We start from the raw sequence: 121,896 nt of genomic DNA, 5'->3' as shown, positions 1-121,896 counted from the left end.
ATGAACTGGCACAGCATTGATCTTATTACCATATATACATTTATATGTTCTCTCTTTACCATAACTTTTAATAGTAAAATTCTAAATAAAGATATTTACAATATTTTAGGATCTACAGTTAGTTATTAAGTTAGATTAAATAAATACCTGAGATTTTAGGTGTCTGTGATGTTGAGTACCTGTAGTGCTTTAGGGGCAGGTGCAGTTCCTCTGCTGGACGGTAGGGGCGCTCCGGTAACACCACAGCACGCTCTCAGTCTGTTCTAAAAAGGACTGTGGGTCGTCCACACATTAAGAAATCCAATTTTAGAAACTCACTAAAAGATCTGTGAGATTTTATGTTTAAATTTCTATTCTATTTTCCATTAATAATAATAATAATAATAATAATAATAATACAAAAATAAATTTAAAAAATAAATCGTACATCCCTAAACGCTTATTTTTGTGCGTCATTGCGTCACCATCACGTGACCATTTTGAATTTAGCCCTCGAAGTTTGTGCGTGTGATCGTATTATAACTATCACAGGTCCGCTGGTGAAACCGGCCTTAAATCAGACATGGAGAAGGATCCGGCGGGTGTTCAGACTCAGAGGAGGTGAGTTACACACGGCGGGGTCCTGTCCTGCAGATGCAGTTAGTAAATATCCGTCAGTAATAGAGAGAGAGGAGCGGAGAGAGTGTCTGAGGTGGAGAAGGAAACGGTCGCTAGTGACAGACTGGAGTAAGACTGAGCCTCCTCCACACATTTAACACTGTAACCAGTTATTAAACATAGCCTACCTAACGTTAACTAACGCTGAAAACGGAATTCTCATTCTTCTCATTCTTCATTTATTCGCGGTACACTGGCTAACTTATTCCAGGCTCATATCAGCAGTTTACACACTGAATTCAAAACAATAACAGCTCTAGCTGTAGCTGCGCTAGTTAACCTAAGCTAACGCTGGATAAACTGTTTAATCCGAATTCAGAGTTTAGCCGCGTAGTCATTTAACATTATATTCATACATATTAGATAGCTTTCTGTGTTTTATAGTGAACAAGAAAAAACACCAAGAAACAGCTTTTCAAATCCTTCAAAAAATATGGAAAAAGAAAATATATATATATATATTTAGGCGTGTTCCCTTTATTACGGATAACAGTTATGTCATAAAGCTTCTACGGTGTCATACTGTACCCAGCTGGCATTTCAACGTTGAATCAAAGTTGATGTTATGGTAAAATCAGCGTTGGATTTGGTGTTGGATTTTGAAAAGTAAATCAACGTTGATATGGCTAAAACTAGAAAATCCCGTGGTTAACAGATTGTTAACAATAATCTTACACCACTGTAGTAAAGCTGAGTATAAAGAATGTTACCCACCACTACCAGTCTGATTCAACATCTCATCTCAAAAACACTAGAACAGTAAAACACAAAGAACATGAACACACCCGCAGATATGGTAAAGAATTGGTGCCTAATTAAAAATCTGTTTCTGCAACTGGAAGTAAAACCACTTTTTCATTCCTCCATCCAACCGTTTTTTTAAATTGTATGGTGACGAAATGTAAAATGCTAATTCAAAAGACAGAAGGTTGAAAACAGTATATTGATTCAATGTTGAAATTTTAATGTTTGCCCAACCATTTAACATTAAATGTTGTTTCATTCAAACATGTCAAGTAACCCAAAAGAACATACTAAAAGATATATAAGATATAAAATATATATAAAGTTCCTTACAGCCCTCTGTCCTGTATTTTAAATCATGAAGTTCCTAAGTGAGCATTCTAAGAACCTCACTACAGGAAAGTGAGTGAATATGTGTTTGTTCATCTCACCTTATTTACAAAGTGGAGTAGTGCTGGAGATAACTATCTCTTTTTAACAGTGTGTGATTTTCGTCTGCAGCTTAGTTTTATGTTTAAAATACCTAGTTCTGACCTTATTTGTAGAACAAAATGTTAATAAAAGTTGAAGTTGTCATTTATATTACTTTATTATTTTAACCTAAAATATTAACAGTCATGTTCTTACAATAATAATCGAGCATGAATAAGCTGCATACTGATTATATTAATTGTTATCAATATTTTAAAATGGGTCTGGGCTCTTATATATAGGATGGATGGAGGGATGGATGTTTCTTTCATACGCACTGAACAGGATGTTTTGACTTATATTTTAGCTGCCGTTTCAACCCTGTGGAGAGAGTGATCCCGTCATCAGGGAATGGACCTCAGGAAGAGCATGATGCCCGACATCAAGAGCAGCCTGGAAATGTTCAGGCCATGTACTGTTTGGAACTTGTCTCAGGAGGAGACACAGAGTTCTCCTTTGAGGAGCTGCGTGCCCAGCGCTATTTTAAACAGCTAAATGGTATGGCACAAAGAACGGTGTTTCCATGTTCTGAGTTTTCTTTTGTTTTTAGGACATACAGTGCCAGTCAAAAGTTTGGACACACCTTCTCGCTCAGTGTTTATTTATTTCATTTATTTTCTAAATTGTAGATTAATATTAAAGACAAAAACTTTAAGAAAACATATGTAATTATGTAGTAAACAAAAAAGTGTTTGTCCTCTACAATCCCCTGATCTAAACCCAACTGAGATGTGTGATTTGGGATGAGCTGGTGCTTCACAGCGTGAAGGAAAACCAGCAACTATTGTTCAGCACCTCCAGAAACTCCTTCAAGATGCTGAGAAAACTATTCCAGGTGACACTAAGAAAATACCAAGAATATGCAAATCTGCCATCAAAGCTAAATGTGGTACTTAGAACAATCTTAAGTATAAAACATATTCTGGTTTGTTTTTACATTTTTTGGTTTACAAAATAATTTCACAAGTTCCCGTAGAGCTTTAATGACTTCAGTATTACATTTACTGTGTAAAAAATCAGGAAAAGAAAGAATTAAAAGAGGCATGTCCCAATTTTCGACTGGTACTGTATATATGCTATATGTGCAAAATTATTCAGACACGCCTTAATTAGTAAATGGATCACACAGGGTTTGAACAATATCCATAAAAATACTCTGATAATATTATTTGCTTGTATTATTTTTCTAAACAGAATATAATACATCCAGTGTAAAAGGGGATGTACTCATGACCATTTCGTCTACTGTTAACACATTACTGTAATGGCAAACCCATATAATTGTAATTAACTCATTTTTATTGCTTTCACGCAATATAAAAACGTGTCTCATTGTGTGTGAACATTTCAGGATCAAAGGATCAGTTGGAATACATCTGTTTACTTGAATGAAATTATTTGAAAGGTTTAATATAAGATTTTGTTACATTAACAATATTTAACTCCTCAGAAAAAGTCCTAAAACTGACCCAAGTTAAACAGGATCTGAAAGCTCAGATTGAGCACAAACAGAAACTTATCCAAGAGAGAAATGGCACAAACCAACATCAGGTACGTGGTTGATGTTGATCTCTAATATTAAGTATGTCTTTTAAACTGTATGGTATTTTTGCTTTGGTGATGCAAGCCTTTATATTGTTTTCTGGGTCTTACTGCTCTCCTCCTCACAGATGCCTGAAGTTAGAAGTGTTTCTGTTGGTTCGATTGAGTCGGCGGCGCCAAAGATTTATAGTGAGCCTGAAGTGTCAAGCAACGGTGCGATGAAGTAAGTACTCATAGTAAATCAGTGTAGAAATAAATATTAATTAAACATCATATTTTAAGAATATTTTATTCTTGTTTTTTCTCTAGAAACAATATTATAAGGAAAGACGAAGACATAGGAAAAAGTAAGTTGTTATTGCCCAACTTGATCATCGTTTTTATGCACAAGAAGTGTGCAAAGCCTTAAATCACACATTTTACCAGACAAAGGATTCAGAATCAAATCTATGTAGTATCACTACCTTTACTAAAAACCCTTAAAGAACCTTTTTTTGACAAACTAGTGCTTTTCTATAATTTAATAAATGCCTGAAATGGAAATTCATTCATTTAGTATTATATGAAAGAAATATATAAAGTGGTTGTAATGTTAGTAGCTACAATGATCAGTGATGAGTACAACTTTTATGTACAGTGATGAGTACGCCCTGTTTTCCAAATAGAAATGTATTATAAAATGTATTATTTTATCCTTTTTCTTGTTTCTCCTTTAGGTAGAAATTCCTTCAAACAAAATAGTTCCCAAGTATCAAAACCTTTTACTGTGTACGAGAGACCAAAAACAAGGTATGTTTTGCAAGTGCTTCTACCATTTTGTAAGTGCTTTTTTTCTCCTCCCTTAAAAATACTTAAAAAAATATTTTTCTTTTTTTTTCTTTAAATTCAAGGTCCTTTTCAGCTAGTCATAAGGCTTTGACGCTGCCCACGCCCATTCTGAAATCTAGACAGCGTGTATCAGAAGGTCCCAGTGACAAAGTGAGATTTAATCATTTCAAATATGTGTTAATTAGATTTTGTTTTTTTTTTGTATTTTCAACCAATGGTTGGATCTGTTGCACTTACATTTATGTTATTTACAGGATGCCTCTATCTCTTGCTCTGAGGAGGCTATCATTAATGGCCACTGGAATAAGACCCTTTGTAAAAGTCCAGATGACACTTATGATTTTGCTCACGCTGCTCAACTGGCCTCTACTCCGTTTGGGGGAACTGTAAGACAAAACACCTCTGAAGGAGGCTTAACAGAGGACTCTAAAGCCCTCAACAAAACTGCCTCTGTGATCTTCAAAGAGCCAAAATCTGATGTCATAGCTGAACCAAAGAAGCTAAGGTAATTTTGCAATTGAATTGTGATCAGCTTTGTAATAAGGCTACAGGCATTAAGATTATTAAATGTAGTAAATTTAACTCAAAAGTACAAACGCTAGTTACGTATGTAACTGTGGTTATGTGAATAGTGGATGACCGCCAGGGCGGTGCTTAATGTGAATGTATTCCCTGCCGTGCCCACGGCGAACCGAGAGTTGTATACCAACGAAGTCACTACACGTGACACAGCGTGTGACGCAAGCGGGGTATAAATGCCCCCTGGCACTCGCTGCTCCTCCTCAAAACTTGGTTCTTCTCGCAATCCGAGTGACCAAGAACCCTGGCGGTCATCCACTATTCACATAACCACAGTTACATACGTAACTAGCGTTATGTTTCATAGTTACTGACCGCCAGGGCGGTGCTTAATGTGGATGATGCATACCAGCGATGTCACGAGGAGATTCCAGACAGAACCGCCGTAGATAAGCCCTCGGCGGCTGCCACGTTCACACTGTAGTAACGAGAGAAGGTGCATGGTGACGACCATGTGGCCGCTGCACAAATCTCTAGTAGAGACACTCCTTGAAGCGCAGCCCAAGATGTGGCGATGCCTCTGACAGAATGTCCTGTAGTCGGGGCAGGCAAAGGGCGACCTGCAGCCCTGTAGGCCCCCTGAATAACCTCCACAAGCCAGTGGGATAGCCGTTGCTTCGAAAGTGGTTTCCCCAACTTCGCAGCAGAAAAACATACAAACAGCTGGTCCGTTTGACGAACAGCCGTCGTAGCAGAAACATATGCCCGTAGAGCTCTTACAGGGCATAACTCTAGCCTCCTGGTATCAGAATCGTCCCCATAGGCTGGAAGATCAATGGTTTGGTTCACAAAAGCAGGATTCAACACCTTAGGCAGAAACGCAGCGTTCGGCCTCAGTTTCACACTGCAATCATCCAAGCCCCACTGTAAACACAGGGGGCTGATAGACAGCGCATGCAGCTCACAGCTCCGCTTTGCTGTGCAAACAGCCAACAGGAAAGCAGCCTTTAGAGAGATCCATTTCAGCTCTGCCTGCTCTAGCGGTTCAAAAGGAGCCTTGCAGAGAGCGTTCAAGACTAGCGGAAGATCCCAGGGGGGATACCGCGGCTTACAAGGGGGGGGCCAGTCTCCTAGCTCCCTTCAAAAAAGCAGTCACAAGCTTATGAGAGCCCAAGGAAGTACCGTCCGCCGGCATCACGTGACAGGCTAAGGCCGCCACGTATACCCTGAGCGTCGAAGCGGCCCTGCCTTCCTCCAGTAGCGTCTGGAGAAAGGACAAGACAGTCTGTAGTGTGCAGAGGTGTGGTACCACACCTTGGTTAATACACCAAGCTTCAAAAGCCTTCCACCTGCCCTCGTATAGAGCCCGCGTAGAAGGAGCTCTAGCATTATCGATCGTGCGTCTGACCTGGGCCGTGCACGAGTCTAATGTGCTGGTGGGCCTAAGGGCCACAGCCATAGCCGGAGTTGCTCCGGACGTGGGTGCCACACCTGTCCGTTCAGCTGTGAAAGCAGGTCTGCTCGACACGGAAGTTCCCATGGAACCCCATGGAGTAATGACAGCAGCGTTGGAAACCATGTTTGATTCGGCCACTTCGGGGCCACCAAGAGGACCCGATGCTGTTCCAGGCGTACTCTGTCCAATACAGCCGGAATCAGAGGCAAAGGGGGAAAGGCATAGAGCAGAGTTCTCGGCCAGCTGTGAGCCAGGGCATCCTGGCCCAATGGGCTGTATAGTGCCATCTCCGAAAACCAGAGAGGGCAGTGTGTCGTGTCTGGAGAGGCAAAGAGGTCTACTCGAGCCTCCCCGAACCGTTCCCACACCAGCTGTACCACACGCGGGTGTAGCTTCCATCGTCCTGGGTGAAGAGAACGGCGAGATAGCGCATCCGCCGTGACATTGGTGGCGCCTGTCACATGAGATGCTCTCAGAGATAACACTCTGGGGTGAGCCCACGTCCAGAGTTCTTGTGCCAGCATTAATAGCCTGCGGGACCGTGTTCCGCCGAAGTGGTTTACATGATAGACTGCTGACACATTGTCCGATCTCACCAAGACATGTCTGCCGCGGAGCACCGGGAGAAAATGTCTCAGGGCGAGCACTATGGCACGTAACTCCAGGATGTTGATGTGGTCTCACGCCTGCCGCATGGACCAAACACCCTGCACTGCGCTGTGGTTCCAGACAGCCCCCCAGCCTGTGGCTGACGCGTCTGTAGTGATCACTTCTCTGCGAGAAGGAATCTGGCCCATCGTTACCCCTGACAGCAGGAAGGGTGCAGAGTTCCAGACATCGAGGGCAGCCAAGCACTCGCTGGTAATGCGAACGCGTGTGTGCCTGTGCCGTGCCGCATCCAGTTTCAGACTGATGAGCCACATCTGAAATGGTCGGATGTGGAGCTTCCCCAGTGCCACCACCTGCGCAGCGGCGGTGAGAAGACCTTGTAGTCGCAAAAGCCTCACATACTGCACCTTGGCGCCCCACCTGAGGCTGTGAATGGCCGATAGTATAGCCGCAGCGCGAGCTGAAGGCAGGGTGGCCAACATGCGACGTGAATCCAAGACCATGCCTAAAAAGGTTATGGACTGAGCAGGAATTAAAACACTCTTGTTCCAGTTCACCGCGAGCCCCAGCGCTTGCGTGTGCTGCAGTAATCTGAGTGTGTCTGTGTGAGCTCTCTGCTCCGAGGGGGCACACAGCAGCCAGTCGTCTAGATAGGGCAAGATTTTCAGCCCCTGAGCCATAAGGGGGGACAGGGCCGCCCGCATACATCTCGTGAACACCCTTGGTGCCAGTGAAAGGCCGAACGGTAGCACTCTGAACTGGTATACCCTGTCTCGGAAGGCGAACCTGAGAAACCGTCTGTGTTCTGGAACGATTGGAACGTGAAAGTAGGCGTCTTTGAGATCCACTAGGGTGAACCACTCCGCCTCGGAAACCGCGTGGAGAACAGCCGCGGTGTGTAACATCCGGAACGGAAGAACTTTCAAAAATTTGTTCAGGCGACGGAGATCTAAGATCGGTCTCAAACCGCCGTCTTTCTTCGGAACAACAAAATAAATTGAGTAGAACCCCTCGGGGTGAACTTGAGGGTCTACTAACTCTATGGCTCCTCTGGCCAGCAGGGAGCCTATCTCCTGGGAGAGACTTGCAGCCCGAACGGGATCCCGAACTTTGGTCACCGTAGGGCGAGAACATACTGGTGGCCGGCGGCGAAACTGCAGTCTGTAACCCACTGTCATGGTGCTCAGAGCCCACGGGTCTGAGATCATCTTTGTCCAGTAGGCCAAATGTGATGGTGAGAGCAACAGCGTCACCGGCCGTAGCATGTCAGCGGCGGTCAGCAGCGGCAGCTGCACGCGGCTTGGAAGGGTGGGGGGGTCGCCTAGGCGCTCTCGGCGGGACCGTGGGGCCTGCGGGGCGCGGCGGCGGAGCTGCGGCTCCAAAGCGCCTCTCTCTATCGTGTCCTCGAGTCCGCTGTAGTGGACGACGAAAACTCTGTGGCTGCCCGGTATTATGCAGCTTTCGAGCCTCCGTCAGGGAGGATCGTCGTTCCAGGGCTTCCTTGGCTGCTGGTCCGAAGAGAGACCCGGGTTTGAGAGGCACGGACCGCAGCGTAGCTCGGCAAGGTTGTCGCGGGGAGGGATGCTTCGCTTCGTGCTTCCAGGCCCGCTAGCCGCTCGTGGCGGATAGCCATGGGAATCATCGCGCAGTCGATGCATGGGTCTGTGAGCGCTTCGCGCAGATGGTCCAAGCCCAGGCACGACGGGCACAGTCGGTGTCCGTCGTCGGGCTCCAGGACGGCCTGGCAGTGCATGCAGCTAATCGAGGCTAGCATAGCAGCGCTAGGTAGGCCGCGGCTCCGGGAGGGGGTCTGACAGCCGCTCGCGGTGGCCGCTGGCTCGCTTCGGGCGTCGAGCGCCTCGCTGCCCGCTAAGTCACTCGGTGTACCGAGCACCAGCTAGCTGAAGCAGATAGCTCACGAGGAGTTTGCGCTAGTTAGAGCTACGGTTGAGAGTACTCACCGTGTCAGGCTCCGGCGAAAAGGCACAGCAGTGCTGACAGCCGCTCGGCTGATAGCTACTCGTGGGGCCGCTAGCCTCTGGTTAACCCCGGCGTCGAGCGATTCGTAGCCGGCTAAATGAACTCGGTGTACCGAGCACTAGCTAGCTAGGTCAGATAGCTCGCGAGGCGTAACGCTAGTAGAGCTAAGGAGAGAGTACTCACCGTGTCGGCTCCGGCGAAGACACCACAGTGTAGATAGCCGCTCGTGGGGGCGTTAGCTGAGGCTAATCCCGGCGCCGAGCGCTTCGCTGCGGTCAAAGTGAACTCGGTGTACCGAGCGCACGATAAACTGAGGCAGCGGACGAGTACTGAAGCTAGGTTAGAACTACGGTGGGAGTCCTCACTGGTTTCGAGCTTCGACGGGAAATGCACAGTAACCCGAAGCTTGGAGCCCCAAGCTTCGTGCGGGTACTGGCGACGAGTAATCCAAATAGGAGAAGAAAAAAAAGAAAAAGATGATGAAAAAACAGCTCTAGAGGTCGGAATCCGAGCTCTGAAGCGAGCTGCACTCAATCGGTTCTGGGCGAGAAGAAAAAGAGGAGGAGCAGCGAGTGCCAGGGGGCATTTATACCCCGCTTGCGTCACACGCTGTGTCACGTGTAGTGACTTCGTTGGTATACAACTCTCGGTTCGCCGTGGGCACGGCAGGGAATACATTCACATTAAGCACCGCCCTGGCGGTGTCGTGGAAATCGACAAAGACAGTCAACGAGCCGGGATGCCAAAAAGAGAAGGTTTTTATTTTGAAGTTGCAAAAAGGAAAAATAAAGCAAAAGCAATGGATGAAGAATGAGAGTAGTCAAAGATCGGAAAAAGCCCCTTTCTGTGTCGACTGGGCATTTTTATACAGTCCCCCCCTGCATACATGAGGCAATCCCCTCGTGATCTGTTTTGGAACAGGTCACTACCAAATATAAAAAGAGGAACAGAAACTGCACGTACCAGAAGATAAGCTTTTTAGGAGAGAATAATTCATGAATCAGAAAGCTCTATTTTACTATGACAAAACAGTTTCCAGGCAAACTTAATTTCCATTCCTTAGGAGAGAATAATTCATAAATCAGAAAACACCATTTGCTATGACCCGCTAGTCTCCAGGCAGACCCCTGCTTTTATAATCTTTGCCCTTAAGTCTGAATGAATGGCCTTATCAGAGAATATAAGTTCACATAACACTCAATGATAAAATACTGATTGAATGATTAACAGGATGAATATTGAATGATTAACAGGAATAATCAGTATAATTGATTATGAATACATGAAGTAAATCAGGAATACATGGAATAAATGTTGATTTTCCCCCACATTTCCCCCCTTTTAATCAAAAATTTTCATTTTGATTAAACAATAAGAAAAAAAAAATAATAATAATAATAATTTTCAACACATAAATGCTGATTACAATGATATCTGTGATGGTCAAATGCACAATGTCCTGCTGTTGTCCTGCTCCCAGAGCAACAAGGAAAAAAATACATGAAAATCATCGTCTATAGTGGTTTGGCTTCCTTTTTCTCGTAGACTACCTCAGCCCCACGTACGAAGAGCTTTATTCTGGCTTTTGATGTCTGCAATATCAGTGAATGAAAAGTATGAGTTGGTGTGTGATAAGACTATGTGTGTTTTTAATGAGATGTGTTAAGAGTCTTTGTATGTAGTGTACTTTGACGCAAACGAAACGTTGCTGAATGAGTTACTTCCTCAATTCCGCTCCTCGGTCACAGCCAGGCACTGACGGCCCCTGCTGTCTGCTGCTGCGGGGTGAGTGTGCTACCCCTCCTTCCTGCTGCGGCCTTCGTCTGAGTCAGACGATTCAGCTTCTGCTCTCTCGTCTCCTCCTGATTTCAGTTAGCGACCTCTGCGCTGCGTTGCTGCACACTGGCTCCAGTTGCACCATTTTCAACCCTCGCCTTTCAGTTGATCTGCGTGCGTTGTTCTCTCAGTCACCTGGAAAGGCTCAATCCAGCCATGCTCTTTCCCCTTTCGTGCGCAATGGCGGAGTAGCCCTCACTCTGTGTCTGGACTGGTCCACCTTTGCACCACGTTCTCCTTCTCCCCCTGTGTAAACAGATCTGAAACAAGACTTTCGATTCGTTATAATCATGTTTAAGGTTCTCTATTCATTTTGGAAGTCTGTTAAGGGGTCCTCCGTGTCTCCTTCCTGCAAGTTAAAATACATGGTTAAAATACATTTATCACACTTAACTTGAGCTCTAATTTCCCTTGGAAGTTAATTATTTCATATTTAAATTTTGTCTGTGCACAGATTTCAGCCCAATTTTGTTTTCTTACCTTCTTCAGTTGCCCTGATTTTCAGTTATACTCAATCATGATCTTTACTGTCAAAAGTGCTTTAAATCCCTAACATTTAGTCATTTTTCAATTTTAAATTGCAACATTTAATTATCAACACCATTAATTACTGGCTTTTACCTTACTTTTGTTCACATCCCTTTCCCTTTCAGTGTAACTGCTTCCCCATGGCTATAACTAATCTCTTATAGCCAAATTAGCTTTTACAAACACCTAGTTTACCACTAGACACACACTATGTCTCATGCACACACACAAACGCACACAACTTCACCCATACAAGTACACATAAACAAACTCAAACACTTCTACTTCCACTCTCACAAACACTAACCAAGCTAAAGATCACACACCTCAATTCTGCACCATCATTGTACAGACCATATTTTACTGCTTCACAGCCCAAAGCTGCTGCTTTAAACGCACCTGCTGTTAAACCTACCACTGAATGCTTCCTGCATATCCTCTTATATTGTATTGATAGTACTACATAGATAATAAATAAGGAACAAACATATGGAAATATATCTGAATCATGTCTATTATCATTGCTCCATGCAAAGTTTTAATGATCAGCTGCTCTATTCTCCCATTCATCTCCACACTGATTGATAGAATATCAGGGCCCAAAGTTTTAAACTCTGCACAAACTACACATAATGTGGCTTTTGTCTCAGGAATGGTTCCATGTTGATGTACTGGGCTTTCTTGGGTTACTTTTGCTTTAACTTTTGCATCACCGCTTGTGGCTATATTATTTTACCTGCCACTTTAATTTTCTGCGGTGTGCTATTTATTAAGAAATTATGATTCTGACTTTATTCAGTTCCCAAGATTTTTATAAAGCCTTGATTTCTAGTTTTAGTTGATTTTATTTAGTACTTTAAGAATTGGGATAAGTGGAAAGTGATTATTTTTCTCTGTATCAATCGTTCCATTACAAACAATAATATTATCAATATTAATAAACACAGATGTTATGCTTTGCTTTGTCCACGTTATTATAGCAAGTAAATCCGAACAATGCTTTACATTTACTTTTCAATATTTTCAATATGTATTTATGCATATACAATGCCAAGCAGATTGCTTTTCACAATTATCAACAATACATATATTTCCTTAAACAATTTATCAAATCTCACTTACTGTTTCCCTTGCTCCAAAAGTGGCTCACATGTTGAATAGTGAAAGTTCAATTTTGTGATTTCTAAGTTTCTTATTTCTTCCTTTTAAATTAGGACTGAGTGCGTCTTAAAGTTAAGACTGTTACAATATTGCTGAGAGTAATTGCTCATCTGCATAGAGGTTGTTTTAAAACCAAACTTTAAAAGATAAAACAAGCTAAAAGTTTAAAAAAAAAATGCTCTATATCTATAAAATAATTATTGGTCAAAAAATTTTAGTAATAGTGGTGAGGGATGAAAAAGGTAATAGGTTTAAAAAAAATAATAATAATAATAAGTATAAAATAATTATTATAAAAAGTATAAAATAATTATCGGGCAAATAATGGTGGTAATAATGATCATCTATTTAAATCTCCCCCTTTTTTCTGAAACAGAATTTCTGTTTCAGAAAACTTAACGCAAAATTGCTTCACCCTCTTTACTGTCCATTGGGCCGGTCTACCCTGCCCAGGCCTCCACTGACACACACCCCATCACTTCATTCATCCACTCACTCTCCCCCTGGGCTGCGCTTCCCCTGCACGATGTTTTCTCCGTTTTCTGTTAAAATGCATGTGGTGGTCAGATCGAGACTGTGCCTGTCTTAGGTTGTCCCTGTGTAATATGTTGGGATCTTACCCGTCTTTGGCTAACCAGCCTAGCCCACTGAACCACACACAGCGTAGCAGCACTGTTTCATCAACATTCAGTGCTGTAGTGTTTCTGCAGGGAGCACAAACCCAGGTATGTCACACTGTCACAAACTCACACTCTGGTGTTCGCCGTGAAAAGCCTGTGCAAGGCACCGAGTACCCATAGTTTATTATTTGTTATTATTGTATACAGATTTTCCTTATTACCATCAGTATCACCCTTTCTCTCCCACTGAATTTAGCTTAAATTATTTGCTTTGATAACACTGCTCTGGAATAGACCCAAAAGAGTGCATGTCAATGAATAATTATTCAGATTTGGCATCTGTATCTCACAGATGTACCACAAGGTTAAAGTTTGGTCCAGTTTTATTTAATATATATATATAAATTATATTACTGGCTCTGCTTCTTCAGATTGCAAACTTTACCATTATGCAGATGAAACAATTTTATATTGCTTAGCTGATTTTGTTCATGCTACAGCCAGAAAATTATGCATTTGTTTTATAGGTGGCATTGTATAAGCATGAAAACTAAATCTATGCCGTTTTCCAGATCTCTTTCTAGTCTAATTTAATACTGTAAAGCAAAACAGAGAGCTGCATTTTCAAACACATTTTATTTCCCCTTATTTAAAATGAGAAAGACCCAATTCACTAAAGCTTGTAGTTTCATTTTCAAATAAATAAGGTTTTTTCTCATTGGTTTCTGAAATCAACTATCCCTCTTATGAGGATCAAAATGTAACATAGAGAAATTAGATATTACATCCGTCTTATATAAGTCTCATTCAGCTAGGACTGAACTGAGATCAGTCTGAATGAGAAACGAATAGTAAGATAATTGACTAAATCACCTGATAAAAAGCTGTGTTTGGAATGGCTCACTCATTAATTCATTCACTATTCACTATGTAGCATTTTCTATTTATTAAACTTATTTATTTAACAATCAAACAAGAAACCATGTTTATTTGTCCTGCTCTGAGGACATCTGACACAGCAGTACTGCATGGCATAGTATATTTTGGAATTTCCAGTTACTTTTATTTTTTAATTTGTTTTGCTAACCAACCCCATAATCCCTTTATTAAATTCTATAAATTTTATCCAGTCACATACCTCTCCGACATTATTCAACAACTTAATTATTTATATTAACATTTTCCCCCAACCTTGCTTACATTAAAGTACACTGTACTCATGATTGGGTATTCACATTTTCACATTTTTATTTTAGAACTGTCTTATAGCGTATGCATATGTATATTATATTATATTTCTATTTCACATTAGTCACTGTCATATTAGATGTCATTGCACTTTACTCTGTTAATTATTTAATTATTTATGACCGTTAGTAACATCTACTGCACTGCTCCGTTTACAGATAGATCTTTACCTTGTATAGTTAGGTTTTTTATATCCTTATATTTTCTTATATATATATATATATATATATATACATACATATATATATATATATATATATACACATATACACATATCTACCCATACAAAAGCCTTTTCTTTTACTGTTCGCCTCTGTCCCTCATTTTCACTGTGTATTACTCTATTTCCCTACTGAACTGATGTTCTATTTTCTATGATATCTCACAAGCGTTAATTCACAATTAAAAATCAACCTCTCAGTCTAAAACCCAATGGGCTGGACCAACTCCACCTATTCCACCTTGGACTCCTCCCCTGCAGTGGGACTCATCCATTTCCTATTTCGTTGTCACTCACGACTTCGTACACTCAATCACTCCAACACATACGCACACACTTCTGTTTCACTCACCCTGCCTTACACACACTCTTTAATTCGCTGCCATACACTTTCTCACTCACTGCCACACACACATTCTTTCTCTCCGCCAACACAAGATACACATTTTCTGTTTCTCTCTCAGGAAAACTGGACCCGCACACTTTCACACTCACAGGTACACTTTTAATCCCTTTAACAGACACTCGTACACCCTTTTCTTTTCCTCTCTGTCAGTCGCACTGTCGCACACACTTCTGTTTCACTCACTCTAAACAGGAAAAGACGAGAGGATAAAACCCAGACAGAAAAATTTAGAAGTGAGAAAAGAACGGAAGCGGTGCGGAGCAAAGCCAAAAAAAAATTTAGATAGCAAAAAAATTTATAAGACACTTGTCTTTCGGCATCCCCGTTCATTTCCCCTTAGAAAAATGTACTTTAACAAAGTTTCCCCTCTGGCCCGAAACCCCCCGCTCTCAACACACAGATGAGGGATCGATCCATTTTTCTTTACCAGCAGGTTCGCGACTCTATCGCTGTGCCTATGTGCTCACAGCCCCGTCAGACTGTGCCCTCCGTTTTCTCACAAAAAACCAGGGGAAAAAATCTTTAACCTTTAAATATCGTCATACAAAGGCGGGTTATCCGGCCCCAGGAACCAGTTTCTCTGGGTTATGCCCCAAATCTCGGATTGAGGCAAACACACAGCACCAAAGAATTACAGGTTCCTCCTTTTGCCTCTAACCTCTTCACATCAACTCAGACTGTGTGCCAGGGGGCTCAAACCAGACGAAGAAAGATATAAAAATATACTCACACGTGGTGCGGCTGCAGCGGCCCCGGACACCCCTCGACCCCCAGAGAAAACGCCTTTTCCTCTAAAAAACAGTTGAGGTTCTAAGGTTGGGTTTCTTTTTTTTAACCCAAGAGCGTCCTCCGCTTTTCTTGCAGGGTCTAGAGGTCCCGGTGCACGAGCAGCCCACCCAGGGACGCCAATTTGTCGTGGAAATCGACAAAGACAGTCAACGAGCCGGGATGCCAAAAAGAGAAGGTTTTTATTTTGAAGTTGCAAAAAGGAAAAATAAAGCAAAAGCAATGGATGAAGAATGAGAGTAGTCAAAGATCGGAAAAAGCCCCTTTCTGTGTCGACTGGGCATTTTTATACAGTCCCCCCCTGCATACATGAGGCAATCCCCTCGTGATCTGTTTTGGAACAGGTCACTACCAAATATAAAAAGAGGAACAGAAACTGCACGTACCAGAAGATAAGCTTTTTAGGAGAGAATAATTCATGAATCAGAAAGCTCTATTTTACTATGACAAAACAGTTTCCAGGCAAACTTAATTTCCATTCCTTAGGAGAGAATAATTCATAAATCAGAAAACACCATTTGCTATGACCCGCTAGTCTCCAGGCAGACCCCTGCTTTTATAATCTTTGCCCTTAAGTCTGAATGAATGGCCTTATCAGAGAATATAAGTTCACATAACACTCAATGATAAAATACTGATTGAATGATTAACAGGATGAATATTGAATGATTAACAGGAATAATCAGTATAATTGATTATGAATACATGAAGTAAATCAGGAATACATGGAATAAATGTTGATTTTCCCCCACAGCGGTCAGTAACTATGAAACATAACAAGTATTTTGTAACTTCTTGCATTGATGTTTTTTCATGATCTCTGTAAAATAAATTATTGGACAAAAGCCCCACAGAAATAAAAATGTTCTGTGCAAAGGGTAGGGATTTTTTTTACATGAACATATTCTACCGATTGTTGTTTTGTTTTTTTTTTTGTTTTTTTTTTAATGCTATGTGAGTTTTTTTTAAAGACTTTATTTCCCTATCATTTTCAGCCCGATTGAAGAAATCAGCCATGATTGGAGTAATAACACCTATTCTGCAGAGCCTGAAGCACAGGGAAGAGCCACAGCCTCAGAGAATACAAAGGTTGATCAATCTACTTCAAGAAGGACAGAAACAACTCCTGTTCTTGGTGAGTCAGTCTACGTAGTGTAAAGTGATGTATATAAGCATCAAAGTTCGTTTTTGTACCTGGGTTTTATTTTTATTTTCTTGGTATTTTGTTTTTAGTATGTTGTATTCAATGCCATAAGGATTTTTTTTTTGTTATTACAGCATTAGTCCACAAGATGTCACTAAAAATGTTAGTACGCAATACATTTGACGTAATTCTTATATGAAACAATAATAATAAAATGAGTAATTAAAACCGAAATAATGTCAGTCCCACAGTCTATGTATGTGTCTCAGTTGTCAGAAAAGTGATAAGCATGGGATGTTTACGATGTACAAAACAACACTTTTTTTGTTTTATTTTGTTTTTCAGAGGTCAATCCCTGTAGCCTGACTGTGAGACAAGCACTGCTTGCAAACTTGGACCTGGGTGAGTTTGTCTGCTTCAACAGAAAGGCTGGACCTCTGCCAGAGCCTAAAGATGACCTACATCTTGGTATGTTTTGAATGCATGTGACCATAACTTTTATTTATTTATTTATTCGTTCATTTTTTACATAATATGGGTGCAAAGCTAAACGTAATTTTTCGTTATTTATCTAGATGGTGAAACATTGTTCTTTCGCGAAAAAAAGGGAGACCTGGACAAATATGTATATTGTTCGAGTGGTGGTAATGTGCTTGTTAAGGTATGTGTTTGGCTACATTCACACACCAGAGTCAGGTGTATGTCCAAATCTTTATTTGTTTTAGGTTTTGTATAAGCAGATGGATCTGGTGCAACTTCACTGCACAACAAGGTGCCTGGCAAATAAAATCACTGATCAAAAAATGGTAAAAAAAACCAGCAGCACTTGTTGACTGGAGAATTTCTGATTTATTAACAATACAAGAATAAACAACGCGTTTCGGCACTCAGGCCTTCGTCTTTTAACCCTGATGAAGGCCTGAGCGCTGAAACGCGTTGGTTATTTATGTATTGTTAATAAATCAGAAATTCTCCAGTCAACAAGTGCTGCTGGTTTTTACCATTTTTAGGTTTTGTATGCGATCTTTTTAATGTGACCTATTTCTGCCATCTTTCTGAATGGTTCATGCTTTATGTAGTGGATTAACCAGAGGATTTCTTCATTGCTTGGACACAAACACACACTACCCCCACTTTACGGCCTATAAGGAAACTTCGAACCCAGAACACTCTAAAAAAACCTTGGAGTAATCTTTTTTTCAAACAACCTTAAATTTCAAAATGACATTTACTGACTATTTCTTCACTCAGCCTCGCTCAAGAGCCCTAAATGCGAGTTTAGGGTAAAATTCTGTTTACATTCCTCCAAGTCATAAACCTCGGAGTTAAGGCTCAAATTCTGTGGGGTGCAGAAAGAACTCCTTCCCCCACCGTCGTAAATTCAGACAGGCAAGGACCAAGCCTTATCTGAACACTCAGCAGAGGGGAGAAATTTCTCACTAGGAAGATTTTGCTTAAAATACATATATATTGACTATATAAAAAAGGTGTTTTATAGAATGTTCACTAAATAATGGTATATGTGTCTGGTATATGGTATATGTGTTTGGATGTGTCCTGATTAAATTCTCCTACACATTCAAGTCTGAATCAACAAGGTTTAACTAGCATTTGATAATTTAGCTTTATTTGGTTATCAGTGGTTTAACCATGTATTATCTTTTAAGTGATTTAATTGGGTTTAAATAATAACATGACTCTTGATCTCTTTCTGATAGAGTACCATCCATCATTGTATTCCTAAGATTATCTTGAGTATTACAAAACTGTTTGTGGGCAAAATATATATATATTACATTTATTGTGATTCAATTGTAAGATTGTTGTTTCCTAATTTTTCCTCACAAACTGGTATGCTGAAGAATGTATTTTGATCCACAGTTTAGTTGAGTTTTCTTTTGGTTTGGTATATTAGAAAAATAGACCACTAGCTGAAGCATGTTGACCATGTGAGGGGGGGGTTTTATGGCCCTTTGTGCATAAGATCTTCCCTGCCAAAGTTTGAAATTGCTCCTAGACCAATCAAAACACAGACATTTGGGCCACAGGGCCAATCATAGCTCAGGGGCCAAACAGGCCACAGAGTCTAATAGTTAAACTGGGCAGACACAGTTCAGTTTCCAGTTAGAGTTGCCAGTTGAGAGAAGGAGTTGGAGAAGATGAGTTGAGGAAAACAGTTAGAGGAGAGAGGTTAGGGAGCCAGAGATGGAGAAAGGATAGACCGTTAGTTTAGTCATCTTAAGTTAGTTTTCTTAGACTAGTGCATTTAATCTTCAAGTATATTAATATTAGCTATCCTAGTTAAAATATCTAAGGTTATTTTACAATCTACGAAGCCAAGCATTATTCCATCTAAGTTTAGCTAAAGTACAGCTGAAAAGGAGATCCGCCAGATCCAACCCAGAAACCTGCGGTCCGGAGGCCACCAGCAAGCCACCTGAGAGCGAAGGGATTTCCCTGTGGGTTCTATTGGGGCTCCGTGCTGACACAGGAAGTCCACCCACCCTGCAGACAGGCTCACGTGATCCTTTTTCGGGGTGAAGCAGCAGACGACCAACCCAGGCGGACGTCACCAAGGCTCACTTCAACAACTCAGAGTAAGGCAGAGCTGGGTTTAATCTTTCGGCAGATGGTGTCTGTTGGTCATGGTTTGGTCGGGTCTTTAATAGAGCGTCTTTAGTATAGATGACTCATTTTGAGTGGCTTGGTTGGAAATAAGAATTGGTTTCGTAGACTTAAAATGCCTTAGACCCTTATTTAGAAATACTCACTTAATAGTTATATTAATCTTTATTCCTTTCATATCAGCATTATAACGTGTTTGTCTTTTATTTCTCATTTATCATTCTACACTATGATTTGATAGCTAATGGCTACATTTATGACTTTTTAATGAATTATTTACTCATATCTGTGTGATTTAATAAATACTTTTATTTTACAAAACCTGTCATTTCAGTGTGTTTTTCTGGATAACTTGGTTATGAAAATTTCTGTTACCTGTAGAAACCACACCCTGAGATGTCTTGTGTTATTAATTAATTTGATTAATTAATTAATTAATTAATTGATTAATCTAATTAAATTAATTTAATAACTGGCGCCCAATTAAAAAAATATTTCAACATCTCAATTAGCACCAGGTATTAAACCACTGAGCCCGCTACATAATTGGCGCCCAACGTGGGGCAGGATTATATTCTTATTGGTTCTCCGCCGCGAGACCAGAATATATACACATTTCATAACCAGTTCCAGAAAATAGCGCTGTAAGTTGCAGAATAAAGTGTATTTTGTTGTTATTATTAAATGCGTTAGCTGCTGGCTAGCTGGCCTAGTTGGAGTTAACTGCATAAACCCAGCGTGTTAGAAACACACGCACATGTTCTACACGTGTTTTTGTTTACAATTCAGGACTGGCCAGTCCCCCGCTGTGTGTGCGCGTCGCGCGCACGGTCCCCTGTTTGTCTGTATAACGTGTACAGTTATGTGTGTGGTATGCGAGCGCTCTTGAAAACATTACTCTTATTTGTAAAATAAGCTTGGTTGACACACCGCCGTGTGTGGGCAACCTTAAACCCGGGTGTATATACGTGTATATACGTGTGTACTTACATAAAGTTCGAACTGTTTCCGGTAAAATAGACATATTTTGCCAGTGTTGATCTAAGGCCTTCGCGCAGCCCTGAGTCGCGGATCTCCGGCTCATCGACTCCGCGCTCCAGTTAAAACTGCCGGTTTTTGCGCGAAATCCGTAAAATCCTGCAGTACTGGACACTTCCACGTGCGTAAAAGAGTAGCTAACTTTTACGTAACACCACCCTGAGTGGCAGGAAGTTTATTGTGTGCGTGATTAAACTAACCACGCCAGGATGTAAATCCTCTTTGCTCATCTTGTGAAGTGTGTTGCTGCTGTGTTAAACTTTCGGACAGCCGTGCCCTTCTCCTCTGCTATTCACAGTCGACTGAGTCAGTCAAATCTGCTGACCAGGTCCCAGACCCAAGGGGCGGTCCTTAACGTGGCATCATCAGTGGGCGTGACCACTCCCACCAGTCGGCCTCTGCCACCATCTGGTGGACAGCCTGACTATTTACACTCAAACTCAAAGGGTGTTTTACTACCCCTCACCACTAGGGGGGGTACACTGCCACATCGCCATCTGGTGTTTGATTTGGTTAACTGCATACAGTGCAGAAAGGTGCATTTCATTTGTTTGACCACCAGAGGGAGCCACTTAGCCATATAGCTGTGTCGCCACCTGGTGTTGTATTTGTGTAATTGCTATCATCCTGTAGAGTGCATTTAGAGTTTCTGTCGCCAGAGGGTGCCAATTTCAAACAAACTTTTTGTTAAGTTAATAAAGGGAATTTGCATTGTGGTTGGGTTAAATGGTTTGTAAATAAGTAAACAAATAACTGCATTCATTTAATCGGTTAATATTAAATAGTTAAATTTAAGTTTCAGGTCTGCTCTCTCAAACATCACTCTTTATGTTACATTGAACCAAGCTAAATAGCTATCTCCATTGAGTAACTAATCACAACATAAAATAATTAACTGGTCATTTTAATCAATTTGATTAAGTAAAGTTAATTAAAATTTTGTTAATTAATTATTTTCAATTTAATTCAACCATCTTCAAATAAATTAAGCTTAATTATTGATCGATTAAGATCAATTATTAATAACTGATTGAAATTAATTAATTAATTAACCATTAAAAAAAAAAAAAAAAAAAAAAAAAAAAAAAAAAAACCTATCCAGTTATCAGTTACTCAACCATATACCCAGCACACCTGTGCTTAATACATAGTTAAATTCTCCCATCCTGTACATAGTTAATAACTATACTCATATTTAGACATACTGTGTATAGTGGCCTACAGTTACTAAACTGTTCACTAGCACCACTGACAACAAATCTAACTATTCTTTCAAAATTAATCTACTAATTGTAACCTTAGGTCGCCCCCTTTTAACAGATGTTCTTCTTATAAAAGGCACAATGCTAATTAACTCGTACATAAAATAAACTTGTTTGTCACCAAAATTGTTTGATTCCACGTGCTTTACGTAAATCAAAATGTGTGTCACTGAAAAAGCTCTTTTAGAGCTTACAGCTGGTTTACCCCCAGGACTTACCGTCCCAGTCCAACAAACGGACAGTGGGAGTCTCCATGCACTAATTGCCAAAAGCCTCAATGAGTGTGTATCTAAAATCCTTGAGGGCAAGCAACAAGTGGATCCGATTTCCCTAATACTGTGGAAACAACTGCTGTTGTCACAGGATCAACTTGCTGCTTCCTCCAAAACCATTCAAAATCTCCAAGCAGAGATTGTGACTTTAAATGATAGAGTTGCAGACCTAGAGAACAAAACTGTACAGTCTGAAATGAACCAAAGAGACCTCAAAACCGAAGTGCAGCTGCTTCAAAAGGAAGCCAACATAGCTACCCAACTTGCAGCTCAGTCACAGGAAAAACTAAAACATGCTATTGCAAGACAGGTTGAGCTACAAACTGAATTAGCACATGCTAACAATGCAGTCAAATTAACTCGAGACCAAACAGAGTTAACATTTGAGCTGATGATGGAGGGAGACTCCCCCATCAATCCAGCTGGTAAATCAGGAACCCCTGGGGTTCCGGATCCTAAGCAACAACCATCCACAAATACAATCCCTCTAGTCTCCCTTAAAGGTGCTGAAGCGCCAGTAGAACCAAGGTTCACTCAGCGTTCCCAGCCACATGGGACCTCTGTGCAACCTCAAGCACCCTCTGATAGAGATCTGGACAAAATTGCGCGTAACATCCCACGCTTTGAACCAGAACCGGACGGTTCTAATGATGTCCACCAGTATCTTCGCGACATTGACTTCTTCTTACGCCGTTTCCCCAAGGCCACGGTAGATGATAAAATCTACCTCATTAAGGTGTCTTCTAGCCGGGAAGTTGGACGTTTCATTGAGCGCCAACCACCCCAGGTTAAGAGAGATTATCCTGCTCTTTGCAAGGCTTTAGAGAATGAGTTCTCCAACCTCCTTGCTCAAACCGGCCTTGCTGCAGCTCTTGCAATTAAGCAGAGCCGCCAGGAAACACCCCTACAGTACTATCACCGCCTCAGGCTAGCTTATTTCGGCTATAGAAATGAGCCTGGAATGGAGGAAGAGGAAGTTTTCAAAACATTGTTCGTGAGAAACCTCCATCCCTCCACCAGTCACTCTTTTGGAGTCGCAGCCTGCCCTCGTACGCTAACAAGCCGGCAGCTGCGTGATTTGGCTCTCAGAGGATTTGCTAAGTTCCAACAAAACATTAATAAAAAATCAGAGTCAAATGACGTCCTGATAATTAATGAGCAGTCCTCCCACGTCAAGCAAAAAGGGGCACACAAGGCTCCAATGCCCCCTAAGACCCAGTTAAACCACAAAAACCAGAGAGTGTTCCACTCTTGGCGTCGCTCGTCCCTACATTGGGCCCAGCAAAGTGACCAAAAGTCCTCCTATCGAAAGAAAGGTAGGATAAAACGCAGTTGGAATGGCAAACACTCACAGCACCATGCTCGAGCACAGAGCTCCAGCAAACTTCAATCTCCGCTCAGGAGAAAGAGCCCAAAGCACCACAAACGTTGGTGTCCACCTAAAGGGCACAAGCATGAGACATATCCAACTAACCTGAGCACTAAAGACGGCAGTCTGCTCAGACAATTTCGTAACGAAATACGCAAGCAGGACAATGCTGAATCTGAATTCTTGCCAATTGTCCATGCTCCAGATCAACCTGCTTGGGGGGGTGCGAAATCCATCCACTCCAATGCAGCCCTGGTTGTACAGCCAGACGCTGAAAACAACCACACTGAGGAAGCTTCTTCCCTCAGCCTGGAGGACCCACCACCTAAACAATTCTTGGGTTTCTTAACCGAGAAAGGTTCAACACCAAAATTCTACCTAGCCACCTGGCTGGAAGATGTGTTCGGGTATGAAGCACTTTTGGACACGGGGTCAGACATTTCTTTGATGTCAAATTCACTTTTTGACCAGGTGAGGGCGACAGCCCACCGAAACAACAAAGAGATACCTCTGAAAAAGTGTGCTCTTCACCTTCAACCATATTCGCACACTGGTATCACTCTGCATTCTGCAGCCCTGGTGCACGTTGCCATCGGTCCAATGAGCCTCACCCATCCAATTCACATTTCTCCATTGGAGAACGTCCCATTGCTCTTTGGCAAAGACCTCCTTGACCGGTTCAAACCATTGATTGACTTTCAGCATCGTAGAATCTGGGCACAGGTTTGCGAACCCCTGCCCTGTCCTAAGGCACAGGATAGAGTTCAATGTTATCATGTTGCTAGCAACATTGAGCCACACAAGCTCATTGAACCTTCAAATTCCACGGGAATCAATGAGAAGCTCATGGTCAGGGTTCTGAAACCACCATCCTCAGAATCCCCTAGCATGATTCTAAAACAAAACACCTGTTCATGGGCATTGACTCCCTCTACGGCTGTAGATGAGTACAACCCAAAAGCTGGAAAGTCATTCACTCTTAACACAACGGTCAACGGTGAAATCTTTGTTCCATGGGCTGACAAGTCAGCTGTTCACAGAACACCTGCAGGTTCCTTGCCACGGACTAACTGTGATCCTCTGTTCGTGCACCAAAAGGATTGTTCTCTTCTTGTTCCTGCACCAGTGGTTCCAGACAAACACAGTCCCTTGGATTCTTATGAAGGTAAAAACATTCCCGCCATCTACACAGATGGATGTGCTTTTCGGAATGCTCAAATCAAATGGAAAGTTAACATGACAATTGGTGCATGTGGCAACACTTCTTTCAGAACACTGGCATTTCAACTTGATCCACTTGCCACTTACTGTGCGTCTTTCAGGATGCTCAAGGGCCTGTTTGTTTATGCCCCAGATACACACGCTTCATCTTCATTCGTGGTGCCTCAGCGCCATGGGGGGGGAGAGCCTAGCCCAGGCCCTCGATCACCCATGGGTGGACCACAAAATGATGGGGGAAACACACCGAGCATTCCCACAATTGACATATCTGCCACTTGTTGGAAAAAGGCTAGTGTGTTTTCAGCCCCAATCTTCAGAAGATCTGTGTGGTATATGGCCAATTCCACAAATGGATTGGGTCGAAAGACTCATGAAATTTGTCCGAAGGAACAAACATCTCATCACTGTGGCAGGTGCATTTGCCAGATGGGGGGGACGTCCCCCAGACCCTATTGAAATGGCTCAGGCCACAACTTTTTTGCTGAACCACACTTTCTCAGGTGTTGGTATATCTCACCGTTCTAGCGGTGAACTGCGGAAACACCCAAAACTGGGAAAAAGCACGCTTGGATACCAACCATTGTGCTACACTGCTGACAAGCTACTGGTGAGGTCCCAGCACAGCACTGGCAAAACAATTCGCGAGCTCAGGTCTCATTGGTTTGGTCCTCATGCAGAGGCAGACAAACTGCCTCGCATCTGGAACCAGATCCCGCATCGTCAGTGTTTTATTAAACCGATTCTCAAACAAGTTCACTGTAACCCAATCAAACTATGCAAAAGCCCCATGGGACAAGTCGGGACCAATAATGCCCTAGGTTAAATCATAATACGGGGCCACACACTGAGTGTTCATTGTCCACCATTTTCTGGCCTGACGCAATTGTTAAATTGAGAACGTACCACACATTCATTGTCTGGAACTCACCTATCCGAGTAGCATAACCCACAACAAATTGGATATTTTGTTAAACCTAGAGTTTGAATCACCATTTCAAACCATTAGCATAGCAGTATAATAAATACGTGGAGAAGGGGGGGTGCCAATTTTTTTTTTCCTCCTCTCTTCAGGTGCCCAAAACATATTTTGTTTCCCTTCTGACTACGTTTGCTCCGCTATATTGTTCTCAATTGTTGACTAAGTAGTGGCTAATTATTGAAGCATACCTTATGGGTAGGTTGTCTTGATAAAGTTATAAAGGAACAAATAGCTAGCAAACTATTTGTGACCCTTTCATATGCTTGTTGCCACACTATCACATTAAATTAACTATTTTATTCAGAACCAAAAGCCAATAGCTACAACAAAAAAAACTGATCATCAGAGAAATTGTATATCCATTAGACCAAAAACTCTGTCAGCGACCTTGTAGTAGATTGTCTTAAGAAAGCATGACCAACAAGACACCAATTGCATGAAAGATGTACCCTAACGTGCTCTGTCTACAGAAATCCACGTTGACATCGACCGATGACCCAACGTCCAGTGGCCCATCGATCGATGGGGGGGGAATGTAGTGGATTAACCAGAGGATTTCTTCATTGCTTGGACACAAACACACACTACCCCCACTTTACGGCCTATAAGGAAACTTCGAACCCAGAACACTCTAAAAAAACCTTGGAGTAATCTTTTTTTCAAACAACCTTAAATTTCAAAATGACATTTACTGACTATTTCTTCACTCAGCCTCGCTCAAGAGCCCTAAATGCGAGTTTAGGGTAAAATTCTGTTTACATTCCTCCAAGTCATAAACCTCGGAGTTAAGGCTCAAATTCTGTGGGGTGCAGAAAGAACTCCTTCCCCCACCGTCGTAAATTCAGACAGGCAAGGACCAAGCCTTATCTGAACACTCAGCAGAGGGGAGAAATTTCTCACTAGGAAGATTTTGCTTAAAATACATATATATTGACTATATAAAAAAGGTGTTTTATAGAATGTTCACTAAATAATGGTATATGTGTCTGGTATATGGTATATGTGTTTGGATGTGTCCTGATTAAATTCTCCTACACATTCAAGTCTGAATCAACAAGGTTTAACTAGCATTTGATAATTTAGCTTTATTTGGTTATCAGTGGTTTAACCATGTATTATCTTTTAAGTGATTTAATTGGGTTTAAATAATAACATGACTCTTGATCTCTTTCTGATAGAGTACCATCCATCATTGTATTCCTAAGATTATCTTGAGTATTACAAAACTGTTTGTGGGCAAAATATATATATATTACATTTATTGTGATTCAATTGTAAGATTGTTGTTTCCTAATTTTTCCTCACAAACTGGTATGCTGAAGAATGTATTTTGATCCACAGTTTAGTTGAGTTTTCTTTTGGTTTGGTATATTAGAAAAATAGACCACTAGCTGAAGCATGTTGACCATGTGAGGGGGGGGTTTTATGGCCCTTTGTGAATAAGATCTTCCCTGCCAAAGTTTGAAATTGCTCCTAGACCAATCAAAACACAGACATTTGGGCCACAGGGCCAATCATAGCTCAGGGGCCAAACAGGCCACAGAGTCTAATAGTTAAACTGGGCAGACACAGTTCAGTTTCCAGTTAGAGTTGCCAGTTGAGAGAAGGAGTTGGAGAAGATGAGTTGAGGAAAACAGTTAGAGGAGAGAGGTTAGGGAGCCAGAGATGGAGAAAGGATAGACCGTTAGTTTAGTCATCTTAAGTTAGTTTTCTTAGACTAGTGCATTTAATCTTCAAGTATATTAATATTAGCTATCCTAGTTAAAATATCTAAGGTTATTTTACAATCTACGAAGCCAAGCATTATTCCATCTAAGTTTAGCTAAAGTACAGCTGAAAAGGAGATCCGCCAGATCCAACCCAGAAACCTGCGGTCCGGAGGCCACCAGCAAGCCACCTGAGAGCGAAGGGATTTCCCTGTGGGTTCTATTGGGGCTCCGTGCTGACACAGGAAGTCCACCCACCCTGCAGACAGGCTCACGTGATCCTTTTTCGGGGTGAAGCAGCAGACGACCAACCCAGGCGGACGTCACCAAGGCTCACTTCAACAACTCAGAGTAAGGCAGAGCTGGGTTTAATCTTTCGGCAGATGGTGTCTGTTGGTCATGGTTTGGTCGGGTCTTTAATAGAGCGTCTTTAGTATAGATGACTCATTTTGAGTGGCTTGGTTGGAAATAAGAATTGGTTTCGTAGACTTAAAATGCCTTAGACCCTTATTTAGAAATACTCACTTAATAGTTATATTAATCTTTATTCCTTTCATATCAGCATTATAACGTGTTTGTCTTTTATTTCTCATTTATCATTCTACACTATGATTTGATAGCTAATGGCTACATTATGACTTTTTAATGAATTATTTACTCATATCTGTGTGATTTAATAAATACTTTTATTTTACAAAACCTGTCATTTCAGTGTGTTTTTCTGGATAACTTGGTTATGAAAATTTCTGTTACCTGTAGAAACCACACCCTGAGATGTCTTGTGTTATTAATTAATTTGATTAATTAATTAATTAATTAATTGATTAATCTAATTAAATTAATTTAATAACTGGCGCCCAATTAAAAAAATATTTCAACATCTCAATTAGCACCAGGTATTAAACCACTGAGCCCGCTACATTTATAAGTGACTCGCATGCTCAAAAGAACATCGCTTCATGTCAGGATTGAAAGTCTCACAAGCTTTAAATGGCTTAATGCTTATCACAGGAAATTAGTTCCAGCTTGCTGGAAAAAAAAACACGTTATATGATGTAAAAGATGGGATTTGGGCCACATTTACCTGTTGTATGAACATAGCTTTTGAGCACTGGGAATTTCATTTGTGAATACTGGAGATTGAACAAGTTTAGATGTGCGTCATTGCTACCTTCTGGTACAGGTGGATGAATCTGCAGTACCCTGGGATTTCTACATTAGCTCCCAACTGAGAGCCAGGCTGCCTTCCAAGCTTCAGCATTGTCATGCTCAAAGCACCTGCTACCTCTATGAGAACGGCTCTTTCACAGTCTGGAAGGTTCCTCAGGGGAAGACTATTCAGGTATGTAATTCTCTTTATTGTAAATCAAGTTACAGGTTTATTTTACAGCTTGTGTCAAGTACAGCTTATGACCTCATTGTCAAAAAATATTTGTACCCAGAAGGAGTCAGCTAAACCTTGCTGTAGAAGCGAGGCCAGCATCACCTGGTCCTTTTCCAGCATATGCTGATAAATTCAAAAAAGGAAAAAAACAATAATCGTCCGATAATAGAACAATATAATTCTGATGTCATTGTGCATCCCTAAAATAAACGTTGATATTCTTATGTCATTTGTGTCTGTTTCCCTATAGGACCTATTAGAGGAGGGTCTAGATAGACGGGAAGTTCCACTTTTGGCTGTCCAATTGCTGGAAATGGTGAAACAGATGCATTCATGTCGACTCGTTCATGGAGCTTTGAGGACAGATGAGCTAATGCTGTGCAATAGGTAATGCTGATCTACACTAATTATTAACTGGTTCTTTCAGAATTTGTTACTTTTGCTTAATATAGTATGTTTTGAGGAAAAAAATATTTGGCCTTTTTTATTAAAGCTTTTACAAATCACTGGTGCTTTTTCTAAAACTTCTAAAGGCTTCCCAATGATGATTTTATAATTGGGAATTTCTTTTAAAACAGATTTCTAAGATGACTGGTAACTTTTCTATAAGGATAAGAATGTTCTGCTTAATAATCTGTTCTTTTTCCAGCTGTGAAGACAGTGTTGTTATAGGGACAGATTTCTCCAGCTCATTGGATCTTGAGCTACAGCCTGAGGTGAAAACAGTGCAAGCCCTTCCATCTGCTCAGAAGTACATTAGCCAAGGCTTAATGTTGCCCACTGCCTCTCCTTACCAGGTATCTCTCGTATTCATATCAATTTTTTTATCACAAAATGTTGCTACATGTACAATAAGGCGACCAAGAAAAAATGTAAACTTCTTCCCTTCATTAGGTTGATCTGTGCGGCATTGCAGAAATAGTGCATTTGTTATTGGTTGGAAATAACATGAAGTTTGTTAAGGAAGACTGTTACTGGAGATTGGCAGATGACATTGGATGCAACATCAGGTATTTGGTTTTCTGGATATAGTATATAGTTTTTATATATATTTTCTTTTTATATTATAGTTTTGTTTCGCTGCTAGTTTTCTTCCTTTTTGGTTTAACAGTGTAAACTGTTTTTTTTTTTTTTTTTTTTTTTTTTTTTTTTTTAGTGAACCCCTTGGTCTCATGTGGGAAGATTTTTTCCATAACCTACTGAATCCAGAGGACAAGCCAACAGAGTGTGTTTTGTCCAACCTCATCAACAAACTAAAGAATTCTCTCTTTGAAGACTTGGAGTGTCCTTTTTCTCTGTAATCTGTGGTGTCTGTCTGTTTTTCTTTGCTCTTTTTTACTTTTTCTGTCAAAAATATATTCTTTTGTCTCCTCATGCATTGTTAAACTTCTGATCAAAAGAGTTTCTTATGTATTAATTTTTATGAATACTTCATAGCAAGTTGGCAAACAATATACAGTTACACTAATGCTTAATGATTTTTAAGTAAGCTTTTTGTTTTAAATTGATATTTTACTGTGTGCTGAATGAATTCTTTTAATAATGTTCATTAAGATGTGGCATACTTAAAACGCTCATTTCCCTTTTTTGGAAGATTTTTATTACTTTTTTTTTTTTTAGAAATGTAAAAGTGTTAGGACAGAATACGTTTTTGATATTCACTATTTATTGGATCTATAAAACGTGGAGTCGTATGAGAATTGATCATCAAGATATAAATAAATTTTATGTAGAGGGAATTAATCATTCCAGAGAAGATAGTTCCACTGCTCTACAGCTCAGTGCTGGGGGATTTATACCACTCCAGCACATGGCTGCTGTTGGATATGGTGCAAACAGGTTCATGTTAATCTGTTTAAGAGAGTACTGTTTGCAGTATGCACAGTGAGTGCAACTTAAAGTAGCAAAATACTATGCTATATTTATTACAAAGGATTGTTTTATGAATAGTATTTTTAAAATACATGTCCAGCTATAAAAGGCAAATTAATAAAGTACTTTTTAGAAGTGGTATATGTTACAGAATGTCTTTGAGTTCATACTGTATGCATTTGTTTCATATACAATGTGATCCTACATTCCTGTAAATAAATAAAAAACATGAGAAAACATGACAGTGTCTCTATAATGAACCAGTTTTACATTAACCATAATGAACTGTTAGTAATGCAGGTGTCCCCACTCATTAACACACAGCAGTGCACAAACCCAACTTTTACTTTAACAAAGAACAGAATACAGAATAGAATAACATTACTGTTCCTGTAAATTACCATCACAGTTTAAAAGGGCAGGTCAGTTACCTCTGCTGAGGAGTGCAGAAGCACTGCATCGTTAAAATAACAAGCCAGCAAAGTCATCTGACTCTTAAAAGGGAATGGCAAGGGTCACGCTGATTTGTTTATTGCATGTTACGCCCCAAAATACCCATGATTATTTAAGAATATTAGTGCATGGTCTTTGCACATTTTGAGCTGTGCAAGGCAAAACATTTTTTGTTTCTTCATAATACCAAACACACTGAAACTTCTTAAAAGAAAAGTTGTGTGGTTAAAGGCTCATCTATAGATCGCTAACATAAGGCCCCTTCCGTTTTATTGGGTAAAAGTGCTAGCTGCAAGTTGCCATTATATTTGCAACATCAGGATGTTTTTTTTCCTTTTGATTAGGATACAGAGACACCACACTGCCTTCTAACTAAGTGAGATATAGAGCAGGGAGCAAATGATTAAGTCTCTATTTCTTGCTTTTCTTGTATTTTGAACACAGGGCATTTAAGCACATTTGCAAATTTGATAATAAGATTTATAGGTACTTTCTCCAGGCAACGCTTTTAAAGTCAGCCTTGAGGCTGCTAAAGCTGCAGGTGCTGCATCTCACAGTGAGTTAATGTTTGCTGGGACCTAGACTCCTCATTTGCTAGTTAAATGATAAGTTCCCTGGCGAAAGCAGAGACAAGGAGCTGCTGGTGGAATATGACTATATCACTGTCTTTCCTCCTTACTCCACCCCAAATCAAGTCACATGTCTGGAATGTATAGCAACAATCGGAAGAATAGGAACTGTACCTCATGATTTTGGTCTTAAACTTGTGAGTACTGTAACTGATTTCGTTTTTTTAGTTTTTGAATGTGTTGAGAGTGCGGAAGGTGGTGTTTTATGTTGTAAACATGCCTCATGGGTTAACTCAATTGAACTTTGAACTTGAGTTTACATATTCAGGTGAATTATTGTGGAAAGGCTTCTCCAGTTACTGCTTGGGTAGTGTGGCTTGCTGTGCTGACTGTGGTGTGTGTGTGTGTGTATGCATGTCTGTACAGATCGTAGGCTTAAGCTAAGCACAACGTGGCTCCAGGGTGTGTCATAAATGCCACATTGGATTTGAATGAAGAAAAAAAAGTTTTATTGGATGACAAATGTTGTTTTCTTTTTAAATATCCAACTACCTTCAGAGACGCAGATTAATATAATTATACCAAAATCCCATAAAAACAACCAGTAATTTGCAAAAGTAATAAAAATCTTTACTAGATTATGCTCTGTAATCTTGCTCCTTAGTTCTTTAAGGCTTTTGCATGTGGGGGTGGATCAGGTAGTGGTAAAACAGCATTAATACTCTGGTGCTATCACATTTGTCTCAGGCCTTTAGAAGATTCTACATGTAAAATGAACAATAATTGGGTCAGTACCAACATAACAAGCCATTTATTAAGCTATTTAAATTTTTTGTAAATTCCCTGTCCACCCTGTCACCATGGGATAACTCCGCCCCTTTAAGAAAGTAACTTTTGACATCAGTGACCATCACTATGAACAGTTTAAAAAGTTTGCGACTCTAGATCAACCACCTTTTCATTAAATCCCACTTTTTACTAAAATTGCCCACCCGGTCACCATCCTGTCACTCTTGTCGACTACAGATATCAGTGTTGAATAATTATTTATTTGTTAAAGCACCACACTGCACAAAGTGCTGGGGACAGAAACGCAGTGAGAGAGGGGTAATTGGGCTCACTTACACAGTTTACATTAAATTTGGTCTGTGTCCCCAAAAGAGCCCCAAAACAACAGATATTAGTAATTACTTGCCATATTAAATCCCACAGTTAGTTGTTTGATTCTTTTTTAAGTGATGGAGGACATGGCAGAAATAACCGCTTACTAATTAACAAGATTAGTACAAAAATAATCATTAGTACACTTAAGTAATAAAAATAAGCTGGGGAAATGAGAATGTAGTCTTACATATATGATGAGTAGTCCAACATTTTTTTTTTTTCATTTTGATGGCTAAAAGGCACAGTATTGTATTATTTGGATGTCTTAGACCATAGAAGAACTAGTTTATTCTATGTTGATGTGTCCATCTTGATGTGTCACAGACCATTTAAGAGACATGTACAGTTCCTTACAGCACTTTTTTCAGTCATTTTAACTCATTAAGTTCATAAGTGACACATTCTGAACCTCCTGAGGTTCTACAGGACAGTGTGTGAATGTGTCAACATCTAACCTTATTTACAGAATGTAGGTGTACTGGGTTAGTGCTAAAGATAAACTAGCTCTGTTTAAAAGTGTATTCTTTGCATCTAAAGTTTTACCATTTCAACCATTTAAACATTTGAACCCTTCAAAGAATTGTTTCATATTCCATTTAGTAACTACACTGCCTGGCCAAAAAAAAAAAAAAAGTCGCCACCAAAAAAAAAGGTCACACACTAATACTTGTTTGGATCCTTTAGCTTTGACTGCTGCACGCATTAACTGTAGCATTGTTTTGATAAGCTTCTGCAATGTTACAAGATTTATTTCAATCCAGTGTTGCATTAATTTTTCACCAAGATCTTACAGCATTGATGATGGTAGACTCTGACCGCTGCACAAAGCCTCCTCCAGCACATCCCAAAGATTCTCAATTGGGTTAAGGTCTGGACTCTGTGGTGAACAATCCATGTGTGAAAATGATGATCTCATGCTTCCTGAATCTCTCTTTCACAATTCCAGCTCCATGAATCCTGACATTGTCATCTTGGAATATGGCCGTGCCATCAAGGGAAAAAAAATCCATTGATGGAATAACCTGGTCTATATTCAGTATATTCAGGGAGTCAGCTGACCTCATTCTTTCAGCGCATACTGTTGCTGAACCTAAACCTGACCAACTGCAGCATCAATCCCATATCATTTACTTACTTAAATCCAGGTGGTTAATTTTTTTTTTTTGGCCGGGCAGTGTAGTTCTGACCTACGGGGCCCCTGAAGGGACGTGGTGTATTTTTTTTATATGTAAAAAGTGGTGGGCACCAGATAGTAAGTGGTGAGCACCAGAAAGTAAGTGGTGAGCACCACATACTAAGTATATTCACTTGTCTGTACCAGACTTCACAGACTGCTATGTTGTGCTGTGCACATGCTCTGTAATCCTCCATCTAGTTATTAAAATCATATTTATTTAGCTGCCATTTGTGATCTAATGTAGGCTGCTTTTGCAAAGATCTAGCTAGCTAACCTAATGCTAGCTAAGTTAGCTTAGCTTTAAGGCTTTTATTGCTCTCTGTACAATATACAGTAGGCTTGGGTGAAAGTAGGCTCTGTGTGTGTGTGTGTGTGTGTGTGTGTGTGTGTGTGTGTGTGTGTGTGTGTGTGTGTGTGTGTGTGTGTGCGTGCGTTAGCTACCATTACCATTAGCTACCTAGCTAAAACATTCCTAACCTAGTTAGCTATGCAGGATTATTATTTTTCTGTGAAACATATGCCAGTTTAAACTATAGCTTGCTAGCTACCATTATCTGGTGCTCACCACCACTTAGTAAGTGGTGCTCACCACTAAGTATGTGGTGCTCACCACTTAGTCCCTTTAGGGGATCCGTACTGACCTGATTTCTAGAGCAAAATATTAAAATATAAGAAAAATATTCTTGTTGTGCTATTTGTGATACAGCATAAAACAAAAAAGTGTAAAATTAAAATTTTCTTTTAGCTAAGCAAAAATAAATCTTCTAATTCTCCAAAGAATCCTTTTATACTGTATTTAAGAGAGAATGGATGGCATCAGTATGTTACCGTTCCTGTTTGATGATAACTCCAGCAGACGTGATTACAGCAGATATGTGAGAGGTCTGTTCTGATAGCAGATCAGCTCCAACAGAGACTGCTTCCACCAGCCTTACTCACCCTCCAGGGAAGAACCCGCCCAACTCATCCCAACATGTGGTGGCCTGTGCAGTGCATGTTGACTGAAGCAACTGGCAGTGTGTGTGTGTGTGTGTGTGTGTGTGAGTGAGTGTGCAAGACGCAGCCAGACAGTGTGAAGCTGGATGTGACTAAGTGGACAACTTTACTAAGTCTTCTCTACAAGCCTACTACCTGATTCCTGACAGAAAGGGAATACCTATTCTTTCTCTATCCCTCTCTTAGTCTCATTCTCTCTCCCTCTCTTTTGCTCTCTTTCACTCTCTTTCTCTGTTTGGTTAAGGTAGCTTTGAGAAGGGGGGAAGGTTCTCAAAAACCTCTTTGACTAAAGGTAGGCTGGTGAAAACTTCAAGAAGGCCATGTGACCGTGGAGAATGAGAAGAAGAGCAGAAGAAGACATGTGGAGGTTAGTGACTCAGCATATGATCTTTACTTTGTTTAATTATCTTTTACATGCGCTTCATCGTCTGATGTTTAAAACAAAAGTTTAGACCTGATTGTTTTTTGAAGTTTGGTATTTTTGCTTCAAATCATGGTTGGACTTTTCTATCTCCACCATGCTCACTTCTTGAGCACAAGATCTCCAGATATACAGTCCCTATTGTGCTTTTGCAGCTTGAACTGTTGAAGAACCTGATTGTGTTCTGGCTTTGAAGTCTGCAGAACGACTGGATTAAGATTCAAACTACTGTGTTTTGCGGATTTAGTGGTCATATTATCCCTGGTGAATGGTATAGTTTGATTGTCTAGATAAGTATAGGGATTGAATGGTCAAGAATTTCTAGAATATCTCTCGTGCTGTGATTAGTACTTTTGTAAGTGCATTTTGTACCTTGCATTAACAGCAACTGATGTGTGCAGTGGACTTACAGTATTTGAAAGGAAGGTGCCAAAATACTCTTTACATGATCTTGCAATGCACTTTAGTGTATTTAAAGTAGGGCTGTCCCTAACGATTATTTTTTAAACGATTATTCTAACGATTATTTTTTTCGATTAGTCGACTAATCTATTCATTGAGAAACATATTTAAATAATTATTTTACGTTTTAAAGCAAACGATAAATTACTATATTTATATATAATAACAACAACAACAACAACAACACAAGCCTACTAAACCAAACCCCACACTTATAATCACTTACATGTACAGCACGTTGTTTAGATCTATAACGCTAAAAATGGATAAGCTCCCATACACCACAACCGTGTGTTGCACTGTTTTCTGTGACCGCTAGATTTTGTGACCACTGGCAAGTAGTTCTCAGCAGACCGGTGCACTGGCCGATTCGAAACGTGTTCGTTTCTAATGTTTACCCCGACTGGCCAAAACGGTTCAGTTTAGGGCTGAGGGTAAGGTGCAGGTATAGAAAGCTTCCGTTTTGCCAATGAACGCTCATAACCGTGAGCACTGGTCACAAAATTCCGACGGTGACAGAAAACGGTGTGACACCGCAGCGCCGACGGCGCTAGCTAAAATAACTTAAGGCAGCTAGCTTAGCTAAACACCTGAACCTATGAATAATGCTACTGTTTCTGGAAACTGCGAAATGCCATGCACAAATATAAACCAAAAATGTATAATTTCTGCCTGTGGCAGGTTTAAAACCTTTGGTAGACAGCCTTAAGTCTTTTTAAGGACACCCGCGGAGACCCTGATGTAAACGGCAACTTACTGTGTGACCCTGTTGACATAGTGCTCCTGGATGTTTGCGCTTCAAGTGCTCCTTTTGCACGTATGGCAGAGGACCACATTGTTGCCCTTTTGCGTGAAATGCTCCCAAACTTTAGATGCCCGCTGGCGTTTTTTTGTAGCTGGAGATTGCTCTCCGGAGTCCAAGCTCTCTAGAGCTTAGATTCTCTGCCCGAACCCGACATGACCCGAGGCCCGCCCGTAAATCCGACCCGGGCTCCAGAAAATAGTCCGAGATGTAGGCGTCTGTTTTTTAATTATATTTTTATTTAAAAAAAAATAACGAAAACTGAAAGTGAAACTAAACTAATTTATTTATAAGCGCTGTTTTCACTACCGCAGTTCTACAGCGGGGGTGTTGTGCCGATTCTGTCCGCGAAGCGGGAGTCAGATTCAGCAGAGAGTCGGATTCGGCACAAACGCGGCGGCACCTCGCGGTCCGCGGTGTCAGTTGTAAGCGCTCGCGCTCGCTCATTAAAACGCTCATTAAAACGCTCATTAAAACAGCCCGAAAACAGCCAGTTGGAATTTTTGGGCCCGATCTAACCTCTAATGCTCTCCACAGGCGCCGCCATGTTTACGACGCGCCGACGCACGTTATGCAAATCGATGTATTTTTGTAATCGATGACGTCGATTATGTCGACGCGTCGCCCCAGCCCTAATTTAAAGTGTAAAGAAACTTTGTTGTATGTTTAAAAACCTAAACTCTTACAATGACAGCTCTATATACTTTCAAAATGTTTTTGACACATAACAGTAGCAAAACCCATTTTGATGCTGTATAGAACCAAAAACATCTGTTTCTCCACCATAGAGAAGATCGTTCAACTATTTAAGCCATTATTTAAATACCCATGGTTCAATCCACATATATTTTTATCCAAAGAAACCATTTTATTATGGGAGCATATAATCTGAATATTATACTATTGTATACTATTAACTTAATATGAATAAGGGTTATTTTTTATTTCTTTTAAGGAAACCATATGAGGTTCTTCTGTATTGTATCTCAAAAAACACCTTTCATTTCCAACTTTTTTTCTACTCAGGTTTAAGTTAATGTTACAGTGTAGCATCTGTAACATTACCATTGTTTGTTCAGGACTTTCAGACTTTTCAGATTGGTTCAAACATAGGTTTTATAGCAGGTGCAAAAGATGCTGCAAACCACAGAACCAGAATTTGGCCTGACCAAAAATGTGGTTTCAGCCTGGATAAAATAGACCATGGTTTAGTTGATTTGAAGTATCTAAAGACATTTCTACATGGATCAATTATTCAGACCAATTACACAAAGTTGAGGCAGGCTGCCATCACCCATTAAACAACAAAAGAATAAAAAGGAAAGGTTCAGGACAAAATCCTTCTACTCTTTGCATGTATGTGCATCATGAAAAACGCAGGCTGGTAGTTCCTGTATCTACTGTAACTGTAGATTGATCTTTATCGATAAATAGAAAAAAAAAATAATCTGAGGGTAATCTGATGGTAAACACTTATTATATTCTGCTGTGTGATGCATGTTAAAGGGAGTCAAATTCCTGCAGGGGGTCAAAATTTAAAACACAACACCTGGGAAGGCAACTCACAGAATTGACTAAATTTGATTTTACCAAACCGTTCAATGTGAAGTATAGGATAATGCAGCCCATGCAGATGATGATGCCAGAATAATTAAAAACTCCTCAATAATCAGTGATCTGCAGTGTGAAACCAAAACTAACTGGATCAAATGCATACAATGTTAACAATCACCTGAACCCAGATTTATACTTGTGAAAACACCATACTACTTACATGGTTCTTTTAATATTAGAGAAGAAACCTTGTGCCTTTAGTGTTGTACAGAACCCTTGTTGATAATTGTGTTTAGAACCAGAATGGCTTAAATCTCAAAAATGCTTAAAGTTTTTTTTTCTCTCTATGTTAGAAACTTACAGCATGTTTTTTTTAACTAGAGTTCTTTGGTTTAGGTAGATCTGTGTTGATCTCACTATTTTTGCTATGTTATAACTTGTCCTCCTCTTGTGCAATAAGCAACGTCAGCAATATATTGTGATTCATTCTGAGTCTACCTGCAGGTCTCACCTAGTTTTCTTAACTTGTCTTCAAGAAATATTCTAAAGGCCTGGGGACTGAATGCATTCTCTACTGTCCTCTGGGATTTGAATTACAACTGTTACAAAAAACAAAGCTTATGATGGAGATGGCCCAGATAATGTGATACAGAACCTGTTTGGCTGCTACAAGCTTCAGGAAGGCAAGTCTTAAAGACTGGGTGTTTCTCCAGATTACGTGTCAGCACTGTCTAAAAGCTCATATCTCCTTGTCACAGTGGTTCAACCAGTGAGAGGGTTCAGCAGAAACTGTACTGTGAGACATGAGAAGAAGTAGTCAGAGTAATGATCAAGTAAGGCATTTTTTATGAGTTAAACATCTGCCTACTAATCTCTAGTCAAGACAGCACGCATCAAGTCGCAGCATGCATTACAGCATACTCTACATTATTAAGTGAAGGCTGAGGAATAGTCAGTGCTTAATTTATTCAAGAAAAAAACTACAGTGCAAAATGAAAAGCTCAGCTTTATTTTGTTAGTATGAATCACCATGACAGAGTATTTGCACAGCACCACCTACCCTAACAAGAATTACAGTATAATTAGTGTTAGTAGTATTTGTGTTGCTGTATTATTGTTGAGAGATGAAGAGATGCTCAGCCGTTGACTGTAATCTTCTGAACAGTGCTACACTTCGTAGAGGGCACGTTTAACCGATCTTCTTCTTTCTTAATCCTCTTCTTCCCAGATGGGACATAAGGCTTCGACGATCTGCCTCCATCTGGACCTGTCTTGAGCAGCATGTTGTGCCTCGCGCCAGGTTAGATTCATCTCCTTTAGCTCAGCTGTCACCGTACGCCGCCAGGTGTTCTTGGGCCGGCCTTGCTTCCTCTTCCCCGGTGGGGTCCATCGTAGTGCGATCTTGGGAATGCGGTCTTGATCCATCCTGAGAACATGCCCAAGCCATTGGAATCGGCTGCGTTTGATCTGTAGCACCACACTGTTGCATTTGGTCTTCTTATATAGATGTGCATTGGATACTTTTTCAGGCCAGAAGATTTGAAAGAGTTTCCTGAGGCAGCCATTGTGGAAGGCTTCGACTTTTTTCATGTCATTTGATGTTACTCGCCAACACTCCGAACCGTACAACAATACAGATTTCACATTACTGTTGTAAAGTCGGATCTTTGTTCTTAAGCTATATTGCTTAGACTTCCAGATTTTGTCTAGACTAGCAAAAGCACCCTGTGCCTTACCGAGTCTTGCTCTAATGTCTTTTTGTGCAGAATTGTCCTTACTGACAAGACTTCCCAGATAGGTAAAGTCCTCCACATAATCGAGAGCCTGCCCATTCACTGTGATTGGTGTGTCTGGAGTGGCATTTATGCACATCACTTGGGTTTTGGACGTATTGATGTTCAGTCCTACCTGTTGGGCAAATTTGTTTAGTCTATCAGTTTTCTCCTGCAGATGAATGTACTTTGATGCAAGGACGGCAAGATCATCAGCAAAGTCTAGATCTTCCAGTTGGGAGAACAAAGTCCACTGAATACCCCTGGGTCTGTCAGTTGTATTCCGCATAACCCAGTCTATGGCAATCAGGAAGAGAATGGGTGAAATAGTGCACCCTTGCCGCACACCTGACTCCACAGTGAACCATGTAGAAGGCTCACCACTAACAATGACTCTGCATTCAAAGTGACGGTAGAATGTCCCTATGAGAGTGACCAGTTTCGGAGGAACTCCATAGGCCCTAACAATCTTCCACAGGGTGTCACGATGTAGGCTGTCAAAGGCTTTGCGGAAATCGATGAAGTTGATGTATAGGGGAGTGTTCCATTCTACACTCTGCTCGATGATGTTCCTCAGAGCGAAGATCTGGTCTATACAACCCCTTCCTCTCCTGAACCCTGCTTGTTCCTGTCGTAGCTCTTGATCAATAGCGGACTCGATTCTTGCGAGTAAAATCCTACAGAAGACCTTAGATGGTACTGAAAGCAGCGTGATGCCCCTCCAGTTGTCACAATTTTGGGGGTTTCCTTTCTTGGGGAGTTTGACGATCAGGCCCTTGTCCCAGTCTTGGGGTATTACTTCCTTCTCCCAGATGTCTTTAAAGAGATCAGTAAGCACATTGACTGAGGTATTAAGGTCGGCTTTAAGCATTTCTGCATGAACAGAGTCTATGCCGGCGGCCTTCCCATTTTTCAAGGCTTTGATGGCAAGTTTGACCTCTTCCTTACTTGGGGGGTGGTCTCGATGTCAAAGACACGTTCTGCTGGTGAGGGGTTAGCAGGATCCTCTGGCTCAGGGCAGTTGAGTACCTCGCGGAAATGCTCAACCCATCTCAGGATCTGATCACTCTCAGTGGTGAGGATGTTACCTTGTTTATCTTTAACAGGGGCCGACTGGCTGGTGTACTTGCCCGAGAGTTGCTTGGTGATCTTATGAATTGTGCTCAACTCACCCCGTGCAGCTGCACACTCAGCTTTCTCTGCTAGGTCCTCAACAAAAGCCCTTTTGTCACTCCTTGCACTCTTCTTTACCTCTCTGTCCTTATCCTTGTAGGCTTTCTGGACCTGCTCATGGAGCCTGGGTGATTTTGTGCTAAGCATCTTTGCTTTCAGCTGTTTTCTTTCTTCAATTCTTTGCCAGGTGCCAGGTGTTAGCCATTCTTTGTTCCCTCTCTTTCTGTAGCCCAGGACTTTGGTGGCTGCCCCTACGTAAGACTTTTTGATGTTCTCCCACTTGTCTTGTGTGTTCAAGTCTTCGTCTACAGATTTAGCGAGAACACTGAAGCTGTTCTTCAGTTCCAGGCAGAACTCTTTGTTGGTCTTGGGGCATCTTAATTTGGCTACGTCAAGATGTTTCCTATGTTGACTCCGCTTTTGCGCTTTCCTTAATTTCAGCTTGATGATGGCTGTTAAAAGGTAGTGGTCACTGTTCACATCGGCTCTACGGTAAACTCGAACATCTTGAAGAGATCTGCGCCACTTTCCGTTCATCAGGATGTGATCGATCTGGTTGATGGTGGAACCATCAGGTGACTTCCATGTGAGTTTGTGGATAGTTTTGTGTGGAAAGATGGTGCCACCAATGACGTAGTTATTGGTCATGCAGAAGTCAACAAGTCGCTCACCATTATCGTTCATCACACCGCACCCGTGCTTCCCCATGTCTCTCTCACAGTCTGTGTTATCAGCTCCCACTTTGGCATTGATGTCACCCATGATCACTAACATGTCATGTTGGGGAACTTTAAAGACTGTCTGCTGTAGCTTTTCATACCACTGGTCTTTTTCCTCCTCATTTGCTTCATTGGTTGATGCATAGCACTGAATGATGGTGAGCTTACAGTGCATGGAGTTGAAGCGCGCTCTGATCAGCCTGTCGCCGAGGGGTTCCCAGTCCAGCAGGGTGTTGACCTTCTCTTTTGAAACTATGAGTGCCACGCCGCGTGTGTGTTGATCGGGGTGCCCAGAGTGCAGGATAACTGTGCCATCGCTCCTCACCTGGCGTCCAGAGCCGGTCCATCGGCATTCACTTATTCCTAGGATGTCCAGCCTGTATCTTCTCATTTCACTCGTGACCTGAGCTGTTTTGGATGTGTCGAACATGGTACGGACATTCCATGCACCCAAGCGGATCGTGGTTTTGGGTCCCAGTAGACTAGCCATCGCGCTCCTGACTTCCTGTTGGAGGCTTTCATCAAGAACGGTCATAATGCCAATAGGTTGGCTGGGGTCTACTGTAAGATCCTTAATAGTATTGCATTTCGTAGAAGTTTCCGTAACGGTATTCTTTTTTACGTGGTGGGGTTGTTGGCCCCGCGCACAACCCCCAACCTGGAGGACCAGGTGCTGTTTTTTGTCTGGCCTCTACCTGGAGTACCTGCCCGACATGGTTGAACCTACTAGGGGCAGAGCCCCCGCCGGTATAGCTATCCGGGTCACAGAGACACGCAAGGTTCCCCACCACGACAAGGTAGCAGCACAAGGGGAACCGATAGGTTTCTTTAAATACTGTCTCTGCAAGCTATGGTTAGCTTTAAGCCTAGCACCTGCTATCTTTCCCCCATTTAATCTTACTAACTCATCAAATTATGCTGCTCTTTTATATACAGGCAAAGCTGTGGTAATGTCAGCTAACAGAGTCTGGAAATAAAGGAAATCCTGCTGAAAGATTGCAAGTGTCAACGGAGTGGTCACAGCTTTGACTAGTTTCAGCAGGAATTTATGAAGTTGGATTTGTGTAAATTTTGTTTAGTTTAAGTTTTTATTTCTTTTATTGTTAATGATTATGTCTTACAGCCAATGAAAACACAAAAGTTAGTGTCTTAGAAAATTAGAATATTATATAAGACCAATTGGTACTTTTGGCAGTTTGGGCAGTGTGCCAAGTCCTGCTGGAAAATGAAATTCGCATCTCCATAAAAGTTTTCAGCAGATGGAAGCATGAAGTGCTATAAGATTTTTCTGGGATGCACCTGTTTATGCTAGTACTAAAATGCCATGTCTGTATCTATTGGAGTTTTTTTTTTCTCCTACTTCCGCTTTTACTTCACTGTATATTTTGGATGAGTTTAATACTTTTACTCTGATACATTTTTATATGCTACATTGTTACTTATTACAATTATAAAAATGTTAAAATTTATTCCAAACTCACATTATCACTAAAGCCAGAGCAGTGAACTTTCCACTGCTTTCTGTTGTAACAACATAACTACACAATACTTATTCTTTTACATTCAGTACTTAAGTATTAATTTTAGAATAAACTAATTGCAATACTTGAATACAAAATTGTTGAATACTTTGGTACTTCGACTTAAGTGTGGAGCTTAAAGAACACTTCAACTTCTACTCAAGTCACTTTTTTTGATAGAGCAATTGTAGTTTTACTAAAGTCTGGGTCTCTAGTACTTTATACATGTCTGATTTTAAATAACAGCCAAACATAGACTCTAAATTAAGCCAGCACTTCTAAGGCTAAGGCTAGTGCTTCTAAGGCTACACATTTAAATAAAGTAAATAAATACATTAACAGAGTAGCACAGAACTTTACTTTACACCTCCCCTCTCTCAGTGGATGGAACAAAAGTGACAGGAATGATTTTTCTTGTGCAGTTAAATATAATGACTCACTTTTTTAAAGGTCATTTTCAGCATTCTCACATTGTGAGAAGATCTTCATAGATTGTTCATGAGTGATACACTGTGACCTTTTATCTCTGTGAAAATGTTCACATTTAGTGCATTGTACTATATGATGACCGTATGATTATATAGCTTGGTTCAAAAGAAATATAACTGCTGCTGTTTTTTTTCTTTTTCATTTCAACTACTTGAAAGCTGCTCACTGCAGCGACTAGTGGATCTTCTGATCAGCTAGTGGACAGGTCAATTAGTCTAGGCAACCCCCCAAATGTCATTATTTAAAGAACATTATGACTATCGAAGTGACTCTTAAACTTCTTTTCACACTGACTATGTGCACATCCTCTTCAACAAGGTCTTATTAAATCCTGCTGTTTGTGTGTGCTCCGCTCCACCACTCCCTTTAATTAAACACTGGAAAAGAGTGTGAGAGACAGAGATGAAGGAAAGTGTGCAGACATGCAGTTCCTCCCCTTACACATTTTTACTGTGTACTCTTATCTCCAGGTTGCGTTGAAATGGACATAAAGGCAGGATGATGGGTCTCATCACTGTAAGAGACGTCTACCGTTAGAATTTCAGCTGTGACCGAAATACACAGGTAAAGTGCTGTGACCTCATTCATTGTTTAAGCATTTACTGTATGGTGGTGACATGTGGCAACATGTATTTGCATTAATTTTGCATTTATATTCTGAATCTCCTTTGAAGTGGGTGTAGTTCAGTATTTTTTTAAAAACAAAAGTCTTTACATCTGTGGGAAGTTAATGTAAATTATAAGTTTTGATGTAATTCGTTTTACATAAAACTGTCAAATATAATATGTTTCCATATGGCAGGAGTGTGTGGTAATTGATCTATAATCTTCAGTGCACGTTGTGGGAGTAAATGTTTTCATCATTAAAATTATTTTTTTACAATTTCTGTATTCTCAAACAGTTGCAGATTTTTCCCTCTCCCTGTGATAAATGACATATTGCATTCTATTGGTCTCATCATATTAATTGCAGAATGTAGCGTATCTGTTTTCATTAAGTTAAAATGGATGTGGTTAGTCCTTCTAACATCTAGAAATTAACTGCATAGAAACTATATCTATTTTATACAGCTCTGGAAAAAAATAAGGGATCACACAAAAATGATGAGTTTCTTTAATTTTACTAAATTAAACATCTGTGGATTATAATCAAGAGGAAGATGGATGATCACAAGCCATCAAACCAAGCTGAAGTTCTCCAAAAGCAGTGTGTAAGACTGGTGGACGAGAACATTCCAAGGTGCCTAAAAACTGTGATTAAAAAACAGGGTTATTCCACCAAATATTGATTTCTGAACTTCTAAAACTTTATAATATGAACTTGTTTTCTTTGCATTGTTTGAGGTCTAAAAACTCTGCGTCTATTTTGTTATTTCAGCTATTTCTCATTTTCTGCAAATAAATGCTCTAAATGAAAATATTTTTATTTGAAATTTTATTTGAATGTTGTCCGTAGTTTTTAAAATAAAACAACAATGTTCATTTTGCTCAAACATATACCTATAAATAGCAAAATCAAAGAAACTGATTTAGAAACTGAAGTGGTCTTTAAATTTTTTCCCGTGTTGTATATATAATGTATGTTCTCTTTTTGCTGACTAATATCATTTTTGTATCAACTATTGTGATAAGCTATCACCTTCTGAACTGTAATAAACCCTTATCTTAATGTCAGCTCTATTGCAAATGTCTATTTCCCACTGTTTAATGTTCACTTGTGAGTAAATATTGATTGACCTAAATAAACACGGATGCAGCCTACAGACGTTAGTCATGTATGGACACAGTGTATCAACATGTTGTTCCAATGTCCCAATGCCAAATGATTCTCACTTTACTTTAGATGACGTTGCATTATTTACATATTCTTCGTACCACAAACACTTGCACTGGTATTCTGTGGTACAAAACTTCAAAATAGTTATAGTTATGTCTGATTTCTGTGGAAAGCTTTGGATGATGATACTATCAGAGTGTGAAATCAAAACCAAAACTTCAAAATCAAAACATGAACCTGTTTAACTACATGAAAACATTTGTATCCCTCTTTTGTAAAGCTTTGCAAATGCAGTAATGCAGTTGTACAAAGGCGAAGTATAGATAGAAGATAAAAGAGAGAGGATAAAATGAATTCTGTTTAGTAATTGGGCTTCAGTAGTAAATCACTGTGAATAAATGAACAGATAATTTGGACACAAATAGGTTGACAATACAACTGAGCTCAGTCTTGTGGTGGGTGATTGATTCCGCACTTCCACACAGAGGACAATGCCTGTGATTGTGGGCGTCCGTCTGTGGTCATGGCAGGTCTAATTGTTCCATCAGTGATAGACTGCTCCAGCATGAGGGAAATGAGGGCAGGCAACGTGTGCTTACTCGACCTGCTCTGTTCAATAAACACAGCCTCACTGAACTGATCAAATGTGCACTGATTCTTTAGCTGTAGAGCATCACAAGACCACACACTCATTCAGCCAGAACAGTTTTAGTGCTGGAGATGGTTAAAAGATGTGAATCTAGACAGATAGAAACATTGTACGTTATATTTGTTAGCTTAATTGACACCATTATTATGAATATTATGAAAATTTTGCCAATCTTACATTCATTCTTATTTTTTATATTTCTTACATTAAATTGATATCCACTATTAAAAATGTAACTATTAAGAAGAAAGAAGAAAAGTAATACATTGTAATTAATCACAGTATAATATATGTGATTAATCTGATTATTTTAGTTGTTGTACAACACAAATATTAATTTAATTTCTATTTGCATTATTACATTAATTATTTTTTATTTATTATTTACATTTAGATGTCTGCTATTAAAAGTGTAAGTCTTTAAAAGAAAAAAGTGTAAACAATAGTTATTAGTCACACAATATTGTTTGATTAATTTAATTATTTTAATCCTTGCATTCGTAATCATCTTGCCAGCAATACATTAATTCTTTTATGTTAATTTAAATATCCATTATTGCTAAGCCATAAAAAAATCAAAAAAAGTTTAATCAATCACAGATAATTATGTAATATTACTGTGTTGATTTTTATTATAAATAGTATTTGAATATAATTACCTAATACGTTTTTGTAAAAGTGTTTAAACACATTTGTGCTAGAAGATTATCCATTTAATTAGATTAGATGAATATATAGAGCTAGAGCTTGAATATATCACATATTTGCATTATTGTTCCTTGACTAATAGCTTTTAAGCAGTTGAGATCCCCAGGCTGTAATATATATTATGTTGAGGACGTGTCATTTATTGTGGGAAGAGAGCGTGCCTGATGATTATAGTGATAAGCTAAGTGCTCACTCAGATTCACAGTAGTTTTGTCTCTTTGCACATGAAAGGGGTGTGTCTTCTGCTGACTGTGTGGTGGTGGAATTCTCCCCACCCCCTAGAGTGTGTGTGTACTCAGATATACCTGAGTGGTGTGGTTTGTTTTGTGGTGTTCAGCCGACTGAAATCATCAGATTTTTTTCTCCTCCTTTGTTTTGAAAGGAAGTGCTGACTGTGTTGTTAGTCCTCAGGGGTTGTGGGATTTTACTGCGTTAAGGCCGTGTTCTCATGGCTTGGTTGGAGAAGATGAAGATGTCCCACCATAATACACTGCACTGCTGTTTCCCCCAGGCCCTCAGGATGTTCCAGAGGAAGAAGAAGAAGAGGAAGATAGAGATTTCTGCGCCCAAGAACTTTGAGCACCGGGTGCACACGTCTTTTGATCCTGCCAGAGGCTGCTACGTAGGACTTCCACCGCAATGGCAAAGTGTAATAGAAACACTGAGGAGACCCAAGCCTGTGGTGGATCCATCCAGGGTCACTCCTGTGCGACTCAAAGCAGAGAAGGTAAAGCAAAAAAAAAAAACAATATATATGTATGTATATACAGTACTAGTCAAAAGTTTGGACACATCTTTTCACCTTATTTAATGTGTTTTCTTTCTTTTTATGATTTTTACATTGTAGATATAATATTGAAGACTTTAAAGCTATACAGGAACACATGTATGTGGAATTAGTTGTGTGTTAAACAAACCAGAATATGTTTTATACTTTAGATTCTTTTAAGTGAAAGATCAGCACACTTTTTTCAGTGTCTTCATGAGAGAGAGTCATCTGGAATAGTTTTCTCAGCATCTTAAAGGAGTTCCTGGAGGTGCTGAACAATAGTTACTGCTTTTCCTTCACACTGTGAAGCTCCAGTTCATCCCAAATCACCTCAACTCACCATCTCATTTGGGTTTAGGTCAGGAGATTGTGAAGCCAAAAACATTTGTTTACTACATAATTCAGTATTTTAAATAAATTAAACATAGAAATAAAGAAAACATTAAATAAGAAGATGAGTCCAAACTTTTGTATGCTAGTACATATATGACTGGTAGTATATGTATTTTATTTCAAGAATACACTACTGCAACAAAATGAAAATTAAATTTTACTATTGCATATGATATTATTTGGCTCACCCCTGAGATATTAAAAAATACAAGAATTTTATTAGATTTGTAACAGAGGTCAGATTCAGATGATTCAGATTGTCATGATCACAGAATACTGTTGTGATTATTATAATTATGTAATTGACATTTGTGAAACTGTTTGCACAGGTTTGTGTTCGGAGATTGTCCATAAAGATCATTTGATTAAGTTAAATAATAGAATATATGTAAGCATGTCTCTTACCAAAATTATATTTGTAAAATTAAATGTGTCACACCTAATTAGCCATACCCATACATTTCTTCCAAAATCATATTTTTTTCTATAATAACAGCCTTTACTCTTTTAGGAAGACTTTACACTAGATGTTGTGAGGATTTGATTGCAGTCAGACAGAGGAACATTAGTGAGGTCAGGTACTGATGATTGGTGATTAGTTCTAGATCACAAACATCACCAAAGAGTTGAATAGAACTTCACAGCTCAATACAGGGGCTAGCTGACATTTTTCAACCTGGTGGTTTTGGGTTCATGTACAGCTGCTTTAGAGAGTCACATTCAATTCGTAATGGTGTTCTATGGAGATGAGTGTGTGTAGAGCACCTGTGTCAGCAATGGGTGCACCTTTAACTAGTTGTTTTTCCTAAATATATGGGATGGGGGATACTTTTGGACATGTGGTGTTAGTCTCAGAACAAAGTGTGGTAGGTGTTGTTATGCAACTTGGTCTGTCACCTCCTCTTCTGAGCTTTTCTGTGATTATCAGTCCTTTTGTAAGTAGTAATTATTTAACATATGTAACAAAATCCCTCATTCTGTGAAATACTTCAGAATTACATTTGAAGTGAATGGATATATTACACTTTACCTAGCTTATTGTATAGCAATTCTTCTGAGGATTTGCTGTAGCGTTGCTGTGATGATTTGATTGCATTTATTGACAAGCATGTTAGTGAAATCAGGATGTTGGTATGATCACACCCATGCTTATTACTGCCTTATCCCTAAAGTATTTGGATTGAAAACCATACTACTAGAGAACACAGCTCCACTGCTCCACAGCTCAATACAGCAGTGCTTTATTTTGTTTCTTTGCTCCAGACTACAGGGACTACTAATGTTGAGTGTGTGCATTTACACATCTGTGTGAGCAATAGGTCCAACTGAATGTATTTGTTGTGTCTATTTAGGGTGTCAACAAACATTTGTACATGTAGTACCTTAAACACTACCTTTGGAAACACTCACACAAAATCTTCACAATAGCCATGAGAAATGAACAATTAGGACTGAAAATGAATATGCAGAGTGAAGTCTTTTCTTAGACAGAATGAACAAGAGAACCTGAAGGACAAGTTCGCTTTCCTCCTTGCTTAAATGAAATCTGGTCTCAACACACACATAGCTGAAGTTCACTGGGAGATCAGATAGCATTGTTTTGACACATGGCCCAGACCTCTCTGTTATATTTCCTGAACAAGCTCATGCTTTCAGGTGTCAGCCTTGCAGTTAAAATCATTTAAAAACGAATTAATAAAAAGTAAAAAATATTCTAAATACAATTTAATTTTAAATCTAAAAAGAATAACTAGGGATAAAGTTTTTTTTGCCCGAGTATGAGTCATTTGTTTTTCAGTATCTGCTGATACCGAGTCCCGATCCGATACTTTGACAATACAGAAAAAAGAACACATCCAAGATAATATTTAATAATATTTGTTATTATTTGTATTGTATGTTTGTTATTGCGACAGTATAGTGTAATAATAGTGTAGTGTGGTTTAGGTCTGGCAGACTACAGCTTTGTTTGCTGTATATTAAATATTATGGTACCACTTTAAAATAAGACTACCTTTATAAAGGGTTTATAAATGGTTTACAATGAGTTTATTAATGGTTACTAATTAGGCTGTAAATGCCTTACAAATCATTAATAATCAGTTATAACACATACATAGAAAGGGCAACAATATAGATGGCTGTGGGTTCACTATTTGACAAACAACAGGTCATAGTCGCCCTTTCTACGTATGTGTTATAATTGATTATTAATGATTCTTAAGGCATTTACAACCTAATTAGTAACCATTAATAAACTAATTGTAAACCATTTATAAACCCTTTATAAAGGTAGTCTTATTTTAAAGTGGTTCCAATATTATATCTCCGGGTAGTTTTGATGCTTTTTAAATGAGAATATTTTAATGTCCCAAGTTAACTGAGTGAGTTTAATAGAGAAAATAAACGCTCCTGTAGCTTCATATAATGTGTGTCTGTGCATATATGCGTGTGTGTCCGAGTGTGTGTGAAAGACGGAGAAAGACTGAGAAAGAGCAGCTTAAAGTGTTGATGTGTTGATAGTTTGGAGGAAATGAAGGTGGATGGATGGATAACAAATCATATCAGTATCATTTTATTTCATTACTGTATTTATTTGGCTTGCGCTCATACTTTCTCAATGGTAATAAAGATAAATTCCTCCAAATCTGCTAATCCTTTATTTAATTCCATTATGAATCATCAGCATTGCAATAGGGATACAACCAAAAGCCCATTCTTGATAAACCTGTTTAATTACATGATGCCATAATATTTACACACCACACCCACTAGATATGAACATATGTTGGAATAATTAACTATTAAAATGTTTCTGTTGGTTCTGTTGGAGCTGTGTGTGTGTTTAGATTTCTTGTGGGTAAGTACAGTGGTCATAACCTACACACAGAACAAGATTTTGGATTGGCCATGTTACACATAAAATTGGCTTACATATTTCAAATATGTAAGCCAAACACCTCAGATCCCTCCTATCCGATACTTTGATTGGAGAGTGAAAAAAGACACACAAATCATCAAATTCATTGTTAGTACCTTAACAGGCCTTGTGGCTCGAATATGGGTGATGTAAGTGAACAAAACTCTTTTCCTATGCAGTATTTAAATTTAAATTGTTAAAATGTTGAGGGATTTGGAGACTCATACAGGACACTTACTTAATCATTTAAGATCAGTAATCAAAACTAAATTCTGCACGTTTGAAATGAGACACAAATCTAGATAACTGTAATGAAATTAAAGGTTTGGTGGATGGAAAATTTTTGATTTGTATTCAACAAACATTGATTTTAAATTTAAGTTCAGGAAAGCACCAATTTATTGTTTTTTATTCATAATATTTGCAGATTTACTTCAACATGTTCTATTACAGTTACAGTTAGGATTTTTAAGAACGTTTCCTATCAAATATGAAACCTTGAGAATTGGAATGAGGTAACAGGACCAGATTTACATCTTGAGTTTAGATTAAGGTTAGAATTAGGTTTGGATTGAGGTTAAAAATAGAACAAAGGTCAGAGTGATGGGTAGGATTAGGTCTTGGACTGAGGTTAGGTTAGGACTTCAGTCAGGATAATGATTAGGATTACGGTTAGGATTGGGAATGACGTTAAGGTTAGTGTTAGTTGGTTTTTGGTTAGTTGAAGTAGCATATTAGGTCTATTTCATGCAACATATCAATAGCAAATCTACTAAATGTAAGGCATGCATCAACATCACATGTTTACAATTTTACCTCAGTGCATTCAGATCTTTTACTGCTGCTGCTACTCTGATAATAGATAATGTGATATTCTGCTAACGGGTTATTAAACATTTTCAAAAGACCACTCAAAATAAAGTGTTACCAAAATTATTTAAATTACCTGCTTGTTACACATTCATCATTATAACATGATATTTTTGTCTGTTTCCCAACAGTCCTACAAGCTTTGATGCAGTATGTGTTATTTATGTGCATATTTACGTTGTGATGTATACAGTATGTTAAGTGAACATACTGTATAAATTAATGAATTATTTTAATCGTTTTAGTTTTCTGTGTTTTCACTCAGACCATTGTTCGAGGGAGTTTTATTGGACATGGAGACTACATCGCTGCGGCGATTGCCGAAATGAGCCGCCTCTCTGTCACCAGCTCCAACTCGCTCAGGAGGACCAGTCCATCCCTGCGTAAACGAGCCCAGTCCATGGGCCGTCTGGGTGAGCTGGCTGAGGGGGACACATATCAGTATCAGGAACTGAACAAGAACAGACAGCCGAACGGACAGCCTGCCCCAGACTGGCACAATAGGGCACGGCAAGCCCATAGCGAGAGTGGAAGCCCGTGGCCCGGTGCCAAAAAGAGTGCTACTCTGCAGCCTAACGGCATGCCACCCAGAGCCAAGTCTATTATCGAAGTCAGCACGACGTCTGCAGAGCAGCCTCGGCTCATGCCAAGAGACATCTTAAGCTTACCTGGAGTTGATGAAACAGAGCAGTACGTTCACAGCGAGAGCGTAAGGCCTCATCAGCCGAGCTTGGCTCAGAGAGACAGTAAGACTAATCCCAGACCAGTGTCCTGCATCTACAACACTCCTACATTACACCAAGGACCAAAGATCAGCCCTAATCCCAGGGCGACTTCCAGCTCAGAACTTCCCGCGGTCTCCACAGACACCCCAAGGAGGCCCTACTCCACCTATGACATGAAGGTGAGCTCAGTCACTCATTCAATACAGTACTTTTATAGAATTACCGGTATATATTGTGAATGGAAGTTAAGTATAAGACTTTTGTGATGAAATACCCCGTTGGTGTGGAGTAATAACGACATTTCTCTTCTACTGACTAGAATGACTCGGGTTCATTTTCCCAATAAGGCAAGCACCATGTTTAATAACAGGTCATTATTAAAATATTGTGCCTTTTCTCGTCTCATAACTTTTCTCAGAAATGTTTCATTGCTTTGACTGATTGATCATATTTATAAAAAACGTCAAACTACACTGAAATCATATTTTCCAACCTAATTCCGTGCTTATATTAAATTTTATATCTTGTCAAGGCAAGCTATAAGAGAGGGCAAAAATGGCAGGATGGAAAAATATAGTGAAAATGGGATGAAATTGTGGTTGAACTACATTTAAAAAAAAAAGAAAAAGAAAGAACACAAACAAGTTGTCCATTATGTGTTTTTTACTATTTTTTTTTATTTTGATTAAAATATATATATATATATATTTTACCACGGCAGGGTGGACAACTTAAACTTACTTCAGCTAAATACCAAAATGTGTAAAAGAATTGTTAGAGAAATGTTAAATGAAATTAGAATTATTAATTGCTGAACATGCAGTAAGTGTTTTCACTCCCTTGAAAATTAGACTGTGTGAGGTTTGTGGTGTCATTGATGTTACTTTCTTAAAGAGGCAGCTATCCCAAGAAGATGGAGAATCATTGGTCAAATTAATAAATTAATAATTGGAATGCCTAAATTGCCACACATGCCATCAGTGTGGTCTAAACACTGACTGAACGTAAATACATTTACCTGAACAGGGAAAAGACGTACATTGTCTTTTAATGTTTTATTTCCTGAACAAGCTCTTGCCTCAGGGTGTCAGACTTGCTCTTGCAGTTTGTAGGGTAAGTAAAGTCCAGTGTTTTTATTGTCATTCCTAGTATAACTCCGATTGGACCAGATTATTGTTCTTCAGACACATCACCATATCATAAAAACAGCACATAGGACAGTACATAGAAAACAGATACATTACACTCATTTAAATACGTCAAGACTTCATCAATATGTATATAGATGGGTGCCTATATAGAATATGACTATTCAAAAGAATTTGAGAAAAATCATTGACGGTCCCATAGTAGCACCTGTAAATTATAGCAACTGTAAATAATACTACATCTATATGTTGGTTACAAATAAAACATATTACATTTTGAGTACCAGCAGTTTCTAAACACTTCAGTGTTGGAATGTGCAATGTACACGCATAACTAATTTAGTTGCTAGTAACTAGACTAGTAACATTTAAGGGGTAAAACAAATAAAAAACTGTTAAAAAAAACTTCTTTACTTTTAGATCTGAAATCCTGACAGCCTGTAATGGGGTGGGCAATATGGTATAAATATGGTTTCACAGTGTTTAAATACATATTCAAGATAAACAGTACTAATGGCATGTTGTAAAATGAGATAATGCATTAGTAGCAGCACTATATACAATACTGTCCCGATACTGTTATCAATACAGTGATTATATTCAAAAGAACTGAACTTTCTCTGGTTAAACTGAACTCATTACACTCTTCATAAGGAAATGTAAAGTTGGTCATTTAAAAATTGATGAAAAAAATCAGCATCATAAAACTAAAATATTTTTATTTCCTTGTGATTATGTGATTGTGATTTTTTTTCATTTCTTATCACTGTGTGAAAACATTGTCTAAGTAAAATTATTTTTTTCAATGAAATTGATTATTATTTATTGCTTAGTATTGATTATTATAATTAACTTATTATCTTAATCTTCATTTGGGAGGCTTAGTTGTAACACTGGGTTTAAAAATAAAATTGTGCCAATCCCAAACTAGTCTGGATTATTCTCAGTTGCTTCCGAATTTTGCTAAATTAGAGAACAGGGTATTTAAATAGAATATGAGTAAATTATTTAATCCATATGACTCAATAATCAAAAAAACATTTTTATGAAGCGTACTTAATTTTTTTTTACTAAACAAATAAATTAATTTAGCTGACCTCAGTATTTTGCCTATTTTGTTTTTCTTTTTACATACAGCCCATTAACGTGAATGAGCCGGTATGTAGACATTTATATTCCAGTTCAATGTCTGAATATTCATAATAATTAAAACTTCACTGCTTTTAAAAAGGACAATTTCATAATTATGCTTTTATTTCATTATCTTATCTTTAAATCAGTTGCATAAAAATGTTTAAAATAAAATGGTTTATCTCAGTTATTTCTAACTGCTCATCCAAATAAAAATAGTTATTGTGACAGGTCTGTTAGATGTTAGTGATACAGAAATTCCAGAGGTGACAAAAAGCCTCTTATACTTGAATCTGTTTATTTAAATGATAAGGTTATGCTTGCAGTTCCAAAAAAGTTTTCAAGAAAGTTTGAATATTTATTTGATTTTCGGTTCTTGGTAAGATTGTCTTGTCCTCTGCGTTTTTCTTTGTTAACCCTGTCACCTTGTTTCATTTTTTTTTTTATGTATTGCAGACAAATGTATTTGGTTTCTCAGCCATGACGAAACCCAATGGTACCAGCAGCCCAAAAATAGGACATGGCACACAGTCGCACTCCCCTCTCCAGCACTCATCGAGCTGTACGATAGGTGTTTCTCCCATTAAAGCCTCAATACCACCCATACAGAATAGTCCCTCTCAGACCCGGCCCACCCCTGCTGGTTCTCCTGCCGCCAACCTGCCCCCGGCCTCCTCTCCCTGTTTGAGAACTTCTCAGCCTGCCACCATCATCTGTGAGCAACCCAAGATCACTCATGCACAGTTTAAGGCTGCTCTGCAAATGGTGGTGGATAAGGGGGACCCTCGCATGTATCTGGAGAACTTTGTGAAGATTGGAGAGGGCTCCACGGGTGTCGTCTGCATCGCACGGGAGAAGCACAGCGGGAAACAGGTAGCAGTGAAGATGATGGATCTAAGGAAACAGCAGAGAAGAGAACTGCTCTTTAATGAAGTAAGGCTTTTGAATTCTGGGATTATAGCAAAATGTTAAACTAGGGCTGAACAATAATTCACTACCTATATACATCACAGTATAAAACGTTTTATCATTAATGATGTGATTTCTAAAATTTTTATGTACACTATGTACAGTTTGTGACAATGAACTGTCACTGACTGATATTCATTACAGGGCATAAGAAGGTACAATTATCCCTTGTTGGGGGTTTCCTCTAGCTTTTCATTGGTTTTATATGAATTATTTATGAAAAAATACAAAATATATTTTGATTTAAGTTTTTGGCCATATTGTCCAACCATACGTACAAGTTCCGAAAATAGCAACTTTTACTAGAGAAATAAAAAATTGTGTTCTAAAAAAAGCATTTTTTTTTTCTTCAGAAAAGGTTAGATCATATTCATTAGTATATGTGTCATGAAATTATTAAATAAGTATGTAACTCACATTTTACATTTTTTAATGTAAAAATATTTATTTTTATTAGACAGAGATGATATGTTATGTCATGTGATATGATAACTACATACTAAGCCTTTGTTTTTTTCCTGTGTACATAATACATTGCAAATAAATTATAGACATACATACAACTTTTTACTTACTACTGGAAACTGAACTGAGAACCACACTGTATGAAGCCACAGTTTCTTTCACAATATGATGTATGGCACAATTTTTTAATCACCCTAATCCCTTATGGTCATGTCACTACAGCAACCCGATCTGATTGGTCAGAATGCCAAGTATGAGCACTTATTCACAAAATCTAATTTTCTGCATAATTGATAAATCACCTCTTTCACCTCTTTCAAACATGAATGTTTTTATAATTTTAGTTTAGAATTTAGATTTTTTTCCTTTTGTAATTTTACATATGATGGTAAACATCTTATCAGGGTAGGCTATTAGTTCTGAGTGTCTACCAAGCAATAAGAGAGCTTGCTTGGCTGTATCAAATTTGATACCATGCCCCCAATTTTAATGGTGAAATTGCTACATATTTGAATCAGAAATTAAAAAAGTAATGGGTTAAGAAAGTATTGTTACACTTGCAGAGCTTAAATACAGTTTTATCCATCGTTTAAATAAAAAGTGACTGAGCCTGAAGATTCCTCACTGCAATATACAGTTCATAATTTTCTAATTCTCACTTCAGGTGGTCATCATGCGGGACTACAGGCACAAGAACGTGGTGGAGATGTATAAGAGTGCTCTGGTGGAGGAGGAGCTGTGGGTCATAATGGAGTACCTGCAGGGCGGCGCTTTAACCAACATAGTCTCTGAAACCAGGTGAGATACATAAATATAATGCATGATGTTTTAAGACTATATAAGACCTTCTTAAGTAGAATTTATGTATAATTAAAAGTTAAGTCTTTAAGACACTTTCCAATTAGGTTCAAAAGGAAGGAAATCTTTACTTTTTTGAAAACATATGGCATACTGGCATTAATGTAAGAGATGTAGTTTTATGCAAAGCTGGGTCTGGCCCTGCTAACACTGATGTTCTGACCCGACAGTAGAGATTTAATGTGCTTATTTGATGAATATTTTACAGCACATAAACCAAACCTGTATCACCCAAACAAAGGAAACTATCCAGCCTACTACCGCTATAAAAAACAAACAAACAAAAAAAACACACATTATACAGTTAACAGCTAAACAATTCACACCTCATTTGTCCATGCCAGTAAGTAATTTTTAAAGAAATTCTCTGTGCAGTCCTGAAAGGCTTAAACTATATCATTGCCATGTTTCAGAAACTACCACCAAACACCTCTTTGTAATGAGTCCATGTCTTGATTAGAAAGTCATTTACCAACATCGCTCAATAATGAGAATAAGAAAGCTCCCATATGCTAAAGAGACTGAGCTTAGTTTTCTAGGCTTTAAACAAAAGCTCTCTGGTAAGCAGGATACCAATGCAGTTGGATTTGCGGCTTAGTCTGAGTGGCCAGACCTGAATGATCTGTGTCAGGTGTCAGTGTGCAGCGCATGGAAGCAGCCAGTGAGTGTCTCATAAAAGATCCAACAAAAAAAGTAAAAAAGTGTCAACATAAGCATGACTATAACAGTGGAGGACACACAGCGTGTAATTTCCCCTGTAAAAACCCAGACTTCTATCCTGGCTGCAGATCACTGTGAACTTCAGAAACACTGGACTGGATTGGATTGAGACTGCAGGGGGCAGTAGCGTGTCTCCCCTGAGCTGATCACTCTGTGTCACATTGTATATTTCGAAACTGCGCTTTGGATTAGGACATTCTACTGTTTACAACTAAAACCAGTCTTCAGGTTTTACCAAACACAGTTTAACCTCTCAAGCTGGTATCCCACACTGCACTCTTGTACACTGCTTGCATCACGCTCAGACTCAGGTCAGCGAGTCTAAGTCCTATATATACTGAACAGTTGTAATTTTCATAAGGACATTTATATTTACAGACACGAAATAACAGTGGAAATAATATGTAAAGAACTGCCATCTGATTTTCCTTCTAAAATATTTGTACACATGAACTGTTGATAACATTCTCAGATGTGTTATCATGATGTGTGTGGTGAAAATGCATTGTCAGAAATATCTGCTAGGAGACCTGATGTTGTTACTTTACATGAAGAGAGTCAAACTGTTTCTTTGACTCATTATTGGGGGAAGCTTACTGTACAAAGACTTTAAAATATCAGCCACTTATATTGTATAATATAATATAATATAATATAATATAATATAATATAATATAATATAATCCAGGTCAGGTGACTGAATGCTGTGCAACACCAATAAGAGTCCTTGGGCAAGACTTCTAACAGTGCATTGGCACACCTATGTAATAGGAATAACGTTCAGCTAAAATGCCGTAAATGTCAGTTATAGGCCGAAATATTGATGTAAAATATTTTGTTTGTGTGTGTGTGTGTGCAGGCTGACAGAAGAGCAGATAGCTACAGTCTGTGAAGCTGTGCTACAGGCTCTAGCCTATCTCCATGCACAGGGTGTCATCCACAGAGACATCAAGAGTGATTCTATTTTGCTGACCCTGGATGGGAGAGTAAGTCACTACAATAAAATAAATTATTTTTATTTTATAAAATAAATAAAATAATTAAAACTTAATTTAAAGGTACCACTTTCAATAAAGGCGCCTGCATAAAGGGTTGATAAAGAACATTAGCACAACAGGGCAACAGCGACCTGTTGTTTTCCAAAATAGTTATTCCATTTTCATTTACACTGTTAAACCTCAGATCGTCTAAATGCTAACCTTATGTTGTCTTTTTAATCAGTCAGCATTAACAAATCTCATAATATGTTAGTATGTTCCATATTATTACTGAATAACTAATTCATGAGGGTAGATACACTAATAAAGTTTTTTTAACAGATATGTTATTGCTGACAGAAAATGCAAGTTCATGTTAACTGGTTTCAGTGCTATTCATTAGCCTCTGCTGTGCCTCTGTTGTGCTATGAGTGTTCAGATCAGACTGCTTAAGAAGACTGAAGGTTCCTATCTGAGATATTCCCTGATGCTGAGAGTGGTTTGTTGCTATAAATACTGATGCACACAATGCTGGTGGGGGGGCACCACTTCCAGCCACAGGGTCACCCCAGCACAACCTCTTGATACTAACCAGAGACCCCATTTGTAAAGTGAGATTACGGCAGATAAAACTGTAGAGAGCCTGAACATGGGTCAGTCAACCAAAGATGTCATACACATATACTGGGGATTAAATGTGGGTAATAAAACCAGAAATATAGGTGAAAACTATTTATTTTGTTAAATATGTAACAATGTAACATTTCATATGTAGCATACCATTCTGTACAGTAGTCTGAATACTTTTGGCTATCCTTGTGGCTTCATTTGATTCAATTTGTGTTTCTCAGTCCTGACATCCCCCCCCCCCCATGTTCAGCACATTTTAGTGGATTAGCTAGTGCTGCTGCCTACCGTGGCTAGTGCTGTTGCTAACCACTGCTAACAGTGTGTAAAGCAGGCAATACACTAAATGTGCAGGACAGGGGGCGCCAGGACCAGGATTGAGAAAAACTACTTTAATCCATTTAATTCACAAAGATAGCCAAGAGTATTTAGCTAGCAAATTGCGCAGCACAGAGTGTTATTTAAAAAAATCAGTTCAGATTATGATCCAAAACTTATCTCAGAATCCACCATGAAGTACCTGAACAGACAGAATGTGAAGCTCTTGGTATGTAACGTAAAGATTTCTGAGGTGACCATCATAGGCTATGTGTGAAAGTGACCCACTGACAGCTCTTGACATTTTAGAAATGTGTGTGTTCCAAGAATGCCTTAGGACAATGTTTCTCAACCATGTTCCTGGAGGCCCACTGTTCTGCATACAGACAGCACACTGAGAATAAAATTCCGTGTCTAAATAATTGTAGTATTTAAATGGCCATAAAGAATCTGCCACTACTAATTAATTATGTCTAATTAATATGATAATGAATGACATGTATTGTAAAATAATATTTTTTCCATATTTCCCTGCCCGAATCAGATGTGATAATAGAGAGGAAAACACTAAAATGTGCAGGCCAGTGGGCCACCGGGTCCAAGGTCAAAAACACACGTGAAGTTGCTTTTCTGTTGAAATCTAATGTTGTCTAAACTGTATTCAGGAGCTTCCTAATCACTTATACTTGTTCAGTTAATTGCTATCAGATGGCAATTTATCAGATTAATTGATCAAATATGATAAATTCTGAATCATTATGAGATCACAATAAATCCATTTAATGACTTAGAGGTGAGGCATGCATTAAAACAGCTATCTTACATCACAGTAGAACAAAACCATATTCTCTTCTTTTCAGATCAAGCTGTCAGACTTTGGGTTCTGTGCTCAGATCAGTAAGGACATCCCGAAGAGGAAGTCTCTGGTTGGAACTCCCTATTGGATGGCTCCAGAGGTCATCTCCAAAACCCCATATGGCACAGAGGTAAAGAAGAGCTTTTATTACCAATTGTTTAGATTCAGATCCTTAGCTGGGTTGTGCAGGAGTGGTTTTCTGGAGTGCTGGAGCTCCATCCAATACCTTGAGTTGGGGTGGTGTTTTCTTATTTTTTTATTTCTAAATTGTATCCCCAATTTACAAGGCCAATTATCCAACCTACTGATTTTGAATCCCCCTATCACTAGTGATGCCCCAACACCAGGAGAGTGAAGACTAGCACATGCCTCCTGACCTTATCAATGATTTTCTGGCTAAATGTGATCAAAGTCTTACAGCAATGTACCAACATGTACTGAAAAAAAGGGATTCACAGATACCACTTTCTCCTTTCTAAAACTGATGAAGATTTTCAAGTATCTGCTGATGCAGTGTACTAATACCATTAACAGCGCTGACTTGATTACTCAAAATACAAAAAAATAATAATATATTAAAATGTTCCATAGGTTTAAAATTGAAAAATGCAGTATTGTGTGTACCGATTATACACATTTTGTTTAATATTGTATTAACAGCATTTACTGATTAAATTGAGTGAACAAATAAAAAATGCCACAAAGCAGTAACACCTGCATGTTAGGAAGCATAATATTGCAGACATGCTGCTGGCTTTAGTGAAGAAATATCCAGTGGGAAGCATGACTGCTTAATGCTATCAGTGCTCACTGTTACTGATACCGATACTGGGTGTAAGTGCCAGTATCAGTGCTATTACCAGTACAATATCAATACTGATAACACCACTACTTGATGCAACACTACTGGAAAGCCCATCCCCTGCCCCCACCCAAGTTAGTTCATGTTTTGTTCATGTCTGCTCAACTTTATTTAATTTATTAATATAAATCCATTCCTGAATCTTATAATGGTGTGCGTGCATGTCAGATACTGCTTTGTGTAACTGTGTATCTGTGCTCTCTGTTGCTAATAAAGATACTGGGTATAGATGCCAGTATCGGCTCCAAAACCAATACAGTATCAGTGTTGAGGCAACACCACTGAAAAGCCCACCCCCACCCACACCAGAAGATTAGGAAAAGTTACTGCACACCAATTAATAATAATAATTTATCCCAAGAAAAATCTGAACAGGCCAGTTTCTACCCTCAGTGTGTATCCAGCTTTGAATAAAGTTTTTGTTCCAGAACTTTTTCTCCTAGTGAATGTTGTTAAATCAAAGCCTGAACACTATGTTTGGACACCCGGTGATAATCTCTTATCTCTTATCTCCATAGTTATTTTCTACCCTTGCCTGGGGACAGAAAGTGTCACTTGCTACTGACACCTAGTTACTCCCCATTCATATGAATTCTTCTTAGCTTACGTTATCCTTTAATATGGAAATGTTTTAAATGCATACTTTGCATACAAGGGTGGAGGTAGTGGCCGTAGATAAACGAAGACTCCTGTTATGCTGAGAGGTTTAATGTCACTGTGTTCACAGGTGGATGTATGGTCTCTGGGGATTATGGTTGTGGAGATGGTGGACGGGGAGCCTCCATATTTCAGCGACACACCTGTAGCTGCTATGAAGCGGTTAAGAGATGAACCAGCACCTTCTGTCAGGAACTCAAGCAAGGCAAGACCAACAAAATACACAAAATAATCACACTAAAACTTAGTCCTGAAGGAGTAGAAACAGCAAAAATGTAGAGGGTGTAAATTTGGTCTGACTAGTGAGCAGATCAACATACAGTTGATTATCAATAACCTACATTAAGCAATTCATATGTAAAATCAGGTGAAACAGAAATCACCATATTCACCATATCTCCATATTCTATTTCTTTAGATTAAACAAACACAAAAAGCAACATAATCAAAAGTGTATCTAAAAAACATTTTCAGTACTCCTTTTCTCATACTAATAGTATCGTTCTTTATTGTCTGTCAGTGGAATTCTAGTCTAATTGTTTTATAAATATGAAAAGAAAAATTAAAAGAGCAATCAGTAGCATATGAGAGCAAGTGTGTAAAATGGCTACAGCAATCTAATTTCAAAACAAACGCTAGCTGTGTTAGCCTAAGCCAGATCTGTTGTACCAGAAAAAAAAACCCACTGCTCCAAAAACAAGTATCCTCTGCTCTGAAATTCCTGCTGCACACAAACCACTGATATGTATGTAAACACTCATTTTTTTTTATTAATTAAAATGTCCATCCCAAATAAGCTAACCTAGTGTTTATGATAAATTACCGGTTGTGATAACTTTTCTGGTTAAGGTAGCTTAACTACCTGTTCAGGAGAAAAGTAGCAGCTCAACTTTTGTCTTGTTGTCTTTCTGAGCTTGAAGTCTTCACCATCGTTTGGAGAGGGGAGGTGGTGGGGGTAATTATTGTTGGGGAATGAGCAGCAGGTGGATTCAGAGACCACACCCTCTGATGATACATCCAGATCATTTTAGAATTTAAAACATATAATCCTTAATGGTCCTACAATCATCAAAAAATGACAATCCAATCCACAACCATCAAAAGGATTTTGCATACGTTTAAAAAGTCCCCATTTCTGAAATATAAATAAAATAAATAAAGTATTTTATGTTTTAGTTAATGTATTAATTATGTTAATGTATTTTGTTTTCAAGGTTTTCACTGTATCCTAAGCATTTTAACACTCATGTTTACCAATAATTCTGAACATTGTTAATATAGTGTGGACAGTTTTATATATGTAACAAATAAACAGTGGTATAATTTAAACTTTATGACCATTAACATTAACATCTCCTGTACAGATCTCACCAGTGTTGAAAGACTTTTTGGACTCCATGCTGACCAGGGACCCTCTGCAGAGATCGAGTGCCAGTGACCTGCTTAAGCACCCTTTCCTGCTACAGAGTGGTGCGCCGCGCTGCCTGGTGCCGCTGGTGGAACACTACCGCAAACGCATGTCTTTCTGTTGAGCAATTCTAGGAGCACAAACAAGGGTGTTACAAAGATGAACTCACTGGACTGGATTCTCCTGTAAACAAGCCTTGTGTGACTTACCATTCCTCTGTTATCATACGTGTCTACAGTGACCTGTAACTGCAGCCTTCCACTCGTTACCAGTTTTGCGTTTGGATAAGCAATATTGCATGCTGGCTTTTTAGAATGTTTAATTTTGTCCACACAATTCACTGAAACTTCTGTTTTTAAAAACTGTTAAAAATGTGATTCTAGATTTTGGAATTGATTTTGTGTAAATAAATAATTGTCTTTAAATAATAAAAATAATGCAGACATTGTACAGAAGAACTTCTATAATAAAAAATAAAAAAATATTATCAAAAAGACTTTTTTTTTTAAACATTTGGTATATTTTCTGTATTTTTAGCTTTTTAAAATTTTAACATTAGCCAGATTTCTCTTTTAGTAATGGTTTATTAACCTAAAATGGTTATTCTTAATTTTTTAAATATGTTGTTTTCATAGATAGTTTTGTTTAGTATAGTCTTCCTCAATTACATAGATATATAGATACATAGAATTTAAATAAATAAAAGTTCATAAAATACACAAGGTGGGGTGGAAAATGCAATCTGTGATGGCCAAGTACTGGACAAGTACTTCTGAGGTCTCACATTAAGGTAATACACTCTTAATCCAATATGATGCTTCACCACAGTAAAAGATAAACTGACCATAAACATGTTTAAAGTACAGCTAAACTGAAGAGCATAACAACAAGAAACACGGCCTGTGCATTTGTCCCATTGAAAAACACTTGAGAAAACATGACAGCCGATTCGGCACCACTGTCTTATCTAAGTTTTTTTTTTTCAACAGTGCTTAGAACATTAGTGTTTGATTCTTTATCATGGTGAGCTTTAAGTTTATAAAAAAGCTTTATAAAAAATGATGCCCTTGAGGTAAAATATGTACAATTCCAAACCAGAAAACAAACACACCATAGTATTTCTGACATTTCTGACATTTATTTTTATTTATTTTGATTACAAACAATATGAACCAAATATATTTAATTTTTTTCTGCTCAATTAAGTTGTTTCTTTTCTTCTAATAATAATAAACATTAATTCCTGCATTTCAACCCTGTAACACATTCGGTGAAGCATTGGAACTGTGAAGCATTAAGCACTGTAATGTTGCTGTTCCTTTTCACCAGTCTTCCTGATTGTAATCACCTGTTGAATTAGTCCCAGCTTGTGTTGGAACGTGTTGCTGGCCTGAAATGCAGGAATGAATATTTAATAACGTGAAATAAAGTTCACCAAATGAAACATATAATAAATTGGCTTCATACTGTCTGCAATCAAATAAGTCAATGTAAATGTAAAACTCAGTTTTTTTAATTTACATTTTCCATTCTGTCCCAACTTTTCCTGATTTGGTGTTGTACATTTTGTCAGCATTGTTTTCTAAATTCTCTGTGTAAAAGATTGAGAAGTATGAGAGGGAAGGGAGATCATTTATACTTGAGTGCTATTTTGAGGGTGTTGTTAAACAGGGATGAGCCGAGACTGCCTGTCCTTTGAGAGCTACCAGAAGTGTCAGTGGCATCTATCACAGCAACCTTTGATAAGGAAAGTGTTCAGATAGTGTGTCAGAATTAATACCTTGTTTAAAATCTTGTTAAAACTCACCTCATTTGGCTTTTTATTTAAATCCTTTAAATAACCGTTTTTGCTGAAATTCCAATTTAACCCTAAGTGTTTAGATGGGCTAAGAACTGATATGGAATGAAACCAAAAGAGAAAAGGAAATTAGACAGCAGGCTTTGTGGTTCACAATCACCTGTGTATTAATAATAGCCTGAGATAGAAATGTCTGGAATGTCTATCAGAGATGACCCATGGAAAGAGACAGTCAGGGAGGTGAGAGTTGTCCTAAAAAGGATATTATCAGCTGAAGGTTCTCTTACTGCCCACCACTCCACTCGAGAGCATTGATAACAAAAACTGTTCTCTCTCTTGTCTAAGATGCCTGAAGACACATCCTTATTTGGAACTCACTGGCACTTTATAAAGGGAGTGCAGTACTGATGTTCTGAGTATTCCACAGTTCCTCCTGGACTCATCTTCAGCTTTGCCTTTACTGATTCTCAGTGCACCTCTGGGACTCAAGACATCACGATGGGTGACGCTCTTATGGCAGAATTTGGAAAAGCAGCTCCCTTCTTGAGGAAGTCAGACAAAGAACGACTCGAAGCTCAAACTAGACCATTTGACATCAAGACGGAATGCTTTGTTGTGGATGAAAAAGTGGAGTATGTCAAGGGGCAAATTGTCAGCAAGGATGCAGGAAAGGTGACCGTTAAGACAGAAGATGGGAGGACGGTCACGGCCAAAGAGGGGGATGTCCATCCCCAGAACCCACCTAAATTTGATAAAATTGAAGATATGGCCATGTTCACTTTTCTTCATGAGCCTGCCGTGCTGTTCAACCTCAAAGAGCGTTATGCAGCCTGGATGATCTACACTTACTCAGGGCTGTTTTGTGTAACAGTCAATCCTTACAAATGGCTGCCTGTGTATGATTCAGAGGTAGTGGCTGCTTACAGAGGTAAGAAGAGAACAGAAGCCCCTCCTCATATCTTCTCCATCTCAGACAATGCATATCAGTATATGCTAACTGACAGGGAGAACCAGTCAGTCCTCATCACTGGAGAATCTGGTGCTGGGAAGACTGTTAACACCAAGAGAGTTATCCAGTATTTTGCAAGTATTGCAGCTGCTGGAGGATCTGCCAAGAAGGACGCAAACAAGGGCACCCTGGAGGATCAAATCATCCAGGCAAATCCTGCACTTGAGGCCTTTGGCAACGCCAAAACAGTAAGAAATGACAACTCCTCTCGTTTTGGAAAGTTTATCCGCATTCATTTTGGAACAAGTGGCAAACTTTCTTCAGCTGACATCGAAACATATCTGCTGGAAAAGTCCCGAGTTACCTTTCAGCTAAAATCAGAAAGAAACTACCACATCTTCTTTCAGATCTTATCCAATGCCAAGCCAGAGCTGCTGGATATGCTTCTGATTACAAACAATCCCTACGATTACTCTTACATCTCCCAAGGAGAAGTAACTGTTGCAAGTATCAATGACAGCGAGGAGTTGTTAGCCACTGACAGTGCCTTTGATGTGCTTGGTTTCACCCCAGATGAGAAGATAGGAGTGTACAAATTGACTGGTGCCATCATGCATTATGGGAACATGAAGTTCAAGCAAAAGCAGCGTGAGGAACAGGCTGAACCTGATGGTAGCGAAGCTGCTGATAAATCTGCCTACCTAATGGGGCTAAACAGTGCAGATCTCCTGAAGGGACTCTGCCATCCGAGGGTCAAGGTAGGAAATGAATATGTCACAAAAGGTCAAGGTGTGGATCAAGTATACTACTCACTTGGTGCACTGGCTAAGTCAGTGTATGAGAAGATGTTCAATTGGATGGTGGTGCGAATCAACCAGTCCCTAGACACAAAGCAACATCGACAATATTTCATTGGAGTGCTAGATATTGCTGGATTTGAGATCTTTGATTTCAACACATTTGAGCAGCTCTGCATTAATTTCACCAATGAAAAACTGCAACAGTTTTTCAATCACCACATGTTTGTCTTGGAACAAGAAGAGTACAAGAAGGAAGGAATAGACTGGGAGTTCATTGACTTTGGAATGGATCTGCAAGCTTGCATTGATCTGATTGAGAAGCCCCTTGGAATTATGTCTATTCTGGAGGAGGAATGCATGTTTCCAAAGGCGAGTGATCAGACCTTCAAAGCGAAACTATATGATAATCATCTTGGCAAGTCCAACATGTTCCAGAAGCCTCGTGCAGCCAAAGGCAAAGCAGAGGCACACTTTGCATTGGTTCACTATGCTGGCACTGTTGATTACAACATTTCAGGCTGGCTTGTGAAGAACAAAGATCCACTGAATGAAACAGTAGTTGGGCTGTATCAAAAGTCCTCTCTCAAGCTTCTAAGCCTTCTCTTCTCAAGCTATGCAGGAGCAGAGGGAGGTGAAAAGTCCGGTGGGAAAGGAGCCAAAAAGAAGGGTTCATCCTTTCAGACTGTGTCTGCCCTGCACAGAGAAAATCTAAATAAACTGATGACCAATCTCCGAACAACTCACCCACATTTTGTTCGCTGTTTGATTCCAAATGAGAGCAAAACTCCTGGAATCATGGACAACTGCATTGTGATGCACCAGCTTCGCTGTAATGGTGTGCTGGAGGGTATCAGAATTTGCAGGAAAGGTTTTCCAAACAGGGTGCTCTATGGAGACTTTAAACAGAGGTACAGAATTCTCAATGCATCTGCTATCCCAGAAGGCCAGTTCATTGAAAACAAGAAAAGTGCTGAGAAACTCCTGGGATCACTTGACATTGATCATACACAGTACAGGTTTGGCCACACAAAGGTCTTTTTCAAAGCAGGTCTGCTGGGTACCCTAGAGGAGATGCGAGATGAGCAACTTGCTCGCATCATTACAAGGATACAAGCTAATGCTCGAGCTCTGCTAATGAGAGCAGAATATCTGAAGCTTGTTGAACGGAGGGATGCCTTAATGGTCATTCAGTGGAACCTTCGCTCCTTCCTGAGTGTTAAAAACTGGCCATGGATGAAAATGTTCTTCAAAATAAAGCCCCTTCTCAAGAGTGCAGAGTCTGAGAAAGAGATGGCAAACATGAAGGAAGAATTTAATAAGTTAAAAGAAGCGCTTGATAAATCTGACAGCAGAAGGAAAGAGTTGGAGGAGAAAATGGTCACAATTCTTCAAGAAAAGAACGATTTACTTCTCCAGCTGCAATCAGAGCAAGATACACTGACAGATGCTGAGGAACGATGTGAGCAGTTGATTAAAAGCAAGATTCAACTGGAGGCTAAAGTAAAAGAACTAACTGAGCGGATTGAAGATGAAGAAGAGATGAATGCAGACCTCACAGCCAAAAAGCGAAAGTTGGAGGATGAATGCTCTGAGCTTAAGAAAGACATAGATGACCTTGAGCTTACTCTGGCCAAGGTTGAAAAAGAAAAGCATGCCACTGAGAACAAAGTAAAGAACCTCACTGAGGAAATGGCCTCCCAGGATGAGATCATAATGAAGCTCACAAAGGAGAAAAAAGCTCTACAGGAGGCTCACCAACAGACACTGGATGACCTGCAGAGTGAAGAGGATAAAGCTAATACCTTGACAAAAGCCAAAGTTAAGCTTGAGCAGCAAGTTGATGACCTAGAGGGCTCCCTTGAACAAGAAAAAAAAGTTAGGATGGATCTTGAACGTGCTAAAAGAAAACTAGAAGGAGACCTAAAACTTACTCAAGAAAATATAATGGATTTGGAGAACGACAAACAGCAACAAGAAGAGAAACTAAAGAAGAAAGACTTTGAAATATGCCAGCTAAATGGAAAAATTGAGGATGAGCAGATGATAGGAATTCAACTACAAAAAAAGTTAAAAGAAAGCCAAGCTCGTATCGAGGAACTGGAGGAAGAGCTGGATGCTGAGCGTGCAGCTCGTGCAAAAGTGGAGAAGCAGCGATCCGATCTCTCGCGAGAACTAGAAGACATTAGTGAGCGCCTTGAGGAGGCAGGTGGAGCCACATCTGCTCAAGTGGAACTTAACAAGAAAAGGGAGACTGAGTTTCAGAAGCTGCGCCGGGATCTTGAGGAATCTACCCTTCAGCACGAGGCCACTTCCGCTGCTCTCCGAAAGAAGCATGCTGATTCAGTGTCTGAACTTGGGGAACAAATTGACAACCTGCAGCGTGTTAAGCAAAAGCTAGAGAAAGAGAAGACAGAACTGAAGTTGGAGCTGGATGACCTGGCCTCAAACATGGAGAGTATTGTAAAAGCCAAGGTCAACCTTGAAAAAATGTGCCGTTCAATGGAAGATCAAATGAATGAGCATCGGTCTAAAGCTGAAGAGGCCCAGAGAGCTCTTAGTGACTTCTCAACCCAAAAAGCCAAGCTGCTGACTGAAAACGGTGAACTTGGACGGCAGTTGGAGGAGAAAGAGTGCTTGATCTCTCAACTTACAAGAGGTAAGACCTCTTATACCCAACAGCTAGAGGACCTGAGAAGACAACTTGAGGAAGAAGTGAAAGCAAAGAATGCCTTAGCTCATGCTGTACAGTCTTCTCGTCATGACTGTGACTTGCTGAGAGAGCAGATAGAGGAAGAACAGGAGGCTAAGACAGAGCTCCAGCGGGCACTATCAAAGGCAAATACCGAAGTTGCAACATGGAGAGCGAAGTATGAAACTGATGGGATTCAGAGAACAGAAGAACTAGAGGAGGCTAAAAAGAAACTTGTCCAAAGGCTACAAGAGGCGGAAGAGGCAGTAGAAGCAGTGAACGCAAAGTGTTCCTCTCTTGAAAAAACTAAGCATCGACTGCAAAATGAGATTGAAGATCTTATGTTGGATCTTGAGCGCTCAAATGCAGCCTCTGCTTCTTTGGACAAGAAACAGCGTGGCTTTGACAAAGTCATGGCAGAGTGGAAGCAGAAGTATGAGGAGTCACAGTGTGAACTGGAGGCATCCCAGAAGGAAGCACGGAACCTGAGTACTGAACTATTCAAACTGAAGAATGCTTATGAGGAATGTCTTGATCAACTTGAGACCATGAAAAGGGAGAACAAGAACCTGCAAGAGGAGATATCAGACATGACAGATCAGCTTGGGGAAGGCGGTAAGAGTGTACATGAGCTTGAGAAACTTAGAAAACAACTTGAACAAGAGAAAGCAGAGTTGCAATCAGCACTGGAGGAAGCAGAGGCCTCTGTAGAGCATGAAGAAAGCAAGACCCTGCGATCCCAACTTGAGTTCAATCAAATGAAGGCAGACATTGAACGAAAGCTGTCTGAGAAGGACGAAGAGATGGAGCAGGCAAAGAGAAATTACCAACGAATGGTGGAATCCTTACAGACTTCTCTTGAGGCAGAAACAAGAAGCCGAAATGAGGCATTAAGAGTCAAGAAAAAGATGGAGGGAGACCTCAATGAAATGGAAATACAACTAAGTCAAGCCAACAGACAGGCGGCTGATGCCCAGAAACAACTGAAGATGGTCCAGTCATTCCTGAAGGATGCTCAGCTTCAACTGGATGATTCTTCTCATTCTAATGACGATCTCAAAGAGAACATGGCCCTTTCAGAACGCAGAAATAACCTTCTTCAAGCAGAGCTCGAGGAACTTAGGGGATTGCTGGAGCAAACCGAGAGAGGGCGTAAACTAGCCGAGCAAGAGCTTACAGATGCAACCGAAAGGATTCAGCTACTGCATTCCCAAAACACTTGCCTTATCAATCAAAAGAAAAAGCAAGAGGCTGATTTGCTACAGCTCCAAAATGAGATGGAAGACCTGGTACAAGAGAGTCGCAATGCTGAAGAGAAGGCAAAAAAAGCCATAACTGATGCAGCTATGATGGCTGAGGAGTTGAAGAAAGAGCAAGACACCAGTGCCCATCTTGAGAGAATGAAAAAGAACATGGAGCAGACCATTAAAGACTTGCAACACAGACTGGATGAGGCTGAACAAATAGCTATGAAGGGTGGTAAGAAACAGCTCCAGAAGCTAGAGGCCCGCATACGTGACCTTGAGAATGAGTTGGAAGCAGAACAAAAACGAGGCACAGAGTCCATTAAAGCAGTTCGCAAGTATGAGCGCCGCATTAAGGAACTCACCTATCAGACAGAAGAGGATCGCAAGAACATGACAAGAATCCAGGATTTGGTGGACAAGCTACAGCTGAAAGTGAAGGCATACAAGCGCTCTGCTGAGGAAGCTGAAGAACAAGCTAATGTCAACCTGGCCAAGCTACGAAAACTACAGCACGAGCTGGAAGAGGCAGAGGAGCGTGCAGATATTGCAGAATCCCAGGTGAACAAGCTGCGTGCCAAGACTAGGGATGGTGTGCCTGGCAAAAAATCCCAGGATGAGTAACATCACGTCATGTGATGATCACAGCACCTTGATTGTGCTCATTACTTTTCTTTTTCTCCATCAATTTAGAAGTTTGGATATCATGTTTGCAGTAAAGCCCAAATACATTAATTAATGACAAAAAGTAATACTACTAATACCTTTATACTACTAATAGTAGAATACAGTAATAATTAGTTAAAATGTATAATTGCTTCAAATTAAGTGTTTTTTCATTGATTTTGCTGAATACTTTTCTGAAATTGAAAGTGTGTTATGCCACTTTACAGTTCATACTTAATGATTGTGAAAAATAATGCCAATTGTCATCATGATGCCCTCAATAAAACGTAACCAATGATTTCCAGTAGAAATAAACACAAGCATTGCACCACTTTGTTTTCAGTCTTGGTGATTTAAAATAATTTCTTGATTTATCTAAACTTTACCAAAGTCTGGATTCAACTTCCTCTCTATGACTACTGTTAATAGTAATTGAATATTAAACAATAAAAATAAACACTTTGCCTAATGAAGGAAATAAACAGCATAATGAACACATGTACAAGGCAGAGCATCTAAGAGTTTGCACTAAAATAGTTGTCATTTCTCTTTATTTTCACATTGTATTTGATTTTAGATGCACCATACATTACTTAGTTCAACTACACTTTACAAAAAAAAAACAATAGTCAATGCTGTAAGCCATCTTTTTATTATAAAAATAAGAGGCATTCTAGTACAGTTAACATTTCTTTTACAGCAGGAAAAGAACTACCTCATATAAAAAACAACCCTAAAGCTACATCTAAAGAGCTGTTTACTTAACATTCATTTCAGAACCCTAACCAGGTACCAAGAAAAACTCTCTAAAGCTTGTGTTTTAATGGAATACATAATATGTACGTGATGTACAGGATACAAGTAATCACCTCATCAGAGGTTTACATACAGCAGACTTTGACCTTCTCAAAGTGCATTATAAGGTGTCTAATTACCCACTATAATGCAGTTTCTACTAGCAGCCATGATTGTCATGGGATTCCATTTCTGTTAATACTTTTCCACAAAAAGTCCAAATCCATTTACATTTCTTCCCACACTCTAATCCCTTCTTAAACAATCTTCAGACAAACATATAACTTCCCTTCTTCTAAACACAATGAGTTATCTTTATTATTCACAGATAAAGTATGAAAAACAATGTATGTTATACATCATGGCTGGGATTAAGTACTTGACTGGTACATTTCTGCCTGTAACACATAGGTCATCTTAATTTCGTACTGATTCAAAGTGAATGTGCCGATACCACAGTGACCATGGTTATCTAAAGAGATCACAAGTCTCAAGTTTAAATAATGCAGACTATACAAAAATGCATTCATTTTGAATAGTAAAAGATAGTCTGTGCAACTACTGCCAGGATAAGATAAGGGTTCTTAAGCTTTACAAACCCTTTACTCATTCACGTGCATTAAATGACAGAACTTGGTTCACGGTCAGTTTTCTTTCAGTATTTTTAATACTTTTGTTGAAACTGAGCAACACAAAATTTGGAGGCCAGCTTGGACGTCTTTAAAATATAATTAAACATATTTTCTTCTGATCTGTGCTTTTATACAGATAGAATATCTGTAAAACATTTTACACAACAGGAAGGAAAGGTGTAGTTTTCTTATTTATATATACACACGCGCAATTCCATTTCATTTTACAAGGAAGCAACCAATAGTGCATTTTTGAAATCTGGATTATGAACCACTGTATATGACGAGGTAGTGTGTTATTTATTACCTTTCCAGCAATGCATCCAGTAACAAGATGAGATGAAGTTATTTGGTTACATCCAATGCTACAGTAATTCATGCCTCTTAGCTGCAGTGTGCAATACCAATATCAATAGCAGCAGCACATGTACTTTTTCTGCTGTGAAAAAAGGGCAGAGGCAGAACTGACTCTTGCAGACAGTGGTATTAAAATTAGATTCCCACCAACGTACTTTCTTTTAATTTAACTGGTGTTCTTGTAAGGCAGGGAAAATTAATATGTACATACAATCAAAATGAGCAAATATTTTTGCTTAAAACCTTTTTTTTCTCCCATTTACATCATACAATAAAATATGTACAAATGCAGTTTTACACTGCACAAGCATACACACATACATAGGTTTACAGACTGGATATGTCATTTCTTTAACAGAGGGCAGAAGTTTATAACTGTTTAAACTTGAAACTTCTTAGTAACAGATGCCACAATGCCTCCCAAGAATCAATATTCACACCAGTCTCGCTGACGGTCACAACCACGTCACAGGCTGGACGGCTGTGCTTGCTGCTGTAACGCAGTATGGTGTTGAGGAGCAGGTTCACAGTCTTTAGGCTCCTCATCTTGACGTACATACATGAGAAACAGTGTAACGGTAGCAAAAGTGGCTGCGTTCACAGGGAATGCTCGGAGCAGAGTGGATGTCAGGCCACGCGTGAACACTCGCAAGCCCTCCCGCTCTATGCTCTTCCGTGTGCAATCCATAATACTGCTGTACTGGTACTTGCCCCCAACCCCATCTGCCTGCAGTCGAGACTTAATCACGTCAACAGGGTATGTGGAAAGCCACGAAGCGATGCCCGACATGCCGCCAGCAAACAGTAGTTTAGGGATCATGTAGGGGTCCTCTGGCTCGCAGCCTAGTGAGCGTGTGAGCACATCATAAGCGAGAAAGTACACTCCAAAGCCTGGGGTCTCACGGATGAGGGTGGTGACCATGCCCCTGTTGATGCCTCTCAGACCCTCGCGCTGGTATATGCGAGCCAGGCAATCCAGGGAGTTTTTGTAGACCTTGCGAGTCGATGACTTCTTCTCACCAGTACCTTGCATCTGCATGCGTGTCTTGGCCAGCTCCATGGGACAGCAAATGACGCTTTGGATAGACCCAGCAGCTGCTCCTGCCAGGAACTGGTTCAGCGGTGTGTCTTTGCCCAGCAGACGCATGGTGTTTCCTTGCACACCAAAGACAATGGCATTGATGAAAGTGAGGCCCATCATAGGAGAACCAATGCCTTTGTAAAGCCCCAGCAGCTGCAGGGAAGAAGATACATCTTACTCAGTTGAAGGCACACTGACATACTCGAGGTACGAATTCAAAGTACAAATTCAAGGTACTTACTGATTCCTGACGTATAATAGACTGGAAACAGTGTATGGTTCCCTTGTAGAGAGGCTTGTCTGCACTCTGCACTTGGAGTCTGACCTTTGACAGAAACATCAAAAAATACAAAAGGCTAAGTAATAATTTTGCAATTGAGAATTATTGAGTAAACACAGCCTCTGTACCCGATTAAACATAAAATCATAAATATATGTCATCAACTGTAATTAGGGACTGTTAAATGTCTGGAATGTATACATTCTCTGATACTTGATTATGTGCTTGCAACAATCTTATCCTAAAAAACACTTGCAATGTTTTTTTTATGAAGATATTGTGTTTTACGTTTCATTAGCTACAAAGGTTGTCTTCACTACTTCTCAATCTAAAAACAATATTGAAATTTATCAATTGGCCTAAATATAAAGTTACTATAGAAATTAAATGAAGCACATACGTCTCAAAGGTTTAAATAAATAAAGTATGTTCATTAAAGTGTGAATCTGAGGCAAAACTAGGATGGGCACTGAACTGATAATCCATACAAAGGATGAACTAATAGAGCGATGTCCCTAATTGAAATAATTTTGAATCTAATTTTCAATATTATTCTTGTTTTTCACTGGCACCATCTTATTCTGAAGGGAGCCTAATTTGTCCACTTTCCACTTTCTCTCTCAGGTCAAGAAAAAACACACAATATGGCACATGCAATTATGCACTGTACACCCCAATTTCAAAAATTATTAACCACTGTGTAAAATGTAAATACATGTAAAATACCACCTAAAATTATTTGGAAATCTCATATATCCTTATTTCATTCACAACAGATAATGGACCACATATCAGATGCTGAAAGTGAGAAATTTTACCATTTCATTAAAAACATTACTTCATATAGAACTTCATGGCAGCGATCTATTTCAAAACAGTTACAAACCATTATATTCTATTTTTATTTACATTTATTAACATTTTACAAACTGTCCCTATTTGGAAATGGTGTTGTATTTGACAATGTTTTGTTCTATTTCCTCTTAGTGAGAATGAACATAAAACCAATTCCATGCCAATCTCTGAAGTTTATCAGCTTCCTTAAATCCGTATCTAGGGTAACAGAAGCAATTTCTGAATCTGAATAAAAGAACACATAGATAAGACAACTACTGCCCACAAAATAGGATACCAATTAATTATGCAAACAATGCTTAAAGCATTCATATTGATGAATATGCTTGTCAGTTCATTGTTATTACTGTTAGTGTAAATGTCAGGCCAAATGGGTCACATTAGTGAAACACTGTGTTAAGGTTAAGGCAGAAGAACTGTGTCTGTAGTCTGGGTCCAGTTAGGCTATTATGCATACATCAATGATTTAAGTTTATTTTATACTTATTATAAATGGGAGTCATCTGTAAACACAGAGATTATAGCTAACCTTTGGCTTCTGGGTGGTGCACAGATTTCTGTCACCAGACGGCACAAAGCAAACTCTAACCACCATATCCTGCTTTCAACACAATTCCCCCAAACAGACAGCAAACAAACTAGTAATTGTCTAGAATCAAGTGAGGCTGACTTACCTTTACAGTGTCAAATGGATGTCCCACTAGGACCCCAGCAGCACCTAAAAAATAGGTATAATAAGCTGGAATTAGGACAAATTAAAAAAAATTGAGAATATAAGTTAGAGAGGCAGAGGAAAGAAAAGTGCATTGACTTCAAAGCAAAACAATCTGGCAGAGGACTAATTTTTATTTATGATATATACTGCATAGTGGCCTTTTCAACCAAAAAAAGCAATTTATGCATTCACGAACCTTCTTTCCACTGTGGATCAACACCTTATATTTCATTTAATTCAAAATAAGCTGCAAAAAGTGTTTATTACTTTAACCATATACATATTCTTACTTGGGAATGATTTCTTTACACATTCAAATATTAAATAATTAAGTTATTTCATTTACTTAATATTCAACTGGTCTTAATTATTTAACAGCTGAAAAGGCTACACCAAGATGATTCTTATAAGGTTAAGTGAGAACCACACTGCCCAGTTATAATGATCTTAACACTAAGAATCTTTTGGGGACACTACACCTTGATGTGCTTCTGCTTCTCATGAACCCCTCAAGGTGACCTACACAAGGTTTATGTGCCAAAGGCTGACTGATATACTATATAGGCAAAAGGCTGTGGACACCCACCACCACTTTTTAAAATGGTTATTTTTAGTGATGCCACAAAAGAAGAATTTAAAATGAATACCTTAAAATGACCTAATCTAGAGTCACACTCCCTTTCCTTTGGATTAAAACCAGACATAGTAAAAGACATAGAAATCCAATACATTTTACTACATATAGTGTTTCCATAAATTTTGATAAATGAATTCTCTCTGCATGTATACGTTGCTTAGTGCAATTTTAATACCAAAACACTGCCTTTGTGGACCAGTAAATACAGAACTAATATGTGATTCTTAATCCTAAGATTAATTTTACATAACACAGATGTTTATATCTTGCCACCCCACGCTTATAACATGATCACAGGCTCTACATGGCAATGGCATGGTGTTCGCCTTAAGAGAAACCTGAGCCAAACTGTTGTGTGGGCATTCATAGCAGCATGGGTTGTGAAGACTAAATCTAGACAAGTAAAATGGACTTTGCTGTCCAAGAAATCATGCTGCCCACCTTGGTAAACAACATACTGGTTTCAGTAACACGACCAGATGACCATGTTTCAGGCTCCTCTGGCCATAACATGCCACAGTGTCTTCTGAAGGTTCTTAAGAAAGCCAGTGGTTATATATAGAACTCTGACAACTAAAATAACCATTTGCATGATTAAATGTTTTTTTTTTTTTTTTTGCGTGGGTAAATGATTCTTCTTTATAGTTAAAAAGCTTGCATGTGCTACTTTAAGCAGTCTTTTATTTCAGCTGTAAGTAGGATGTCATCTGATGTGCTATGGCAAATCAGTGTTCCCACAAGGTCATTAGGGATTGTGTAAATTCCCCAAATCTAGAACCACACTTCACAGTTAACCATCTTATCAGTTCAACTTAAAAAAAATAAATAAAAAAAAAACAGCTGCGGCATAAGGCACTGAATTCTACCAGTGTTCCCACACTGAACTTGTCAGACACGTCTTCCTGAATTACAATCCGGGGGCAGGCCTGCAGCCCCGGTAGCTGTGATTGGCTTCTGCAGGGGTGTGGAAATGGTTCTCCTTTTTACGGGATGAGAAGGGTCAGGTGGTAGGTGGCTATTCTGGGCTTTTCTAGGAACCAACATTTGGAGAGCAGGTCATGCACACATGCAATCTGCACAAGTACAGAATTGATAACCTCAAGGTTTGCTTGTTGCAAGAAGGTTAACTTTCACACTCTATCAATGTACATGTTAAATACAACATCTAACATCTGGCAGCTCTTTCTGTGATATGTATGCAGTGGATTGATATGACCATTTAAAAATGCTGGAATGACTGCTGAAACTTTTACCAGAGAACAACATTGTGGACTTGCTTCAGTACTGATTTGTAGATCTGAAGAAAGGGTTAGGGCTTAGAAGTGACATGAAGGAAGCGGCAACCACATTTAGGTTAAAGTATTTAAACAGAATATGACTGAAACCAGTCACAGGGGCATTCCACCTGCAGAGGCCAGACCACTAAACCCCCAACCCCCCCAAGTCATGCCTAAGGGAAATTGGACAAATCTTAACTTTGGTGAGAAACACACTCATACGAGTCATATGACCATAAACATGCTCTGTAAGCAGCAGAAGAGGACAGTAACAAAGTAATTGTAATTCATTACTGTACTTGAGTTTTTTTGTATTTATGTATCTTAACTTTACTTTAGGTATTTGAATTTTGGGTAACTGTTTAATTTGATTCATTTTAAATATCTGTAAAAGATAATTATCTTACTTTTGTTACAATTCAAATACAGTAGGCAAAAATATAAATAATAAGTTAAAAAAAGTTGTTTCTTTTGGTTTATGAGTGCAAAAAAGCATGAAAGCATGTTAAAATAAAAGAAGCACAACACAAACAAACCAATTAGGGTAGAGCTGCCACATTGTTAAAACTTGTTTTAACCTGTTTGACATAGCTACCCAGAGCAAGCATATGGTTCACCATTAATGCAGCAGCTTAAAAGTCTGGGAGTGCCTATGCCTTCAGTTATGATGGAATGGAACAAACATGTGGACTATAATAAATGAAAACACATTTCAAATCAAATTAAACTTGTACATAAGGTGTCAATAAATCTTAAATAAAAACTTTGCTTGTTTGCAAAAAAATATTTATAGTGAACTGGTTATACATAATGGAAAAATGATTGCTTTCAGTGTTTTGTTCATTTTAATAATACTGTGCTTGTGTCAGACTAATAAATGAGATTCTATTTAAACATGTACAAACAAAAAGTGACAGTAGAGTCTTTTTTAACATAAAATAGGTTGATTATGCAATTGCATCTTGTTAGAACATAAATAATTAGAATAATAAAGATCATGATACTTTACTTTTCATACAAGAAACAGTTTTGTACGTTTAAGTGAAGGTTTAAAGGGAGAAGTTTTATTGGAGTAATAGGTAGCTTGGGTGTCTCTTTACTTTACCTCAGGGAGTTAGCTAGCTAGATTAGAGGGTAAGTGTACTTAATCCACCTCTGTTAAGCAGCTACAGTACCCTCTCATTTGTCTACTAACTGAGTAGCTAGTATGTATTGGAATATGAACTAGCTTTTACCTAAGTAGATGTAGCTTAATAAAATGTACAGGAGGGACAGCAGTTGCCCTGCCCTGCTGAAGAACACAGAACAGTGCTGTCCCTGAGACGTGTGTGTGTCGGTCCGTCAGTCAGCCAGTTATGTTACTAGGTAACTAGTTACTAGGTTAGCTAACCTAGGTGATATTGTTATTAACTGGCAGGTTCGTTAGCTTAGCTTAGCTTGGTTAGGTAAACTCAGTGGTTAGCGCAACAGTGTATTTATGCTACCTTCAAGTCCTGTCTAAAATATCGTATTTAGGAGATGAGTACACATAAACGCCCCCATAAACTTGTATTATCCAGTGGGAAACTGGGATTTTTAGTTAAGCCCCGAGTTTCCTAGTTGGGGGCGAGTCAGTAACAAAAGTAGGGCTGCAACTAATGATTATTTTGGTAGTCGACTAATTTGAAGATTATTTTGTCGATTAGACAACAATTATTATTATAGTTGTTTAAATGTAGAATGTGGAATTTAGTTAGTAAATATGTATTCTGTTGAGTTTGGGCACTTTTTGACTCACAGACTTGGAGAAGTTGAGTGTAAACTGTGCCCACTGCTCTTCTGTCCCCAGTACTTTGTGTAATGCGGTAATTACTGTTACAAATTAACGATCAGTCGACAAATTTAAATAACCGACATTGTCCATTACATCGACTAGCTTAATCGTTGCAGCCCTGAACAAGACACAAATTAATTGAATTATTTATTTATTTTAAATGACAACTAAATTAAATCAATTGATGCAGACAGTTCGTATTGTAAACTGCTTACCACTTATACACTTGCAAGTTGTTATTAGCTTACTAATAAAATCACTAGCAATACGTGAAAACGTCTAGTATAATTCCGGGCTCTAACGGGATAAAAACATCACTCAAATAATGCATGTCTTATTCGCTTTATTCTCTTGGAGTATATCAAATAAACCTCCTGCTTTTAATGATAATAAACCAAAAGTATAAACAAAAGGATTTTTCTAATGGCGTTCATTCGTAATTACGACCTCTAACCTAAGCAGTAACTTAAGCAGGAATTTCCGAGAAGCTTGAAGGCAGCATTATGTAGCGAGGCCCAGTGAACTGTGTGTATTTCGCTACAGTATTTACAGTGTTATTTACGGTCTATTTTAGCTGAAAACGATCTTAACTAGCTCCTCTCTCCTCTCCTCCAGTCCTACCATACCTGTCAAGTTTTGGACTTAACAAGTTTTGGATTTTTATTTAATAGATTTAAAATTGAAATTGAAGGGTGCACAAATTTACAAAAAGACATGGATCAGATATATTCCATAAGTAAATAATAGTCCTAAGGGGCCTACACAATTAATAATCTTTCATTAATACTTCTTTCTATTGTTCAGTCCACTCCTGATCAGTTCAGTTAATTTCAGCCCTCTCCACATTTTCTCTCTCCAGCTCAACCGTCTCTTCTACCCCTTCTAAATAATACATTACACCACAATACTTGAGATTTAAACAAATTCTAACCAACCCTAAAACTAGCCCTGAACTAATAGAGTTTTGAAATGATGATTGGCTGATCAGGCACATCAGGGCAGGGCATTATATATATATGTAGATTTTTCTCAAACCCTGAATATCTATCTAGCTAATTCTAAAGTTAAGCTAACTGAGTCACAAGCTGTATTTTATTAAACACACAATGGGTTTAATTTATGGGTTTTGATTCAGAGAAGAGTCTTTTTAAACAGCTATCAGAAACAATCTCATCACAGTTTACATGGTTAGTTACCTTTCTTTTAGAAAAATCTCTGTATATCCAGATTAGTTTTAACGACAGCAGCTCCGACTAGCTGCCTGAACTCACAGCGAGGGGAGGGGCGGGGCTTCCCCCACACTAAACAGCTCTCCGCAAAACCAGCAAGCTGATTGGCTGTTTCTCCTGAAAGGCGGGACTTTCTCCTTGAACCGGCACCACGATTGGTTAAGAGACACACAGCGGTCAGTGCATTGTCGCCTGTGGCCTATATATATATTTTTTTTAGTATAATACGGGAAATTTACGGGAAAATACTAATACGGGAGGACGGCGGGAAAGAGGAGTAAAATACGGTAGTTTCCCGGCCAAAACGGGAGACTTGACAGGTATGCCTCCTACCTCCTATGCAGCCAGCAAGGAAGTCCATTATTCCTCTCCTGCAGACAGTCTTCCCTCGCCGGCGGCCTCGGCTCCCCTCGTGTGATCTTTCGGGTGTTTTATAATCGGTTAACCGGGCCGGTGAGCTCCTGAGGGTGTATACTCAGAGCGCAGGACTGGCTGGAGGTTACTTAGTTAGTTGGCTCGTTAGCTCACCGGCTAACGATCACAGTGTCCCAGTGTTGGTTCAGCGCAGCGAGCGGAGGTCTGCTGCAGATCTTAAGCGCTGGTTCACAAACACACATACACCGATCACCGAGTTAACGCAGGAGAGGAGCTGTTGCAGCACCGCCGCCGATTACCCGGGTCGTAGTGGAAAATTACACCTCCTCAGTCACTACCACCTGCAGGCCTGTCTATTTCTGTTTCAGGCCCGGTGTCAGAGCGGGAGGTGTGTGCGGACAGCGCTCGTCCCAGCCAATGGCTCCGTTCCGCCGCAGCCAATCCCTCAGCGACCCCGCCCCCTCCTCGCCCTCCGCCGCCCATTGGTCCCCTCCTCTCCTCCTGAAATGATTTTTCCGTGTTGCATCAGTCTGCCCAGCCGAGCTGCTGCTGCTGCTGCTGCAGGAGGTATTAGCGCTCTGTAGCTGCGAGAAAAGGACTCCTAAGAGAAAATATAATTAATATAGAGAATAAAACACTGCGCAGAACAAGTTTTGTTACTGACCTAACGGTAAAGAGTGGACAGTAGCCTAAAGTTGTAAGTAAGACTGACAAATCCTAGATAAGTACGTTTTTATTAGTAAAATCTCAGATCTCTGTAATGTAGTTTTTACTAGTAATTTTTTTTTGGACGTTTTTTACTTGTAATAATAATGACAGATCTACAGTCCTACTCAGAATTGTGGACCATCATATCTCTTCTCATTTAATGTGTGTGATTTGTTACAAAATTTTAATATAAAAAGTGTTCAACAAACCAGAATGTCATTTATACTTTAGATTCTTTTAAGTAACGTTACCACATTTCTTCTTTGAGGACAGATCTGCACACTCTTAGTATTTAATCTCAGTGTCTTCATTAGGTAGAGTCACCTGGAATAGTTTTCTCAACATTTAGCTATTTTCATTAAAAAAAAAAAATGTCTTGTGACATTATATCATCACACTGTTATTTTCTGGACTGCAGACAATTGCTGCATGTTCAAAATTGATCATATTAATTTAATTTGTCTTGATATTTTTTATATTGTTTACAAACTTAGCTGAGTTAAAGCTAAAGCTCTCACATATCAAGGTAAAATATCAGTATAATGCAAATAATGTTAAACATTCAAAAGGCACAGTGTACTGATAATGACCTGGCAGTATTTGTACTAACTAAAGAAAAACACACATTTATGTTCATGTTAGTGTGTGTGTGTGTGGGGGGGGGGGCATCAATATGCTTAATCTAACTACATTTTATTGACAACTTAGTGATTTTGTATTTTTTGATTTTCACTGTTACTTTAATCATGTGCATGTTAAAACCCAGGACAGACATTTTAGGCAATTTTTTTTTATTACTGTTGTCTTCACTAGAAAACCATTTGCTTGTAAAGCTTGTGTACAAAAATACTTGTTTAATTTGAATGGTCAAATAACAGGCACAGGCAGAAATGCAAAGCAGGATAACAAGGTGCACTTCAGACTACAATGTAGGCTACAGAGGTACAGTGTAGATTCGATTCAGAAGCATACATTGGCCTTTATGTATACGCAGTTTTGCAATACAACAACAAGAACAAGAAACAGGAAAACAAGTGGGGGTCAAAAGAGGCAGTGATAAAAAGAAATTGCCTCAGAAAAACTCAACTGAAGAGAACTGAACCCTACTGTTTGGAAAGAACATTAAAGCACGTTGAATAGCAGACAACAGTGTTTCCATCAATAAATAAATAAAACAGGCAATTAATAAATAATTAGGGTTTGTCACAGTGAGAAGGAGAGGGGATATCTTGTGTTTAGGCTCGGCTTACGTTCGGTACTGTCTGGCCCTGAGACTTTCAAAACCATTTATATGTATGCAGTACAAAAGATGTTGCTAAGAACATGAAAATCTATTTCTGTTGCTCTTTGACTGACACAGAGGATGTGATGAAGTATGTGTTCAGCATACCCCCCAACTGTTTCATATTTATAGCAGACTGACTGGCTGGGCCACTGGTCACCACTTGCTGTCTGAGTGTACACTTGGCAGCGTATTATCTGTTCATTGCTCACTGGACCATTAATATGATTTGGAACCTGAGAAATAGAAACTTAGGTTTTTTTTAGGGGGAGAATAAAACAAATAAACAACAATATGATAATATGTTGAATATGTGAGGTTTTACAAATAAAATAACTAGTAAATCAGTGCCTTCATACACAGCAAATGCATATTCACCAGTGTTTAATCAGCAGCAGCGTCAGTGTTAGATTAACAATGTGTTACATTTTAACACACAGTGTTAACAGTTACTGTGCTGCTTTAACTCTGAAACATTTGCTGTGTAGGCTTTGAATTTAATCCATACAAAATTGTACAAAGGGTCACCCTAAAAGTATATTAAAGGAACTAAGACCATCCTAAAACTGGTACCATCTGTGCTCAAAATGTATTAAATACAGCAGTTATTTTTATTTGGCTGTACACTCAAGTTCAAGCATTATTATTTGTATTATATTCTTTCTACTGTTGTAGCATGTTAAATGTTTGCTTTTGTTTTGTCCTATTGAACTTGACAGTTCAAAGGTTTCAAAGGCAAGTAAGATCTTTTTTTTTGCTGTTATTGTAATGTGTCTTCCCAGGTAAAATAGTGTTTCTTGTTTTCCACCCACATCAAATTGAACATATTCATATTCCTTTAGAAAATGTTTTATATGAAGCTAGAACACAACTTTAAACATGCAAACTCAGTGCGACCTAGAGTTTGTCCACCTAGTAGACCTCATACATGGCACACACTGAGTGGTGCAACTGGCTAATAAGGTTGCATCCATTTGCTGACGCCAATCTCCATTCAATTAATGGTCACATAATGACTAACTTTGCTTGCTTTGTTACTCTGTCCCTGTCAATACAGAGTGGATTAATGCAACGCATGGCAAGGATGATAGCTATTTTATGACTGAACAGACCTTAACCGAGTCATTATTGGCAATGCTTACCTTTAGGACAAAATGAGAAAAAAAAAAATACATTTTACATTACTTTTGTGTGTTTCCATCTTTCTATATATATATATATATATATATATATATATATATATATATATATATATATATATATATATATATATATATACATTCAAAAGTTTGGGCACATATTCTTAATAAAAACAATGTTTTAGCTAACATTTTAGCAGCTGTTGTTTGGCACCTCCTAGAACTCCTTCACGATCCTGAGAAAACTACTCCAGGTGACTCTCCCTTATGAAGACACTGAGATAAAAATCCAAGAGTGTGCAGATCTGTCATCAAAGCTAAATGTGGCACTTAGAAGGATTTTTAAAGTATAAAACATATTCTGGTTTGTTTAACACTTTTTGTTTACCAAATAATTCTACGTGTTCCTGTATAACTTAATTGTCTTCAATATTAAATTTACAATGTAAAGAAAAGAAAGAAAATGCATTGAACTTTTTATATATACATTAATACAATTTATACAACAATTTATACAAGTGAGTACACCTCAGAATTGCTAGGTGGATGTTAGACACCTTGCACTTCTGCACCATCTGCAAGAGGATGCCCCACAGGTGCTCAGTTGGGTGTAGGTTTGGAGACATTCCTGGCCTGTCCATCACATTTACCTTTTGCTTCCTCAGCAAGGCATTTTTCATCTTGTCTCTGGGGATGTTATTGTGTTGGAAAACTGCTATGCAGCCCAGTTCATGGAGAATCATGATCATGCTTTAGAATGTCACAATACATGGGGGACTTTAGTGGAGGCAGCACTCACGTAGCCCTAGTTAATGATGCTTCCACCACCATGCTTGACTGAAACAAAGGGACAGTTTTCTTGGGATTCCTTACCAAGACACCACCCCACATACTGGACACCATCTGAGCCAAACAAGTTTAGCACTTGGGTCCAGTAATCCATGCTTTTGAACTCTTGTCTTTGGCAAACAGTTTGTGGGCTTTCTTGTGAATCAGCTTCAAAACAGGCTTCCTTCTGGGATGATGGTCATGCAGAACAAGTTGATGCAGGTCTGCGTGTCTGAGTACTGCAGGCTGACCTCCTACTTCTTCAGCCTCTGCAGCAATGCTGGCAGCACTCATGCTCTGGGCTAAACATGTGTACTGAACTTCTTTAATCAACACTGGCGAGGCCTTTTCTTATTGGTTTTGTGTGTTGGTGTTTAACATATTCAGTACTGGTGACATTTTTTTTCCTTTCCACTTTAACTCAGACCCAGAAATTTGTAAAGCTGCTGTTAAAGGACAAAAAATACACTTTGAGTTGAATTACGAATGTACAACTTGTGGAACACTTGTTTACATTAGTAGTTGTGGTTTATCAGTTTTATATATTTTTTTATAGATTTAAGCCACAGTGATATGCATAATATGTAAAGAGTTTTGTTACACAGCATACTTTATCATATCCACATGGTCTGCAGATCCTTTAAACGTTTTAAGAATCTAAAATAACTCAAATCTAAAAAACTTTTGTCAACTTGCTGTGTCAAAATTTGGTCACTGAGTGGTATTAAAAACTCTGAATATGTCTTAAATTCAATATCTTCATACCTGCAGATATCCTGCATCCATCTCACTCCACAGCTGAATGTAAAATCATTATAACTGTTTTTGTAACATCAAAATGATTTGTTAGTTTAAAACAGTGAGTCATGTCACATCACCCATCTGTAGATGTTTAGCTTTTGACAAATGTGTTTTGGGATGAATTTATAGACATTTATCCTGTAATATTTAATATTCAAAATACAAATGGATACACTTTTCATTCAATAAGTTATTCAGACAAAGTCAGAGCAAGTAATGATATCTTGTTGCTATGTGAGCTATTTCATATTCAAAGAACAGCAACTGGAGCTCCTGCGTCAGTTGCATACATGCGTTAGTTCCCCTGACCCAAAAAGGACACTGGCTTAATATCAGATACATCTTTTAAGTCCTACAAATGAATTAAGCTGTAGACAAGAACTGGTTCATCCTGTATGGGAACTTAAAGTGTTTTATTGTAATATAATTTATTGTGGCTGATAATTTGAAGGGTGTGTTAGCACAGTTTGATAGTTTTAAAGAAGAACATTGTGATACCTCTGCTTCTCGTAGTACAATCTGCGTTGTTTGTTCTTCAAAAACTACTTTGTATTTTAGGTTATTAACAACGAAGGCTAAAGTGTTCAAGTACAAAAAACATTCTTGGGTTATTTTGTTCCTAAATTTTTGTTTTGGAATGTTGACATATTAACATTAAAAAAATTGCAACAAATAATTGATATGTAGATATGTAGGTGTATCATAAAGGAGCAGCGAGAAAACATCAAAGGAGCAGGAAAAGGAACATCAGCGTGACAGTACACATTTTTCCAAGCCTGTAGGGGGAGCCTCTTAAGAAAACCAACCTAGTGTGCCTAGCTTTGCCCATTAGATAACAGTAATGTACTCTTTTGTTAGATTCCACTGTTATAATTGCATTTCAGGACAAAGAAACCGATCAAACATGAATTAATTTCAGTGTTACTGGGAAGAACAGATGCTATATAAATTTTGTCCTGTCCAAGTAGCTAGCTTGCTAACATAAATAGTTTAATGATGTTACTTTAGCTGCTGATACTTCTAGCTTAACCCTAGACTATATCCACAAAAATCTCCAGACAGAGAAGCATGGAAAATTATTATTTTTAGGCCCTGTAAAAGTTAACTAGCTAGCTGGTTAGCAAATTAGTTAGTTAGTAACCTAGTAAGCTAGAAGTTTGCCTTCACAATTACACTGAGGCAGGTTTGACTAGCGGTTCGTTAGCTAAACAGTGCTAAGTTTAATAAAAGGTTGATAAAAACAAACATTTACACATTCTCCGCATCTCATAAATTTCTATGAACGATATTTATTAAATATTAATTATGGTTAGCTATTCACCTTGAACTGTTCATAAAATATAGTGAATATCACTTATTTAGCTAAGCTAATGCTAGCTATTTTTAGTAAGATTGTAACTAGTTGCTATGTTCAATTCTAACGTTAAAAAAGTAATCATTTACAATGAGTATTTTACTATACCAGCAAATATTAAGCAGCATTAACTACATAAACATATATTTTGTATACTATCCTGCTAAGACTGTTTTCCAATTTAAAACAACCTTAATAACAAAACAAAAAAAAAACTAACTTTCCAGCAGGCAGTTTTGTAGGGAACAGGCTACAGGTAAACATCGCATTGACTCCATGCAGAAGTATACATTTGGCTTAATTACTTGTAAGTAGCCTTCAGTAGTTGTTTAAGGAACAAGAGCATTGGCCATTACATTTAAACATCCACACTCAGTAAAAAGTTCAGTTTTTATTGTGCTTTATAGAAGCTTTTTTCTTATAGAAGGAAAAATGTTCTCTTGAACATGACTGGATGCTTTGAATTACTTATGAAAAACAAGTGTTTTGCTTGTAAACAGAAAGGAAAGTAGGGAAGCCTTTGCCCTGTTCAAATAAATAATAACTAGCTATATGAAGAACAGTTCACCACACTATAACTAAATTTTTTCCCTCCTGAAAAAAAGGTTCTGCTGCTCTGTTTTAGCAGGTCTTTGATTGTCAAGGTAATTGAAAATGCTTATCCAGGAGAAAATGTTCACTATGCTGGTAACCTAGCTGGTCGAGCAGCTTAGCTCTTGACCACCACGGCATATGATTTCATTTGAATTTGATGATTTAGCTGGTCTCTCATGAGCTGGTGGTTGACCAGTTTAATGAAAGGACAAATACTGATAGAATAGTCAGCATTCATCTGATTTTCATGAATCTGGGCATAATTAAGACTGCAGAATGTTGCACAACTTCAATTAAATTTGAACAAAAGTCATTCTTTTCACTCCAATTTGATCACTCCTTGCTCAGCAATCTACTTCAGGTGGCACTGTAGTCTCAGCCCACAAGCCCAGCGTCTCCTCTGTTTTTAAGGAAAACCTAGTGGGGTAAACAACTTGTAATGGCCTGAAGGTCACAGATTAAAGTTTGACTGTGAGAAAGACAAGAGTATTCTGCACTTATAATTCCAGACTCAGAGATACACTCCCATGCATACAGTTCCATGCATCTTAAAATGACCAGTGTCCACAACAGTAGTTATTTCAGACTGCATTCACTTTGCCTTAAATGAGTTTTGTTCTGCACATAAAATGAAAACTACTGATCCTAATATGGACACCCATGCCTAGAGATTGTCCATGACCTATTTACCATAGGGTTAATGGAAACTACTGCTAAAACTCTACATTCTGAGGTGAGACTAGTCTTTATTGTAACAACAGTAAAAACTGCTAACCAATAAACTGATGCTCAGTTTAATAGATTGTTTCACCAAAGAGCAACTAACCTGTAACCAGGCAATATAAACAAAACATCCTATATAGGGGTGTTAAGATTACAATACAACTTGTTGTGAACGTTACTATACATCCTATAAATGGGTATTTGGGAACATTCCAATAGGACGAGAATATGACCTGTCGTGGACGTCAATTTAGTCCTACTGAATATCCTATTGCGAACGTTACAAACGTATCCAAACAGGGACATCCACGAACGTCTCAGGGGGACGATCCTTTATATCTAATTTTACTATTTTCATTCTATTGCTGCTACAGCAATGTGCTCAAGACCTGTGAAAGGTGAATTCTGGCACAGATACAAATTTTCAGTTAGTCCAAACAGTTAGCTAGTCCCCGCACTTTCCTAACATGATGCAATTATGAGCATATTGCTTGTAAGTATAACCTTTGAGCCTGCCCTGGTTTAGTGGGATTTGGAAGAATGCAGGTGTATAGAGGGAAAGTATATGAACCAGTGCATGCAGGGAAAAAAACCTAGGTAAATAAATCAGTCCTATTAAGGCCAAACACACCGCTGACCTTTGTGCTGCACTGAGTGACGGAACCTGTGTGTGCTCATCAGTGTGCTAATCTGTTAGTTTTTGGCTCCCCCATGTGGAAGTTGCATGCAGCACAGCCACTCAACTACTGTGTAAAGCTTTTTGTGTGAACAAAATTAACACAAAGATCACTCCTCTCACTTGTTGCATTTGTTAAACAGTAGTAGTGTTTTCGGTTAAGAAATTAACATAATAATCTAATGTTCAGGATGAAATGCACCCTTATATCGCTATATAACAAAAATGTTTTTGTTGTTGTCAGCTTTCTTATTATTATTTTACTACTTTATTCAGTGTATTATAACATATATATCTTATTCCCTTTGTTCAGTGTGCCACGTAGGTGGAAGGAACATGGGAGGGTGAAAGGTATGTGGGAGACTGCTCGGGTAGGTTTATGGAGGTATATCAATTTGGAGAATTTGTGTAGGCTGTCCGTATTAACAGTCCTCCTCTAAAATAAATAAAAATACTTCATCACAAAAAATATTTGTAACCCTTAAACAAAGGAAGCACGTTTATTATTTCAATGAATGTTGTTTTTTTCAATCAATTACCAGTAAATCAGTTATTAGTTCTTAATTAAAAACATGTATGTTACATTATAAAACTAAAAAAGTGCTTTATTTTGACTTATAATATTAATTTATAAATGCACTTTATACATTGCAATAGTAAAGAGAATAACTGATTTCTCACAAAAAAGAGAAATGCTTAATATATATGATTATTTATTGGTCAGGCTCAATTATGAATATGGATACCAGGGAAAATGGGGATTTAAATCTCACTGGTTTTACTAAATTCTAAGAAAAACAGGATTTTTTCACTAAACATACGAACACACTAAGCACTGGAGTCTAGGTCATTTAGATTTACAGAGACGGAGAAAAAATTTCAGAAACTAGGAATTAGTTGGTTTCTCTTAGTTACAGTTACAATGTTTCCTTTGTTCTATTTTCAGAATTAAGGCTGAAAAATCTTTCCTACTTATATAACACTGTGGTGTGAGATTATGCAAATGTCTACAGAACCTGGCATGTTTTAACTGTGCAGCCAAAGCATTAGATGCTATTATTACGGTATTTAAAAGTTTAAAACATATGCCTGCTTATATATAAATATAAATATACATTCAGGTTTATTAAGTATTTTGACAGACAGTGACACACATTGCCTCTGTACACAATAAATGGATTTTAAAATTAAGCACTCAGTACGTGATTAAAATGGGACTTTCTGCAATTTTTTAAAGGGGCTTAACAAAAGTACTGCATTAACTGATTAGGAATTGCAAGTATTTTTACACTGTTTTCACAGGCTCAAATGTATTTGGGCATTGACTGATAAGCTGTTTCATGTCTAGGAGTAGCCTCAGTATATTCTCATTATTTTGTGACAAACTCATTAGATAGAAAGAAGGGCTTGAATTGTTGAAAAGTGTACACAATTTGTATGCAGAGGTTTTGTCTATAATCAAGAGATGGCCTCATGAATTGAAACACCTTTTAAATTTTACCTTAAGACCCAAACCACTGGAAATACTCATAAACAGAGAAGTCAGACTTTGCTCTGAATTTCTTTTCAAAATCCTATCCAGTTTTGGAACAAGATTTAAAGAAAATCATTATAAACATATAAACTATGAATGGCTCAGGATCCAAAGCATGCTACATGCAGTACTCAATGAAACCTGGCGGAGGTGCTGTTACGGCATGGACGTCGCCAACTGGGAACATTCTTAATACTGATAATAATAATGTTGATAGATGTAGCAAGATGAAAAACGGTATGAGCCGCATTTTTTTCATTGTCTCTCTATTTTCACAGGCTGTAATGTATTTTGACATTTGACTGGTAAGATTTCTAGGTGTGTCCTGTTCCCTTATTATAGTCCAATTCTTTTTAGGACTATATATATGACTTTCAGTTTGACTTAAAACTGAAAGTCTACACTGGTACATTTTCTGTGCTCCATTTAAAATCCAATGAGTTAACGTACAGCATAAAGACCTGAGCTGTTTTGATGATGGCCAAATTGTCAAGGGACAGAAGTTTGGAAGATGCTTCTTTTCAGCAGGGCTGAGTGCCTACCGACAGTGGAGGAAGGCGTTGGGCTCCTGAGGCTCATTAATGTGTGACCCTGTGCTCACACTGGCAGGAGACATGTCACTCATGTTGCCCCAAGTTTGTCTCTTGTGGATTTTTTCACGACTGCTCGTTCTCTAGAACACGTCGAGTCGCGTAAAATAAATAAATTAATTTTAATAAGACATGGTGAATGTTTATATATAGCCTATATATATATATATATATATATATATATATATATATATATATATATATATATATATATATATATATATATATATATATATATGGAGGTAGAAAAGAAAGGAACCAAAAGTTCAGAGAGCAGTATGTGATAGAACCAAAAAAAAAATGCTAGAAGCCAATCGGGTTAGAATGTCACTTCACCACATTATAATTAATGTGCATAAAGTTAAGAAAATTTCAACTCGTCGCTTGTCGATCTGCCGCTTTGTCGCCTCTCGCGGTAACAAATCGCGCTCTGTCGTAGGAAATAAATGGTCACCAGTCGCGTTGCCACTTTCCAGTGTGAACGCAGGATCAGAGCAAAAGCTGGTAACCCGCGTCGCAGCCAAGTCACGACCATAAATAGGAAAGGAATGGTAGCTTGTCGCTCTGTCACCTGCCAGTGTGAACGCAGGGTAAGGTTAACCCAAGCTATGTCTTTACTAAACCAAGATAATTGGTGCTATGACCCAAATCACAAAAACATTAGTTGATTCTTATGGGAAGAATGTGACACACAGTTCATCGCCCCCGGCTGTGTATGTGGCTGCATAGCTGCATGCAGGTTGGAGTACACATTTTCGTCATTGTCTTCTTTAAAGTACAATGAACATTGGCAAGTGATGAACCTGGACCTGGATTCTATAAAAGAAGTTGGTCCAGTCCAATAAGTATTTTTGTTATATTCGGTGGATACTGGAATAAGTTAGATCCATGGCAGCCTCACCTTACAGCTTGAAGGACCTAAACATTCTGCTTTAAATGCTTGGTGGCAGATACCCCATTTATAATAAATAAATAGAAGAATAATTGCCTTGTAAGCACCTGTACCCAATTAGATCCCCGATCAGAATGTTTAAATAACATAGCTAGTTAGCCAGTTGCTGTTGCTTACTGAATTACTTGTAGCATGCACATAAAGGGAGAGTTTACTAAGGCTATTCAAAAAAAGCGTACATATAAACACCTCAGTCAGATTCTAGAATCGGATTGAATCCATTTGGATTTGGAGGAAAGCTTTGCATGTAAACATAGCCACTGTGGTCTGCTGTGAGTCCCAAAGCTTTAGAAATGACTTTGTAATGACTTTTGCCTTTTCCAGACTAATAGATGTCAAGGACTTTGTTTTCTCATCTGTTTTTGAATTTCTTTGAATCACGGCATAATGTGCTGCTTTTTGAGATCTTTTAGCTGCTTCATGTTGTCAAACAGGTTCTATTTAAGAGATTTCTTGATTCTACAGGTCTGGCAGTAATCAGGACTGGTTGTATTGATATTGTATTGTTATCATTGTTATCATATTCTGGTTTTATTTATGTTATACACAATGCCCCAACTTCATTGGAATTGTGGTTGTACATACAGTACCAGTCAAAAGTTTGGACACAACTTCTTATTCAATGTTTTTCTTTTCTTTTTTCCTACATTATAAATGAATAATGAAGTCGTCCAGACTGTAAAAAACATAAGGAATTATAGTAACAACCAAAATATTCTCTGTGAAGAATTCAGGTGGCTTTATCTGGGGTGCTGTTAACTTGTGGTTTCTGAGGCTACAGAGGCAACACCGGTAACTCTGTCTTCTTTTCCTGGGGTGGTCCAGATGAGAGCCAGTTTCATCATAACATTTGATGATCTTTGCGACTGCACTTGAAGAAACTTTTAAAGACCTTTATTACTTAAAGTTTTTTTTCTCTACATAGTTGAGAAGTTCTTTATATAATATGTACTCAAATATTACTCAAATAGAGCTGTTCACTGTATACTAACTCTTCACAACTGATGCTCTCAAACACTAACAGCACAGCTGTTAACTAAAAGTAATTCCAGGAGACTCTATCTCATAAATCTGACTAAGAAAATCCAGCCAAGATGTGCAAAACTGATATCTCAGTAAGAGGTTCCTACTTTAAAAAAATCTAAAATATACAATTCTGGTTTGTTTAACACTTTTTGGTTTACTAAATATTTGCATGTGTTTTTCTTTATAGATTGGATGAGTTTTTAATCTACAATGCAGTAAAATTGATACTTACTGTTAGTGTATACATACATACACACACATCATAGAAAGCAGGTAAAAAGATAGTTTTAAATATAGTTAAATATAGCTTTTCTAACTCTAAAACAGTGTGTAGTGTCTAAAAAAAGAAAACATTAAGGCTAACACATTTCCTAACATGCACATAAAATGGAAACTTTTTTGACAAAAGTCATTTAGCAGATAAAAAATATCAAATGCTGAATATATTCCCATCCAAACGTCTGGTAATGCGTTATTCAGTAGGACCGGTGAGTGTGTCTATTTTGGGCCTTTTCTCAGCCGTCTCCCTGCTGGTAGCGGACGGTAAATTACCGTAGTGGAGACTGGCCTGATCTTGCTGCTGCCACTCAAGGCTTTAGTCAGAAAAAAAAAGTTTTGCAGTGCTTAAGCACCCAGATACAGCGTAGGTGCTCTCATTTAGAATTTTCCATCCAGCTGAGTGAATATGTACGACACAGGCATAAATGGAAAACAGATGCTTCACAGGAAACATTTGAGCACACTGAGTCTATGGGGCCAACAAAAAGGCAGCAGGGGAGACTGACTCTAAAGACAGAGTGGGACTGATGGGGGGCCAGGAAATAAGGATTACATTATTACTGTGTCATATATGTTTTAAAATCAGATTCACAGAGCAAGTTCTGATGGTTACACTGATACGTCAAGTCATTCTGATTCTGGTGTAAAACTGTAATTTAATTTTAAAAAGTAAAGCACTTACAAATGTGAAAAAATGTACAAACATAATGTCATTTCTTGTATTATGAATAATGTGGACTTCAGTTATAGGTGTTCATTAAAAATAAAACAAAATAAAAAAAAAAAAACAACAACGCACTAAGGAGGAGTTGTTGGAATAATTTACTTTTTAATGTAGGAATGTAATGATAATATACATATGTAATTACAATATTAAAACAAAAGGATATGTAGATTCTGCAAACTCAAAGATTGCTGGAGGAAGTACCCAGCTGCGTTCATAAATGCTCTATTGGTGATTGGCAACCAGGCAGGTCATAGTAATGTTGCAGTCTGAAGGAGTCATTGCTGATAAACCCTTGTTGTGTGTGGGTGAGCATTATCTTGCTGAAAAATGACAGTTGGAAGCATTGCCGTGACAGGCAACCACCATATGTGATGGCTCCACCATTAATCTCACCAGAAATTGGGGACAGTGTGTCGTTTCACAGCAAAGACAAGATTGAAACGCTCACCACAGGGCCTCCATATTTAAACCTGACTTTTGTCAGATCGCAACCAGAATCTGGATTTGTCATTTCAAATGTTAAGGTTCCAGTCCTTAGTAGTCCAGGTTTCTCAATCACAACACCACTGCACACGGGGCAGATGATGGATAGGTGACTGATGGACTAGATGGTGGTCAGTTTGTTGAAACAGTGGCCCTCCTTTTTTTGGTCAGCAATTAATATAATAATGTAATTAATATAAAAATATTAATCACAGCTTTGGCAGCTCATCAGATTAAAAATATTTATTTTTGGCAAATCCTAATGCAGAGTTATTTTGTCTTTCATTACATATAAAACACAAATATATAAATGATCAATGTGTAAGGCCAACACAATCCTAAATCATGACAGATCCACCTCCATGCTAAACAGTTGGCAAGGTGTTCTTTTCATTAAACAAAAAAAACTTTTTCTGCCACACATACCTTTGCTAATATTGGTCATTATTTTATCTTATATCCAACACTCATTTTGCGTCTCTATAGCCAAACTTCAAATGTTGAACAGTGTGATAAAAATGCTAGAAAACTTTCCTTGTTATGAGGATTATGTTCCTTCTCATGAGGATTATGGTTTAATGAAGATTATATTTGTGCAAGGAGTGCTACACCACCATTTATTGGCAGTCATATAGGAGTTTTAATTTGTCTTTTACGCCCGAATAAGAATCTCTCCATGAATTGTCTTGTATTTTTTCAGTTGCTTGGCACTGATGTCAAATAAAAGACAAATTAATTGTATATCAGAATTAGCTACAAATAATGTTAACTACTGGATGTGTTTACATCCAGCTGTAAACATGTCACAAAGAATTGACCAATAGTAATGGTGCAGAACATATGAAAATGAACACAGGAAGGAAGGCATTACTTAAAAACGAACTCTGTCTTACTGCTGGATTTCAGTGCATTTGTTTTATTATTTTTTATCTCGTATTTTAGCTCACGATAAGAGTTATCAGTGTCTTAGTTTTGCTGTCCTTAAAGCTACCGCCTCCATCTCTTAGTAGGGGGGCTGAGGCTGCTCAGCAGGGGGATGGGGGCACAGGCGTTTTGTCGCCTGCAGCAGAGAAGCACCATGCTGGGCAAGAGGCAGACTGGTCGTCCTTCTGTGCCCTCCATGCTCCTGTACCTTCTGAGCGCCTACTTTTTGTGACAGGGCTGTGCTGTGGCACCGGGTTCAGCTGAGGTCGATACCACACAAAGAACAGGCCTGGAATCAGACGGATTCAGAGCACTCTGGCTACAGGAGTTAGCGACCAAGCCAGATATTTATTAAATGATTATGTCGAGATTTTCTGATTTTCACATGCAAAAGCACACTGGAATCTGCACTGGCTGGGCAGTCACCACCTCTATCCCTTTCCGTCAGAAAAAGGAAGCCAATCCCTTCTTATATGATAGGAATGTGCTGGTTGGGGTGCAATATTCCACGTTCGTCTAGATGCCAATCAACAACATCTAACTGAGGCTGCTGACCTAATCGAGAGGGCATGATTCACTGCCAGCTGGAGAGTGAGAGAGGGATAGAACATCAGAAAACAAAAACATGTTGAAACATAGGGAGAGAAGTGAGTCACTCTTTTGTGAGTCGTCATCAGAAAGCCAGAGGTTATCTTCTTATCTGCTCTGCATAGTGAAGGTCAATCTGTCCATAGGCCTGTGTTTATGTATTAGATGTTACAGTAATTGCTTTATATGTTGCATATTTACATAGGGTACTTTTATTGTAATTTTCCTTTCCACCGGAAGGATGACCCAGATTGGCCAGAAGACTCAGGGTTAAACTCAAATAAGCTTAAAGTCGGCCGGCTGATGCACTGCCACTTTGACTTACAGTGATATTTATATCACATAGTTGGATACCTGAGTGTTGAGTATATATTGTACTTGTGAGTGTTACTTTACATTATCAGTTTTAGTTTTGTGCCAAGTGTCCTTAGCAGAAAGACACTTTCCACAGAACATTCAGGTTGCCTTGCACCACTGCACAAGACTTAAATACCTTACTGCAACTTTTATATTATTCTTATATATTCTCTCTCTCTCTCTCTCTCTCTCTCTCTCTCTCTCTATATATATGGGTGATTCTCACGAAAAACAGATTTAAAAGGGTTCACACTTGAAAAATTTCAAAAGGCATTTAAATATAAAATTTCTTTTTGTTATGCAAGACTAGGGTCTGAACTTTTTAGAAATACTTTTTTTTTTAATTTTATAATTTTTTTCTGTATATTTTGCACCATTTTAGTCGGTCAGAGCACACACATTCTCAGTACCGCAACATGATAACACAGAACAGATATGGTTTAAAAGTTACACATTTGTTACTTTTTAAATAGATATTATTAACAGTTGTGCTCATATGTGTATATAACCCAGAAAATATTATATTTATAAGTTTCCCATTTTTTTTTATTTTATGATTTGTCTCATTACCGCAACAGATTTCATGATTCATGTCCTGTCTTTTCAGGATATTTAACTGAAAAATTACATGTATAATTTCTTATTTAGTACAGATGACCTATGAAGAAATACAATTTATCCAAATACCATTATAAACTAGAATTTGTTTTATAACAGTAAAATAATTAGTAAATAAATATGTGTTGCGGTAAAGAGAATGGTGTTTCGGTAAAGAGAGTCAATGTTTCGGTAAAGAGAGTCATTACAAGGATTCCTACTTAATTAACAATAACACTTTACACAACAAACACAGAGTGTGAATGCTGTGAATAAATAACAAATTCTAATGATGTACTTCTTGAGTTTTGTATGGAGTAGTAATATTGAACAAAATGTGGTATTTGCTGTTGAAAATTATTCTCAGTAAGACTCAAGCTGTGAAAATATCCTATTTTGAACTGTGTATTTTAATAAAACAAATTTCAACATACCTCATTAGACATAAATTCCTTAAAACTTTAAACATCACTGTATAACTAAATTGAAATGGAATGTTTAAATACAAAATAAGTAATTCAACATCTCATAAAACAACTTTTTTATTAAGTATTAATTTCATGACAGATATAAACATCAATGTACAACTAAATTGAAATTAAATATTTAAGTATGAAACAAGCAATTCAACATCTCATTAAACATCTTTGTATTAAGCATTAATCTCATGAAAAATGTAAACATCAATGTGCAACTAAATTAAAATTAAAGATAAAATTAAAGAAAGTTGTTTAATGAAATGTATATATGTGTGTATATATATAAATTTCATATATATAATATATACATTTCATGAAACAACTTTTATTGTTATAAACTGTTAATAAAGGTTGTTTCATAAAATGTATATATATATATATATATATATATATATATATATATATATATATAAACAGTTTATAACAATAAAAGTTTATAAAAATAAATTTCATGAAACAACCTTTATTAACAGTTTATAACAATAAAAGTTGTTTCATGAAATGTATATATTATATATATGAAATTTATATTTTATATATATATATATATATATATATATATATATATATATATATATATATATATATATATATATATATATATATTATTATTATTATTATTATTATTATTTTTATATATTATTTTTATATCTTATGCGGAAGTTATATGGGTGTCACTGCCCTGCTACATAAATCTGTTTTTTATCTGAAATTGCATCATGTATTGTTTTATATATTGTTTATTATAAGTAAATAAAGGCTTTTTTATGAAACAATATATATATATATATATATATATATATATATATATATATATATATATATATATATATATATATATATATAAGTTCATGTCACTTAAAACATTAATTTCTCTTTACCGCAACAGTGAATCTCTCTACCGCAACAGGCCTTAAATTGTTGCGGTGTATGAGAAGGCTGTTGCGGAGTATGAGGGACCTTAACCTTCTTTGATCTCTGTGGGGCCACCATGATGCCTGGCTAAACTTTTGCTAGCTTTTTGTATTTAGACTTTAAAAACCTTAAAAATTCCCAAAACACAATAACATTTTCATTTTTTTAAACATTAAAAACTAGCTGTTTCGGTAATGAGAAACAAAAAGTTGTGTATGCTCGCTGACAACCAAGTTTTTAACATTTATCTGGAGAGGTATAAAATTAGGTGCTTACCTGGTAGCCATCTTGGGTGTCATACTAAAAGGTGTCCCCCCTCTCAAAATGGCTGTTTTTTTTCTGTTCCTTGTGGTCTTAAATGGTGCTTGAAAATTGTTGCGGAGGCTGAGAACATTGGTTCTGACCAAAGTTATTTTTCTAAATATTTTCTTTTCTTTTACCAATGAATTCCAAGTAATACATTTTTATTGACTGTAACAATTTACTTTATGAGATACATTTAAGTTTTTTATTATTTATTTATTTTAAATATTAAAATTGTGTAATTAAAGAGCCGAGATTCAGCAATAGACGCGTTGCGGTACTGAGAATTTCACACTAAATTATAAAAAATACATAATTTAAAATATCTCAATGTCTACTTTTAATCACTTCCAATATAGCCTTTGATGAGATGTTTATAAACCAGTGTTTCCCAAATTGATAGCATTTACCTGTTCATCACACTCCTTAATGCCACCTCATTAGTCTGATTTCGTGAGAATCACCCATATATATATATATATATATATATATATATATATATATATATATATATATAATAACAAAAACAATGTTAACATCCGTTTTCCCCTACAGTACATTCACATTATCTAATGAAAAAGAGGTTGCCAAGTTCGGTAAAAATATGTGAGTTGAACCTCTTAGTGTAAATTAGATTTTTTTCAATTTCAGAAAGGACATTAAATCAGATAACCACATGAGGTCTGAAGGTGGCAATGGAGACTTCCAGTGTAAAAGCAAATGTCTCCGAGCTATTAAAGATGAAAAGGACAAAACATTTAATTTATAGTTAGATAAGTTTAAGTAATTTAGTGAAATAGAGCTATTGAGGAGCAGGGGTCTATACAAACTCCCAAAGAATCAGACATCACTTTAAAAAAACTGGACCAATAGTTTTTAAGTTTTGGGCAAGACCAGAACATGTGAGTGAGGTCAGATAATGCTACTGAACATCTGTCACATTTAGGATGCATTCCTGGGTTATAGTTAGATCATCTTGTTTTAAATAAATGCATTCTATGCAAAACTTTGAACTGTGTAAAATTAAGATAAGCGCAAGACGAAAGATAATTAACTTCGTACACAGCTTCTTCCCACCAAGCATCGTGAAACGTTTTTCCCAAATCCCTTTCCCATGCAGATCTAACTTTGGTTGTGGGACATTTCCCCTGCAGTAATAATTGTTTATATAATCTGGAAATATTACCTGTAAAAATATATGTTTTTTTTTTTAAACATCATCCAATAATTCTTGAGGAGGCAAATAAGGGAAGGTTGGGCAATATGTTTTGACAAAGCTAGGAACCTGAAAATATTAAAACAAATGATTATGGGGCAAACCAAATTTGACAGATAGTTGTTAAACCCCCTGCCCAATCTATTCCAAAGGTTAAAGACAGAGTCAGTTTGAGAAGGGATAAACAGGTGACTATTAAGTAAAGTACCATATAAAGACATATTAGAGATTTTAAAATGTTTCCAGAATTGTGTCCAAATTTTGACTGTGGAGACAACTACCGGGTTTGATGAATATTGTGTGGAAGATGTGAGTATATAAGAGCTGGAAGGGATGTGATCTGACTGGAATATGCTTCCATTTTCCAGTTAATGCTTCTAAAATAAAACCTTCTGTATATTAGCTACCCAGTTACAGTATTTATTATACTACTACTACTACTAATAATAATAATAATAATAATAATAATAATAATAATAATTATTATTATTATTCACTGTTAAAAAAACACTGTTCTCTGAAATTTTAATGTAAGCTGAACAAGAAATATTGAATTGCACCATTTGCACAATGAGCAAAATACTTGCCTTAAAGTGGACATTAAACAATTCAAGTATTTAGTATAATTCACAAGATGTATTTTCACTCTAACAAATCTTATAAGTTTAACAGCTGTCAGTGAAACTGAATTAAAATAATAAGCAATCTAAATGTAATTTTTTAGGTTAGTGTAGCGCCATCTTGTTCCAGCGCTGAAAGTGAAGTCACGAGGTTGGTTCTTATATGCATAACTAACATAAACTATGAGCCTACACTAACTTAGTTCCTCAATGGATAATAAAAGCCAAATAACAAATAAGACAAATAAGCTGAAGTCCAAGGCTTTTTTCCTCCATTTTTATTTTTTCCTCTGACCAGTTGGGATGTACAGACCGTCTGACTGATGGTACTATAAAAGCAGCAGCTGTGAGCCGCAAGAAACAAGCCAAAGGACGCGCCCACCCAGCAGAGCAGCCAGAGGTACCGAAAGTCTAGATAAGCTGACAGATAAAAGATAACATAGCTAGCGTTAGCTACTTATCTAGCTATCTTACCATAGCTAGCATTAGCTAGCCAACGCTAGCTAACTAGCTAACGCTAACTAGATGAAGCTAGCTACCCAGCAAGCCTTCTAACTTCCAAACTGAACGGTTTATCAACCAAACAGCGCCTGGGTGTTTCAATATCCACTTAAATCATGGACGTTTCATTCAGTCTTAATGGACTCTGGACTTTATATGCTAAATAGCTAAATGTATAGAAACAAGCTAGTTAACTGGATGGCAGTACCTGCTGTTGACGGGCTGCAGGGTTTCTGCACAGACCTCAAGTAGGGAGAGCAGACACCCCTCCAAAACGTCTCGCTCTCAGAAAAGCATCTAAAAAATTCTGCTCAGGGTTCTGCTGGAAAGAGCTCTGAGCATGGTCCACGTTAGCCTCCTGACAGCAAATCCCCTCGTTTGCAGTCGGCACGGCAGTGCAGTGACCGCATCTGCAGCAGGTAAAGTTAGTGTTACCGACCCTCTCCACCTGTACAGGAACCGCTGGCTTTTCCTATATACAAAACGGAGTTTATACTGTTAATCTGTCTCGTCTCCTCACTGTCTCGATCACATAAGCCATTGGATTTCTAGGAAATTTCTGCTCAAAACCCCGTTCAGCTTCGTCTTCATCCATAATCTCGACAAACAACAAGCTCTTTTCCTTAACCCTGACCGCTAGCTATGTACCTGGACTCTATAACCAACCAACCTCGTGACGTCACCAGTGATGGCGAAAAGTTTAGGATAGTAACAAACATAAGTATATTTTATATATTTTAGTGTGTAAAAAATTTATATAAAAAATAAATTCCATCATATTTAATTCCTTAGGAAACATGTACAAACTTAAATGTTTCATGTCCACTTTAACCTCTTAACAGGCCAGCATTTTTGTTAATTCTCTGCCTAATATTACACATCTAAATCTTTTCTAAAGGATTTCTATTCAAGCATTACATAAAAAATTCTAATTGTACAAATTTTAATTGTAATTGCAATAGAACTTAGTAGTAAATCTGCATCATTAAAAATGTATTGAAAAACAATCATAAAATCATAACATCATATCTTGGTTGATTGCTGTTACTGTTCTGGAATTATTAAGTGGAGTAGAGAGTGAACAGGCAGCTTCTCCAAGTGTCCTGAAGGATATTTCAAAGCCCTCAAATTTTCAGAATGTAATTAACCTATTTTACTGCAGAGAAAAAGGGTTTTGTATCATCTTCACTTGTAGCCCGTATACGTTACAAGGTAACGTAAATGAGTAAACTAACAATATTAAGTTTCTTGTTTGTGGGTCTAACTAAAAAAATTGTGTTGGCAAAATTTACAACTTGTAGTTGAAACCTAGTTTAAGCCAAGCCTACAACTGTGTACATGGTCATTTTGACTCTTTAGTTAACTGTGGTCGACAGAGCAATTCTGCAGGGGTTTTCACCTGATGATGCCACACTATTTGCATATTGGGTGTGTCCTCCCACTTTTCAGTCACCATCAGTGAGTAGTCATTCTCTGCAGGCTGCTTCCTCTTGGGATTTATACTGCATGTGTTATTTAATAGTGAACTGCCTGGGCTCAGTGTTGAAGGATATAAGAGGAACTTGCTGTGTTTTGTGTTACTGAGTGTGAATATACTCACAAATCTAGTGCAGTAAGTTACATTGAGGTTTTGCATCTGGCTTAAAACAGGAATATAGAAAATGAATTTTAGCTTCCTATTTTTTTTTGTATTATTTAAAAGTGTAAAAAATTAATTTAAAAGTTTGAATTGTGTTTGGATTTGGTTTTTGGGACTTTGTACTGTCTATGAAGCCAATCCTGGATGTTGACAGACTGAATGGGAGCATTATCATCTTAAAATATGAAACATCATGTGAGAACAGTGTTTACACCATGGAGTGCAGCTGCTCCTATAAAATGGCCTCAAATTCCACGGCTATTATATGACAATGAAGAGCAATCACAGGCCCTAATGAGTCCCACGAGATTGCGGCCCATAGCTTTATGAATTCATGTTTAACAGTTGGCAACACACTGTTTGTGGAAAACATCCTTTGATTTTCTCCAAGCGGATTATATAGCTTTTATTTACTGTTCAGGGGTCCAGCTTACCTTGAATGCAAGCAGTCTAAAATTAACTTTGTAGAGAGGTGCTGATTACATCCCATGTGCATTTTTGAGTGTTCAGATTTTGTGATCTGTAAGCAACTGCCGGTTAAGGTGATATTCTTGGAATTGTGTTTCCATTTTTAACCACTGTAACACAGGTAATCCATGTTTGGCATCAGCTAGTATTATCTGAAAAAAGTGTGTATTATCTGAATCAGTGTTAAGTAACATTTTAAAGTGATGTAACATCTTAAAATTGGCAACAGTCTATTTGACCCACCTTGTAGTTCATCCAAGAACATCTCATGTAATAAAGTAGGACACAATCTAATAAGATGATAATAATAAATGGCATACTGTGCACTCTAATAAGGCCGTCTGTAAAAAACTTAGTTTTTATGCCAGATTTCTTCAGAGCTGACAGCACTTCTACAACAAAACATGTAAAATATTAACAAAAATGTAAATAAATAAGAACGGTGGAAAAAACTATGTTGTCAGGGGTTAAAAGCTGGGTTGTGGGTCATTAACCTCATATGTGGAAAGAGCAGAGCATAAACGACCCTCCTTTCAAGGGTCAAGGTTAGGTTTGCTTTTTTTATCAAGCATCATTAAAGCTTAGCAAACTGTGCTCCACATGGTGCCCCCTCCAGAGAGGGAACAAATGAGGACAGGATCCACATTGCTCATCCAGGCAAGAGCAAGGCCAAGACAGGTGACCAGGGTCAACCCAGGGCACTTAATCTTCACCTTGTTTATGGCACTTAATACATGGCTACTTGTTGAGAAATTGCCAAAAATGAATGGAGGCTTAATATTTAAGACCAATGTAAAAGTATTTATCCTGCACAAAAAAACACACAAAAACACATTTTAACAAATATTTTCCTGATTTAACTAAAAATTGTTTCAGAGAGGTTGTTATGGCTTTTTCAATTTGAAAATTTTAATTCAAACTACTTCAACTTTGTACGTTGTATTTATAAAGTGTTAGTGGTAAGAAGATGTACAAGTGGGAAAGCTCTAATGGTTTATATATTTTTTATTATAAAAATATAAATGTTCTACACATAAATGTTTTTCTTGATATGCACAAAAAAGGCAAAAACAGGAAATCCTGTATGAGTGTAAAATATATCTTTTACAGTTTTAATTGGCACATTATGCAAAGGCTTCTTAAACCTGTTAAATGGTTTGTTGAATTCACTGTTATATTTAAAACATGTTTTTTTTGAGAACCAAAAGTTGTTTTCTATAGTAACCCTCAAGCATTTTTATGAAAGCTATTTTAATGTGTTCAATAAATGTGTTAATAAATGTGTCATAGACAGACATATTCCTCTTTTTTTACATTAGTACAAAATATCTGATTTCTCCTAAATGGTTGAAACCATTATTCTTTATCTAAACAAAGATCACAGATTATAAATTGGTTCAAATAAAATAGCTTCAGTATAAATGAATCTAAATAGATTGGACTGCAGGATTTTCAGCCTTTAGTAAAATGCTGTTATGCTGTTGTGTCTAATGTACACAATGCATCAGTCTATTCAGTCTATTCATCAGTCAGTCTCAAAAATAGATTTTCAAAATATGACGAAGGTCAATTACACTACTTAAATATCAGAATTAATCTTACAAAAAATTACACTGAATAGGCTACCGTAGTAAGGCAGCAAATATTTATGCAGTGTTCAAGGAAAAACCCTAGGATGACCATGTTGATTTGAGGCCAGCATTAATGAGCCACGTAGCCCAAATGTTCTGATACAGTGTTCTCTCAGCACTGATAATGGGTCGAGTTGTTTTTCAGTGAAGGCTGTTTATTATCAGGTCATGTACAAGCCATGTTTTTTCTCTGTGCAGGATCCACCTGTTGAGCTTCTGTTATGCATGTGTTTTAGAAATTTTAGGACATTATGTGACAAAAATGTAGAGTTATTTTGAATATTGGACAATGCTGACTGTGGTTCTTTCTAACATCTTGCAATGAAAATCCAGTATGTTTAGATCATGTCATTTGTTCTGTTTATCTTTAAATTTTACACACCATAATCAACAACTGGCAGACTCAAATTACTGGCAGAGTTAAAATGTAAATGTGAGATAAACGTTATATGATCCTTTAGGAGCACTTTGTAGTTCTATAATTTTAGATTGTAGTCCTTTTGTTTCTCTGCATACTTTATTATTATCCTCCTTTCATCCTGTTGTTCAATGGTGAGCACCACCAATATCATGCGGCGCCGGACAGAATTAATTTTTTATTGGCGGGAGCAAGAGTTTAATCAATCCAGGCAATGCAGGAGTGGGACCACATATACATTTACAAAAATCATGCAAATGAAGAAAATATTTAAAAAATATAAAAAAATATATATAAAATTATCATAATCACGCAATGATTTTTATGCATAATGCACAGAAGGAAAACAACTAATCAATCAATAAGATTAATATAAAAAATAATAATAATAACAAATATATTCATTCATTTAATTAAATTAAATATAGCCATATTGGCAATAGCCAATGCAAGCAACAAAAAACCCTTAAGATATTACTAATAAATATCAAAGCGGAGGATGGACCGACAGACACACACACCAACGAGACAATTCACCTGACGGTATGTGTTTGGACTGTGGTAAGAAATAGGACAGCACTATCCAGCACTATATTGCTGTTTTAATAAATACATAAGTACATTTCAATTAATTCAATTCATATTAAGACTGAGGGCAGGAGCGTTAGAAATGTGTATGTGGTGGGTTTGGTAACGGGACTAAGTAGGAGCAGGTTTAAAAAACAGGCCCATGCAGACCTTTAATGTCTGTATTAGAGTATATTAAACACCCCTACCTACAGTAGCTGTTCCACCATGCAGGTGTAAAGTCAGAGACAGAAGCTCATCTGTTGCTGCAGATGCAGTTTGTCTTGGTCACAGGATTTAATAGCTGCTGGTGGTACACTGTGAACCTGGTCAGTTTGTAAATGTACATAGTTTTTTAACATGGTAAACCTTTGACGCACAGTGAAAACAAACATGTTGTCCATGTGTGAAGTCATGGTAAGATTTTAAAATGTTGGTCAGCTAACAACTATTCAGCTTGGTCACACCTCTCTGTAAAGATTAAACATTATAAATAAAAGCTAACATAATTTTATATATATATTTCACTTCAACATTACATATTTCACTTCAACATTAAGGAAATAAAAAACATCTGGTGCCTCATTTCAGAAACATATTTGAATTTCTATCTGAATTTGTTTGTAAAACAAATATTCATAATTAGCACATGCATTATTTATGAAAACAAATCGAACGCTACATGGATTTGTTAGGATATGCAAATAGATATGTATATGGTGCAGCTTTAGATGATGGCAGAAGTTACTGAGTGACTGTGCAGTGTAAAGTTCAAGGGGAAATTTGTTCCACCCCTGCGGGGCAATGACACTATATTAGCAAGACCTCACCTTACAGGTATGTTTAGATTTTAAAGACTGATATGTTAGAAACAAAGCTACAGAGATAGTGGAGAACAGAATCATTACAGAAGCCTGATAGGATATGCTGTGATTAGTGCTGAATGATATGGCAAACATTTATATAACAATATATTTCATAATTTCAGTCGATTTGATATAGTTATTTTGTCGATATGTATATATATATAACACCATCGCCTGTGGTGTTCTGCTCTTTCTGCTCGCTTAATAAAGTGAACACATTTTTAATAATTAGATATAATTTTTTCATGTAGAAATGACAACATCTGGCATTTCACATGTGCCAGAGTTTATTTTCAAGAGATCCTAGGTTACAATTAATAGCTTTATACATTAATAGCTAAAATATGTTGCTCTGTAATAATAACATATACTTAAAAAATACATGCAATTTAAATACATGCAATTTACATATTTGTCCATATTTTGATTAAAAGTTTACTTAGTTAAAGTCTAAATAAATAATAATACAATCTGTCCTGAGGACTCTTATTATGGTGCCACAATGGAGCTGGCTAACAGCTAACTGTTGATGCTAACTGTTTTCCGAGCTGAAATAATGGCTGGTGTTTAATAACAAATGGATGGAATTGTGCTGGTTATATTAAAAGGTTCTGTGGTTTAATATGAATATGATATGTGGATATGGCTATAGTTCATTAATATCATTAGTTATTAAGCTCAGATCCCTGACATGCAGCTGTTGGCTCAATGCTAGCTAACAGCTGAAATCAGCAGTAGACTTGGAGTCAGTTAACGCATGTTTTTTTTCCGAGCTGAATTAATCACTGCTTTATTTATTTTTTTAAAACAGAATTATACCACTGTACTGGTTAGATAAAGCAATGTTTAATTACTCCAGTGTATCATCACTTTTTTATCATTTAACCCTCCTATCATGTTCATTTGTCATGAACAGCAATGGCCTTTCTAGGTCGGTTTGACCCGGTTCAGGTTTTATTATCCAAAAGATGTCTGAATCCTATCAAGCGGTGTGAATATTTTATTATTAACTCCATTACTAATTATTCTTTCAATATTTAGAGTAATAGTGTTCCTTTTTTATGTTTCACTACTTTGTTACTTTTGAAAGGCCAACATATAAAACACAATAGTTTTACATAACATTGAAACAACATTTTGTTTAAGTTTTTGTTTTTGCAGGGGGTGGTTGCAAATATAAACCATTTTTCTTATATAATATGTTGAATAAACTAATTAAGGCAAGCAGAAGAAGTTTCATACTGAAAAAACTACTACTTTTAACTATTTTTCCTAAATCTTCAACCTTTAAAACAGGCCGGTTTGATCCGTAACATAAGAGGAGGGTTAAAAGGTCAGGTTGGTCCATTTATAATGTTTTGTAAATGTGAAGTATCCCTCTACACAACTGCTTATATTGCACCTAGTACACCAAAATAGCCTTCCATGATCTCCTGGATCTCAGAACAAAAGAAGCCATTTACTGTTAGCAAGTATTTCAGTCGTTAGAAACGTGTTCTAAAGTACAGATAATGACCCCACCATTGCACTGGATTCTGCTGAAGTGTAGAAATAAATTACTGCTTATTTGTTAAACAAAAGTGAGCCAGAGCCTCTGGGTAATTATCTTCCTGCTAACAACCTCAGCAGTGCAAGCTACAACAGCAGATGCCAGAGTCTTTTGGCTAATGTTGACTGTGTTCCTGGCAGTGAACTGTATTGATTATTCGCTGTACACTGACCACAGCTAGAGATATCATAAAAAAGTTGCCCTACGGGTTTCTTGGGCTCTGTTTTCTGTTCGGTGCTACTTTGAGAACTTGGGCCTCCTCTTTTAGGGCTTGCCAAGAGCATTCAGGATCAAGCCTCAATTGTATTCGTATGACGTCACATGTAGATCAGCCACCTAACAACCTTCCAATGGATGTCCCATTTTCTCCCTTTGTGTCATGCCAAACTCATGCCTGTCAGTGGACAATTAATTCACTACAGCAGTTTAGCAGAGTTGAAACGGATCAAGAGCTGTTTAATCATGGAGCTAGAGTCCACACTAATAGTCTTGAAGCTATTGTAAACTCACTGATTCAAATAATCAATTTGTGAAAAGGTTCTCCTTTAATCAGCGGAGAAGAAATGCGGACAGTGATTTACCCTTCTATACTCACTCAGGCCTAATATAAGCCTATTTGAAGTTAGTGGATAATTGGATTTGAAACATGGACGCTTCAATCCAAAATACACAGTGAGTCACTAAGAATGAACAGTGTGAACAGTAAAACACTTGTGTATACACATACTGGGCAGAGAGCTTGTGTATTGGATGATTTTTTTATACATCTTACCTTGGAATATAAATTCTTCTGGCAGTGCAGAGTATAAATAGTAAATGTTTACAGAAGGACACTGTACTTACTTGGCTGCAGTATTCATGAAATGTTTGATCAAGGTTGTTCTGTTGTAAAAAGATCCTAAAATCAGGTTTCAAACAAGGCTATTAATATGTTTCATACAGAATTAGCTGTCTGAGAGGATTCATAATCTGGGATCTACTAAATACTGGTGTCATTTTCCTGTTGGGGTGCACAAATTTATGCACCACTTACTTGTTTAAAGAATTATTGCACACTTTCTGCAAATCCTATAAACTTCATTTCACTTTCACCGTGTTCATCTGCTATATGATATATTTAACTGAAATTACTGATCCAAACAACCAATGATTAATAAAGAAAAATTATAAAAATGATCATACTTCTAGACATCTTTGAACCAGAATTAGAACTTTACTAAAATGACAGGAGTTAAATCATTACAATGTTATGAAATGAGTAAAGTTTACTAATAGTATTTGAGAAATTAATGATGCTAACTTTTACAGTGCTTATAGTTTGATTAAGCTACAGTGAACACCCTAAAGGTACTTTTTACTTCATCCTCATGGAGGAGCAATTTACATCTTCCACACTTTTCATTCTACTTCATTTATGAATACACTTTGCACATGCTCTCAGATCCTGTGGTTTGAAGAGTGAAATGAGGACACATTTGATCATCCCTAAGTTAAATATGGGATGCCTTCTGGTTAAACTTAAGAGCCTTTGCTCTTTCTCATTAAACACGGCCGGTTTCTCCCTGCAGGAAGATACACTGCTTTGGGGATAGCACTCGTCACACACAGACACCGAAACCCCATAAATTAGCTATTTGCTCTACTGACACAGAAAATCGTATGTTAAAGCTACAGTGCCATGATTTCTCCCTGATGTCCTCTAGTGTTGCATATTAGTCACAATAAATGGTGTCAGATCATTATGCAAAATATGAATATATTTTTTCAAGCACATATGAACCACTGTTAGAGAAAATTTTACCTACTTTTTAATTGCTTTAATTTACTGAAATGCTTCTGAATGTTTGCTACCTGTTTAACATGTATCACACTACCACCACCATGTTTAACCTGGTTTTTACTTCTGCATCAAATCAATGCGTTGCTTATGAAATGCAGCTCCTTAGATTTTATAAAATAATTAGAAGTATTTAGTGATCTCCTGGACGAGTTGTTGCCTCACTCATACAGACATTTTTAATGGCTGGCCACTTTTTGAAGACAGCTCTTATTTCTCCAGAAATAATTTGCAACCTCTCTTGACTCATTTATATTTTAGTCATTTTTCTTCTCAAATTTATTTTGATTGTGAATAAATGAGCTGCTATTTAAGAGGTTTTAGCTCTACTTCACTTCATTATATTGACTATTTCTCATTATTTACATTTATTTTGTCCATTTACATACATTATCTCTTTATCATCTCCATGAATTCTGCCAAGTTTGCATTATTTCATTACCTGCTTCTTATTATCACTTCACTTGTACGTTCTTCATCACAACAAATTAAAAGTAATTTAAATAATGTTTAGATTTAACGGGACTGGCCTGGAAGTATGCTGAAAGTACTGTAAGTAATTGTCTAATTTAAGTTCGGATTAACTTTGGTTAACTGGCTAATTGAGTCATCAAGGGAATTATCAATACACAAAAAAAAAACAGAGGGGTAAACACATTTTCACAGAGATGTTCATAAATAGACTAATTATGGGACTGATTCATTACCCTGAAAAATACGTACATGTAAACAAAGCACCTCACATTCCTAAAGATTAAGGTTAATATTAAGTGGTAAGGTAGTAGACAGGCTAAACCTAACATCATTTACTTTACTTATGCAGGAATGCAGCTCATTTGTAAACGAGACCTGTCACAATGCAGTTTATATTGAATTGACCCAAATCTACTCTGCCACAACAAAGCTAATATTAGCTTATCCTAGTTTTTACGTGGCAAACAGAAGCTTATTTAGAAGATTTCTTTGTCACAAGTTAGCTTGGAGTCATTTCAGGTCACTCTGCAATGACTACAGTAACGCTGCTTCATAAAATCAACCCAGCTATGAGGAAAAGAGGTCAATGAGCAAAAGGTGCTTTAACACAGAGAAGCTCTGTGCTGGAGTAGCAGAGCCCCTTCATTTTCACTGACCTTCTGGAATGTTCTGCTTTATAGTTTGCTGAAAATGACACAGTGAATGCTTCAAAAGCCACCCTGCTCCAGTTCCTCTAGCTTGACCTGAGAGCCACCATTGTCAGACCTACAGTTCAGGCACTCTGTGTTCTTTTTTTGCCTCTCCACAATGCGCAGTGCGTGACTGAGGTTTGCTTTGATTAGGTACTGCCTGCTCTGAAAAGATAGAGGGAGGGCAGTCCCTAGAAAGAGCATCGCTGATTGACTTTAAATGTTTATGTGCTGTGCTTTGCAGGCTTAGTCCCTTTTTGAGAGCTGCCCAAGGAGGAGCTGGGCAGACCTGATTTGACCTGGTGGCACTGTTAAGATCTCAGTGACCCGTTTGCTTAGCAGATGTATTCTAGCACACAGGAGCTTTATTCTGTCAACAAAGCTCTTTGGCAATTGTAATCAAAGCGTCTTAATGTTTTCTTCAAGAGAACAGCTATTTTGCCTCATTAACGCTGAAACACAACAAGCCTCTAAATAGTCTGAAACTGAGCTGTTGAGCTCCCCTGAAAATCATCCAACTGCCTCATGTGAACTCAGTTAACTATGGACTGGTTAGATTATATGGCTTCAGATATGTTTCAAATCACTAGAACAATATTATTGTCAGTTTCTCTAATGAGAGCAGTGTACACTTTTTCATTAAGAAAGTTTCATTGTAATTTCTCCCAAATTATCTCAAAACACCAGCTGTTATTTATTTTGTGTAAACATTTCATGATGAATAGACCATCAGAAATACTCTGAAAGTACATTAAATAAAAAAAAAAAAGTTTTTTTCTTTACATACATCTGAACAAAAATAGGTTGGGATTATTTTGACATTGACAATTATACCGTGTTCCAAACATTTTGTGCAAGTGATAATTTTCTGAGATTTTCCTAAATGTCAATACAAATGACAGTCAGTATAATTTCAAGTCAACTTGAATAAACCTCAAGAATCGTGAAGGTGATATTAAAGAAAGGGTCCTATGTTAACATGTAACTTGACCTCGAAATAAAAAAATGACCATTTGCTAGCTTTTACAACCTATAAAACGTGTATAATAATGTGGAACAGGTCATTTTGACTTTTTTATTGATAAAAAATGTACTTTTATAATTGGGAGGTTTGTTCAATAAAGTTAGATTTACGCATGGGTCAAATTATACTGACTTTCATGAACTGAACATCTATTGACTTCCATTCCATCTCCTGTAAAGTTTTTTTGGATTTACATGATTTTTTTGCATGACTCTAACAATACAATATGTCCTCATATAGATAATTATTTAAATAGTCGAAATGAAGAAATCAACGTCCAATTGAAATGTAGATTTAGAGCTTTAATTCAAGAGCATTGACAAAAAATGAAGGCTTATTTTTGTATAATCTCTTAATGGCCATTTATGAAATGTTATCAGCAGCATTTGACTCAGTCTGAGCAGTGGGTATGCTGCATACACACTTGTCCTACTACTACTGCTACCAGTCAAAATAAAATCTTATCTTCCATTTACAGCCATACATGTTAATGCCATCATATTGTCTTCATGACATTTGACAGATCATGTGGTATATCAGATTGGGGCCTCTATACTCAAGTTAATAGTAAAGTCTGCCCTTTTTGTTTTCAATTTTTCCAGTGTTTTGCATATTGAGGTAAAATCTTATTTTTTTTTATGTGAAGTGATTGAGAGGTGTAGTAAAACATGATAACACGTACAACTTTTGATAATGAGATAACTTTTGTTGAATAGCTCACCTCCGCTCGCCCCCAGCAAAATGCAGCATTATAAGCCGATGTGCCCAACAAACTTACAGAGATAGGGGCATAGCGTTGCCAATGCAACGCAAAATTCTTATTTTTACACCATTAACAAGCTACAGCTGAACAAAACTACAAATGAAAACACATAGGAGTCGGCAAATATCGCAAGGATGACAGAATATGAGAATTAAATTTGCAATCTGTTCCCCATCAGTTGACTTATCATGACTTCATTTCAAGATGGTGGCTCCCAGAGAACTACCTCAAGCTACTGTGTGTAAAAACAGTGTTTTTAAATAAACTATCTGTGCACTTTCAAAGTTCTCAGTGCCTCGCTTTAAATGTCAGGGCCCTCAGAATTCAGTTTATTAAGTGTGGAGCTAAAACGGTGTAAAAATAATGATTTCTTTGCATGGGCAGCACTATGCCTCTATCTCTAGCATTGTTAGGCTGTTGGGAGCATTGACTAAAAGTGCTGTATTTCAAAATGCTGGGGGTGAATGAAGGTGGACTATTTGACAAAAGTTTGTAACTGTCATCATCATGTTTCACTTAACCACAAGTCCATTTCACACCAGAGTTTACCTTAAAGGGCTTTCTGAACTTGTTACTTAATTCCTCCTTTACCTACATCTATCTATGTATTTGCTCATGTTTATGATCATAAATAGGACACAGCTGTCAATTAAACTGCTATAAGCCAACTGTTTAATTACTTCTGAACTTAAACTTAAATGGAAGTTGTGAATAAAAAAATTTAATTCCTGAACAGTTATTGCACTCATTTTTTACTTTAAGATTTTAATCACATCCTGATTGCTGATCCATTGTGGTGGTAAAAAAAAGACAAAGACAAAATCACAACACTTTCCAAATAAATATGGACTCAATTGTATCAATATATGTTCTGCATATTCATACCTTGTTAATTTAAACGGTTAATATTTTTCTGTGCTTGTGCGTCACATGGAATCTTTGGTTTTTATTTGCTCTGCCGACAGCATAATTCTGCAGGGCCTTATGGCACTCATGGGGCTAATTTATGAATGTTTTATTACATCTTGGCAATAGATTAAACCATTCACTTATGTGTTTTAATAAAACTAAACAGTGTCACTGGGTACATAAACTTCAATACTGTTCATTGAAAGAATAGCATGTCTTAGGCAATGCATGGACAATAACACAGCTACACATTTATTACACAAAGCTATTAAACAGCTAGTGACCATGTAATACATACATACTATACTTTTAATGTATCTGAATCTTTAATTCTTCCTCTTTTCTTGTATACAGACAACTGAGATGGTGTTATTTTTTTGGAGGATCAAACAGTATTATAAATATAAAAGTGTGGGTTTTAGAACTAGTTTCTCACAATAGGTAAAAGCCACAAAAATAAATGGTAAAGCCTATAATACTGAGTTGTAGTTAAAAACATAATAAAATAGCTAATAATTCACAGAGTGGAAACATAAACTACTGGAAAGGCTATCTAAGGTCATGATTTCTCAGTAATGTTTCCTCATCAAAAGATTTCTTCACTGCCACGGTCTTTGTGGTGCAAAGTAGAATGTTTCTAAGAAAGTGTACAAAGCCCCCTTTCCTGATGAGAGCAGGAATTCATTTACTACAGATTCATGACACTTAGCTATAAATCATGACACATGGAAACCACCAGGGTGTTCCAGAGCAATTGTTTGTAAGGCGTTACAAATGAAGCAGTAAGTTGGACAGCACACATGGAGTTCATTAAAAAGGCACTGACTCATTTATTGCTGACAGACTGCTCTGCATTTCGGAGGGTCTCTTTCTCATGATATTTCATTATGTCTTCGTAATTGCATGGATAAAATATTGGCGTGTCTGTGTAGTGCACTGTAGGATTTTCTAATAAGATGTTACATTACCATAAACCAAAAGGAAATGTGTCACAAACAATCCTCCGTAAATGTGTGTCTTCACACAGTTAGTTCCAAAAAGGACAAAATCATGTCATCACTTCTCTTATCGGTTCACAGCATTCAGATGAATCTTCAGTTTCATTTTCTTAGAAACATTTCAGTTTACTTTTAGTTTAGTTCTTATTGAGTTTGAGTTTTGTTGTTAGTAGCTACTGTGATGAACACAGATATTTTTTTATGAGGATGAAAAGTTCAAATATGTACCTACAGTTACAAAGGACAGGTTCTAAAGAGGTTCTATTTAGTAATAAAATGTTATTTTGATTGATAGCCCTTTTTAATACTGTAAATATTTTTTTAAAACATGGAGTTAAGTTATAAATAGTGAATAACTATTTAAACATTTAAACATGTTATAAATGGAAGAAAGTGAGTAATTTGTGCTTTGATATGCTGCCTCTGGTTTGCACTTTTTAATATTGCTGTAGTTCTTTGCTTTGTATCTAAATCCCATGATCAGTGGAACAATAGAAATGACCAAAAATAACCTGAAATAAAATTATTATAACATTGACTTCCATTGAAAATTATGGATGTTTTTCCTTCTCTTTCCTGTAAGTGTATCATTTTGCTAATGCAATATTTTACACTGATAGTAAAGATTGACTGCCCTCTACATGGGAGGTTCTCCTTCTTGCAATAAACTCTGACAATGTGTCCAAAGGTGATGATGTGTCCTAATGTGTACCCTTCTATTGATGTCCTTCCAGCAGAAAATGGTGGCGTTATAAAGTGCCCTCTGTGCCGCCCCTACTAGTGTGTTTTCCAGTGGGAAAAATAAGATGCAGAGCTGTGTAAGGTTCACCTACAGGTGAGAACATCAAGTGAACATGTGATGCTGTGCTGTAAAGCAATATAGGTGAGCCGTCAACTGTGCACTGCTCAGCTTGATTTAAGACGTGTCAGTGTGTCTTTGCTATCATAATGACGGGAAAAGTACACCTTGCATGTCTCTAAAAACCCAAAGAGCAAGTACTATTTTTTTTTAATTAATCATAGGTGTCTTTTAGGCGTAACATGAAATAAACCAATCAGTGTGTCACTTGTCATACCTTTTAGGAGTCAGGAGAGGTCTGACTTTGGCGGATTGGTATTTTAAAGGCAGCAGAGAAACCTGACCTGCGCATTTACACTGCGAAGGTGTGCGACGAAGTTATTTACAGGAACAGCAATGATATTAGATTTTGTATTCTGTTTATTGGTGATGTAACAGTTGGGTTTGTGCACTGCTGTCTGTCCTGGTGTGTGTGTGTGTGTGTATGTTTGTGTACATGCATTGAGTGCCAGCGTTGCCAAAATATCAATGAACATCTGACGATTGACTGTTGTCTAGGTTCATTACAGTCAGCAACTGTGATTTTCACTGCTGAGATAACAATGCGCCAGAAATTTACCTGAACACACCTCACTTCAAGGCACCCATTGGCGTAGATATATCCATAAGCTTTGTTGCTGTTTAAACAACATGAGTTCAAGGTGTGAAAATAGATTCCAAATTGAAAACCTCTGAAACATAATCAAACCATCAACCTAAGCTGAACTGCTTGCATTTTTGCACCAGGAGTGGCATAAAGTTATCCAAAAGCAGTGTGTAAGACTGGTGGAGGAGAACATGCCAAGATGCATGAAAGCTGTGATTAAAAACCAGGGTTATTCCACCAAATATTAATTTCTTAACTCAAAAAACTTTATGAATATGCATTATTTGAGATCTGAAAGCTCTGCATCTTTTTCGTTATTTCATCCATTTCTCATTTTCTGCAAATAAATGCTCTAAATTACAATATTTCTATGTAGAATTTGGGAGAAATGTTGTCCGTAGTTTATAGAATAAAACAATAATGTTTATTTTACTCTCTTTACATTTACCTATAAAAAGCTAAATCAGAAACTATATAGAATAAAGAAATATAGAAATAGAAACTGATTCAGAAACTGAAGTAGTCTCTTATTTTTCCCCAGAGCTGTATATATCTTCCAGAATATTCCAGGTTTTCTTGTTTTTGATTACCACTGATCATTATTTTTATTATTCCTTCATACTTTATTCAAAAATTAAGAAAAGGAAAATCAAACAAGGATGTACTATAGTCAAAAACAAGTTAATTGAGGATACCTTAAATACTAAATGACTCAGTTAATTAATTGCTTTGGTATATCATAATATCATATTATTTACCACACTGATGCTCCAGCGATCTCAAAGACTGAAATATGTCTTTAAAGGGTTGTAATTCAGTCAGAGCTAACACCGTGTTGCTGTGTGTGAGGAGAATACAGGAGAAAAGCTTTGTTTGAAGTTTGTGTGAAGAGATTAGCCCTATAACATAATTAAGGATTAAGATTTAAAATACATGTTGCATCATATCTGTTTATGTGTTGGCAGGTCCTCGTGTTGTACAGTAGGTGACCTTTTATTTTTCCGCACCGCCCTTTAAACAGCCTATGGTCTGTAACTGGTGTCACAGTCACCAGAGAAACTAAATAGCATTAAGCTGTATGTAGGAGGGCACTATTGTTATGGGAAGTGATTGAAAAGTTTCGTATTAAATGCCAGGGTTTTCCCTACAGTTATTCAGCAGATTTACAGGAAGTATGGCACCTGACATGTTTAGACAGAGAGAGTGTGTGTTAGGAGAAAATGTGTAATCTTTCTCATTAAAATTCATTTTAAAATATAGCATGTGATTTATCTGAATAACTTTTTTTTGTTATAATATCTTGAAAAACTCATGTATATAATTAGTAAATCAAATGATCTGATGACTTAAAAAATAGTTGTTTTTTATTGAAGCTGAATGGTGGTAAAAAGAAAAACATGTATTCACTCCTAAAATATTTTTTGAACACACACCTGCCTGTCTACCATCTGACCTCACAACCACAACCTCATGCTTATGCTTTGAATGTGTTCTATTGATTTGCACAAGCATGGAGTTTGCAACACTAACACATGCATCCTACTCCCAACTGTGGAGTAACCTGTAGCCTGTAAAGTGATGCTGTTGAGCAGATCTGTAATGTTCTTCAATTATTTGCAGGACAAAATGACATTGTTATGTCATAGTGATCTATAGTTTGAGAAGACATTTGGTCCACTGGCATCTTTGTATGCATCACATTTTGCCGTTTTAGTGTCATGTTTTGATGTGAACAGACGTGTTTGTCTTGCATGTATTTGTTTGTATGTTTGGCAATGTCTGCATTGTAATTTTGAAAGCATTTTAATAGGTTTAGACTATGAACCTGCAATTTTCCATTAAGGTGATTGTGATGAAAGATTCCTATAATGTTCCCAGTAATTAATCAGAAAACATTTTAAAGGAATCAGAGTCAGTATCAAGTTCACTGGGAGACTTGTAACAGTATTATGCTTTAGTTAACAGTAAACTACCCAATCACTAATTCAGTATTACCTACTGAGTAATGAACCAGAACTCCTCAAGGAATGATAATAATGATTTAAGTGTTGATATTCTTCAGCACCTTTCATTTCGTCCAGCTTAGTCCATGTCAATATGAAACGCTATTTAAAAGTTTTACTTGAAATTTACTAACAGTATAAACAATCAAAACAAGCTTTTGCATCCTTAAGATAATCTATACTAGTTTGCAATGATTTGGGGTGAACTGAATTTACCAAAGCAGTCAGACTTTGAACTAGTTAACAATGAACTAGTTAACAACAGCAAAAAAAAAAAAATAGTCAGGATGTTTTCAGTTGATTTTCAGTTGATAATATAAATGTAGTTTATTATTTTCTTACATAAGCACTTTGTAAATAGCATGTGTGGTGAGACAGTATTTTGTGAGCAATTCACATATGACTTTTAATGCTGGACTTTTTCGGAAATGGCCATTAAATAACAAAAAAAGAGAAGCAGTAGTGATACAAACTCACCCTTGATTTTAAGAAAGAGAAAGAATGGAGAAACCAGTGAAGCATCATGGAGATCAGAAAAGAAAAGAAAGGAATTTGTTGTTGTGTAAAAAAGCTCAAAAGTTCAGCAATAAATTATCACTTAAATGTAAAATGTGGATTTTATTCACAAATATAAAGGAGCAGAAAGTATTAGCATTTTAAGATACTCAGCAATGCTGTATGTTTTTGAGTAATTTAATAAATCGTATAAGTTACTATAAACATTTCAGTAAGATAAATGCTTAAGAGAAAGCTGAGGTGATTTTTAAAGTACTGCACAGCAAAAAACGTATGCTGTTGAGCAGAACTTCGAGGACATGGTTTCCATTCCTAGAAAGAGAACAAAAGCAATAAAACACTAGGAAGCTCTGGGAAGTTAGTCAAAAAGAAATACGCAGTTTGGGATGCTGCGGCAGGCTTGGCGTCCAGCCCCCGTAGCAAATGTTGTGAAATTATTGGGTGCGTGAGACCTCATAAATTTAGATGGATGAAACAAAGTATAAAATAATAAATGTATTTCACAATCATTAATGTCTGGGCAGAGAAACAGGTCTCTCAAAGCATTCATATACAAATCTAACGTATAAAAAGTCTTGTTTGTAAACACCAAAAATTAATTTGGATGGTATCCATAGTCTCTAGAGTTTTTTCTTGTCATCCGACGCTTTCAACTGTAATTTACTCTGTAATTTACTGCTCTGTAATTCACTGTGTGGATGACAATGGTCCGACTACCTCTGAGCAATTAAAAAACAGGGTTCACTTTTAGGGCACATGTTCTTGGTGCCTACGCAGAAAAACACACAGTCAAATGAAGCCCTTCTGATTTATTTAGGTCTGAACATTTGCTCTAGGCACGCAGTGTTTTATGTTTTTAAAGCACTGACATCTTTATTCACACAGTAAAAATCACCAGTGTTGAATTCCTATGGAGCTAATGTGAATCAACTGTGAATGCAGCACTAAAACCTTTAACACTAAATTTAACTCTGCTGGAGTTTGCAGCTGGTGATTTTACTGTTTTGTCCAGAATTGTCATTTTGGCAACACATCTGTTTTACCCTCGGCATAGCATTTGTGTGATCACATGGCTTCCTTTAATTAAGAGTGCTGTGATGCACTGTTTTTTTTATTTCCCACATGGATGTCCTCACAAATATGCACAATATGCTCACATGAATTTTGCTGCACCTTTTTAGCTCATCCATATATGACTGCAATGCATCAGCCTGTTTCCCTGTAAAACAACCGTACACCATACAAAGTGTTTAGTCTCAAGAGCACTGTGCAAAGGTTTATGGATTACACACCTTTGTGTTGTTATTAGACATTGTGTTATTATAATTTATGAGTAAGTGTATAATAGAGATGAATGTACCAGCACATTTTTCTACTTGCTGGGACATTCGATGGCCATGGTCTAATTCCTGCCAATATTTATTCTTGACTGTTGTTAGTAAATCTCCACTTTCTGTGTTTTTATTAGTTTATAAAAGCTTAAGGCCAAATTCCACAGATACACTGGGGACTTCTAAAAGCAGAACCTCCTGATTTCCCTTTACTTTTGTGTGGTGCTGGACCTGCCAAGTCTATTTCAAAATTTGGCCTCTGCTGACCTGTCACATGCAAGTAAGCAAACTTTTTTTCATCCACCAATCTGTCTAATAACTAATATTGAAATGTTGCTGAAAAGTTTTGGGATGTCTAGATTATTTATATATGAAGACTTAAGGATTCAAGGAGGCTTTTTTGTCATTCACATCACATGTGGTACATGGATGGAAAGGAATTGTAAACACACACACACACACACACACACACACACACACATACATAGTACACTGCTTGACCAATAAAAAAGTCTCCGCCTGGATTTAAGTAAGTAAATGATGTGGGGTTGATGCTGCAGTTGGTCAGGTCTAGGTTCAGCAACAGTATGTGCTGAAAGAATGAGGTCACCTGACTACCTGAATATACTGAATATAGACCAGGTTATTCCATCAATGGATTTTTATCTTCTCTGATGACACAGACATATTCCAAGATGACAATGTCAGGATTCATGGGTCAGGAATTGTGAAAAAGTGATTCAGGGAGCATGAGATCATCATTTTCACACATGGATTTAGAGTTCACCACAGAGTTCAGATCTTAACCTCATTGAGAATC

General features: G+C 37.8%; 4 protein-coding genes across 6 annotated transcripts; 3 read left to right on the top strand and 1 right to left on the bottom strand.

Moving 5' to 3' along the window:
* Positions 1 to 463: 463 nt before the first annotated feature.
* bub1ba (BUB1 mitotic checkpoint serine/threonine kinase Ba) lies at positions 464 to 30,725 on the top strand. The gene is made up of 16 exons (XM_007238370.4): positions 464 to 600; positions 2,180 to 2,370; positions 3,323 to 3,423; positions 3,543 to 3,637; positions 3,724 to 3,761; positions 4,131 to 4,203; positions 4,305 to 4,392; positions 4,497 to 4,747; positions 16,607 to 16,746; positions 17,101 to 17,223; positions 17,331 to 17,416; positions 28,411 to 28,569; positions 28,862 to 28,998; positions 29,261 to 29,408; positions 29,506 to 29,621; positions 29,768 to 30,725. The coding sequence occupies exons 1-16, from the start codon at positions 563 to 565 to the stop codon at positions 29,910 to 29,912; spliced, it is 1,929 nt and encodes a 642-aa protein (XP_007238432.3). The 5' UTR covers positions 464 to 562; the 3' UTR covers positions 29,913 to 30,725.
* Positions 30,726 to 31,578: 853 nt separating this feature from the next.
* Positions 31,579 to 64,058, top strand: pak6b (p21 protein (Cdc42/Rac)-activated kinase 6b). 3 transcript variants are annotated; one of them, XM_049483049.1, is made up of 11 exons: positions 31,579 to 31,702; positions 34,746 to 35,209; positions 44,225 to 44,318; positions 47,400 to 47,615; positions 52,106 to 52,744; positions 55,301 to 55,777; positions 56,943 to 57,076; positions 58,716 to 58,842; positions 60,639 to 60,764; positions 62,224 to 62,358; positions 63,518 to 64,058. In XM_049483049.1, the coding sequence occupies exons 4-11, from the start codon at positions 47,409 to 47,411 to the stop codon at positions 63,683 to 63,685; spliced, it is 2,013 nt and encodes a 670-aa protein (XP_049339006.1). In that variant the 5' UTR covers positions 31,579 to 31,702; positions 34,746 to 35,209; positions 44,225 to 44,318; positions 47,400 to 47,408; the 3' UTR covers positions 63,686 to 64,058. The 3 variants fall into 3 exon arrangements, with proteins under 3 accessions (XP_049339006.1, XP_049339010.1, XP_022541995.2); XM_049483053.1 differs by having other exon boundaries at positions 34,743 to 35,209; XM_022686274.2 differs by lacking the exons at positions 31,579 to 31,702; positions 34,746 to 35,209; positions 44,225 to 44,318 and having other exon boundaries at positions 47,207 to 47,615.
* Positions 64,059 to 65,783: 1,725 nt separating this feature from the next.
* On the top strand, positions 65,784 to 72,038 carry myh6 (myosin, heavy chain 6, cardiac muscle, alpha). Its single transcript, XM_007243245.4, has one exon. The coding sequence runs from the start codon at positions 65,858 to 65,860 to the stop codon at positions 71,663 to 71,665; it is 5,808 nt and encodes a 1,935-aa protein (XP_007243307.2). The 5' UTR covers positions 65,784 to 65,857; the 3' UTR covers positions 71,666 to 72,038.
* A 37-nt stretch (positions 72,039 to 72,075) lies between these two features.
* slc25a29 (solute carrier family 25 member 29) lies at positions 72,076 to 82,158 on the bottom strand. The gene is made up of 4 exons (XM_007238367.4): positions 81,712 to 82,158; positions 76,382 to 76,425; positions 74,814 to 74,897; positions 72,076 to 74,725 (listed from the first exon to the last, which is right to left on the bottom strand). Exons 1-4 carry the CDS (start codon positions 81,737 to 81,739, stop codon positions 73,958 to 73,960), a joined length of 924 nt encoding a protein of 307 aa, XP_007238429.3. The 5' UTR covers positions 81,740 to 82,158; the 3' UTR covers positions 72,076 to 73,957.
* Positions 82,159 to 121,896: the final 39,738 nt, after the last annotated feature.

Source organism: Astyanax mexicanus, chromosome 1, assembly GCF_023375975.1.
Source record: "Astyanax mexicanus isolate ESR-SI-001 chromosome 1, AstMex3_surface, whole genome shotgun sequence".
Classification (NCBI taxonomy): Eukaryota; Metazoa; Chordata; class Actinopteri; order Characiformes; family Acestrorhamphidae; genus Astyanax; species Astyanax mexicanus.
This window is presented reverse-complemented; position numbering and strand designations above follow the sequence as displayed.

Bases quoted from the DNA above. Each gene is read 5' to 3' on its own strand.
- bub1ba (XM_007238370.4), top strand. From the start codon at position 563: ATGGAGAAGGATCCGGCGGGTGTTCAGACTCAGAGGAG. The intron at 17,224-17,330 runs GTATGTTTTGAA...TTATTTATCTAG, and splicing joins TAAAGATGACCTACATCTTG to ATGGTGAAACATTGTTCTTT. The intron at 28,999-29,260 runs GTAATGCTGATC...TTCTTTTTCCAG, and splicing joins GAGCTAATGCTGTGCAATAG to CTGTGAAGACAGTGTTGTTA.
- pak6b (XM_022686274.2), top strand. From the start codon at position 47,337: ATGGCTTGGTTGGAGAAGATGAAGATGTCCCACCATAATACACTGCAC. The intron at 47,616-52,105 runs GTAAAGCAAAAA...GTTTTCACTCAG, and splicing joins TGCGACTCAAAGCAGAGAAG to ACCATTGTTCGAGGGAGTTT. The intron at 55,778-56,942 runs GTAAGGCTTTTG...TTCTCACTTCAG, and splicing joins GAGAACTGCTCTTTAATGAA to GTGGTCATCATGCGGGACTA.
- myh6 (XM_007243245.4), top strand. From the start codon at position 65,858: ATGGGTGACGCTCTTATGGCAGAATTTGGAAAAGCAGCTCCCTTCTTG.
- slc25a29 (XM_007238367.4), bottom strand. From the start codon at position 81,739: ATGGACTTCCTTGCTGGCTGCATAGGAG. The intron at 74,898-76,381 runs GTAAGTCAGCCT...TTTCTGTCAAAG, and splicing joins ATCCATTTGACACTGTAAAG to GTCAGACTCCAAGTGCAGAG. The intron at 74,726-74,813 runs GTAAGTACCTTG...TCTTCCCTGCAG, and splicing joins CTATTATACGTCAGGAATCA to CTGCTGGGGCTTTACAAAGG.